The 127,887-nt window shown below is 41.2% G+C and overlaps 3 protein-coding genes across 5 annotated transcripts; 2 read left to right on the top strand and 1 right to left on the bottom strand.

Moving 5' to 3' along the window:
* Positions 1–13,834: 13,834 nt before the first annotated feature.
* Positions 13,835–64,170, top strand: arid2 (AT rich interactive domain 2 (ARID, RFX-like)). Of its 2 annotated transcripts, none has more exons than XM_035957499.2 (21): positions 13,835–14,462; positions 14,586–14,679; positions 15,593–15,690; positions 27,730–27,818; positions 37,277–37,495; positions 38,139–38,206; positions 39,042–39,111; positions 39,488–39,738; positions 43,613–43,709; positions 43,882–44,091; positions 44,398–44,562; positions 47,969–48,047; positions 48,192–48,326; positions 49,606–49,814; positions 51,172–53,624; positions 57,714–57,868; positions 57,978–58,116; positions 58,254–58,339; positions 59,457–59,580; positions 61,553–61,644; positions 62,522–64,170. In XM_035957499.2, exons 1-21 carry the CDS (start codon positions 14,371–14,373, stop codon positions 62,631–62,633), a joined length of 5,037 nt encoding a protein of 1,678 aa, XP_035813392.1. In that variant the 5' UTR covers positions 13,835–14,370; the 3' UTR covers positions 62,634–64,170. The 2 variants fall into 2 exon arrangements, with proteins under 2 accessions (XP_035813392.1, XP_023146190.1); XM_023290422.3 differs by having other exon boundaries at positions 13,837–14,462; positions 27,730–27,863.
* Positions 64,171–68,069: 3,899 nt separating this feature from the next.
* scaf11 (SR-related CTD-associated factor 11) lies at positions 68,070–84,923 on the top strand. 2 transcript variants are annotated; one of them, XM_023290441.3, is made up of 15 exons: positions 68,070–68,254; positions 71,789–71,835; positions 71,961–72,106; positions 72,436–72,519; positions 73,011–73,090; positions 73,226–73,305; positions 73,406–73,443; positions 73,523–73,593; positions 75,139–75,264; positions 76,716–76,813; positions 77,993–80,239; positions 81,162–81,493; positions 81,668–81,841; positions 82,574–82,693; positions 84,125–84,923. In XM_023290441.3, the coding sequence occupies exons 2-15, from the start codon at positions 71,817–71,819 to the stop codon at positions 84,218–84,220; spliced, it is 3,711 nt and encodes a 1,236-aa protein (XP_023146209.2). In that variant the 5' UTR covers positions 68,070–68,254; positions 71,789–71,816; the 3' UTR covers positions 84,221–84,923. The 2 variants fall into 2 exon arrangements, with proteins under 2 accessions (XP_023146209.2, XP_023146218.2); XM_023290450.3 differs by having other exon boundaries at positions 72,442–72,519.
* A 2,171-nt stretch (positions 84,924–87,094) lies between these two features.
* On the bottom strand, positions 87,095–98,419 carry slc38a2 (solute carrier family 38 member 2). Its single transcript, XM_023290411.3, has 16 exons — positions 98,096–98,419; positions 96,750–96,882; positions 96,566–96,647; positions 96,355–96,470; positions 94,367–94,440; positions 94,172–94,264; positions 93,740–93,815; positions 91,915–91,997; positions 91,675–91,733; positions 91,153–91,296; positions 90,974–91,053; positions 90,777–90,877; positions 89,736–89,860; positions 89,500–89,644; positions 89,305–89,402; positions 87,095–89,030 (listed from the first exon to the last, which is right to left on the bottom strand). Exons 2-16 carry the CDS (start codon positions 96,872–96,874, stop codon positions 88,914–88,916), a joined length of 1,518 nt encoding a protein of 505 aa, XP_023146179.2. The 5' UTR covers positions 96,875–96,882; positions 98,096–98,419; the 3' UTR covers positions 87,095–88,913.
* Positions 98,420–127,887: the final 29,468 nt, after the last annotated feature.

The raw sequence follows: 127,887 nt of genomic DNA on the forward strand, positions 1-127,887 counted from the left end.
GAAACCACTACTAAGGAAAAGCAACAAGCAGAAGAGATTAGTTTGGGCCAAGAAACACAAGGAATGGACATTAGAGCAGTGGAAATGTGTTTATTACATAATTCCATGTGTGTTCATTCATAGTTTTGATGTCTTCAGTAAAAATCTACAATGTAAATAATCATGAAAATAATGAAAAACCATTAAATGAGAAGATGTGTCCAAATTTTTGACTGGTAGCCTATGTAATTTTCATACACAGAGACGAGTCTTTTGGGGTTATATGTTGATTGGAGAGAGACTTTCAGTCTAAGCAATAGCAATATCCCACTGTAAAACACAGTCCATTATAGGGAAAAGTCTTGCAATGAAAATGCTGTTTAAGTAGAAACATGTAAATGTCAATATCAACATGTACGTAAATGATCAAAAATAAGAAACTCAGCGTCTTTGAGTTTTTGGAAAAGCGCTTTATAAAAAAAAATATTATTATTATTATTATTATTATTATTATTATTATTATTATTATTATTATTATTATTATTATTATTATTATTATTATTATTATTATTATTAAGAGTACTTAATGTAAACTAAAGCCCCTGAGACTGTGACACTACTGTAATATTGCATGCAGAAGTAGGATTTTAGGTAGAGCAAATTTTAACAATTTCCTGTTCTGTAGCTTAATTAATTTTGGGGGGCATCTTGAAATGTGCAATAATTCTCTAAAGAATGTGTTAAAGTAGAAGTATGAAGTGATTTTGAATAGAGACACATTTCATATTCTTTCAGGGTTTTTGGGGAGCTCAGACTCTTTAACAGCTTAATAAACATTAGCTTGAATCTTCATAGCTTTTTTTTATTAGAATTTACATGAAACCTGATTGTGATCTAATGACATGACTTAGAAGATCACCATAGAAAATGACACAGTACCTCAGTTTGAGGTTTCAGAGACCAAAGCTGGTTGAATACAAATGATTTTTATGTGTTCAGTATACTGTCCGCTCTAACAGGCAGTTTGATCGACCACAAATGTACACTAGCATTCAAAAGTTTGGGGTCTCTCAGACAATTTCATGTTCACTGTAAGTAATTAAAAACAATAATTTTAGAAAATGAGGTCAATTGCATTTTATTGTGGAAAATTTGTTGTGTTTTTTGGGAAGGCAATATGTGGAAGATACTATGACAATAATTTATTTGAAGCAGACAAAAAGGCCCCTTGTTGCTTTGGAGAGTCCCTGAAAACAGAATGACACCAAAGTCTTTCTAAGTAGAGCATCTCCGGTGACCTACCTGTCTGATAAAACAAATAATCACTATGTGGACGGCACGTGATGTTTTCTGTGGGAAACAGATAGACAAACACATGTTGGCCTACTTAATAGTGAACAATGAGAAGGATGAGTCCCTTTACATCAAACTATCTCTTCATGGCCTATTCAGGGCTGCTTGGTCTCGTGAGGGGGAAGGACGGCAGGATTGTGTTGAGTTTCAGCCGCACCCCTGCCATTGTGGAATGAAACCATGCAACCTTTACTACGGCCTTTTTTGTTATAAATACTTCAGGAAACAGCCAGCTGCAGAGCCTGTCTCCCCAGAAACCCAGATGACCCTGTTAAGCTCCCTGAAACTGGATATTGTTCTGCTGTTGACTGAAAACACGCACAACTACTTTACAAAGGGTCCTGGTGCTGCACAAATGGATGAATTGAAGACACGAGTGTGTGCCGACAACTCTACAATCACACAATCACCCTTTATAGCTTTAAAGAGCAGAAAAAAATGTGTTAACTCTTGTGTGGTCCTAACATCCTGTACATTCTCCTTGTGCTAAGAGTCAACAATTAACCACCGAGCCTCTAAAACAAAGCAGCTTAATTGAATTTTCAACCCAGAATCTATTTTACATGAAGAAACAACCTGTCATGCATCACACTTTGGGAATGTTTGGATTTTTCCTTCTTCACAGGGCAGAAAGACTGTATTTAATCAGTGAACACCACTTGTTTTTATCACTGTTTTCTTTACTAAAGTAGAGGTTTTATATCACTATTATTGTAGCTAAATCTGATGCAAAGCTGTAAACATTATTTTTTTAGTAAGACATAGTCCTGGTATATCCTAAGAAAGTACCAGAAATGTGCACAAAGTAGCTTTAAATGCATTTTTTGAAGGGAAACACCAACAGTGTTCTGTATACTATACAATGGAATTAAACTACAAAAACTCAACTACAAAACACTAGTCTTCTCACATCTTTTGAACCATTGCTCCCATGACAATAATTAGAATAAAATACAATAGATTCAAAACAGAAATATAAAGAACATATTAAACTCAAATGAGCTTGTTTAGGGCAGTTTGCAAGTGTGTGTGTATGGATTTTACAAATGTATTTGTCACATGTGCAGCACACAGTATTTGTTTTACAGTTTTACCTCCTGGATGTCTGAAAAAATCTGATTTATGACCTACTGGTCGCTGAAAACTAAAAACTGCACTTATGGGTTCAGTAGACAATGTTTTACTTTTCCAATGGTAATGTCACTTTAGGAAAAGACATCGAATTTCAATTTGAAAAAAGGTCATTTAAGGGATTTTCTCTGCTATTAAACATAGTGGCTGGGTCATTTTTGACCCTAACACAAGGGTTAATTAGCAACAGCATGCCATATAAACTACATTTTTAGCCATACTTGATCACTGGTTTGTTAATGCCAGCAATTTCTTGTTGGTTCAACCCTTTGGTCCAGTCATTGTAATGAATTATTTTACAATCCTAGCTGATCAATGTTGACATATCCACGAGAAATATCTATATCTAGTCTATAACAGACTTGAAAAGGGTTAGGGTTAAGGATGGGATCTACCTTGGTGGTCGTCTCACTTTGCTTCTAGCACCACCATGAGGTCACTGTTGTGATTCTGTCTTAAAGTGAACAAACTGATGAGGAAAGATGGCTTTGTGCTGCAGATCACTGCTGGTTGTGGAGAGACGGATGCTAATAGAGCTGCTCAACATAATGGACAATACTACACATCTCCTACACAGCCTAAAGGTCAGACAACAGACTATGTTCAGCTCTGCTGCTGTAAGGACCACGACAGAAGGTCATTCCTGCCCACTGCAACGTCCACTTACAATGACTCCTTTCTGTGCGGGGAGAGGACGATACCGCTTAGTCGCATTCAGTTTTGCACATTAATAACACATGCCTTAGAGTTAACAAGTCAATTTTTGTTCTTATGTAAATTACAAAGGTTGTCAGTTAAGTGAATTGCTGCCTCAACATTATAATATCCCCTTTAGGATCAATAAAGTACTATAGATTGACAGCTGATCTAAAAAGCTATTGTTTGGTTGAATTTTGGTACAGATATAAATTATTTTTTGCAATCCTGACTGACTGACTGTTTTATCTATCTCTATTATTCAGTCCAAAATCTTTGTTCATCTTTATTTGTGCACAAAAAAACCTGCAAATCTAAAGACCTTTCCATCAACCCTGAGCTGTAAGCAACTATGAGGTTACTGTTAATTAGAAACTGTTGGCATGCAAACACACTAAGTAAACATGGTGACCAGGGTAAACAGTACATCTGCAAAGCATCGGCATGTTAGCTTGGTGCTTCAGGTTCTGTCTTTCCTAACAACAGGCTCACAGATCTGTCGACATTGCCATAGATGGCTGTTAACCCTCCTGTTGTCCTCATTTACAGGCACCAAAAAATATTGTTTCCTTGGCTGAAAAAAATCCAAAAAATCAGCAAAAAAAATCCCCAAATTTCTGAAAGTTTGCAAAACCTTCAGGAAGAAAATTCCAATAATTGCTTAAAAGTGTCCCTTAAAAGTTTTATTTTTTTTAAAAAAATCCCCCAAATTTGGCAAGAAAATTCCTGTAAATATTTTCAAAAAAAGAGTAAAAATTTTCCCCAAAAATCCTAAAAATATCTAAAGTGATTACATATATATCAGTAAAACTTCTAATATTTTCTTTAGGAACATTCACAAAAAAATGTGAATGTTCTATACATATATATATATATATATATATATATATATATATATATATGTATATGTATATGTATATGTATATGTATATATATATATATATATACAAAAAAAATAACAGTGAAAACATCTGTCTTTGATTGTTAATACTTCCTGAGATATTGTTGTCCAAACTCAGCCTCAAATTTAAATGTGCAAAAAAAAATCTGTAAGTGGGTCAATAGGAAATTAAAAAAAATAATTTAAGTATTTGATATATCGAGTTTCACAGATACCATCTTAAATATCAATAGTTTATGATAAAACAGCTTCAAGCAGACCAGAGATGGTGAAGCTGAAGGCCCCTGATGATATGAGATAGAGTGACTCTATAATGTTGGACAGTTTCATTTAACATGGCTATATTTATTAATATATTTTTGGGAGTAAAACCTGTGACACTCTGCATACAGTCCTCTGATCATTCCCACCAACATGCCCATCACCACAACATTAGTTACAATCATCTGTCACTGCACCCTGGACTTCCTAACCAGCCACCTCCAGACTGTCAGGTTAGTAAAGCACACATCCTCCACCCTCAGCCTGAACACTAGTGTTCCTCAGGGGTGTGTGCTGACCCTCTCTTCAGGCAACCTGACAGCCTGGTGTTCAGTTAGCAATCTCATTTTCAACAACAAGAAAACAAAGGATTGTAATGGAACTCAGGAGGGCGAGGTGAACAAACCTTGGCGTATTCCTCGTTGATGGTGAGGCTATGGAGAGAGTCTCCAGTTTTAGAATTCAGGTGACACACATCACTGAAGAAGTGTCTTGGTCCATACAAACCTCCACAACTATTGGGAAGGTTCAGCAGTGCCTCTTTGTCCTGAGAAAGCTCAGGAGAGTCAGTCTGCCACAGAGTCCTCTGGTCTACTTCTGCAGGTGGACAATGGAGAGCATCCTACCATGCTGCATTATGGTTTTCCAGCTCCACCAAGAAGGACCAAAAGGCTCTGCAATGGTTCAATAAAAGAGCCCACATCATTACTGGGACTCTGCTGCCATCTACTGGGGACATGGAAAGTACTGAATAGAGTGATAAATAGAATTAGAACTGAAAGCTACCCACAATATTTTGTGACAAATAATAGAAACAGAAACAATAGTAATTAAGTTGTACATTAATTTTAAACATTCTTTGTAAGCGTTAGACCAAAACTAGCAAATGAAATTAAAGGTTCAAGGGCTACAATGGCTTAAATAAATGACAAAAGAAAAAAATAGAGAAAAAGCAAGTTTGAGTAAAAAAAAAAGAATAGTTTTCAGAGGAGATTTAAATGAGGATCTCTAGAAACAGTCAGACTTGTAATGAATTAGTAGATCAAAGATGTAGGCAGGAAGGTTCGGGGTGAAGTGGTCAAATGTGGCACATTCTCATCTTATCAGTCTGAACATGTGTGATCACAGGCTAAAGTTGAAGTAAAATTAGTTTTAATGTTCCATTTTAATTCAGTCGCACAACTACTTAATGAAAAAAAAAACCACAAAAAACTGTTGCATCCATGACAAAATAAAACCGAATCCATTAGTTTGGTGCAGCTAATATATAAAGTAGCAGCTCATTTAAGGCTCAGATATTAGCTCATAGGCAACTTTTACCAACATAACAGGAAGTTACACACAATATAGAAGACTATGACAAATACTCCAGTGTACAGAACATGTATGTGTTGTATTTTTCTCAAATCAGAGCAGTCTGTTAGACAGCTAACACCATTAGCACGAGTGAACGTGGATTAGACGTTCGGCTAACGCTGTTAGCTCGCTAATGTATTTAGCACAAGTCAAGCTAGCTGCCTCATGCTAGGAGTTAACTCACCCGCGCAAAGTATCACGGATTAGCGGAGAAAACAGCGGCAGGTCTGTCTAGACTCAAATGGAAAACAACAGGTGGGACACTTATTGGTTATATTGAAGTAAAACCACATTAATTATTATTTTATTATTATTATTTTACCTCCTGTCTGCTGGAGACCAGAGGAAGTGCAGTTTGAGTGTGAAGCCGTTTGGACGTGAGTATCATATCTTGGTTAAAACATTTTTGGAATTTGGCAGCTTGTGGATGGAGCATGCGACAGTTTGCTGTTAAAGGAATGATCTCTGTGAATGTGAGGTTATCACCATGATGATGATGCAGTTGCCAGTCTCGAGAAAAGCATATAAATAGGAGAAACCTTAGACAGCAAGGGAGACTTTGAAAGAAAAACAATGGGCTGCAAACACAAGTTCAACAACTGAGAAAAAACAAGACCCACACCACAACTTTTAAATTGCTGCAATGAAAATAATTATTAAAGTCAATATCTAATCTTTTTCAGTGTATATAATCAACAAATAAATGATGATATTATAATATGGATAAAGAGAAAGCTTTATTGAGTCCTGAAGGGAAATTATCAAGCTGAGCAGTAGATAGACTATATAAACTGAATGAATTAGCTTTAAAGTGATGTACAGATTAACGCAAAACAGTTATAGTACAATAATATAGCCTCATTATTCATGAAGCTACATTATGCATATTGAGTACTTTTACATTTGGTACTTGAAGTATATAAATATACTTATAGCGGTACATAAATATACGTCAAGTACCAAATGTAAAAGTATTTTAAGCATATTTTGATCCAATTTTGTATTTTTAAAAGTATTTTTACAAGTATAAAATTAAATACATTACATGTACTTAAAATAGAATATTTCTACACTGTAGTATCTAAATACTTCCTCCACCACTACAAAATGGAGATCTTTATGTTCTCTCTCTTTGTAATTGTCCCAGCCTTCATGTAAGCTATTTATCACGTCCTACAGGACAAAAACCTTAGATATGTTCATTTGCATACTAGCTACAGTAAAAGTATATGACTGTCTATACCAGTGAATGAATGGACCACTAATTTGGGTAAAGGGCCTGCTGGAGGTGTAGCAACTTCACTGCTTTGGTTAGTTTTCAGAGCAGATGCTTGTGATAGTAGGAAAAGCCCAGCAGTTACTAATACCACTATTAATTCACGTGTCACTATACAACATCGTCACAGCACTGTGATTATAATTTAAATATAGAAGAGGAAGGAATGGCCAAAGTTTCCTAATCTGGAATAGAAAGATACAGAAATAAATAAAAAGTAAGAAAATTAAAAACGAATATATTCAACATGTTGATTACAAATATTTTAAGAACTGGGTATATCCCCTCAATGCAACTGAACTCTAAACTACAAACCATGAGACAAAGGTGCCACCTAGTGATGACAACAGACAATTGCCTGTATGTAAACAGTGATGGAAAGCAACTAAGTACTCTTACTCAAGGACTGTACTTAAGTACAGCCTTGAGGTACTTTGCTTGAATATTTCCATTTTATGCTACTTTATACTTCCACTTCACTACATTTCAGAGAGAAACATTGTACTTTCTGCTCCACTATATTCATAATTTAATGATGTCTTATATGATCATTTATCAGGCAGATGGACTAAACCAGCAGTTCTACTTAATACTTTAACTATATTTTGCTACTAATAGTTGTGCACTTTGACTTAAGTAGTGTTTTTTCATTGAATTTCACTTGTAATTTTAGTATTTTTAATGTTTGAGTAGATTGTCATCCAAGTTCAGAGTATCTCTGAAGGTGATCAGAACATTGGCAGTGGATCCTCTGGGTCTTGTGGGTGTGGAGTGGGCCCTCAGAGGATCGGTTTGCTCCAGATTATCCCGTGGATGATTGATAGGATTGTGATCTGGGGAGTTTGGAGACCCAGTCAGCAGCTCGGTCTTTTGTGAACAACAGTGATTGTGTGTAATCCTGGTGTCTGACACCTGTCTTTTCTACAGGGGCAGGAAAATGATGGTGCAGTAATTACTCCGCCAAGGAATGTGGCAGAGTTATGTAACAATCAGCGTTGGTTTGTCTGTCTGTCTGTTAGCAACATTACTCAAAAACGGACTAAGAAATTTGGATGAAATTTTCAGGGAAGGTCAGAAATGACACAAGGACCAAGTGATTCGATTTTGGCAGTGATGCAGCTTATAGTCTGGATCCATGGATTTGTTAAAGATTTCTGTATCATTGCGAGATAGCAGCACGGCGTCACTGTAACTATGACACCAAGTGATCACTACATCAGCTGCCTGCTGACGATCACATGATTGCAATCCTGTGACAAATCAACCGCTGCCGATCAAGAATTTTTTAAAGATTTCATCCGTCGGAAATCATACGACGACTGAGTAGCCTTGGCGGAGTACTGCTCTCTCTGAGTGCTTTTCTTGTTTTGTCTTGGCTTTAATTCCTTCAGTAAATAAAATCTCAAATTTTACATTTTTCACGTGTCAATATGTGCCAGTTAGTCATTTATTTTGACAGAGATGCATGCCTAAAATATGAGCCTGCTATTAAAGTGTAGGTAAAGATTCATTTTTTAAAATGTACATATAGTGTTTTGAACAACCACCTATCCCATATGGTGATATGACCTTTCAAAGTTTACCCCAAATGTGCTTTTTAAAGTTATTCCCATTCAATTATGACAAAAGCCATGTGAATTTTGACCCACCCGTGTACTTCAAGGGTCTGTAACTTTTAAAAAGATATTCACTTTATCAAGACAATTTTTTCAATACTTGATTAAATATGCTAAAGTTATTGGAAATAAAAACAACAGCTGATTTAAAGAGGGTCTGGTGGGAACTATTGAAGTATTTGGTTTATTTTAAATGGAAAAACTTTCACTCCACTTGCCAGTGGTTTTAATGTTGAGACTGACTGCTCTATGTGTCACAGATTTTTTTTGTAAATTAACTAGAAGAAGCAACCAGTATTGAAGTGTTTGGGAATTTAGAGTCACTATTTGATATTTTATTTGTTTCTGGCTGAAATATATTTTGATTATTTAGCTACTGGTGTGACGTTTATAAAGACGTAACAAAAACATTTCTCTTTACTATTCTGATACAAATTTTAAAACATCTGATCAGACATGGATCAATTATATTGTATAATAATTGTAACAAGAAAAGCACTCAGAACACACAATACTCCACCAAGGCTGCTCAGTCGTTGTATCATTTCCAACGGATAAGTCCAGATAAGTCTGCAGCGGTGGATTTGTAGTAGGATCACAATCATGTGATCATCAGCAGACATAGTGTTAACCTGTTTGTCATAGTTACAGTGACGCCGTGCTGCTATCTCGTAATGATACAGAAATCTTTAACAAATCCATTGATCCAGACTATAAGCCACATCACTGCCAAAATTTAATCAGGTGGTCCTTGTATCATTTCTGACCTGCCCTGAAAATTTCATCAAAATCCATTAGTCCGTTTTTGAGTAATGTTGCGAACAGACAAACAGACAAACGTACGCCAATCATCACATAACTCCGCCACATTCCTTGGCAGAGTAATTAATGGTCATTTGACTGTTTCAATGTGTTCTATGCAGTTTCTTATGTATTTTCTCAACAGGTATCTAAAGACAAGTTTTGCAAACTGGTGGCAATGGGACTGATCTGCTGTTTATACCTCTTGTAAGATTATTGTATCATTATTACATTTATTATGCAGCAAAATAAATCTCTTTTGCTGTATTCACAATTAGTCAACCACAATCTTATGCAAAAGTAACACTAAACTAACTTTAAAATACTAAAAAAGATCCAATAGAGAAAAATTTTTTGAATGGCAATATCAAGTGTACTGCTCTAACTTCCATCTGGATCAGTCACCACCGCTCCCTCCCCTCGTCTCCCAGCATGCAACTCACTCCAACTGTGACTGTAACCTGTTTAAAATCTCTCAACTGATCCCTCCAAGTACAATGTGTATCTGAGGCAATGAGGTGAATCCATACCATCATTTAGATGTAATGCCTGACTGCCAGAAGATGGAGCCCTTTTCCACCAAATAACTCAACACCCCCCTGGTAGTCCAGAGCTGTAGACCTCAGGGGTGGAGGCCGCAGGGAGCAGGGAGGTGTAAGGACGTTGGATGCAGTTAGCGCCCCACTGGGATCCTTTGTGTGGGTGCTTGGAGGCAGCTTGGGCTTACTGCCCCCATTTGCACCATATGCCATGAGAGGCCTCTCTGTCACATCAGTTGAGGTGCGCTGTAGTGATGGCATAACTGTCTGCAGAGCTTTCAAGTGCACATTCACAGTCGCTGCACACCATTCATCACTTCTTAAATGCAGTATGACTGGATGAAGGGCAGGACTTTTAAGTTCAGTTTGCTTTTGTGGACAGTTTTGGACCATAGATTCCCCTAAATGTGCACCATTATGGCATTAATTCACAATATGAAAAAATAAATGTCAAGTTAATTTAATATGCATGATACTTTATTGATGGATGCCTCTGAAGATGTGTTTGATGCTTATGTGGTGACTTTGGTGTTCATAATGACAATCTGCTGGAGGGTAGTTGATGAACCTTTTCATTTTTAATTCCATCTGCACTAAAATTATTGATTTTAGGGGCTTCTTTTGAACTATTTAAGCATTTTCAAGCTATTTGTGGATGACCTGACAGCTGCAAAGCTTGGCTTCAATCAAAAAACTTGAAATCTCTTGTGGGGATGTAAAAAATAAAAACAAAATCCTTGGACCATGGGATGTTTTTAAAGAAGGTGTTGTGCTGCTTGGAAAGGTTCGCACCACAGACATTCCACAAAGGACACAGAGATAATCCTTAGAATACATCAGTTTAAATGTATCCATGAAAACAAAAACACTTTGTTTCATTGTGTAGCTGAGGCATCAAATGCCCAAAGGTAAATGTAACTCATCTGCAAAGTGTTTCACTAATTCATTTGGAGAATTGTTACGCATTTAACTACATTAAATAGTTCTGATAAAATGAAATCTTTCTCCCCAACACACTCGCTGTTACATTTTATGCAAAATAGAATAGCAGCATTGATTTATTTGGAAATAATTAATCCAGAGAAGCACTTCACTATATGCTTATCCATATGCATCAGGATAAATAGGCCATTTTCTGGAGGATCATTCATGACATCAGCTATTATCTAAACTGAATTCCAATAACTAATTTCATTTTATAACTTAAAACGCAGCTGAAGCCCCACTTACAATCATTTTGAGGTATGAATAGCAATCTGGTTGTAGTGGATTGGCTACGATGGAGAGTTCAATTGAATATCTGGTTGTCTTTCACTAAACGAAAACGAATCTTTCACGATTTCACTGTTTGACCGCCCACTGTTATCGTTTTGATGAACATTTCACCCCTAAACGGTGAACTCCATGCTCTACAAACACAAAGGTGGATTTCACTGATAGCGCATCTTTATCTAGCCTGCACATGTACTGTACAGACAGTAGCTGCACCGACAACGCCAGCTAGGACAGGTAGCATAAAGACCAACAACATATCCATTTAGTCGTTTTACTATTTAATAACACGTAGCATAATAATAACATTAATAATAATACGGATCGCAGAAGTAGCAACATTAGCTACAAATGCGTGAAAGTGAACGCACGCATACACGACGGCTAGCTTGTTAGCTACAATGTCAGCGTGCCTTAAACAGGTAAAAGAGTTTAGTAGTTAAAAGTGTTTAGCCCTTAATGTGACTCACAGCTGAAAGGCTACAGCTACAACGTTGTACTTTCTTCAGTGAGCCGCTCGCACACGAAGGTAACCTTGTTAGCAATGTTAGCAGTGATAATAAGCGATTGTAACCTAACACGCTAAAGTAGGACGCCGTCGCCCTGTTAAGCTAGCGTCCAAACGGCTCACTTAGAACGAAGACTTCCAGAAAAAAATCGTTGATATTAACTCGCAATGATGCGAAACAGTAAATATAGTCGCACTCATCGTGATACGTAAGAGAGTAAGTGGATTAAGTCAAAGTGCTCGGAGCAGCGTCGTGTTAATATTGCTACGGCTTGCTAAGCTAACGGGCTAGCGCACGACCGACTCGTTAGCACAGAATTCGGTTGACGGGTGGGGAGTCCAAACAGGCGTGAGGTGAACTCCGGCGTGCCGCAGTTTGTTTGCAAAAAAGAGCACTGGTTTGAAAACCACACGCAAGGACACGCATTTTTCCGCTGTCTACTGTCAATTCCTCAAAATGGGGTCTGCTAACGTACGTCTCCGCCATTTTGTGACAGGTTTTTCATTGAGCAAAGGGGTACGTGTAATGGTTGAATGTAACCCCATCAAGAAGATATCCGCTTGGCAGTTGCAGGGAAAAGGGATCAGGAGTAATTTTCAACCATCCCGTGAGATAAAGTCGTTTTGAAGTGGTCAGCAAGGGATAGCAGCAGCTTACTGCAACGTTTACAAGCCTCCAGCAACAGATTGTACCAAGGGGGGAAAAAAACAGGCACTGGAGTGACCATATGTGGACGAACAAAAACTTAGTCAACACTGTAGGCTTTAAAACATATTAATCACACATTATAATCACATTATGCCTGTTGAACTGACATCATAATATGTTTATTACGCCCATTTACTGTTGAAAATGACCTCAGAACTAAAAAGTTATGTCATATTATGCCAAATCAAGCTTCATTTATAATTCAGAACCTATATTCAATTTAGTAGCATTAACAACAATTTGATAAATTAGCTTACAGGCAGTAATAATGAAAAAGCACATATAAAACAATACATAATAACACTGCATATTACATACTATATAACCTGAAGTTCTTGTTTTTTATATAGATGTTAGAATAAATTATATCTGTGGGAGAGAAATGGTGCTGCAAGACCTGATTTTATTTATACAAACAAGTATAATTTAAAATAAATCAAGTTGATACACTAGAAAGTTTAATGCGCTGATATTTTAAATACTACTGTGGGGAATATCAGGTAATTATATATCAAATATATATTTGTTCCTCTGGAGATACTCTGCTGCTAGATACTTATTTTGAAGCCAGTTGTAAAATATACTGTAGCTTCACTGTCTAAAATTCCTTCAAAATGAAAAAAAATTAAACATAAGAGATCTTACATGTTGATATATTATGCAAATCAAGCTTAATTTAGAATTACTTAGAATACCTGTATGTGTCATGTTTTTAATTAAGATTTGTTCATGGTTTATTTGGTTTCATGACATGAAACCAAATAAATAAAATAAATTTAAAAACGTGAGTAATATCTATCTGAATTAATCGAAACGTATGCAAAAATATATTTTTCAAAAATACTTTATGCATTAATATCAAGTTACATTCAGTTCAGTAGTACTTACAGCAGCTTGGCAAATTAGCCTGCAAGCAATAATCATTAAAAAGCACTTTGAAAACAATACACCATATGATTGCAAATATGTTAACAGACGCACTGATTTTATTAATTGTTGGAAAAAATATTATTTTTGTAGGAGATGAATGGCTTTACTTTACATCTGTAGAATAGTAGACATTTTTAAATTAAAAATTAATGTTCACACAGTATATGATTTTCTACACTGTTACTTCTAAGTGGCTACGTGATACTTAAAAAGGTTGCTGTGGTAAATATTAAATATTGATACATCAAATTTAGTTAAGAGTTTTCTGTGAAACTGTCCGACTGCTGTTTGACAAACATCAGTGATGTTTGATACTTAGTTTGGAGCTGAAGTTGTAGTAAACCTACTACGGCTTCCTATGAGTGTGAAATAAGTATTTTAACATTAAAATGTAGGGTTGCCTTCCATTACACGCCTGGTCGGGATAATAAGGGAGCTATGTTAATTAGTGTTATCCCCTCCCCCCACGGGACATTTCCAAGTACCTCCTGACCCGTTTTCCAAACACTGAGACGAGTTGTCAGACGGTCCCTAAAAAAGAAAACAGTCTCTATTGTTTGAGCAGCCGCTCTGCTCTGGACGGTGCAGTGTCGCCTGCGGCCGCAGAGGGCGCTGCACGCATGGCAGGCCGGGCTCCGCGGCCTTCACATCTTTTTGTCTGAGAACTGGATCCCTCTGCCGCTCTACAGTGTGTGCGATAGCCTCGGAGCTGCGTCCGTAACACACTGTCAAACCACTCCAAACGAATACAGCCGCGACCAAAAGCATTAATTCAACACCTTCTGCCATGGCGTTTCTAATCTGCCGGTAAATCGGTCGTATTTGTGACTGTTCGTTGGAACTTAGTCCGGGCTTGAATCGGGCTTGCTTTCTGTGTGCATCAGTCTTTATTAGCGAGCTGCCGCTCTTCTTGCTATCAGCTATTTCTTTAACTTTTTAAACACTCAGCTTGGCGAATGACTGAGCGCCGGCGGAGTATGGGATCCTTGGTGTCTTAAGAAGCGACTGAAGTGGGGTTTTACCGTTTTTGCATGCAAAAACAATGGCAAATTCGACGGGGAAAAATCTACTAGATCAGCGAAGGAAAGGACAGGCTTTCCTGGACGAGCTGCGGCAATTTCACCAAAGCAGAGGGTGAGATTGGGGCGTCTTTATTCCCAAGAAATATAACTTTAAATCTGCATTGCATGTGACTGAGAGTTAGCCGAAAGTGTTATTTAAACATATGTGCATTTATTTCTTGTGTTATCCCAACAGATCGCCGTTCAAGAAGATTCCTATCGTGGGTGGCAAAGAGCTGGATCTGAATGCTCTCTATATCAGAGTCGTCTCTTTAGGTGGATTTGCTAAGGTGAGTGGGAACTAAAAGTGTTTTTTCTCCACACTCTGCTGTGTGTGGACTCCTCGGTGGACCACTCCACAACTCCGTGTGGGCAACACGGGACAAGTGTAACCCTCCAGAAAAGCGTTAGTGGGTCGGTGTTGGCCTTGTGCTAGTTTGCCATGTATCTCTATGCAATGTGGTGGCTTGTGTTGTTGTGTGGTTTGAATTGAGAGTCCAACCGCTCGGAGTCAGAGTGCAGTTGGAGCGACTCAAAATTAGCGGGCACGTTTAACATCGATTATCGGCACGGAGCCCGGCCTCGGAAAACACCGCTTAGGACATAGCGTTTCGCCCGGGCTTTTACCGGTAGTTTTCGCCCAGGGGGAAGCTTGCATTTTCTTTCTCGCCATAGCCATCTTTCTTTGGCTTCATGGCTGATCACAAAATGTAGGCCTCACAGGCCCATGTAGTGAATACAGTAGCTCCCGAAACCTGCTCCAAAACCAAACGGTTCGCCGCAAGCTAAAGCATTTGTTTATTGATGGAGACAGTTTACTGGAGTTTGGCCTCGCTCGATTTTAACGCCGAAATGGGAAAAGTCAAGTTAGCTTGTTAGCTGTGGAGCTAACTAGCCTCAACAGTAACGATAATGTCCTAAAGGGACTCAGACAGTTGTACTTACTGATGTGTCAAATGTAAATATGTCCCGTTAACAAATACACTACTGCCTCATTAAACTCTACTGACCGTCCCCCCCACATTTATCTCGTTGAGTATTTCCACACATTTTCAGCACTTTTCGGAAAGTTATTGATTAGTGATTGCCTCATTGGGGGGGACCTGTAGCAGAGCAGATGGCTGCAGTGTAACCGCTCTTTTTTTTTTTTTTTTGCTTTTGCCGGTGTTTTCTCTGCCTAACCAGCTCTTCTCCCTCCTTCAGGTCTCTGACAAAAACCAATGGATTGAACTTGGAGAAGAGTTTAACTTTCCAAGGAGTTGTTCCAACGCTGCATTTGCTTTAAAACAGTACTACCTTCGGTGAGTAGCATGGCCATGCAGCTCTGTGCCTCTCAGGTAGCATGTGGGAAGTGTTTACAAATGTTCAGATGCAGTCAGCAGGATCTAGGCTCTCCGCTCTCCTCTGCTAGGAAGCTGCACTGGTACAATATTGCGAAGGCAAGCCAAGCTCTACATTGTGTACATTTGGCACAGCAGGTTAGATAGGAACTCACTCATTTCTTCCACATAAAAAAAGAACACTCTGATCTGTCTTTCATAAAATGTAATGTGTGTCCAAAAGTCTGGAACATAGTTTTTTAGAGAAGACATTTAAGGATGATTGTGTCTGTAATGACCTTAAACCAACGCTTACGCCTTTCTGGAAATGGTGTAGCCAGAAGACATTTGGTTTTGATGCTCCACTGAGCAGATCTGGGTGCTCTGATGTGTATTTCATGCAGGCTCCCAAGTCTGAACACAGTCAGCTGCCAGTGATGGGAGTCTACTCTCCCCAACAGCTGGCATTTGTGGTTTTGGTGTCGCTGCTTTCTCTGTACTCCCCCTCCAACCCATGCAACGATTGTTCCCATCACTAGCACCTGCCTACAAGGGATTGCACCTGTATAGCAGAGAAATACATCCACTCAAAGGATATTTTGCAAGGTGACATCAGGAGTTTGTATTTGTGCATTGTGAAAAGTTGGCTTTTGATGCGAGCTGCTGCAAGTGGCTAATTGGATTGCTAACTGTACAGCTGATGAGACTTATAGCTCCTCAGATGTTTGCAGATGACCATCAGTGTTGGCTGCAGGGGAGGAACACCTTAGGCACTTGTAGGTTTGCAGCTCTATTGAAGTCAACTGGGGGTTTTCTGATCACTACTATGACCACAAACTACTATTAAACTGCTTCATGTTTAGTGTGAATGGTGGAATACTTTATAAAGCACTTTTTCTGAAACACTGAGTATATAATTTGATGTGATGATGTGCTTGGAAGCTCGGACGGCAAGACAGACAAGACAGCAGTTTCGGTGTGTGCCTCCAGTGGAAGTAGCTGTAGTGAGAAGGTGTTGGGTTTCTGTGATGTGATTTGTGTGGGCACTTACCCTCACAGACTCAGTAAAATACTAACAATAAGAAATCTGTTTCTGTCTTTGTCTAACAGGCTTAGTTTTCAGTGTGCCTGAAAAGCTTGTCACAAAAAGATCTGTTTTTTCTTTCTGAGCTTCTGAAAATTGTTTTAGGAGAGTAATTAAGACAACAATGTATCTATTGTCTTGTGTCAAGAACAGGTTTATAAATACCAGATGCTTATCACAAAATTACATGGAGCCATTAAACATTATGGCTGTTTGAGAGTATTCAGATACTCCCCTCTAGTTTTTCATGTGTAATACTCAGCTAAGTAACTGAAATTATTAACTCCTAAATGATTTTTGGTTTAATTTGAGATATAGAGCAAACGAGACCTAACAGCTGAGCTCACCAACAAGCTGAATATCCTTCTTGTGTGACGCCAGCCTTTAGAGCTGCTTTGTAAAGTTTATCTAAGGCAGCTTGGTGTAGTGGATGTCGGAGGTAGCAGGCTGCTAGACTTGTCTTGCTTCAACTGACACTGATAATAGAGAGACTACCCTCATCTCCCTCGCTGCTCTTTCTGCTGACAGAGTATGGGAGAGAAATTAGTTTTTTCTCTCTCCTCTAGTTTTGCTCAGAAAAAGTGGGTGAATATTCTAATCACTGCAGAGGCAATGTTCCTTTTGCTTTCACCTGCTGAGGTCAGAGGTCATAGCAGGTACACAGTGGATATGTACCTACTGGAGTTGCTTCAGATTCTCTGTCTCACTCAAGGACACCCGAGCTGGGTGGATGTTTGCTAATACGAGGTGTTAACCTTCATTATCCAGTTGAATGACCACTGGCTGCCTGGGAGTTTTTAAGCTGTGTTTGCACCTTTAAGGCTTCTTTGTGAGCATACTGGCAACTCAGATACTTCATACATGTGTGTTTTGTAGGTGATGTTAAACACATTGTTGAGTAATATGTAATATCACTGTTATTTGGCTCAGTTTTTAGTATCTGTGGCCTTACAGGTCCAACTTCAGGTTGTTGATTCATTCTGCCTTCTTCACTCCAGACGAGTTAGCAGGTAGCAGTAAATGACATACCAACTTTTCTCTGTCTGTTGACCAAGTTTATGATCATAATGTATCTCTCCCTGGTCAGCACTTCCCACTCAGAGCAGAGTATTAAGCAGCACTGAAGTTCAGTGCCAGCTGCCGCTGCCGTCTATTTGATATTTGAATGTCACTCCATAATAAGTGAGCGATGCTTGCCAGAAACATTTTTCCAGCTCGTTTTCAACTTGTTGAAGCGCTGCTTTGACATCAATCCGACCAATGGCGCTGATTTCAACTTCGGGGGGGATGAAGGATTCACACTCCGGATCAAAGCACTAGCATCAAATCACACTGACACACTGAGGGCACAGTGGAAATGCAGCTCTGTTTTTGGAACGCTCCATTACCAATATTCAAGCAAAAGAGAGAAATTGAAATGAGAGGTGTTCAGGTGTGAGATTTAGAACATTATTCATCAGTCTGTCAGACACACAAAGTCTGGATTTTTGACAGTTTTGGAAAATTATTTATCAGTTAGATTGGCCTTTGTACTGTATAGTTTGCAAATTCTTCAGTGCCAGTATACCTCCAGTGTCTTCCAAGATCTCTTCCTGTGAGTCTGCTGCCTTTTACACAGACATAAATTGACATATTTATGTTCTACATCTGTGTACTCTGCACTCACGTTCAGTGGATTTGGTTAAAGTTACTGAGGCTGCATCCAGGTTTCCTCTGGCCATGCTGATTTGGAAGATTCCAAGTCAATGCAATTTCACATCTCCTCGATTTTCCCTTCCATTAATAGTTTCTTCTGATTTGTACTAAACTCTCAACCCTCGTGGGCCAAAGGAGGCCTGATTTTTCAATAAGACACCATCCAGTACATCCAGGCCCACTCTGTAATTTGAGAGTGAGTGAATGAAAGCTGTTTTGAAATAAGGCCTCTGGTGTTGCTTTAGTCTTTGACTTCTTTTGCAAACTGCAGCTTATTGTACCCACAAGCCAAGCCAAGTCAGGTGACAGATACTCTGGTTCAACCTTTGTTTGCTCTCGCTGCTGCATCCCCACTGGGAGGAAATCAGGCCCAGGAGTCAGTGACATCTAGGAACGCTCACTTAAGCTTCTGCGTCAGCTTAAATGTTCAGCTCATTGGCTGTTTTGTATCTTGATGAGGTTTGTACACATGGTTGGAAATGTGTAAAAGAAGACCTCTCATTATTCTGCCTTTAAAAAAAAAGAAGTTCTAACCATTTAAATGGGAAGCTTGCAGACACCCTGTTCTGTCAAAAGGTATTTGCTGTGAGAAATACAATTAAGGTGGTGTTTATAACAGAAACTTGATTTGATGAGCACGTGTGGCAGCGATCTACTGAAAGTATTCATTCACTAGTGTTCAGTTGTAACAATAAAGTACTGATGGATTTCACCTTTTGACCCATGCTTTATTATGAACAAATCAGCCTTTTAAGTCTGAGTCCACGCACAGTGATTATACAAAAAGAAGCAAGCCTTTTACTATACCTCTTCCTGATGTGTCAACCACAACCAAGTAATGTACCCGTAGTGTTTAGCAAGCTGCTTTTTGTACAGGAAAATGATTATACCACTCTTTGAACCTGAACTGTTTGTGGCACAGAGAAGCAGGTGCAATCGGATTGAAAGGTTCTCTCATTCCAGCTGATGTTTGGATGTTTCCCATTGTAATATAAATCCTCTCCTAACTCCAGACTAGTTGGCCATGTGTTTCTCAACAGTTTCAGGCTTGTGGCCCCACTTTTAGGGCCCAAAATTCTCATGACCCCAGTAATTAGCCAGTGATGCAGTCATGTGAGCATGACATCATTTTGCCTCTATTTTCAAGCCTTGAAAGGAATTGGAGTGGATTATAATAATTGCCATTTTATACCTACTGAATGCGTTTTCTTTGGAGAAAATTTCAGATGAATATAATTATATCAGCCTTGGGGATCTTGTGCCTTGTTTTTTTTTTGTTTTTTTTTTTTTTTACTAAACACTGAGAATCTTGAGACCTACAGGGAACCCACTGAATCTGTTCATGTATCTACTCATCTATGGATGTGTTTATGTAGTTCTTGAAGTTAATAGTGCTAAACTGTGTGGTTAATGCTGACTGCAATGTCAGGTCTTGATTTCCACTTGTGATATCACTGTTTCTAGTGGGAAAAGAAACACAGACAACACAACATTGAGCTGCTGCCCAGCCTTGCACCACAGACACATTTCACTAGCTTTCTCCTCTTGGTGGGTGCTAATTTTCACACCTATTTATGAGATTATTTCATGTGCCACCATGGCTATTGGTCCTGCTCTGCTTCCTGTGTATGCCAATAGATTCTCCTGCTCATCTGAAACATCTGGATGAAGTGGCCTTTGATCTGGCTTGCATTAGGCCTGTTTTTATTCCCCTGCCTCATCCGAGCTCCTGCTCAGACTTCAGAGATGCCCAGATGACAACCAGTTATGGAGAAAGACGTGAACGAGTGCCTGCCTTCTTACTCAGAATAATGCAAGACTTTTTTACAAAATAAGAGTAGTAGAGCACAGTTGCTAATGCAGATAACATCTTAAAGCTCTCGAGACTTTGTGTTTTTGGTCTGTCTGTAATTTGACCTGCCCTCTAGCAGTGTTGGCCACCACTGATAGCCTAATCTCTTTCTCTCAGTTTCTTTGCTAACAGGCAGATGGGCAGATCTGCCTTTTACTTGACAGTGAGGATGGAATCTGGCTTCAGCACTTTATGAAATGCATGATATAGTTAAAATGTTTGCTCTGGGTGTTTATGTAAGCTGCAGCTCTAAAGGAGAAGTAGAACCGCCTCACTTTAGAAGTGCATTTTACACATAACTGGAGTTTGTTCTCTGTCTTTAGCTCATCCCAAGTAATAGGAACCAGTGTCTCAGTCAGAAGCAGTCCAAGAGTAAACTCTGTGAAAAGTATGCCTGTAACATTTTGGTGTGGAAGAAACCCATGAAGATATTGTACACACCGGATGGAGAAAATTATAGCGAGCACATTAACAAACAGTTTACAAGCCTGCACAAATGTGATTTTCTTCACACTGTCCCTAATGTAATTTAACAATATGTTGAACTCACTGCAAGGCAGCGGGAGATCTAATCAAATCTTTTTTACAACTTGGGTGTGATTGCAATTTTTCTTTTCGCAAGTGCATGATAAAAACATGTTTTTCAGACTATAAAAGCTAAAAGACCTGCACCATATATTTAAAAAATACAAATTATGACACAGTATGAATCGTCAGAACCCTGTTTAATGATTAGTGTGAGGGAACGTGTCAGAGGACTATGTTCATAAAATTTTAGTTGATCAGTCATCACACATACAATTTTAATTAAACATTCAGTTGTATTTTTCAGTTAATCTAAAGCCTCAATGTTAGATTTGCGGTTCGTGTTAGAGTCTCTGATATTCAACTTTTAGCTGCACCTGCAAGGAGGTTCCTCCTCCAGGTTATCAGGCTCTCGTTTTCATGTCCGCACCATCTGTGTAGAGTAAAGGCGGCACGTCTGTGTTAAATGATTTGACAGAAACCGTTGCATTTTCTTGTTAATTCTGACCATTTGAAAAACAAAAATGTCTATTTTGTTTAAGTAACTGAACCCCCAGTTGACAAAACTTGTTAAAATATTGAATAGTTATACATACTCTCAATGCGTATCATTTTGACTGCTGATTGTCTTTTTGTGCTGGCTGAAACTTCTCAGGGGGCCATGCCTAAAATTCCTCTAAGCATGATGTTGATGTCAATAGATGCTCATTGAAATGCAGTCAGTTGAATATTAGAAGTTAAACACCTCGAGATAAACAGCTGGTCCCACTAAACCATAGTACAAAAATGTGTGCAAATGTTGAAAATGTGGAAATGGTGACTAAAAAATGACATTTCTATTAGTTTCATCCAGCTGTTTTTATACAGGTGAATAGAAACGATTCTAACAATTATGCAGAATATTATTCAGCTAAAAGAATTACAATCAGGTGGTTATGTAATAACTGTGACAGATTTTAGCAAGTTAAATGACAGAATTTGAAAACTGTCCTGTTGACTTCATTAGTTCGATCTGTTATTTTAAAAAAAGATACCTGTCGACACAGATCAGTCTTTCTCAATGTCCTCCTCTCAGCTCACTGCACCACCTAGAGATGAGCAACATTCTGAAAGTACCTGGTAGGTAATACTGTCACGTCAATTTTACACGCCGTACAGAGACAAAACGTCATCGTAATCAAATTAACCAGAACTGTCTCATCATTGACAAACATGTTAGAATGACAAAGTAAAGACAAAGCTTAAAATCTACAAAACAAGTAGCAGCAGCTGTTGGGATGGATTATCTTTTAATGTCTTCTGCTGTTGCAACAATGGGGACTCGCAACCAAAAAAAGTCCAGCATTTTACAGAACTGCAAAAATTCTGATTTGAAATCATAATTTATGAGTGGTCACCAGATGCATTTCCAAGGAGGTGATGTTCTGCACCTTGAAAACCACTCATTTAAAGTCCAGCTTAGTCATAGCGTCCTTTTCAGAAAAAGCCTGTCGACAACTCTTGCCATTATGTCCAGAAAGATGTACATGCTGTGTAAAAGCAAGCTTTTTTCCTTGACCAACACCACCTGAGTTGGCGGTGTCCTGGAGGAACTTGCAGCATTGTGAGAATTCTTCCACTGCAGTTTGAACCCAGGAAATGCTAACCACTGAGCTGCCGTGCCATTGTGATTGACCTGACTGATAGCTGAAATGGAAATAACGGTACCCATAAAAGCTTTGACGTGTATTGCTTGATTTTCAGTTTTCAGCCTTGCTTAAAAATGTCTTATCTACTCTGTAGAAGCGAAGGAATATCATCAGAGCATGTTGCCAGTTTGGTTCATGTTTCCTTTATTTCAGGTCACATGGCATCATGAATTTTAAATGTGTATTCTGTCAACATATTGTTGCGTTTACTGTGCTCTGTAGGGATTTTAAGTTGAACAAATGGTCTGTGCTGTCAGCCATCCAACTCGTACAGTATTTTCTCAGTTGGCTCGGTGGCATCAATAAGCGGTCCTGTGATTATTGACAAAGTAAACCACCCTCAGCCTGTGTTGGACAGCCGGCTCCATTAAATCCCAGCAAACATTTCTCTGCTGAAATTGGCAGTGGGTGTGTTTGCATGTCTGCTTCCACGTCCAGCAGGGGGCAATCGACTCCCACACACCAACACACTGAGGGCATTTGGGCAGCTGAGAGTAATTGAAGCCAACAGTATCTGCTCTAGTGTGGTCCAGATGACTGTAAGTAACGCATTTCTAATCATAGTGGCTGTTTGCACCAGCGTGTCTACTCATCACTTCTCACGCCTTGTCGGTTTCCCACGCTTTGCACTTGCTCTATTATTTTGGAGGGAAACACACTCCATGTTGGCAGCACACACTTCCCTAAACGGTTGTAGTAGAATGAATGCAAGCTCCGGTGGTTTCTGCTGGTTGGTAGTCGCACGCTACTCGAGCACGAGGCGAATGATGTTCCTCTCATCATGCATGTACAAAAAAAAAAGGAAGCGCAGGCACAAGCAGCTGCAGTCGACCTCCCCCTTTTCCTCATCTCGTGCCCCCACCAGTCTTTGCCTTTTTCTTGCTTGTGCCCAGACAGCGGTTGATGATGCTGCAGTCGGGACCGGGGCCTATCTCTCCTGCTCTCCCTCCCTCTCTCCCCTCGCTCTCTACAAATGAAGGCTGAGTGTATTTATAGTCCAGCGTGTCACCCGGCAGCCAGCGAACGGGGGATTACCTCGGCCACGATGAACAAGCAGGGCCTAATTCAGAAACAGGCACTCGCTCGGTGACTCACGGCCACACAGGCCGGGTTCACCACTCTGCCGCTGCTGAGGTATTTTGCTACGCGTCTGTGGAAGTGTGTGTTTGTGTTTGTCTGGCAGATTTCTCCACATTATAATCGAAACCAAGAAAGCCTGAATCTGTGGCTGCATACTCGCGGAGAATGTTTTTTCTCAGGTTCAGTATGAACTTCTAAAGAATGTGAGGAGGAGTACAGCTAAAGATGAATTTGTGTGCTTGATGTTGGCTCACAGTTGCTCGTATTCACATGTTTCAACTTTAGATTTTCAGCTGGTAAAAGTGTGGAAAACTGTAGAATTTTAAACTGCACTTTTTGGAATTTTTTTCCCCCTCCATTATACACTATCTTTCAAAAGTTTGGGGTCATTTAGAATGTCCTTATTTTGAAAGCAAAGCTTTTTTTTTTTTCAATGAACATAACACTAAGTTAATTATAAATCCAGTCTCGACATTGTTAATGTGGTAAGTGACTATTCTATCTGGAAACAGCTGATTTTTAATGGAATATTTACATAGGGGTACAGAGGAACATTTCCAGAACCAATCACTCCTGTGTACCAATTAGGGGTGTGAATCGATAGGCACTTCACAATTCGATAATGATTACGATTCGATTATAAATCGTTTATTGATGCATCTTTAATTTATGTATGTTGTAGTGTCGGGATGGCCGTGTCGGTGAAATAGCGTCGGGCTGGGATGGTGTATCCGGGCTCCAATGTATGCAGCAGTGCATAGATTACATATAATGGCTGTTGTCCAGTTCGCTTCCGTCGTCGTCATTGTAGAAGCCAAAGTGTTTCCACACGTCTGCTGTTAAATTAGAAGGAGCTGTTCGGCTCTCATGGCGAGGTGGGTGGCAGTCAGCCATGTTTGTTTTCTTCTGTCTGCATGTCGGCACATCCACTCCAAGTGCGCATCCCAAAGTGTCCCGGAAATGACGCGTACCGCACTTCTTAGTTCTGCATTATTTAGAACCTTCTGTATTACTTTCATTAACAGATTTAAACAATCGAAATTTGGATGTTTGTGAATCGATTCAGATTCGTCCACATCCGAATCGCGATGCATCGAAGAATCGGAAATTTCCCCCACCCCTAGATCTAATGCTGCATTGTGTTCGCTAATGGTGTTGAAAGGCTAATTGATGATTAGAAAACCCTTGTGCAGTTATGTTAGCACCTGAATGAAAGTGTGAGTTTTCATGGAGAACATGAAATTGCCTGGGTGACCCCAAACTTTTGAACGGTTGTGTATATATTCTGACTTTAAACACCTCACAGAGTTCCATTAATGACTGATGTTGCTCTATGATGCACTGACAGCCATCAGCCTTCTGTCATACAAAGGCATGCTTACTGCATATTCATTTTTAGCCTTAGTTCCTAAATAGATCATACTTTACTTGCCACTTCAGAACCTGTGAAAGCGTCATAGCCTTGGTAAAAGTGGCTGTCACTGACTGTGTTAAGCCAGAAAACTCACGCTGTTAGCTGTCACATCTCATTTTAGAATAACAGTTTTCAACTGTAATTTACACTAAACATGCAGTGTAATAAAAGGATGACATCATCATTGAGTTTTCTCTTTGTGCACACTGAATTACTAAGTAGATGCCATTGTTATTTTGAGTTAAAGCTGTGTTGTGTGGGATAATGTTTTGATTTCATTTAGAGTTTATTTTCTCTGTGCTTGTTTCTGTGCTTCTTAAGCCGGTCAGTCAGGCAGTACTGAAGATACTTTTCCCTCCAATTCTCTGTTGCTGATTTTTGGGTGTTGTAAGTGATGCCCTTGCTTGCTCAGCCACAGTCACTGCACATGCAGCGTAACCGCTGCATGCGGTTTCTACCTTGGCTGCCTTTCTAAATGCCATTCTTTTAGCTGATGAGCCCATTTGCAGACATGGTGGCCTGTTGTGCTTGAAGTGAATCATAAGTGCTGAGGTCATGTTGAGGGAGAGTCACATTCAGTGTCCTGGTACAGTTTACTGCACTATAAAATCATAGGAATTACTTTCCACTGTCTTGTTTGCAGTGTTGCTGTATTCATCTGATCAATAAAGCTGCAACTGTTAAGCGATTTGATGTCAACTGGTGGATTAAACATCAGCTATTTTGATCACCAATTAATCAATATGAGGAATTTATTTTTTTAATCTGAAGTTTGATTCAAATTTACTACATTTCTGTTGTCTTCCTGCTAGATGATAGTAAGGTGAATATTTTGGGGCTATGGTCAAAACAATTTGAGGACGTCTTCTTAGGCTTTGGGAAACACTGATTTCATCATTTACAGAGATTTTATAGACCAAACAATTCACCGGTTAAGCACGAACACAATCACAAGATTAATTGACTGTCAGAATTATTATTAGTTGCACCCCTGTTGAGCAAATGGTTTCTGGCAGAGTGTACAGCTGTGGATCTTTTTGTACAAATCAGTCATCAACATTAGGTTGTTCATCGTCCAACTCTGGTTGGAAAGATGTAATCATATCATATCATAATTCAAGTGATCTGAGTCTAAGCTAGACTTCTGCGCCTCCTCCTGGCTCTGTTATCAGACTTCAGAAAGTTGAGCACATGACTGGAGACTCTGGCCAATCACAAGTCTTCACACAGAGCAGGTGGAGTATAAAGAGCAGCAAAGTCAGAGGTGGGATTAGTATGGGGTGACATACTGGGTTAACTGGAGGTCTTTCACTTAGGAGATTAGGGTTTGAATCCTTTGTGAAGCCAGAAGTAAATGTTGACTTTTAGCTTGACTATTTTGTGTGTTTAAAATATGTACATGTGGCTGTGCTCATGTAACGGAACGGTTGTGGAGAGAGAGGTGAGTGATGCAGGAGGAGGGCTGTATTTTTACATTTTGGCATCGTTTTTGCCTTTTAATAATTTCTTTCGTGTTGCAGGTTGAAGTTGATTAAATTTGTTATTAAAACCCAGTGTGCATTCGTTGTAAAATGGCATGCATGTGCATGCAGGAGGTTTAGCAGTGGAAGCAGGTTGTGCTCAGCTGGCTTCACCAAAGCTTGTCTGTTATCCTAAAAGTTGAACTATTTTCCTACTGTGCTCTTTTGGCCTTAAACATTAAAGCTGCTCTTTTGTACCCTGATTTATTCTTGACATCTCAGATAAGGGCATATTGATGCTGGATTTTCAAGATGGAATTACAACTCCTATAATTGTGCCATTTTTTTCCTGTAAAGCCAGAACGCAAGTCAAGATTCACATATGTATTATACTGAATTTGTGGAATTTTTAGGGATTATTTGATGATTAGCCTGGCCAATTATAATGATGGAATAAATTAATTTAAAAATGCACTACTTTGTCTCTGCAGCTGCCTCTTTTGAATTTAGTCCACGGCATTTCCACAAAAATTTGTGTTGGGGTTTGTGTCATTCTATATTTTGATACAAGAATTTCTATTTTTGACTGCAAATGTGTATCGGTTTCAAATGTCTGTTACTGGTATCCTTGATTACTAATCTGTGTCTGGCTTAAAGAAACTAATCGGTCAACCCATATAATGTTTCTATAGTATATAATATTATGCTAGAAAACTTGACAGTAGTTGCCTGACTTGGAACTCAGGTGATAGAAAGCAAAACAACAAATGAAAAATCTCAAACCTCCTTATTGTCTGCTTTAGATTTATCAATGTCTTTTTTTTCTTCTTCTTTTTTGTTTTGTTTTTTGCATTTTCTTAAATGTGACCAACCAGCAGTACTAGCTGCTAAAGTAGAGAGAGAGAGGCAGTGGAGTCGATCACAGAGTAAAGTGCATCCCTCTAATGGAATACGTTGTTAGTCCTGATTCTTTTTGGTTGATAAAAGCTGTTCCCACTTACACTTTATAATATACTGAGGTTGTCAGTGGCAAGTTAAGAGTTTGTATTGAGCATTGCAGCAAAGAACACCGCATCAGCTTTGACACTTCTGTGCTCATAGGAAAATAGGCCTGCTGCATTAAAAAAAAAAAAACACATCTCAAGTCTTGAAAAGAAACTAGAGCAATAAGTCACAGCAGAATATACACTAAGCTCACGGTCTGCTCTTTTCCCTCCACACAGATACTTGGAGAAGTATGAGAAAGTCCACCACTTCGGCGAAGATGATGAAGAAGCGCAGCCGGGGAATCCCAAAGCCTCTCTTCCAATCGGTGCAATTCCCAACTCTTATAACTACCAGCAACACATTGTATCAGGTAGGCAGAGGCTTAGTATGCTTAGAATTCAGAAGCTGTCAGTGTTCACCAGTCCACTCTTTGTTTCTGCCTCATCACATCTGCATCAGGTACATGGATTCAGTTTCTATTTGCATACTTTGTTCTTTCCTGTCGCAGTCAGTTTCTCATTTTCTCTCTGAAGTTTGTCTTGTCTGCCCCTCGGCCAACTCGAACACGTAATCCTCACGCAGATGCGATTACAGCGACGCGTCACTTCATCAGAGCTGGCTGTGTGGTGCATGGGAAACTGGTCAGCTCACTGGTCAAGCGTATGCATAGAAATGTAACTCAGTGGCTGTTTGTTTCGAGGATTTTCCAGTTGGTGGAATTAATTTTGATGAAGGTTCAGAGAGCTTTGTGGTTATAATAGCGTTAGTGGGTCTGACACAGTGGTTGGAAATCCACTGTGTGCCATGTACACTACCATTTAAATTTTATTTTTTGAAAGAACAACATTTTTTTCAATGAAGGTAAAATTAAATGAATCAGAAATACAGTCTAGACCAGGAATGTCAAACTCATCGTAGTCCAGGGGCCACATTCAGCCCAATTTGATCTCAAGTGGACCGGACCAGTAAAATCAGATCATAATCACTTATAAATAACCACAACTCCAAATATTTCCTTTGTTTAGTGCAAGTACATTTTGAAAATGTTCACATTTAAAGAATTATCTTTTTACAAAACATCATGAACAACCTGAAATTTCTAAAGACAAATAAATTCAATTTCGACAACACTCAGCCTCAGTTTATCATTTACACGTTACAACTTCCAGATCACAGAGTGTTTACAAGGAACAAAACATTTAGTCACAGGAATCTGGAACTCAACAATATAGTATTTTACTTTATGACCAAAGCAACAACAAAAAAAGATTAAAAAAACAACAAAAACAAGACAAAATATTACAAAAATGAGACACAAAACGACAAAGACAAGAAACAAAATGACAGAAAATGAGACAAACGACATGAAATAAAACGAGACAAAAAATTTTTATCAAAAAATTCCGAAACAACAAAAAATGGACAAAAACGAGATAAAAAATGACACAAAAAGAAACAAAATGGCAAAAAAATAGACAACACAAGCAAGACAAAAAAAACCACAAAATGATAAAAGCAACACACAAAACAACGAATAAAGCAAAATACAAAATGACAAAAGTCAAACAAAAAAGACAAAAAAATACTTGACACTTCTGGTCTAGACATTGTTAATGTGGTAAATGAATATTCTAGCTGGAAATGGCTGATTTTTAATGGAATATCTCCATAGAGGTACAGAGGAACATTTCCAGCAACCATCACTCCTGTGTTCTAATGCTACATTGTGTTAGCTAATGGTGTGTAAAGGCTAATAGATGATTAGAAACCCTTGTACAGTTATGTTAGCACATGAATAAAAGTGTGAGTTTTCATGGAAAACACGAAATTGTCTGGGTGACCCCAAACTTTTGAATGGTAGTGTAAACACATATGAGGGCTTCAGGTTCTGTCATCAAGAAGGCTGCCTTTCTGCTGTGAGCTGGTACCGGAGTTGATGTGTGAAAAAGCAAAAGGAGCAGTTGGAATCTATGTTATTCACTCTCTAAATCCGTGTTGCCTTAGAAAATGTGTCCATCCTAGACGGTCCATCACAGAGCTGACACAGACAGACAGACAGACAGACAACCAGACACCTTCAGCCAATTTAGAACCACCAATAAACCTACCATCCATGTCTTTGGAAGTCAAAGCACCACACCACAGGGGGGCACATAAAAACTCCACACAGAAAGACCTCAGCCAGTCAGCAGGTTTAAACCCAGAACCATCTTGCTGTGAGGCAACAGTTCCACTAAGATACCAACTTCATTTCTGTGTGTTCGATATGATCCATCAGTCTGTTAGCTCAGCATAAAGACTGGAAACAGAGGGAAAAGAGCAACAGTTTCTTGGTTGAGTACAGTGGAAATAGTCCAGCCTCAGGTGAAGGTGTAATAGGTAGTAGATTTATGGAGCATTACATGAGATACCATACAAGCCTGACCACAAGAAGGAACCGTTTAAACACTAGGTCAGAGATGGTGCATCACATACAGCCTAGTGTGCAGCTTTTACGATTTCTAATTGCATTGTTTCAAATGTGTATTAATTCTTCATCCCAAGTGTCCATATAGCATTTTCTCCATTAAGAAAGCACTGGCAGTTTCTATGACAACAGTATCTTGGCAAAAAATCACCCCTATAATTTCAGTTTTATGACAGATTAGCATCACTGCTCGTTGTGATAATTTGTTTGATATCGTGCAGCTCAGTATAGACAGATGTGACCACAACAAGCTCTTCCATTTTCTTGCTCATTAAAGTGATAGTCCATGTGATTGCTTGTCTGAAAAGGAACGATGGTGGTATCACCAGCGCTTTGTGAGAAGTTCAAAGATTTTCAACAAGAAGCGCTGGGATGGCTATACAAAGATGTACAACGTTAAAAAAAAAATACACTGGGGACATTGCTTTTTCTGTAGGCGGCTGCATAGGCTCTCTGCTCATTGAGAACAATTCAAAAATGATGTTGGTCTAATAATCTCATAAAAAACTCACTGTATGGACACTGAGTGTTTAAGATACAGAGGACTTTCTCCTCCAACTCTCAGCAAGGAAGCAGACATATACACCGATCAGCCACAACATTATGACACTGACAGGTGAAGTGAATAACACTGAATATTTGGATCACAACATAAATATTCGGATACCACCGTCATGACCGAATATTCGGATATTCGGGTTCAGCCCTAGTAAATGGCAATCCGAAATGTCACTAGCCTACCCCCGCAGGAAAATGCACCCCACCACATAGCAGAAACATCTTGAGGAACATGACAGTCATCCGAGATGTTGATTTGACCTCCAAACTTCCTAGACCCCATTCTGATCAGCAGGATGCAGTGGAACAAGTTTGATTCCCAGAGGCCCCACTGCACATCTCAGAGTACCCAAAGGATCCACTGCCAACGTCCTGGTCCAGACCCCCTAGGACACTGTGAAAGGTCCTCAGGTCCAGACCCAATGGTTCAGAGCATTTTTGACCACATAAGGGGGGCCAACACAATATTAGGCAGGTGGTCATGATGTTATGCCTGATCAGTGTATATCAGCCAAAATGCCAGGTTATATTTTTACCCAGCCAAAGCTACGCTACCTTCAGGTCATCCCTATTCACATATGTTAAACTAGTACAAGCACTTAGAACGTCACAAGTACATTATCTTTTGTTAAGTAAGGTTTTTTTTTTTTATGTTGGTACGGTTCGTTTAGCTCGCCGTTTTGGTTGGATTATTCATTTCGACCAACTTCAAGTTACATGTCCTTGGCTGTTCGTTTCACCTGGTGTTTTTTGGCACATTGTCTCCATGGTTACTCATAATCTGATGACGCAGATGCTGTGACCTGTGACACAGACCACTGAACAGCCCTAGCTACCCAGGCTGGTTGTTTTTATTTAATCCACCTCAATAAGACTTGCCTCTAACTTGAACAAAGCATTTTTTGAAGGTTTAGATGATGATTCAAAAAGAGATGATGGAACTCATTCTGTTACACAATAATAGAAAGAATTTCTTATTTATGGAACACCTATGGGAAGTGTAAGCTAACCAGCTCAGGCAGTTGGTATGTAATTCTTACACATGAAGGTATGATGTGGAGTGAAATCTTAAAATACAGCTTGTATTTGTTAAATGTCTTTTATGGTCCTCAATACTGAAAGTAAATCTTTGCTATGTTCTCCTTAACGTTTTGCAGATATGAGTAACCTGAGGCCACTCTGTCATTGTGTCACGTAAACTGTGGAAGTGTTAGCATAGCTGAGCTTTTGGCTGTTTGTCCAGTTCATCAGCCTCCTTATTGTACCTCACATTTATCACCTTTATCACTCACTGACTCATTTTATTCCATTTTCACCTCGCTAAGCACTCCTGTGTTTGAACCAAGGCTATGAAGCATGCAGTAATTGTCTGTGCTTTTTTTTCTGCTTGGAAGTTGCCTACACACACCTTGGAGTCGGCTCATAATTTTCTAAAGCTAAGCATGCAGCTGCTTTCATGATGAAAAGCAGGCTCTGAGTAACCACATCATATTTCAGGCTAAATGTTTTTGTGCAAGTGGCCAAGGCCAGCCCCTTGTCTGTATTGTCAGACCCTGCTCACACACACACACACACACACACACACACACACACACACACACACACACACACACACACACACACACACACAGAGTGAATGCAAGCTGTCCATTAGCCTCACAGTGTTGTAGTGTTGACCGCTGGGCTGCTCTCGGAGGTAATTGACTGTCCTGACAGCAGTTATTGATGAGGGGAAGAAGGAGGCACTTGTTGGTTTTCCCTCCACCTCAGTTTAGATTAGAGTCTGTTGCCTTTTACTTGCCAGCTCTGTCCTCTAACAGTCAGCCCTCTGCCCGCTGAGCTAATTGACTCCAAAACATGACCGTGGTGAGAAAAGACGCATGACAAACAGGGTGGGACTTTATCTGAAGCTTGTAAGTTATTTGGAGGAGTGTGACTTTAAAGAACAGTGATTTACCACCAACATTTGTGACCGTGCTCTCTTTGAACCTTTCTGATGGTGGGTTTTAGGTTGTCTTGAGTAATGTAGCACTGGAATGGCAGATGTATTCAGAGGGCTGAAATCATTTATTTTAAAGCCGCCATCAGTATTTTTAGATTTAAACTTGTGCACATCTTGTATGTAAAAGAGGTTGTTCATGATCAAAGTGGTTGCAGCTTTTTGGTAGCTCATTGTGTTGGTGTAAAATATCACAACTTTACGGTTTTGTCTCGGTTTGGCTCTTACAGCTCTCATCGCTGCCTGTATTTCATTTACACAGCACCTAACAGCAGACAAAGTTGGCAACGAGCTGATGAATGTGGAGTTTAAGCTACAACTAAAAATTAATTTCCTTATCACTTAATCTGCTGATTATATTCTCCATTGTTTTGTTAAACTATCAGAAACTAATTAGTAACTCCTCGTTATAGTGCCTAAAATAGTGTTATTTGATTAACTGCCTGAACTCTGCAGTAGTTTCTCGGTGTGTTTTACTCCTGCCCCTTTTATTATTCACTCTGAGCTTATTTTTTATTTTACATAGGGCACAACCATGGCTTGAAATAGAGAAAACTCAAAAATGTCTCGTGCAATATAACAAAGCTATAATGCTACTTCTACAAAGTTAAATGATTCTCCACACTTGTCTTCTGTCTGCTCTGTGTAAACACTGCCTACAGTTTGACAGAAAAGTGCCTGAATTTTCATTACATGACTGTTGTTTGCAGCTGAGTTACTAATGTTTTCTCGGTTGCATCACGGTGTAAAAAGTTTTGGATTTTTTAAAGATCACAATTTTAGGCTTAGGTTTGGTTAATTTTCCCAGTGGAACTGTATTTAAAACATAATTAGTTTACAGATTTGTGGAAAGTTGAGAATCTGACTATTCCTTTTGTTTCTACAGTTTCTGGCTCTGACAGCATGCCATTCAATCCTGCAAAGTGCCAAGTTTTAAGGTTCTAAGAGTGAACAGTCTGAAAACCAAAATGGACTCAGTTTACTCTGTATTAAAAACAGAATAACATCAGTACTTTTGAGAATCTGGAATTGTCTTGATTAAATAATTGTCGTAACAATAATACATTAAACCATGGTTGAATTAGTTGCTCTACTAATCATTTAACCCTCCTATTCAAATTTGCTAACATCTTTTATGCTTGGGCTCAATTTGACTCCAGCAATTTAAACCTCCAGAAAATTATCATAATTAAAATTGTTCTCCAAGTTTATGTGTCAGGTGCTGTATGTCTGTTGGTTGACTACCTAAGTAGCTCTTTCAATAAAACAACCCCCACTCACTCCCCTCGTACATCCAAGATTCCTGGTACATGACGATGGAGACATTTCCAGATCACAATGACATCGCACTGACTGACCTAAAAATGGAAAGAGATCTCTTTTTGGTGTTTTAATGGCTTTATATTATTTCAAAGTACATTTTTGTTCTCTATATCATTTGGAATGAAAAACTATTTCTGTTAACAACAATAGTACCATGTATTATGTTTGAGGTCAATTTGACCCCAGGAAAAATGAACACAATTTCAAAAAGTTCAGGCCCTAAAGCTTTGCAAAGCTTGCATGTTATGGTGACCTCGGTATCATCCAAAACAACCAAAACTAAATAGTGTAAACTGTTGATATTTCTTATGTTTTATAGCTAAAAGCTGGCGGTCAAATTGACCTCAAAGAACACTGATGTGTACAACATGTGTACAGGACATTGAAAACATATCATCACATTAATTTTATGTTTACACAGTTGTCCCCATTAAATAATGAAAAGTCATTAAGTATGAAGCAAAAAAAAAAATGATGTCAATCATTTAGAGATATTAAACATTGAATGGAGTCAAATTGACCCCAAAGATAATAGGAGGGTTAAGTGGCTGGTTAGCGCTTTAATGGCAACATTTAGTAGCTCAAAAGTGAGATATTTCCATCAAGAGATTGTGCAAACTAAAAACAGAGCTAAAAGTAATTGATTTACTGGCATCATCATTAGGTGGACAGATATAACCTCAAAAGAATACTGGAAATAGACAAGTGTTGAATAACACGTTTGGCCTATCAACTGAAAAGTATATCAATGCTCTGGTCATAGCTTGTTTTTATTGCCCCCAAGTGGACAAAAAGTTATTGCTGGTTTAAATTGAAATGGTCATATTTGCTTTATTTAATCAGAATGGCTTCAAGTATTTTTGTTTTATTTTATTGTACTTTATAATCATCTGACTGAAAGGTGTTGCATTCCTGCACTACACCCCAAACATTGAAATCTGGATTTGTTTAACCCTTTGATGCACAACATGGGTCAAAAGTGACCCATGTTCAATGGAAAATTGGTATCTCTTGACCCATGTTGTGCATCAAAAGGCTAATGTCGATTCTTGAACGTTACGATGATGACACATTAGCAGATTTATTTATTTATTTTTTTTTTCACTTATAACATGACAAACAATCTTGATGCAGAACCCTTAGATTTTAGATGGGCAAAATATGCAATGGTGACAGTGTTGGTGAATAATCTTGAATTGGACGACACATATGATATGTCTGCACTGAGCTCACCAATCCTGCTGGTCATGTCTGTAGACCTTTCAGAAATTACCTCCGTCTTGCCTCTGGGCTCTGAATTCACATGTAGCAGTAATGTAGTGGGACAGTGAGGTTGAAAGTGTGCAATAATTGCTTGGCAGGCTCAGTCATGGTTAATTATTTGACAGTTGCTCTGGAAATCTCTCACCGAGCCCTGCTTTGCCCCGTTGTCTCTGAGGCCTGCGACAACAGTTAATTCATTCTGCTCATAAAGCCATGTCTGTCAGACGGGATGTTGTACATCAGTCCTCTGCACCTCTGCACGGTGCTGCCTCACTGCAGGTGCTGGAGGACAAGCACAGACAGGCAGCTTTTGAATGGAGCTGTTGCTGCTATAATAGCAGCTCAGCTGAATTACATTTGCCTGCACAAACCTTTTCAGCATGGAAATCAAATTCACTCAGCAGGACTCCTCTCTCTGGTATGATTGGTTTCTAGAGGCAGCAGTCTACAAAGATCCTGCACCAAATTGAAATATCCACTGTATGGAGAAATGACTCCAGTGCACACAAAATGATTGATAGCAGAAAATCAAGCAATAGAGCGGGGAGGAATCTCAAGTCTTTGTTGACGAAATGATTGCACTTTCTCATACTGGATCATCCGTCACTGAGAACTTCTCACTAATAACATTCCAGACACGACTCTTTCCCACACAGCTAGAATTTCGGATTAGAAGTATTTTAATTATAAAAAGCTCATCATGGAGGTTGACTGAGTTAAACACAAACACAATTAAAAGTTAGAGAACATTCATGTTCCTCAGTCAGACAAGACACGGCTCATCAAACTAATTTGCACTAAAGACAGCTTTCAGTGAACGGCTTAATGCCCCATTTGGTTTGCTTAAAACTGAGTTAAAGGAAAAATAAATCTGAGCTAAACTGGCTGAAGGTGTGCAGAGGCAGCAGTCAAGGAGCAGCTCAAGAGTTCTCTCAGCTAGTATTTACATGATGATTTAGAAAACCTCCAGTACAATGTCTCAGTCTTTGTCTTGTCCTTCATTTTTCTCTGTATCTCCTCCAGGCGGTTGTAAGGTCAAATGTCATGACAGCGGAATAGATTTCATATCAACATTATATGAAGCTGTATTAAAGCTATTTGTGTTTTCTTATGCTTTGGAAGCCACTGTAATGGTTCTTTTGTTGGCTTTAAATTCAAATGTACTTTTCCAAAGTTTGAGACATGTATGAGCTCCATGTTGTTGTTACAATAAGTGAGAAAGCTATTCAGAATCTTTTTGGCATGGATGTATCGGAGTGCTACTTCTCTGGAACTTGCCCAGAAGACAAGCAGGTGTATGTATTCAGTTTTCACACTTAAGATGTTTCTCATCTTCAGTTCTTAAGATGTTTACACATATATGAACACAAACTTTAGAACAAGAAAAGCACTGAGAGAGAGCAGTATTCTGCCGAGGCTGCTCAGTCATTCAGTGTTCACTTGTTGTCATAGTTACAGTGACGCTGTCTCACAGTGATACAGAAATTTTTAACAAATCTGTGGATCCAGACTATAAGCCACATCACTGCCAAAAACTAATCACTTGGCCCTTGTATCATTTCTCACCTTCGCTGAAAACTTCATCCAAATCTGTTAGTCCGTTTTTGAGTAATGCTGCTAACAGACAGACAAACAGACGCACAAATGTACACCAATCGTCGCATAACTCCGTCATTCCTTGGCGAAGTAAAAAGACAAAGAGAAACAACAAAACAGAAATGGATGATGAGATTTAGGAATCAGGCTGGACAAACAGCAACTTATTTTTATTTATTTTCCATAGAATACAATAATGGGGAAAGTAATTGGCTCATTTAACCCTTAAAAAAACTAAAATAACTGTGTTCAGCGGGCCGAACATCTTGTATGCATTTATTTGACTGACATCAGTTTTTAAACATTACAGAAAAAGTCAGTTCCACATACACCGACACATAGATACCCTTCATAATTTCAGTCAAGTCTTATAGTGTATGTAGGCGGTCCTGTTATTGTTTTCGTACTACAGCCAAGATTATCTGAAACAAGTGCTGTACTAAGGTCATATCTGCAGGTCTAGATATAATACATCAAACCTGAATGCTATTTTATTTCAAGTACATTCCCTGATCTGCTGCATGTCCTGCCTCACTGGTTTAAATGACTGATTTTAAGTGTTTTTTATCCTCCTCAGACTATCTCCGCCAAAGCTATGGACTGTCTACGGATTTCGTTCCACCGTGCGACTACAACAAACTGGTGCTGTCTCTCCTTTCGGGCCTACCCAACGAAGTGGACTTCGCTGTTAACGTTTGCACTCTGCTTTCCAACGAGAGCAAGCATGCCATGCAGCTGGACAAGGACCCTAAACTGGTCACGTTGCTACTGGCACACGCCGGCGTCTTTGACGACTGTACGTTCAACACCTCACTCACATTGAGCTCTTTCATTCACATTCATTCACAGCAGGATAGAAAAATAAGAATGTTGATTATTCACTCTAGTTAGAACTTCATTTAGCAAGTCTGATAACACATGCAATTTAACATTTGACGATTTTTCGGTTATTTAACAGTATGTTTCTGTCAAGTAGCATTCATTTATGCCTAAGGCTGCTGGAAGACATTTTTACTCTGTTGCAAGCTGAACAATTAACACACAAGGACATTTAAATCTCTGCCTTTCTTCAAGTAGAGTAACTGCAAAATACATTTTTCTGTCATTTAAAATGTTCACATAAGATTCCTAAAGTGAAATGAGTAAAAACTGAACAAACTAATGTATTTTCCACACTCCAGCTTTATTAGCCTCATTTGAATTTTAATTGTACAACACTACAGAAGACCAGCTATTCTGAGGCAACAATTCTGCAAATATTTTCACAATTTGCTGCCTTCTTTTTTTGTATCTCTTTGTTCTAGGATCAAAGATTCTGTCTCCTTAGCTCCTCCTAAATATAATTTATCAAAGAGGAATTGAAGAACAAGGGAAAGCAGACAACTAATACCAAGCTAAACTCTAGTGCTCCCTCTAACCCTCCCTTTGTATCTTTGCAGCGCTTGGCAGCTTCTCCGGGGTATTTGGGATGGACTGGAAGGAGAAAACCTCCCGGGATTTTGTCAGGGTATGTTTTTACTTATTTACTTATTTTTAGATCTTAAGTTCAGGTGACCTGCTATGACTTCTCTGTGAAATGACTTTTCATTAGGCCATTATACATAGCTATTAAACAGTGTGTTTACTACAAAGCCACAAGGCTTCTCTTTACAGTGTGAAGATAGGCAGAAATATGGCGGTTAATCCTGACAGAAGAACTTCAGAGAGCAGTTTTCCCTGAGGCTTCTTTAATACGGAATTGAGGTCAAATCACATCAGTTGATAGTAGATGCACTTCTATTGCATAAAAGCCCATTGTTACTCAAAAATAGCGCAATGTAGTATGTAATTTATCCTCAGTCTTGAAGACATTATTGTGGCAACTAGTCAAGTGGTCACAGTCGCCCAATAAGAATTAAGTGTCTTGCTCTAAAAGACTTTAAATAGTCCAGAATTGCTTATTGTGTAACAATGCTGGTGCCAGATTTCAATTCTATATATAAAGATATGACAGGTCTTTGTATTTTTACAGTTTCCTGCTCGTAAATGGTGGGATTGTAACACTTTTTTTTCAAACAAGTCCGCAAGTTCTGAGGCCCAGAGGATTAATGTTTATATTTTCTAAGTGTTTTCATGACAGTGAGTAGGATTGACTTATTCACAACCTAACCTCACTGTAACCTCAGTTTATGACCTTTGTTTATAGTCATGCTGTGGTAACTGGAGATTAATCAGAGCTGTTGTCTGCTGCCTGATAGATTATTGACATGACTGTCCCAATAAACATTACTGCAGAAACTGGCTACACCTGAGTGATTAGTATTCATTCAAATGCCCTGCTAACAGCTTTTATTCTTTTACAGTTCTGGAAAGAGGTTGTGGAGGACACTGAAGTCAGGGAGTTGATCTGGGACAAAAGCAGCCCAGCACAAGGTAAACACATTTCCCTTAACAGTCACAGAAAGCAATGAAAAGGTACACACTGGTATGCTCCCACATTGCATTTATTGACGCCTAAAATGCTGCGACATGCTGAAGTGTGCACACTGTGTTTACTGTTGCTTCCTTTTTCAGTTTTTCTTGTGTAATAACTGAGTGAATGAGAAGCAGGATGTGTTTTGTCCTGTTTTAACTTCTCTGAAAGTGTCAACCTTGGATACATCATTATTTCACATTCCCTTTACAAAAGTGAAAATGAAGTGTTTTCTCATAGCAACGATCCTGAACTTGAATGCTGTTTGAGCGATATGTGCTCACACCCTCTTCTGGCGTGGAGCTCTAAAGCGTTCCTCCTCTCTTCTGTCTGCAGATGGTACGTCGTGTGAGGAGCGCTGGCAGAGCCTCTTCCATCCACCGCGGAACCTGGGTATCAGTGACATGGAGGCCCAGCGGGTGCTGCAGATTGCCGTTATCCTGCGAAACCTCTCCTTCGAGGAGGCCAACGTCAAGCTGCTGGCGGCAAACCGAACGTGCCTGCGCTTCCTTTTGCTCTGTGCCCACTGTAACCTCATCTCACTCCGACAGCTCGGACTCGACACGTTGGGCAACGTGGCTGCTGAGGTATGTCTGGTTTGGGGTTACACTTTTGGGGATTTGTTTGGATTTTTGTCAAAACTGCAGTCATTCAGTGGCAGTACAATAACTCTAGACATCCATCCATCCATGATCTATACAGTGTTTAATCGTCATTAGTGTCGTGGGGGTCTGGAAATTTAGAATCACCAATTAACTTCAGCATGTTTTTGGACTGTGGGAGGAAGCTGGAGTATGTGGAGAAAACCCACACATGTACAAGTAGAACATGCAAACTCCATGTAGAAGATCCCAGGCCGGGATGCAAACCCGCTGATCTTCTAGCTGAAAGGCTACAGTAGTATCCACCTCACCACTATACAGCCCAAAATCCAGACAACATATGCTATATTGGCTATATTTGAAGTATTTTCAATAAACAAGTGTTATAGATTTGGCTTAGTTCAGTGAAATGGTTAAAGTGAACAATCTAAGGAAAACTTGCTCGCAAATGTAGGTTACTGTGGCGGTAAACTGTCATTTCTAACCCAAAACTGTCTGAAATGGAGCTTGAGAAGAGTTGGTTTTGTTAATATTAATGTGATATCGTTTTGGAGGGAAAAAACTACTTTGCATTATTCATTGCGGTCTGACAGTTAGCTAAACCCTTCCCCTCTACAGCAGTTGGCCAATCACAGCAGCAGCATCTGATTTCACAGCAGGTCTGTCAGGCTTTGGGTTTGTCCACATTGCAGCAGCATGCATTACACTGGAGTAAAAGCAATGCTCGGTATTTGAAGAGTGAGTGGGTGGTGTGTGTTTTAGTCTTTCCAAAACCAACAACACATGAGCAAAAGTATAAGGAATCCATGCTGCAATCCTTAGCATGTCCAGCCAAGTAGCTCACTACCTGTGAAAGTAACTGAGTGTCATTTCCAAAGCCGAGGAGCATATTATTTACTGTACAATAGTTTAAAAAGAAAATCTCCATTTTGGACTTGCACATCCACTGTCACACATAGTTAATATAAGCTAATGTTCATTTAAATAATGAGTCATTTCAACTAGTAATTGTTGGATAGAAAAGAAAAATCTGCTTTTGTTTCCATCATTATGAAATGAAGGACACATAGTCAGAAAATATGAAGGTTAAATCTGCCTCTGTTATTATTGCAAATTGCCAATCTGGCATGGAAGAATGGACTGCTTGTTAGGTGTCAAGGCTTCAGACTTTACATTGTTTGTACTGATGTGCCTAAACTTTTCAGACAGGTGCACCAGCACATCATTTAGGTGCAAACCAAATTATTCACTCTGCATTTAGGTGCTGTAATAGTTGTTGTTGTGAACAGGATGCTGATACACACCTGATCTTTTAGAGATGATCTCCATTTATTCTGACAATAACAAATGATGAAGGAAAACCACCATGTAATAATCTGCCTGCCACAGGAGGTTAGTGGAAAACTGCTGAGAATGTATGTATACAGTAGGTGTGGAGATGGCAGCGGGAGTAGTGGTGGGTTTATTACCAGCTGGTCAATGGAGTAGAAAGAGGGTTCGCTGTGCATCTTGTAGCAAAATGTAGCTGATACAGGTTTTTCAACTTGAAGACAGCAAATTCCCAGAGTACGAAATCAGGGCTGGAGAACACTGTTTAACCCTCGTGTTGTCCTGCGGGTCAAATCGACCCGTTTTAAAGTTTGAAAATGTGGAGAAAAAAAAACAGCTTTCACAGTGAAACTTCAGATGTCCACATTTTCAACATTTTTGGGAATTTTAAGAACATTTTTTGGTGGGGAAAAAAAAAAGTTTCTTTAAGAACATTCACAAAAAAATCAACCAAAATCCAGCGAATTTCACTGGATTTTGGTTGATTTTTTTTGTGAATGTTATTAAAGAAAATATTAGAAGTTTTACTGATGTATATGTAATCACTTTAGATATTTTTTTGGAAGACTTTCACTTGTTTTTTGAAAATATTTACAAGAATTTTCTTGCCAAATTTTAGGGATTTTTTTAAACTAAAATTTTTCAGGGAAACTTTTAAGGAATTATTGGATTTTTTTTTCCTGAAGGTTTTAGAAATTTTCAGAAATTTGAGCAATTTTTTGGCAGAAGTTTTTTTTTTCAGACAAGGAAACTATATTTTTTGAGGCAAACTGATGTATTCAACCTAACACAGGTGTACAACTGTCATTGGGTACTGAGTGGAACAGGGATTTCAAATCTGTTGAATAATGGAACCAGGTGTGGTAGTTGCCAAAGTCAGTGTTGAAGTGAAACAAAAAAAACACAGACACGTTTTTTTAAGTTATTTTTTGGGCATTTAGTTGGCTGTATTAGACAGGTCTGTAGAGAGGCAAGCAGGAAAGTAGGGAGAAGAATATGGGGAAGACCTCCAGCAAAGGGCCGTGAGCTGCATCAGGAACTATACCCCTGTTTATGGGTCCCCTGCTCAACCAGTTGAGCTGTCTGGGTGGCCGACACACAGACCCCTCTGAAGTTAACATGCATTAATTATTAACATTAAGATGCAGGTGCAAAAAAATTGCAGAACAAATGTCCACAAAAGGTTAGAAACCAAAGAAAACAAGACAGATCAAATCAGAGGATATCAGAGGAGGTGTGATAATACTGTGTGACAGCGGGAAGCAGCCAGAGCACTGAAGCTCCCAAATAAGAGTAAACACCATTAGCAGACTTTGATAACACCAATAAAATGCATGAACAAATGGCACTAATATATGCAGTACTCAGCTTCATGAAGCTAGAGTGCAACCCTGAAGAGCAGTGACTCAAACTTACAGTTTAGCTCCAAACTGCAGAAGCACCTGTGAGTCAAAGCGCAGTAGAGATGAGCAGAGGAATCAGCTGCAGCAACAGCAACAGAACACAGAATGGATTGGAAATAAAATAGCGCTACAGAGAGACAGAGAGAGCTGCTGAATGTCAAGCACACTGGTACAACCATTGAAAATGTTAAGCTGCACTCTGGTGCTCTGATGGGTCTTACTGAGAGGAGGCAGGGTTGTTGTGCTGTTAACTAGCTGACCAGCCAGCAGAATATTTAAACAAATACAAGAAAATGTACATACTGGCCGCTGCCAACTCCAAGCTTTTCCAAATGATGAGGGCTGACAGCAATAGTGTGGTGATGTGCTTAATGGTTAGCTTCCTGACATGTTTACGTTCTTAAATTCAGATGGATTCATGACTAAATAATGTATTTTTCTGCTAAAAACATGTCGACATGTCTGCTAGGTTCATTTGTGACGGATCAGTGTTATGTTTAGATACAGTCAGCTGTAGCTGTAGGTACGGCTCCTTAAGAAATGAGGACAGATGGTGTGATGTGTCACTTCCAAGCAGTCTGCTTTTCAGAATAACATTTACATATTTATTTGACTGTGGGGAATAATCATAAATATGAGCAGTTATAGACATGCACTGAATTCCAACTTGAGTTCAACATAAAAAAGACTCCATTCAGAAAGGAGCCCATATTGTTTTGTAAACTGTGTTCCTGATGCAGTCAGTGGAGCCTTGGATTCATTAATTGAATGGTTGGGTTCAGATAAGATGCAGCACTGACTTGTTTAATCTGTTCATGTAAATATTATGAACACATGAGCATGTTTTGGTTTCTTAGATGTTGCAACCAAGAACATAAATCCTTCATGTCATGACATTACTGTGTTCTACTCTGCGTTTAAATATAGTAAGCAGTCGTGCTTTTGTTTGGTTCAGTGTATTTATTATTGAATTGTACCGTAGCTTCGTGCCTCACTGTCATGTGTTTGTGTCTGAGCCTGGCTGTAATCTCAGTACTCAGGAGGCCTCTGTAAAATGATTTTAATGAATGTTGCAGGTCTTGCCAGATGGCGGGATCACTGTACTTATCTTGTGTGACTTCTTGTAGCTCCAGCTGGACCCCGTTGACTTTCGGACGACGCATCTGATCTTTCACACCATCACCAAATGCTTGATGTCCAGGGACCGGTTCCTCAAAATGAGAGGTGAGTTTACTGGCTCGGGCTTTTCTAAGAAATCATGGTGACTTTAATCGCTGTAATTAGTGAGAGTGATTTGCATTCTTAAAGTATTTGTCAGGTTATAGTGCATAAAATGTGTACAGAATGCTGTGTGAGGCTTCTTCAGTTTAATGAGCCGGTGTATTTGTGCGTTTAGCCATGGAGATCCTGGGTAACCTCAGCAAAGCAGAGGACAACGGCGTGCTAATCTGTGAGTATGTGGACCAGGACTCCTACAGGGAGGTAATGATGCTCCTCACCCTGCCTGACCTCATGCTCCTAATGGCCTCCTTGGAGGTGCTGTACCTGCTGGCCCAGCTCGGAGAAGTTCCCTGCAGCAAGATTGCTTCTGTTGACCACAGCATAGGTATGAATCCACTGTTTTGTTTTCTTATGTTTATTTAGAGAAAACCATGAAGGATTGCTGAGCTTCACTTTTTTTTTGGGAGCTTCATGATATCGGATCAGCAGTTTGCTATATTAGTTGCTTTTTAATCAAATATTTCTCTCAAATGCCTCTTAGTCTTTGCTTCTACCATTCAAATCTTTCAGTGTCTAGTTTAGATTCTTACTGGAGGAATGAGACATTGGCTGAAATTAGATTGTGTTTTTCAACATTGCTCCTCCTCGCTGACCTTTTTGTATGTCTGTGTTGTTCCTTCTCCCTGACCAGACCTGTTAGTACGGTTAGTATCTGTTGACCTCCATACGTTTGGACCCGATGCCCTGACAGCGGTGCGGTTGATTGAGCATCAGGCTAACGCTGACCAGGCAGCCGAGGTTCGACCACAGCTGGTAGAGCAGGTACCTGCAGCTGTGCAGGGAGCACCAGCATCGGGTGAGTGTCTTTACGTCACCTCAGCCTATTGGAGCACAAGTTCTGACACAGCTCAAAGGCTTATACATTGTGCCCACTGCTGCACAACCAGAAAAATGACATGGAGATTAATGTGTTGTGATTTATGGAGTGTGGAATGCTCTGACAAAGAGTGACGCTGGATGATCTGATACCACATTTCCACACTCTGGGTGCCAGTTCTGGACTGGTGGTTGTGCAGGTTTAAAGGTGGTTTAACTTTTAAATCTTTTAAGGACTGGTTTGCTTTTCTACTGGCTAGTGAGCCGCCACAGAGCCACGTCTTTACATCACTGTATACAATGAACACCAGCTTCAGTATTGAAGCTCACTCTAGTTTAACATGAACTACTGTCCAGGACCACAATGCAACGGAATAGATGAGCCCTTTTCAGACGTGGGATGTGTAACATGGCTGCCTCACCAGTCTGTTAAAAGGACCACATTCTGTCATTCAGACAGCCGTCACTTCTGTTCCTCAGGATTTCCTTCAGATATACCAATCACAGTGATGGAGACTTGTAATTGGACAATAAATCGTGATGAATTATGCGTAATAATGCACTGATAAACAAGACTGTATCTGAATCTGATGTGAAAGAAATGATATAAACCGTGACCTTGTGTGATAGCTCACCTGTCTGAGGTAAACAAAAGTGCACAGTGTGACTTACTGTTAGATCCGAATCAATCCTGTCTACAGGGGGGTTCTCGACGTACGTCGGAGTTCCGTTCCTCCAGCCCGACGTAAATCTATTTTCACCCTAACTCAGAACTCCATCAAAAGAGTCTGGCCCTCATTATGCCATAATGAAGGGCAAAAAGCTAGCGAATGTGGCACACTCCAAAGTGGCGTACAACCGCCGAATGTAAACAAAGCCGCCTTATAGCGCCGCGTGATGACGTATTCGTCCGCTCGCCAACTAATTCCACGTAACCAGTTCTGACGTAATGACGAAACACCGTAGGTCAAGGAGGTTGTAAACCAAAGAGCCGCTGTATGTTTATGATCGTAAGTCATAATTAAGCTTCAGCACCTGTAAACATTTCATCTAAACCTGGGTTACATTTACGCGTTTCTGTCGTCACTGTATGTAAGTTTTTATGGGCATTTCAGTTCAGAATAGATGTGAAATTGTAAGTGAAAGTCAATGAGCAAGCAGCTTTGTGATTTTGGCAGCAAAACTCTCTTTTGTGCTATATATGATGTTATTGGATCGTTCCTGATGCTGAAATGTGGAAAAGGTTTTCCCCAAATTGCTTAACACAACTCCAGGTACGTTGCTTGTATGTTGCTATCTGGGAATACAACAGCATTCAGGTCACACTTGTGTCAGACTTGTCCTGGTTCGACATAGTAAGATTGCTGTTGTACCTTCACAGATAAGTGAGCATGGTATTCTTTCACACATGAAGCCGATATATTCAGATGGCGCCAGATTAACAGAAAGGAGTGTGTGTCTGAATGGGGCCTTTGTCGCTTCTGCACACCGCTACTGGAAAGCACATGAGATCATTAATCATGTCGTTTTTCCGGCCGTGTAAGGTTTTATTATCCCCACATAGTAAACGTCAGTTGCTGTCACTCTGTTGCAACTGTGTTAAAATACACCAACTAGCATTTGTAATAAAGGCAAAATGAGACTAATACTGACCTGATCAGATTTCCACACATTTCTGCTTTGGTCACATACTGAAGCTCTGGTTTGTCATCTTCCCCTTTATGACAGTATTTTTTTTATTTATTTTTTTTTGAGCGAGGCTGTCTAATCCTAAATTTCAGTTGGTTGTGATAATCCTGCCCCCAGGTCATGACGTAAGCTGTCTCTGGTTGTAGACCACCAATGTGCTCATGCCACTCTGAAACCAGTTTTCTTTGCTGGTAGCTGGTTCTTTGGCCGTCAAAACTCAAAGAACTGGTTTGAGATTATATATGTCGTCCCTGAACCAGCCTTTGAAATATTTTGGTAGGAAAGGGAGTTTGAAACCCTTCAGATCCACAGGAAATCTTTAACATGCTGATTCTTTGCCAAAAAAATTCACTGAACTAAATATATTCTGAAACTGTGAAACATGACAGTCTAGAATTTAATTTAGTTTTAGTCTGTATTTAAAAGTAACTTGTGAAACAAATGTCTTTTTCTGACTTTGCTCACCTGAAAAGAAAGGAGTTTTTATGCAAATAAGATAACAACAGAGGCCATGTAGCTAATGCAAATGAAGGCACCACTTGGTAAATCCACAAAACATTATGATGTCAGTTTGTGAGTCATGGTGTACAGAGTGAAAGTAACTGAGGAATCCTCCCAACTATCTTGTGTACGTGTGAGCCAGATGAGCTCTTAACAACCTGAACTAAAAATACCACAGTGCAGCTTCACCACGATTAACCCCACAGGAAACCAAACACAAGTTTGTTTGTGCTCGAATCTGGCACTTGGTCAGTCAATTCAAATCAATTCAACAAATAACACAATGAATAGTCAAACAAGGTCTGCATTTCATTCCGTATGTGTGTGTGTCTGGCAGAGAAACACAAAGCTGTTTAACATTGCACGTCTGCTCAGAGCTCCAGCTTCAACAGTTTATGAAAGTGTAGACAACAAATACAGTGTTGCTGCCAGTTCATCAGTGAATCACTGATGAACTCACCTGTTGCTGAGCCACATAATATCCACTATTAGAGCCCAGCGCTGTGTCCTTGACTGATCTGAATGAAATGCCTGCTGAATATTTACAACATGAGGAGCCCACATAGAAACCTTCAATCAAAACAGTTTGTCCTGCGCCAGTTAAACATTATACAGAGGCTTTTGATCTGTAACTTACTAATTATTGATCAGGCAACTGCACATCAAAGAGGATAGCCGTGATCAGGAGTATTCCATGGTGGAATTCTTTTTTCTGTCTGTGATGAAATGATTTGCAACCATCCAAAATTCAAATGTTATGAAACAGAAAATTTAGATAAGGTTTAAGGAACACGTACATCTGAGCTAAGAGAAATCACTCATTTCTGGTTACAAATAGTTGAGTTTTGTGCACCTTTTGAAATTCTCCTTAACCACCTGCTTTTGTCTGTCAGAAAAAAAGCACAAGTAATTGAAGCCATACCCGAGTGTGTGAATTAGTAGTTGGATTTTCATTGGAATAAAACCCTCCTCACCTTGGGGGTGTCATTCCTTTTGCTGTCGGTGTGCTCCACTATAATGCAAAGTTTTTATTTGTGTGCTGACATCTAGTGGACAGTCTGGGTAACACTACAAACCTGAAGATAGTGGAAACGGTTGACAATGCTTTTCTTTTGCTTTGCAGTGCAGCTTTTAGCGTTAAATCGATTCTACAGATTCCTTGTATAACATCAGTGTTCTTCGTTGTGTCTCCTCAGTAACAAGGGTCCCAGTTCAGTCCGCTCAACCACCACCTGGTATTGTTGAGCTAGATGGGGAGAAATTCACACTGCAGTGGTAAGAATATTTCACCTGTAGACATGAATAGAAGAAAAAGGACAGCTGGATTTTCCTTGTTATTCTTCTTGCTCATATTTTTAGTTCCTGTTGTCTTCTTGCATTGTAACTTACCTGTCCACGGTTTCTGTTTTTTCCCAACAGGCTAAACGCACACTTTGAGACAAACACTGAGGGCTCCGTGTCCCGGTCAGATATGTACTCTGAGTACCTGGCAACGTGTAGTAAAATGGGGCGAAGCAACATCCTGAACTCCACAGGCTTCCTCAAATGTCTGCGGTCAGTCCTGATTCCTCTGCTGTCTTATTCTTTCATGTTCCTCCACAACAGAGCACTGATTATTATCTGTGCCCTGACCAGAGATAATATATATTTATGAACAAAAACAAGTTGTTTCACAGTTTTCTGCAGCAGTTAGTGCTCTTTGTTTTTGTAGAGCAGCTTAACAAAGCATGGCTGTTTTGAGTGTATTAATGGCAATGACCCTCCAGCAAGATACTAGCAAATGTAGAGCGAGCAGATATTTATACTTGCTGGATTGCACGTGATAATGGTAGAACACTAAATGCGAAAGACGCGAACTTCACATAGAAAGGCTGCATTGCTTTAAAATGAGCACTAAAATGTTGATTTAGATCCAGGGATGGAGCTCAACTCTCAAGGAGCCCTCCTGAGAGGGCCTTTGTAAAATCAGCAGTGGAAAAAGTATATACAGATCTTTATCTGAGTAAAAGTACTAAAATACCACTAATAAAATACCTAATTACAGTCTGCAATAAAAGTGACACATTTAGTATCTGTAATTTATTTTCATTTGTTTCCTATCTGCTTTGAGTAAACACACAGTAGCAGTTTGGCTGAATATTTTCAATTTTTTATAGAGTCTGTTTAATGCAAACACTTTATTTTAGGCATATTTTTCAGTGAGACATTGAGAATAATGTTTGTTTTTTTTTTATTTAAAAAATTAAGTTGGATTTAGGTAATTTTCCTGACAACACTGCATGCAAATATTAAGGATTTTCACAAAGTTATGAATCTAGTGACTCGTTCTGTTTTTACAGGTTCTGGCTCTGATAAATTGTGTCATTCTGACAATTTTTATTTTAAAAAGATAACTGTTGATAAATGTTGCTGGGTTTTGGGGTTCAGAGGGATAAAGTGCTAAAAGTACTAACTTTGTGTCTTATACTATAATATAACATTATAGTATTTTTATTTGTGTATTAAAATAAAAGCAGCATTTTACTCTTGTAATTGATGGAGCTGAAGCCTGACTGTTATCTATCAGGCAGCAACTAGTCATTACCTTCATTATGGATCAGTCTGCTGATTATTATCTAGATTAGAAGGCCCAGACTGTAACGTCATCATTCAGTCACTCAGTTAGTTCAAGGCCAGTAACAGGCATCTGCTGTAGCATCCAGCCAAACTGCAGCACAGCAGAGGGCATCGTCTGCCCCAGCAGTCACTCTGCTTATGTTTTGATCAGTAAATGCACAAATCACTTACAGCACCTTGACAGTTATCATTTGATCTCTGGGTTTTGCCACCACAGGACTGTTTTCCCCAACCACACGATGCGGCGGCAAGAGGAGCCCAAAGCCAGCACCCAGGTTCAGATCCTCCTGGTGGGGCTAAGGCGGAGGTCAATCCCTCTCCCCATCCAGTTGTACTACCAGCAGCAACAGCAGAGTCCGGCAGCAGCTCCTCCACCGCCAGCAGCTCGACATGAAGCACCTGGAGACCCTCAGGCTCCACCTCCAGGTAGAACTACAGAAATAACCCTTTTCTTTTCTTCTCTTAATTTTGACTATTGAAAGGTTTGCAGCATTACTGGCTAGGTGGTATACAAATAACTATACATAATGTCAGTGTGCTTGGCCACTAAAGATGCTGACCCTAGTGCATGTTCCCCTCTGGGTCAGTTTCAGTGTGCTTGAGAGAAGAGGCATTTGCTTCACAAGACAGACATGCATTAAATGTCAGATGCTACAGAGCTGTGAAGGAGAAGAAAAGACACACCAGAATCATGAGGCTGTGGAGAAAGATACTGGCAGTGTTGCAGAGAGAGCAGAGCTGGTACTGCTGGGACCAAGATGGCTGAACTAATTACAAAGGCAAACATATTGAGGAAATGATCAAAGGAAGCGAAGTTCGTTGGAGGAGCTTAGTAGCAAGATTAAAGGGACGGCAGCTAAACTGTATCACATGTCATGAAACTGAACACAGAAGACATTTTGGCAACAGTGTGTTGTTTCTGTTGATACAACAGAATGGAATTGGAGACAGATGATCTTTTCTCACTTTTGGCATCATAAATATATTAAGAACCAGCCTGTCCTGCTACTATGTGTTTAACATTTTAGAGAAATCTTAATTGTGCATTGTAGGTGAAATACACAGCACTGAGAATCATGTGAACATCATGGTGATTATAGCTTGTACCAAATGGGGCAACAAAGTCAACCTAGCTCATAAAATATGACCCACTTAGGCTTGATTAAGGGGATGATTGAACAGAAATGGCTGCCTTGCAATTAATTAGAAGTCAGTGGTGCTGTAGTAAATCCACTGAGTGTACGTATCTTGCAAAATGCGTTCCTTTGGGTCAACCTGGTTACTGGGTTATGCTTTATTGTGATAAATGCTGTACATGGTTGTTGTTCACACAAACACCTCAAATGATAATTTAACACATGTGATCATACAGCCATCAACAGGGTTGCTCAAGTCTGCTGTTGGAAATGGAGCTGCAACTAACAATTATTTCATTGTCGATTAGGTAGTCAGCTGTTGATTAATTGATTATTTGTTTAGTCTGTAATATGTCAGAAAATGATGAAAAATGTTGGTCGGTTTTTCCTAAAGCCCAAGAGCATAGTTCCTCAAATGCCTGAAGATATTTAGTTTACTGTCGTAGAGGAGGAAAGCAACCAGAAAATATTGACAGTACAGATGCTGAAGTCAGAAAATGTAGACCTTTTTTTCTTGAAAAATTAAAACTGAAATCTAAAAAAAACTGTTGAAAAATAGATGACAACTCCAAAGCTTTCAGTAAGTAGAAGTTAAGCATCTTGTCCTAAACTGTTATGTGTTTGTTTGTTTGTGACTGTGTTACCAGGCTTACCTCCCGGGCATCCGGGTCTTGGACCTCTGTTTGTCCGGGCACCGGGCCCTAGCCTCAGCACCGGTGTTGCCGCCCCTTCCATGGCCTTGACCGCACAGGAACCTCCCCATGCAAGCCACCCGACTGTTTCTCGTCACCCGGTGCCCCCACAGGTGCCTCCACAGTTACCACCAAATCCTCTGGCAGTAGTGCAGCAGCAGCAGGTCCGACCTGGCCCGGTGGTCCAGATTCCATCGTCGACACTGGCCACCCAGAACCACAGCCCTCAGAATCCTACTAATCCACCTGCGGCCCAGCAGCAGCAGCAGCAACACTCCCCCATGCTCCCTACGGGGACTCCTGTCACGCTATTTCAGCAGGTACCACAAGGCCACATCCTCACCGCCAGGGTACAAGGTGTGTGCCCTCCAATCACCCAGCACCCACCCCTGCCTCAAACCCCGCCTCTGTCTGGGCCTCAGGGTGGAGCTCCCCAGGCAGAGTGTGTTGCTGTGGCATCTGCTCCCTCCTCTTCCATGCAGATGGGGGGTAGTCAGGCACTGAGTATTGCAGGTGTGCCCAATTCCCAGGGGTCACGTGTCACATTTCAGAATATCGCCCCCAAACCAGCGCCAAACCAGTCAGGTGGACCAGCAGCTACACCCAACCAGCAGCCTCAGCCTCAGCAGCAGGCACAGAGCGTAGTAATAGTCAGCCCCAACCCCCAGCAGAGCCCGGCCTACACCCCTGCCATACACCAGATCGTTCTTGCCAACCCCTCTGCCATTCCCGGTGCCCAGACTATCCAGATAGCAGGGCAGCCTGGAGCTGCTTCCAGTCCCTGTCCACCTCCTGCCTCTCACTCCAGTACCCAGGTCCAGCCCAATCAAACTGTCAGCCATGCACTGTCCATGAAACGACATCAACAGCAGCAGCAGCATCAACAACAGCCACCTCTCCAACTTATTTCCCAACCTCCTCCCTCTCAGCCTACCTCCACTGAGTCCAGCTTGATCAAACAGCTACTGCTTCCAAAGCGAGGGCCTTCTACGCCGGGAGGAAAGCTAATCCTACCCGCTCCACAGGTGCCCCCTCCCAACAATACAATAGCTACTAGTCCACAGGTCATCTATCAGGCAGGCTACAGCACCCAGAATCCTTCTTCTCAGCCTCAGCAGCTCAATGTCCAGCTGGTTCCCGGCCAACTTCCTGCTGCAGGAGCTCCAGCCCTCCAGACAGTTCAGCTCTTGCCAGGCCAGCTCATTTCCACAAGTAGTGCAGGGGGAGCTACCATCATTCAGGGTCCCACGGCAGCTGGACAAGTCACATTCACCGTCGTCCCCAACCCTGGCTTCACCCCCTCTACTGCTGCTGTTGCTGCCGTCAGCCAGGGGACTGTGGCTCCAGGTGTTCCCGCTCCTTCATTGTCTACTGGAACAGCACCCCATCACACCCCAGCAGCTCCCCCTCCTCCACCGCCACCACCACCACCACTGCCAGCTCCCCTCAGAGGAGACAAAATAATTTGTCAAAAGGAGGAGGAGGCTAAGGACGCCACAGGGCTGCATATCCATGAGAGGAAAATAGAGGTGATGGAGAACTCCTCCTTGGCAGAAGGAGACTCCTCCAATGGCAAAACCAGTAATGGGGACGTTGCGGCAGGTACCAAGCTACTAAATGGTCGGAAGTGCATGGAGTCTAATCTACCTCCATACCACTCAGGGAACAGCCAGGGAGCACTCAATGGCCCGGCTATGGAGAGCCACCCTGCTAATGGGAAGCAGGCCCTCTCCCCAGGCCTGAACACTCCTCTAGAGAACAACCCTGACCCCAAAAAGACTCTAGTCAATGGGGTGTGTGACTTTGATAGGAGTGACAGTGGTGGCAACTTTAACAAAAACATTCCAAATCACATTGCTTCCAAACAGTACTTGGGGAATGGGGAGGTGGGCCCCTCTGAGAAGAGTCACGGCTCAGATCCCCCTCTCCCTAGTCCTCCTCCACCCCAGCAGGACACTGCCAAAGCCCAGCAGGCTGAGCGCCTGGCCAACGGACCCCAGGCAGTCGGCAACAAGCCTCCCTCGGAATTAACCAATGGACCTTTGGGGCCGGGCCACTCTGCACCTGTGCTAAGACAGCAACTGCTCCCCAACTCCTCCCTCCCCTCCACTGTTACTGTTACCTCCCAGAGTCTTGCTGCCTCTCCTGCAAACGGAGTGGCCACTGAGGCTCGTGGCCTCAAGAGGCCAGCCGAGAACGAGGACCGCAGTGCAGCGGCAGCATCCTCGGGGATCCCCAATAAAGTGGGAGTGCGGATCATCACCATCAGTGACCCCAACAACGCCGGCAGCAGTGCCACTATGGTGGCGGTGCCAGCAGGAACAGACCCAAGCACAGTAGCCAAAGTAGCAATAGAGAACGCCACTCAGCAGAGGAACTGCTCGCCCACACAGGCAGCTGGCACAACGGTGAGTCACTGTAGGCTTAGTCTCGCTGTAAACCACATTTATTCACACTGTTTTCTTGTAGCGTGATTTGGTGTCAGGTCTGCCACAAAATGTGCCCTGATTGTCTGTCACAGACACACTTGGTAAATACTAGAGTATTTGCATCACCAAGTCATGTGACAACTACGTTTGTCTAATTTACCACCTACTTATTAAGTTAAACCCTGTAGCATCTTCATTGTTAAAAAAAATAAATAAATCATTTACATGTGCTGGCAGTCATTCATCAGAGCATTCAATTTTTCCTTCATGCTTTATCAGCAGTGTTTCCCAAAGTCTGATGAAGTCCTGCCAGAATTTCCCAGTGAACCAAAATTCAGAAATGTACCTCCACATGAATGTTACTCTTTTCTAATAACTCAAAGTTCTCATAAACTACAGACTTTGGGTAATTTATTAGAAATGATAAACTTGACAAATGATATTGCATTGTTTTCCAGCAGTACTTTGCTTTAGCTGTTAATACAATGTCTGGCAGTTTGAGCAGCTGTGCAGTCCTGTGATGGACAGGCAGATCTTAGCATAAAACCGGAGCAACATTTGCATAACTATTATATGGAAATTTGGGCATATCATCACACTTGATGGCTGATTACAATAAGTTGATCATTTCCATTGCCATGAACTTCATAGTGGCTGTGGCTACTTGCTGGTAAAGTTACTGTCACGCAGTTGCAACAATGAGAGTCGCTCTCCTCCCACAACAAAGGCCCACGTTACATCAAGTTTACCCACAAAGCAGCCTGTCTAAATTCTAGTTATTTGTTACAGAGTACATAAAGCAAATCCAGTATTCACATTGCAGCACCATGTATACAGTGATTTTTCTGTATTTATTTAAGAAAACATGGGTAAAACGCCTCCAAGATGCACATTCACACCACAGTCAGCTACCACCACAAATGGAATCTAACTTTGCGGAAACACTGCTGTCAGGCACTTGTGGGATATTTTTTACTCAAAAACATTGACTAAGAGTTTTAAAAAAATTCCAAACACTGCAAAATGCCACAACAGGACCTTCTTCTTTTTAGAATGTTTAATTCGCTGTTTCAACATTGTGAATTGTTTACTATCTTTTCTTACATAAAGATCTTGTCATCTCTTTTTTTTTTTTTTTTTTTTAACAATGGCAATCTTTTCTTATGCCAAATGCACCATGATTACTGACAGTCCCATAAACAAGCATACGCACCTGTAACCTCAACACATTGCCTTTTTCAAAGCAACTCATGTAGACCACTACTCTATTCTGTTCTATTTTATGCAAAACAAAAACATGCATTAACTAGATACATTGATGTTGAAGCTTTGTGATCTCAGTCTGTGGTTGAAATCCAGCCATTATTTGAGTACAAATACAACATACTATGAGTTCAGATTTGTTCAGCAAGAACAAGCAGAAACAGTCCTTTGCTGTGTCCATTCAGTGCTTCCTGCTGTCCTCATCAGCCATCTGGGTTGTTCATGTCTTCAACAGTTGAACAGAATGAGCCTGAAACAGAGCAGCTAGTACATACAGCAGTTAATGCCAAGAAGGACCGTCAGCTGTCCGCTGCTGTTTCAGCACTGAGCAAAAGTTGTATGAAGACGTTGATTTTTGTCAATGTTTGAAATGCCGTAAGATGCTACAATGAGCATTGGGGAAAGAGTGTTACACAAAAAGGGCTTTTGTCCTATGTTGCATCCATGTTTGTGTCAGCATGCCTCATGTATCTGCTAGAACTCCATCAAAACTGCTGGGGGTCAGCACCATTTTTTTTCTTTTTGCTTGGCTCCAGTGTTTTACTGTAATTATGTAACTGGATTGAAGAGGCACATTTTAATGTCAGGCCGCAGACTAATGTCTGACAGTAATTTGGAATTACAAATGCTGTGCAGTTAGGTAAAGGTCTTGTTCTTCAAATTGCTGTGTGTGCAGGAGATGGAAGGAAAATGATTGCCATCGTGAGACTGAACACAAACGTGCAGAATAACATTTGCCATTACAGTGTTTTGCCATGGCTTCAATGGCATTTCAACTGTTGTGTGAGATGAAGTGATTATAAGTTATTCGTAATTGACACAAGCTGCAGAACTCATCAAACTGATGACCTGTGTCTCAGACTGCAGGAGACATTATTATACATCTGGTTGCAAAGCTGCATTCCACAGAGTTCTGCATTCAATACATCTGTTACTGGGAATGACTTGGAGCTAAATAGAAAGCTTCTCATCTCCTTGTGTTCTTTATGTTTGTACCAGAAATATTTTTAATTCAATCCTATACATTAACAAAAAAATGAGCAAAAGTATTCGAGTGAAACCAGTTTTCCAAAATGAGTGTTTGGAGGTTAAGAAGGTGAGACCAGTTAAGACCATGTGGTTCTCACTGATACCCACCTCCTAGAGCAAAGTAGCTGAGAGAGCAACTTCTGCCAATAGACAGGCCTGGGTTACATCTCAGCCAACAAATCCATTCTAAAGATGATTTCATACCATCTTATCATGAAAATGAGGTGCTATCTGGGATCATTCTTCCACAGTAGGTCCTCAGTTTACGACGTCTCGTGGTTGCTTCGCCATCTCCCATAAATTTATTAAGAAAGTCTTGTTTCATCATTCCAATGTATGGCGTTTGCGACATTAAAACAAATTTCGTGCGGGAACTAGCTGGCGAGCTGAGCAGACAAATACAGCGTTACGCGGCGCGAGGATTATACCACTGTGATAGATAGATAGATACTTTATTAATCCTAAGGAAAATTCAAGCGTTATTTCAAGTGCACAAGTGTTAAATTCAGCTGTTGGCGTAGGTGAGTGACATAGGTACTTATATCCATATGTGAGTTCCGACTTAAGGTGAAAATTGCATTATCTGGAGCCGTAGGAACGAAATTCCGAGACCCTCCTGTAATGGAGTATTCCTAAATGAGACATGGACTATATGGAATGAGGGTCATCACTTGGTGTCTCCATTTTTAAAGTTAAGGGATTTTTTTCAGATTTTAAAAAACAAATAGTTCACTTGGAAGTCAGACTTTGGTGATCAAAAGTTGACAAAATGATGAGCTGACCCCTCAGTACTTTGCATCAGTAATGGTAGTTGATGCCATTCAACTTTTCTTTTTTTATGTCTCTAAATGCACAACGCTAGTCAACTGTTGCTAAAGACAGACTGCATCTCTCTTCCTACACTAATGCTCAGATGTTGTTGAGCAGCAAAGATGGAAGGTGGGACATGTTGTAATACCAGTGCAGTTTGTTAGATGTTTTATCTACAAAATGAAACTGAGATGCAGGCTGTCAGAATAAACTGGCATGTAACTACCCAACTGGAGCAATGTGCAACCACATTGAGCACAGACATGTGGATGTGTGGGTTTTTTGTGGGTTGTTGCCATGTTATGGAGGACAATGTGCACTATGTTCATCACCATCACACCATGCAAAGGGCCACACGTCAGCAGGATTTAAAATATGATTTGGTTATTGAAGAATGTGAAACTGCATTGAAACTGTGCTGATTGTATAAATCCTCTCTGCTGTGGTGTTAAATGTGTATGATGCAGCCACGCTGTCGAATTTGTAGCTTTTTTGCATTAACATCCACATTTTTTTAAAGTTATTTTAGGCTTTATTAGACAGGTTAATAGGGAGGCAGACAGGAAAGTAAGGAGAAGAATAGGGGAAGACCTGCAGTAAAGGGCCTGAGCTGGAATCAAACCCAGGCCACTGCATCGGGGTCTGTAGCCCCTGTTCATGGGTCGCCCACTCAACCAGTTGAGCTCCCTGGGTGCCCCAATGTCCACATATGAAGCATCGTCTACAGTCGGGGCTACAACTTCTTATTCTGTCACTGTTTTTTGATCAGACTTGTGAACATACACAAAGATTTTGACTCTGAATTTACACATGTTAAGGTTGTTACTGCTACTACTATGACTCTGGACAGACGTGGATGTAAACTGCAACTTGTCTGATTGGCAGAGGCATACTTCAAACTGCACAGTGGTAATTGCAGTGTTCGTTTTAATTCAGAAATTTACTAACAGCATGTCTCTTCCGCAGCCTACTGTTACCCCGTCCCCGCCCCCTGTGTCCCAGCCTGCACCAGCGGGTAACCACAGCCCTCACCTCCCAGCACAGCAAACCTCCGCAGCACCGCCAGAGCAAACCAGGAAAGCAGGGCAGAACTTCAAGTGTCTGTGGCAGTCCTGTAAACGGTATGAACCTTTACTCCTCAGATGAGCAGTGAATCTGACTGCCTCTCTTTCTGTGTTCCACTCATAATGAACTTTAGCTTGCTAACACTCTCCTTTTCCCTTCCACTAGGTGGTTTGAAACACCATCTCAGGTGTTTTACCACGCTGCAACGCAACACGGTGGGAAAGATGTGTATGGAGGTCAGTGTCAGTGGGAAGGCTGTGAACCTTTTCCCCGGCAGAGACTGTCCTTCATAACGCATCTACAGGTAAAACTCCAACCTTTCCATCTGTGAACCACACTGCAAGATCTCTTTATGCTCAGTGTTTTTGTGTATCAACATCAGATTAGAACAGCAATAAACCGTGTAAGATTAGTCTAAAGTGTTTCCGCTCTGTGTTCCAGGATAAGCACTGTTCTCGAGAGGCTTTGCTGGCTGGACTCAAACTAGAAGAGCAGCAGGCACAAAGTCCCAATCAGACTTCTTCCCAGTACGTACACCTTTCTCTGTTCATCTTGATGTAATAGATGTCTAAAAGAGAATACTATTGAAAACAAGAAAAGCACTCACAGAGCGTAGTACTCCGCCAAGCCTGCTCAGTCGTATCATTTCTGGCGGATGAAATCTTTAATAAAAATTGACTTTGCGCTGAGCACAGGCGTGTGCTATGCATGTGTACGGTATGTACAGATACTGAATCACGTGACCTAAGTATGTAACGGGCAGCAGGAATTGATGGGACTCAGAAACACCCCTAGAATTTAATCAATTGTTCCTTGTATCATTTACAACGGATAAGTCCACAGCGGTGGATTTGTAGTAGGATCGCAGTCATTTGATCATCAACAGGCAGCTGATGTAGTGTTCACTTGTTGTCATAGTTACAGTGACGCCGTGCTGCTATCTCGCAATGATACAGAAATTTTTAACAAATCTATGAATCCAGACTATAAGCTGCATCACTGCCAAAATCCAATCACTTAGTGCCTAGTAAATATCAGATACTAAGAAGAAATTATTCAGTACTAAGGAATTTGGAGGCCATCTAACTTCCTGCACTGCACTCGGACTCATTGTCTTTAACCTTGACTGGTTGATTTCATCCATCCATCATCTATGCATTGCTAAATCCTTGTTGGAGTCATGGGGGGCTGGAGTCTATCCCAGCTGACTTAGGGTGAAGGCAGGAGACACCCTGGACAGGTCATAAAGTCTGTCACAGGACTACATATAGAGACAAACAATCACACTCCCATTCACACCCGTGGACAGTTTAGAATCACCAGTTAACCTCAGCATGTTTTTGGACTGTGGGAGAAAGCTGGAGAACCTGGAGAGAACCCACACGTGTACAGGGAGAACATGGAAACTCCATGCAGAAAGATCCCAGGAAGGCCGGGATGCGAACTATGGGTTTTCTAGCTGCAAGATGAAAGTGCTAACCACCAAGCCACTGTGCAGCCCTGATTGATTTCATTTTGATCAAAATTTCCTCAACAGCAGATTAAAAGGGAGTTTACCTCTAGTACTTGTGGTGCAGATTGCTTGTGAAAACCCTCAGAAAGTGATATTAAATGCATGATGTGTTTGCTTAATGTGCTGTCCAGAACTCCGCCAGCGGCAGGCAGCACTCCGGCACCGCGAGCACCGAAAGCAATCGTCAATCATCCGAGCGCAGCTCTCATGGCCCTACGCAGAGGCTCTCGAAACCTGGTCTTCAGGGACTTCACTGTGAGTAAAACAAAGCTAACTATTGCCACCATTTCTACCTGAATTTCCATCATGCTCACACTTTTGTGTGACTTCTTAAGCTCTTGGTGGGCTGAAGTGGACATAAGCTGCTCTAAAGCTTTTAAATCCCACTGTTTCCTCGTGGTTCACACACAGGTCAGGACAGACTGGAAATGCTGGGGGAAAGGAATGTGGTCATTTCCAGGTCTATGTTGGGTTGGAAAACATTAAAAATCCTTGTTTTTTTGGTCATTAGTAGGACTGCAGTCAACAAAAGATCATCTTGATAGACTGAAATCCAACCTACTCATCAACGAAGTGATAGGCCGCAGGGAAAATCAATCACCATGTTATCTCTAGAATAACTAAATAGGCCACAGTGTGCTGAGGTCACTCCACCTGCTAACCTTATTAGCCCAAATGAAATAAAGATGAACAAAAAAAGTAGTATTTGCACCATATTAAGCCAAATGAACCTGGCTATTTGATGCTTAAATTATGAGCAGACCAGTGTGCACCTGCCCACATCGATATGGTTTCTGAAAGTAGAGCAGTATCAGCTGGTGTTTCCAGCATGAAAATGATGAAAGAATCGTCCTGGATTTAGATGATTTTTGCCTGTTTGCAAAGTGGACATTTTTGGCCATCTATTTCAAAGTCCCTCTGCAGCCATCCATTATCTATACACCGCTTAATCCTCTGTAGGCCCGCAGGGGCACTAGAAGAGGGACACCCTGAACAGGTCACCAGTCTATCACAGGACTACATGTAGAGACAAACAATCACACTCACATTCATACCTACAGACACTTTAGAATCACCAATTAACCTCAGCATGTTTTTGGACTGTGGGAGGAAGCTGGAGAAAACCCACACATGTACAGGGACAACATGCAAACTCCATGCAGAAAGATCCCAGGTCTAGGATGGGACATGAACCAGGCATCTTCTAGCTGCACAGTGCTAACCACCAAGCCACTGTGCAGCCCTAGTCCCTCTGCAGTCATTCAATAATCCCTAAAAACTGATCTCAGTGTATCAAGAATTCATTGTTTAGAATATTTTTCCATTAAATAATTTTTTTTTGCCCTAAAATAGCTTAGATGGAACTCTTCACCATTGGTTCCTCCAGAATGTGAAGCTCTAAGTGCCAGTTCAAGCTCTCGACATCCATGTTCACAGACTAGTGTGGACTTTGGAGGCAGACACGGTTCTGTTCATCCTACAATGAGTCCACACCAGTCCATGCATCCGGTTGCATCGCCCCTCATTTGAACAACAAAATAACCCAAGGGGCAATTTTTACAAGATATTGCAGCTACTTCTAGATTAGACTGTGGTATTGTATCAGTGATTATTTATGAATGGACCTGCACAGGTTTGTGGAAAAAATCAGAGCTTCCCACTGTGTTTGGGCTCCTTCAATACAAAACATGTATGAATCCGGCAGCAACTGCTTTAATTACAACTCTTTCATGATGCGTCTTCCAACCTTAAAACATCATATGGACAAGTCAGTAAGACAATAAACTTGATTTTCAACAGAGGTAGTCTTAGCAGAATGCAGCCACACCAACTACTAGTCCGACATTGGTTTGGAGCCCACTCCAAGTAAACGTTTAGTAAATCGTTCAGTAAACTATAACTAAGTCAGACATAGCGGTAGCAGCAGTCCAGTAGGTAGGGCCAGTTCACAGGTAGTCTGTCTATGACTTTCTCATAGACAGCTAATAATGTCGCCATTTTGCTTTAATGAAAGTAACACCAGCAAATGAGAATTGATAACTAATGAATATTTGGTCACTTGAAAGCCTATTGAGCCACCAGTCCATCAGACCTGGATATACAGGACTAGGCTGTACAGAGCATTTGTGATTTTGCATAATATGGTATTTGTTACTCTACAGTTTTTCTCCCCAGCTACAACACCCACTGAACTATCTCTAAATCCATGACTATATGTTTCTTCTAGGATGAGAAAGAGGGACCAGTGACCAAACACATACGACTAACTGCTGCCTTAACGTTAAAGAACATCGCCAAGCACTCGGATTGTGGTCGCATGTAAGTATCCTGCTGGGATGAAGGCATTTTGAGTGCAGTCTTCTATTCAGTTTTGGATAAGGATGAACAGAATATACAACAAGAAAAGCACTCAGAGAGCGCAGTACTCCGCCAAGGCTGCTCAGTCATTGTGTCATTTCCAACGGCTGAAATCTTGACAAGATTTGTGGCAGAAATCACAGCACCATAGAATGTGTCCATTTAATATAGATGTACCAACAAACAAAATGACCTTGCCCTGAGGGCAGGTGGGTGTTATGCATGTGTACGTTATGTACGGATACCGAATCACATGACCTAAACATGTAGCGGGCTGCGGGAAATGATGGGACTCGGAAACATCCCCACAATTTAATCAATTGTTCCTTGTATCATTTCTGATGGATAAATCCCAATAAGTCCACAGTGGTGGATTTGTAGTAGGATCACAATCATGTGATCGTCAGCAGGCAGCTGACGTAGTGTTCACTTGTTGTCATAGTTAGTGATGCTGTGTCACTATCTTGCAGTGATCCAGAAATCTTTAACAAATCCGTGGATCCAGACTATAAACCACATCACTGCCAAAATCTAATCACTTGGTCCTCGTGTCATTTCTGACCTTCCCTGAAAATTTCATCCAAATCCATTGGTCCATTTTTGAGTAATGTTGCTAAAAGACAGACAGACAGACAAATGTATGCAGATCGTCGCATAACTCTGTCGGTCCTTGGCGGAGTAAAAAACACTCTGTGAGGAATTGTGCCCTTTAACGTTACAGAAATTCACCGCCAAAAGTTCTGTTGTCCTGTGTGTTGGTGCTGCACTTGTTCTGATCGCTGCTGGGTGTTTGGGTCGAGTTTTAATTGTTGGATTTTTTTCTCCTCTTGTTTCTCAGGTTGGTAAAGAGGCATGAGACGCACCTCTCTGTGCTTGCGCTAAGTAACATGGAGGTTTCCACCACGCTCGCCAAATGCCTTTACGAACTGACGCGCTCGCTCCAGGCTTAACGCCAAAAGGAAAACCTCTACAACCCCCCCACCGCCACCCCAGGCCCTCTCCGGAGACGAGAGGAGCAAGCCACCGGTGAGCCGTAGCGGGTCCGCAGGGGGAGCAGAGAGCGGGACCGAAGACCCTCCTCCTGCCACGCCTGCCCCCCTCAAACCCCACTCTCATCCCTCACCTACTTCCTCGCCAACCTGTGTTCAACCCCCCGCCCTCCTCCATCCACACACACATACAGAGGGGGAAAAAAAAACTGCCATGGGGTCTTCCACCAGCTGCCCACCAGGGGGAGCTCTTTATGACTGCTTCCCCGAGGGACTCCACCGACGAAACCCCAAACACGAGCACATTTTATTTGTTATTTGTTATTTTTTTCTCTTCGTCCCGTGAACTGATGTGTGCGTTGGTGCGAGCGGCAGTCGACTGAAGAGTATGGGTGGGCGGGGAGGCAGACAAGGGGCGGGGCTACTGAAGGTGTCCCGTAGGGTTGGGTGGAGGAGGACTCAGCTGGCAACTGGCGCAGAGAAAATGTTTTTTTTTTTTCATTAGAAACTTGGTAGCTTGGTTTTCTTACTTGAGTCAATATATTTTCACTTATTTATTATTGAAATGAATACCATTACAATTAATGAAAAAGAATCTTGTAAATATGTTGTGAATATATATAAAGAAGATCCTCTTTCATGCAGATGCAGCCACTGGAGAACTTGCTCTGTGGAGTAATAGAAGCATTACTTTGGCAGGATTGAATAAAGTAGTATGTTTGTTTTGTTTTTGTTTTGTTTTTTTTGCTTTTTTATGATCCCTGGTCACTTGTATCTAATGTGATTCTATACTCAGCAGTGGATGAATGTACTTAAAAACCTGTAAATAATTCTGCAAAGGTACTGATGCTGTAAAGCTTAGGGAGGGGGAAAAGCAGTTTTTTGTGGAACTGTGACATTTTTTGTATTATAATACCTTGTAGAACTCATTTTGCTGGCTGAAAGAGTATGGAATAATATATCTCATGTCATTTTGTAGAAGAAAAAAATATTGAAGGTATTCTCTTCCCTTCCTCTTCCCTCGCACACCCTCCCCTCAACACGCACACACACAAGTAACATATATCCACTGTAAGCGTTTTGTCATTGTACGGGCACAGTGTGCGTACCAAAATTTTTTTGTATTTGTAAATTGGTTTAAATACATGGAGTTTTTATACAGGTTTTCTCCTGTGTTCTTTGCTTTACGTGCAGGTATGATATTTTCTTCACTACTTTTTTCTATCTTAATATAGTGTGGAGTTTTATTGTACTATTTTTTCATTCTTAATACCATGCCACATTCCGGCTCACGTCCTCAGACTGTCCTCTCTACCGTGTGTTGTGTAACATTTGACTGCCTGTCGTATTAGCATCTGACCGGGGCAACCCAACCATCCTCATTTCTGCGGTGTCAGTAGGATGTGTGACTATACATAGACTTAACAGTCTGTTAGAGATTGGCTTTATTTACTTTGGTGACTGTTTATAGTTTTTAAATAAAACACTGAACATTTTGCTTTGGGTTTATGCTTGTTTCTTGCTTTTCCCCACCTGTGGTAGCCATGCTGGTTCAGTATGTCTTCAGTTTTGAATAACTCCCCAACAGCATCACCAGCAAAGCCCCCCCACACCATCACACCTCTTCCTCCATGCTTCACGGTGGGAACCATGCATGTAGAGACCATCCGTTGACTGAAACCAAAGATCTGAAATTTGGACTCATCAGACCAAAGCATAGATTTCCACTGGTCTAATGTCTATTCCTTGTGTTTCTTGGTCCAAACAAATCTCTTCTGCTTGTTGCTTTTCCTTAGTAGTGGTTTCTTAGCAGCTATTTGACCATAAAGGCCTGATTGGTTCAGTCTCCTCTGAACAGTGGATGTAGAGATGTGTCTGCTACTAGAACTCTGTGTGGCATTTATCTGGGCTCTAATCTGAGTCTACCCATCCAGCTGAGGGCAGCACAGGGCCTGGAAACTTCTAAAGCAGGACTGAAAACCTACCTGTCTAAAAAGGCTTTTAACTACTGAAATTGTATCTTTGATTAGCTAATTGTTTTTAAGCTCTTAATTTGCCAGTCCATCTACGTTGCAATCCTCACTGAAATGAGCTTCCTCTGTAGGATGTCTGGGCTCAGCCTTAGAGATATGGTGAGGCTTGGACATCCAGACGGAGCTCGGAGTAGAACCGCTGCTCCTTCACGTCGAAAGGAGCCAGTTCAGGTGGTTTGGATGTCTGATTCAGATGCGTCTGAGGAGACTTCCTTTAGAGGTTTTCCGACCACGTCTGCCTGCAAGGGGGTAGACCCAGAACTTGCTGGAGGGATTATTTATCTCGTCTGGCCTGGGAACACCTCGGGATCCCCCAGGAAGATCTGGAAAGCGTTTCCAGGGGGAAGGGATGTCTGGAATGACCTGCTTCATCTGCTGCCTCCATGACCCGGCCCCGGACAAGTGGAAGAAAATGGATGGATGGAGGGATGGATGTTTTTAAGCCTAATTTAAATTGTCTTTGTTTTAGTTTGTAGCACTTTGAGACTCAGACAAGAGAAAAGTGTGTTACAAATAAAATGTATTATTATTAAATAGTTGAAATCATTCGTTTAAACCCATGTATAAACAGGTTTTAAAGACAATAAAATGCTCCAAAGATTCGTCTTTAATTATTTTTTTGTTTAGCACTGTCTTTAGCTTAGAGCAATTTTAAGTGCTTCACAGGTGACTGACAAGCCAGTACGACAATAAATATAAGCAATAACTAAAATTTAAGACAAGACGCAAAATGGTGAAAAGGTTCAACCAGTAAATGATTTAAAAAGTAATATGTAAAATAGCTAAAAGACAATGACATAGTCAATGAGAAAGAACAGAATTTAAAACAGAAAAAATGAAATCCTGCACCTGTCACTACCAAAAAATATGCAAACTTGTCCAAACTGACCTGTGCTCTGAATCAATATCCACTTTTATAAATAACGATCTGTTCCAGTGTCCGTGTTCTGAACATGTGGCGAGGCTTAAATTCACCCATCAGCTGTGGGGAAACTGATGAAGAGTGTTGATGTGGAGCCAGGATGAGCGTTTTCCTCATCACAGCTCCCTCCGTTGTGTGCTAATAAGAGTCGTCTGAACAGACGCCAGTGTTTTTAATATTCAGCACTCACTTTTCATGGTTGCTGGTTGGGACTTCAAACGGGCCTCTTGTCTGATATAACCTAACAAGCTCCATTTGCTGGCAAGCTCATCCTTTTGTTCTGTTTAACCACTGGACACTTTCCTTTGGCTCGTTCCTTTCAACATAATTGAATTGTTAATGACTTTGCTGAGCGCTCCACTTCCCACAGCTCCTAAAGCATCTTTTTGTGCATAATCTTACACTACAAACAACTTCCTGTATTCATCAAAAGACAACTCAGTGTTGCACTGTGCCGGTGCTTAAAGCAGTAATCTGAGAATATTGTTGGTTTTCCTGTCTGTGTGTTGGTGCTCACTGCTGTGATGTTTCTGTCATGTGTATTTGTTGATGAGGTTTAGGTTCAGTAATTAGCTTGGCTTTACCAGCAGGGTTTCTATCACTGCTTAGTTTAACAGCCACAACTAGGACACACGGTTTGTGCCTGATTAAAATCTCCTGCTTTTAATAATAACATTAAATAATTGATTGCATTCTGATTTGCAGAAACAGCACAGGTGTTATTAAAAATGAATCAGGCACATAAATTTCCACCGTCCATCCATTCATCCATCCATTATCTATACACAGGTCTCCATTCTATCACAGGGTGACTCACATTGACACCTACGGCCAGTTTAGAATTAACAATTAACCTCTGCATATTTTTGGAAGGCTGCACAGTGGCTTGGAGGTTAGCTCTTTCGCCTTGCAGCTAGAAGATCCCCAGTTCGCATCCTTGTCTTCCTGGGACTTGACTGATGATTGCTTTCAGTGCTGGAGTGCTGCCTGCTGCTGGTGGAGTTCTGTACAGCACATCATGCGTTTAATATTTTTTGAAGGTTTTCACAAGCAATCTACACCACAGGTACTAGAGGTAAATTCCCTTTTAATCTGCTGTTGAGAAAATTTTGATCAAAGTGAAATCAACCAGGGCTGCACAGTGGCTTGGTGGTTAGCTCTTTCATCTTGCAGCTAGAAGATCTTGCATCCCCGCCTTCCTAGGATCTTTCTGCATGGAGTTTCCATGATCTCCCTGCGCATGTGTGGATTTTCTCCAGGTCCTCTGGCTTCCTCCCACAGTCCAAAAACATGCTGAGGTTAATTGGTAACTCTAAATCGTCCGTAGGTGTGAATGTGAATGTGATTGTTTGTCTCTATGTGTAGCCCTGTGATAGAATGGTGACCTGTCCAGGTGTACCCTGCCTTCACATTAAGTCAGCTGGGATAGACTCCAGCCCCCCCATGACCCTAATGAGGATTAAGCGGTGTATAGACAATGGATGGATATGTTTGGACTGTGGGAGGAACTCGGAGTACCTGGAGAAAACCCACACATGCACAGGAAGAACATGCAAACTCCATGCAGAAAGATCCCAGGAAGGCCGGGATGCAAGATCTTCTAGCTGCAAGATGAAAGTATATATATATATATATATATATATATATATATATATATATATATATATATATATATATATATATATATATATATATATATATATATATATATATAAAATAAAACTATAATATACAAGAAATACAAACAGGTAAAATGGACATATTTATGGTATGTACACAGTGCAAACAGAGAACGTGCAGTCTGTGTGATGTGCATGTGCAATGTTGCAATATTTACAATTACCAGTGTTCAGTGCTCTGTTTGCGTCAAATCTGATTTGTTTGTGTCATTTGTGGCATGTTGGTTTGTATCAGGAAAGTATAAAGACATTATTTCATCTGTTGTAATATTTCTAATATTCTAATATTTCTAGAGCTTGATTTTATACATCCAGTTTGCTTTTTTATTTGGCAAATAAATCAGCAACTTTAGAGGACCACAAATACACCATGTCAGTGACATCCATCTAAAGCAAATAAAGTAATAAAGTGTCATTTTTAGTTGTGGGATTTTGTACCACCTGTTGCTGTGTTTCTGGGAGACAAATGAATTGATTGATTAATAAACACTGCCATAAAATAAATGAATGTGGCTTTGAAATTAATACATTAATCAGGCAATAAATAAGTGAAACAATTAATCAAAAAAGTTTTTAGAAAACGTTTTCAAACGACTACCTGTATTGATTTCAGGGGACTTTTATTTGATATTTATATATTTGTGTATTTCATAGGAGTGTTTATGCATGCATGTATGAATTTACTCCGCTGTTCTGTCTTTGTTATGTAAATGCACCAGATAGATAAATCCCTGTGTTCTGTAACGCTCGGCGGCTCCGATAGGGGGCGCCAACGGCACAAACTCGCGGCCAGACTGCGAGACATGTGGCTGAGACTTTCTGAAAGCTACGCTCCGTTTTTAGCCCAAAACAGTTCCCAGGTAGTGCTATTTGTCAGCATTTCATAGCGGGAGTTTGGACGCTGCAAACGGTTTAGTAGGTGCAAACGAGTCGCGGCCGCACTCAGAGGTGAGTACCGACACTTAGCTCAGTGGAGCTAGCTGCTAGCAGGCTAAAAGCGACGTAAGCAGGTGCTGTTGTTCAAAGCCGCTAGTTAGCTCTCGGCTAAACTCGCTTGCTGCCACCTAGCTAGCTGGCTAACTTATGACCTTCAGTGCAATCTTCGCGGCTATTAATAAACTGTATTTAGCCGTGTTTGCTGCCGTGCTAACAACAGCGGGCTAGCCCTTAGGTAGCCGTGTTTTTAGCTAGCAGTAGCAGTCCGGCTAACCAATAACAACCATGTTGTCACCGTCGTGTTGGCACTGCTTGAACAACTTGGTGCTAATTTTGTGCCTCCAGCAGCCAGGCCGTGCTGGCAAAAACAACAGCAGGCGTTCACAAGTGTCTGCTTGCCAGCTTAACCGTGATTTCACTACACCAATCACTATATTTACTATGTATTAACACATAGGCTAAATTGACGGTTTGATCGGAGCTCCCAGGCTTATCAGTTAGCCGGTAGTGTTAGATGGTAAAATACAGCGAATAACAGAGTTATAATGACAGTTGGAGTACAGGGCTAATGACAGATGGTCTGTGTTGATTGTGTTGCTTTAAGTGGTTAGAAAACGATGCTCTGGTGTCAGTGTTTGGCACAGGTTTCACTTAGGTAAATTTTAAAATCTTTGACAGGGAAAGTGGTGGCATCCAGGCTGGTTCTGGATCAGATATCAGAGGCTCAGGTTTTGTGCCCGCTGTCAGCCAGCTAGAGCAGTGTGATGGCCTGGTGGAGTTGTTCAACACTACTCAGACTGTAAATAACTCAAGTCTGGATTGTGGACCTAAAAGCCTGTTAAATAGTTTTGAATTTGATACTCCACAGAGGCCAAAGACCAATACAGAAAGCCGTGGTGAAGGTCTAAGGTGGAGTTACTGCTTAAATAACCAAGAGGTGCGCTTGTGTTAAGCGACGCGTACACACGGTCAGCAAACACACCTGTAACTCCATCTCAATAAATAGTAAGACACTTCACCTGGTCATGCAACCAGGGACTACAGCAAATCTATAGTACACACTCTAACATGTATGTCTCATCTTCTGCCTTTTTGGTTAATATATTTTTAAACCATTAAATTAGTAATGTAAATAAACTGATGAACCATTGCTCATTAACATCCTTGATGCCTTATACGTTCTGTTTTGGTTTAGAAATACTGTTACTATTATATAATTTGGCTGCTAACAAGTTTTTAGGAAATCATATCAAAAATGTTTAATTTATGTTGATGTGATGTTACCGTCTTTGTAAATCTTAAGCATCATTTTTTGTTGTTTTATATATATATATATATATATATATATATATATATATATATATATATATATATATATATATATATATATGTAAGTATGTATGTATATATATACTACTATATACTACTATATATATATGTATGTATGTATGTATGTATGTATGTATGTATATATATATATATTTTTTTTTTTCCTCTTCATGCAGTAATGTGAACCCAGTGTACGTGGCACGTAGTCAGGTTGAAGCATGTCATCAGGGTTCATCTTTAGCATCTCCCTCTGCTATTACAGATCTTCATATATTTCAGAAATATTGTGCTTAAACTACCAAAACGGGAATAACTTTGTAATTCGTTGGTTTGATGATTCACCGTGGGTAGACTTGTACACTGAGCTGATGCTGGCTTCTCAGTTTGTACAACAACGCAAGTTTTGGTGTTCTGTGAATGGATAAAGGCTGTTCTATCCTGACAGGGATAAAGCTCTGCTGTAAAAGGTGTGTGTCATATTGGCACACATTAAAGTTCAGAATATTTTTGTCTCAAGTATTGGCTGTTGGCAAAAGCAATCCATCAATATCTAATCATGCTAAAACATGAGTGTGTCGCTCACAGTAGTTGTACAGCAGCAGCCAGACGAGCTGCCTACAGCTCTGTGGTTGCTTCATCTTCCGTGTTCAGTACTTTCCTTGTAAATACTGAGCTTGTCTGGCGTGAGTTATTTCTGCTTTGGTGAAAACTGACATTACATCTAGATTCTGTGAAAGGGAGAGCTGGAGACAATTCATCGATACCATGTAGCCACACATTTTCTGTTATTTGTCTGGGTTTTGGTGGCAGTGGGAGCAGGTTAACGTCTTCACATCCTCCAGCTCTGATTCTGGTCTTAAATACTCTGTTTTTATGAGAGTCATTGGTTTCCTTGCCTTGTACTTACATGAAACTCATCTCTGAACTGTTCTGTCAGAATAAAGCCTCATGTGTACGTAGCTAGAGATTGTCTTTCTCCAAATAATCTGTTGTGTATTTGCTGTTTGAAAGCACCAACAGTTATGCTGGCACAGTGGTTTGATGTGGATCCTTCAGTCGGGTTCTGGTTTTAAAATACTGTAGTATTTCATGATATCATGTAGTATTTCAGAGCAACCATTCAACCCCAGTAGAGACAGACCTTGATTTTATATTGATCATATTCAGACAAGACCATTTGTCTGCATTTGATTTGTTTCTTTTGCTGTGTTTTTCCTTAGTTGTGGAAGAGTATAAAGTGGGATGGAAGATTTTATCATTTATTTAAATATTATGTAGGAGCTACTAGTAGGTAGGGACCAACCAATATGAGCAGAGGAAGAGATAAATATGCAAACAAGAAAAGCACTCAGAGAGTGTTTTACTCTGCCAAGGCTGCTTAGTCGTACCATTTCCAACAGCGGAAAGCTTGACAAAATTCGTGGCAGAAATCACGGCAACATAGAATGTATCCATTTAATATAGATGTACCCACAAACAAAATGATCTTACGCTCAGCACAGGTGTGTTACGCATGTTTATGTTATGTATGGATACAGAATTGCTTGACCTAAATATAAGCCACATCACTGCCAAAATCTAAACATTTGGTCCTTGTGTAATTTCTGACCTTCCTCCATTAGTCCGTTTTTGAGTAATGTTGCTAACAGACAGACAGACAGATGGACAAATGTACGCCGATCATCACATAACTCCGCAGAGGCTCCGCCTCCTTGGCAGAGTAATAACTAACACCTCACACTGAACCTATAACACCATCTGATCTAAAATCTCTGAATCTCAGTAGTAGAACTGTAGTGGTGAGTCTGCTTTCAACTTTCAAATTTTCCATCAATTTTGTTAATTAATAGATTTGAGTATTTTTCCAAGAAAAAAGTCTAAATTCTTTATTTTAGCTTCCTAAATGTGGTTGTTTTCTGGTTTGTTTCTCCTGTACTACAGTAAACTGAATATCTTTGAATATCATTAAGAATATTTGAATTAGGAAAATAACCAACCCATTAATGACAATGAAAATAACTGTTAGATGCAGCTGTACTCTGTAGTAGGCAGTGAGAAGTTTTAAATATCACCTACCACCACAACACAACACGGCGAGCTAAGTGTAGTGCTCTTTTTTTATGTGACTTAAGGTAACTTTATTGAAAGGGTTTCCTGCAGTAATTCCACTGGTGTACGTTATCAGCTGCACTCATTTTTGTCCTCTCTGTGTTGTAGTGGGGATCAGGACAGCCTGGGGCCAGACATGACTGGAGCTGGAAGTGGTGAGATTTTTACAAGCCAACATACCCGCTGATGACATTTAAAATCTTTAGTGTGTCTTTGGTTGACATAAATTGGAAACTAGATAGTGCTCTAAAAGCATGCGTGTCCTCTCCTGTGTGTTTAGGCGGCCAGGGCCCGCCTGACGGGACAGACGCTGAGGAGGCGGAGAGATGTCCGATCTGCCTGGGCGTCCTGTCTGGAGGCGAGCTCGCCATGCCTGACAGCTGCTGCCATGTCTTCTGCCTCAGATGCCTCCTCACTTGGGCGGAGGTGACAGAGCCACTATGCTATCAGATAATATTATCAGTTTAGAAATTGTCGTGCTGGTGGCTTATAAAAAGATTAATTTTTCCACAGATTTATTTTTAAAAATGAACTTTTATTGTAAATTGTTGTTCCATATGAGGATTTGAAAAATGTAGTGGACTTTTTAAGGCCATTACTAATATTGGCCTTCTGCCAACGAACATGCCAAAAATAGCATTTACGGATTTCCCCCCAATGTGATTCATCTCAGTGTAGGAAAGCCTGTAGGTCATTAGGATGTTTATTTCATTCATGTTTATTATTAACACTGTTTTATTTGCTTGACGTTGAAGTTGCAGATGGCTCCCTCCTGCCCTGTGGATAGAAGACCTTTCAGCAATGTTTACAGATGGGACGGGAATCTGAGCTGTGTGCAGGTCAGTCTGGTTTCTGCAAGTGTTTTCTTTGTCAAAGATGAGGCCGTTTGCTGCTGGTATTTTCAAGGTGACCTGACATGACCTGCTCTGTAAAGTACATGCCTCCTGTGTTCTGTTGAAATGAAGTCTCTCCTTCCTGTGCATGTCGCTGTCTGCATTCTGTTTGTCATCTGTCTTTGTTGATAGAACTTCTCTGCGTGAAGCCAGTCAAAACATTTCAGTAGAAATAATATTTGCTAGTTGACTAGTTCAAAACATGCCCAGAAATTTCAGTTGAGGTGTTTAAGTGATGCGGTTTCGAAGTAGTTCATGACAGCCTGGCCTTGATTGGAAAGCAACAGCTGCCAGTCAGAATTTGTTTACAGTGTTGATGTCCCAGCCAAACGTGCTGCAGGTCACCTGTTAGACAAACACACAGCCTCAGCTGACCTTCATGTCATGCTAAATGATTGCTCTGAAACTGAATGTGCTTCCATCCTCCTTGTTTTAAGGTTCCTGTGAGGAAGCACCCAACTCCAGCTGAAGCTGAGAGCTGCTGCTGTAGAAACCCTGAACAAAAAGTCTGTCTCAAGTGAGCGTCAGTTTCTTTTTTCTTTTTTGTCACAGAAACTCTACTGAAAAAAAGTGATATTGTAATATATAACTTAGTTTTTCAAAAGTTTGACTATGAAATCAGCTTTAAACAATGTTGGTTGTTGTTTTTCAGAAGCAAAACCGCAAGAAGACCGAGGCGGCAAAAGGTGGAGAGGACGGCGGACGCCAAAACGAAAGGACTTGTGAGGAAATGTATGTTAAAAACCCTCCAGTAATTCCAGTAACTTCCTCCCGATATCTGTCTGACCTGCTCACATTGTGCCAGCTGACAGTCTGTTGATGGTTTTTGCAGGTAACGACGAGGACCCGTCTTCACTGAGCAGAAAAAAGGTGCCTCTTCTTCTGGTCGTTTTTCACTGTCCCACATGTCGTAGTTAAATCTCATTGGTGTTTGACGTATTTTATTCAGGTGAGAGGAACAGAATGCTGCACTTGGTCTCCGCCTCCATGTGTGTCAGTAACGACATCCACACCGGACATGTAAGTCATGATGCCAGTCAGTTGTAATTGATTACAATCAACTTTGACAAATCTGCTAATGCTCTGTTAGTGCTTTCTGTTGTTTACACTGCAGCGTAGTGTAGGGGTGGTGCATGTGAAGAGTTTAAAGGGTCTACATAATTACAGAGCACATGTTCAGTGCCTGGGTTTCACTTGAGAGGAGATACCAAACACATCTACAGGACGATTTACACTCCCCTCCAAAAGTATTGGAACAGTGAGGCCGCTTCCTTTATTTTTGCTGCAGACTGAAAACATTTGGGTTTGATATTAAAAGATGAATATGAGACAAGAGATCAACATTTCCGCTTTTATTTCCAGGTATTTACATCGTCCTGCATCGTTTGACGTCAAACCCAAATGTTTTCAGTCTACAGCAAAAATAAAGGAACTGGCCTCACTGTTCTAGTACTTTTGGAGTGTAGATATGTTAGCTATGTTAGCTTCCCTTTTCATAAATGTCTACTGTTACCTATATGCTTGTGGTTTGTCTGCAGTTTTGTTGCTGGGTTAAAAAATCAGTTTCTGCCAAAACCTGAGAACTTTGGATAACATTTCTTTTGTATGTTACATTCTTAGTGATGGTAGTTAATAGTGTGTGCAAGCAGTGAAATATCTACATCTGCTTCTGAACAAGAGATATATTGAGTGGTGGAGGAAATTTTTTGCTACTCAGGAGCTGCACTGTTCCAAAAAGGCTGTAATACACTATATAAGGCTTTATTGTACAGTTTTAATTGTCTGGCACAACAAACATTTTAACATTTTTTGCCACAGATCTTGTTTTGAAATATTAGTGTGTGTGTGTGTTTTCTTTTAGGTTCATTCTTACTGTGACAAAAAATGTAATTAACAAATGTTTTTGTCATTAATTGTTGGTGCGGCCACAATACCTTTGTGTTTTTCAGTGCTGTGTGAGCAGGTGTGCGTTGGCATGTGCCACAGTTCGGGTTGTTTGTTTTGAATTTTGCCTCTCAGATGCCTCAGAATGGGACAGTGAAATTCTGCACTGACAGATGCTGGGGGATGAATTCACAGTGCACTGCCTTGTGAATGCTAAACAAAACGAGAGGCATGCTGTTAGTCACACTGCTGACCCGACGCACCATCTTCAGTCTCACTCTTAGGCTGAAGACTGCTTTTTGCTCTCTGGGTGGCAGCTGTAAACCCAACTCTCATCCCCAGGGATGATCCTTGACATGAAGGAGGAGTCAGTGTAGCACAGAAATGGATGTTTGCTCTCTGTGATAGTTTGAGATCCATGGTGAAATTGCAAATGTGGTCAGAACAGAACAAGAGGACAACTTCAAAGGGGATTGAGGTCAAAATTACACATAGAAGGGTTCTTGTTTTTTATAGTCGCGGTCTCAGAATTTCTTGATCACACTTGATTTGAAAAAAAGAGTAAATCTGCGCTAGAGTAATGTTACGGAGAGATATCATCTGTGTAGACTAAGTTTACAGCTAAGTGTCAGTGTTTTAACTTTTTAGAAAGATCTTCATCTTGTTTTCATCATCCTGCAGTTCAGATCCTGCTTGGTTGGCAGAGGACATACCATATGACACTGGATTCAAGCAGTGCAAATCCCAGGCACAACATTGTCCTTGGCTCTCTCCTGCTGCTCCCATCCCTGCTAACGGCACCTCAAGGTAACGAGAGTCCTACCCACCACTGCTGTGACTTTGTTGGCACATCTTTATAGCCTCTTTCACTAGATGCTCTCAGACTCCACATCCTTAGTTTGACACTCAGACTTTCTACTGAAAGTGTGGAGGCTGGAGGCTTATTGGGAAAACTCAGATGACAATATCAGGTTCATCAGTCAGGAAGACTGGACTGATTATCACCCTGTGTTTCATGTGTTGGAATGAAATGGCAGAGCAGCGCACACAAGTTAAAACTAGTGGTGGGACGCGATGAAAAAAAATCTAATTAGAGGCTTTGAAATTAATTAATCGATCCAGTGTAGACATTGTTAATGTGGTAAATGACTATTCTAGCTGGAAACAGCTGATTTTTAATGGAATATCTCCATAGGGGTACAGAGGAACATTTCCAGCAACCATCACTCCTGTGTTCTAATGCTACATTGTGTTAGCTAATGGTGTTGAAAGGCTCATTGATGATTAGAAAACCCTTGTGCAGTTATGTTAGCACATGGATAAAAGTGTGAGTTTTCATGGAAAATATGAAATTGTCTGGGTGACCCCAAACTTTTAAACAGTAGTGTATATGTGAACTTAAACAACAAAAATATTTGTTTAATTTCTATTTATCTGCATTTTTCATCTACTACATTCACGGATTACTGCAAACTTAAAGTCCAATTATAGCGATTATATTCAACATTTTAAGACTTTTTGTAAACTAAAGTACTTTTAATGTCTTCTAAAGTGGTCTGTTATGGGATGGCTACACTGTTTGCCTGTACGAGGACTGTCGTAGCTAACGTTAGCTCTGATGCTAACAGCAACATGTTTTACATTGAGTTGATACCATTGGCTTGAAGTGCTGCAGTGATCACAAAACTCTTTGCTGCACAATTTGCACACAACCACGCCTTTATCCAAGCTGCCATTAGGAAGATTGTTAAAAGAAAACTTTCCACAAAACAAGCTCAATGTGGTCTCGTCTTCCTTTAGAGTTCACCAAACTTTCTTGTGCTGACGTCACTCAGTGCGTCCTGGGGATCTACTTCATAACTGGCAAACAGGTTTTAGGTTCATTACTGTCACCTACTGGGCTGGAGTGTTACCGGTGTGCCAAAAATTAGAGAACTGAGAAAGGTGCGATCAAGTGCGTTAATTTTTTTTTAAACACATTATTTTTTTCTGCAATTAATTAAGCGAAATTAACACGTTCAAGTCCCAGCTCTAGTTAAAACACATCAGCTGTAGTGTTTTGGTTTGGTTGTAGTCGCGTCCCTTTTTCAGGGACAATAACTGAAATGTTCTTTGCATTCAGTTTAGCACTTGACGTCTCAGTGATCAGCATCCATGCAAACAGGACTTTGGATTCACAGTTTGTGGTGAGACTGATCCAATCACTGAAATCAAACCTGACAGTTCCTTTGCTTTTTTGTTGTGTTGTACATTTACAGGCAGAGTTTCCATCCAACTAGTTGGAACCACAGCCCATTTGGACTCATTTCATCTCCCTTCACCTCCAGCTCACAGTTGTTTGGCCCGAGCCATTTTGGTGAGTCACAACAGACACAGTTGACTTTATTTACAATGATAATGGCAAACAGGTTTGTACAATACCATGTAATTCAGTGTGTTCCTGAAAAATGTCACTTCCTTATGTGAATTTGTCATTTGAAAGTTTTGGTACTTAATTCAATTTAATATTTGATTCTAATATATAGTTATGTTATAATACAACTAACTCTGATGCTAGATGATTAATATTTAATTATTAAAATAATATTTTTTTCTTTAATTGACCAGTCCAGATCACAGTTCTTTGTTTCTAGGAATGAGTATTCTATCAATACAGAGTCATTTTGACATAGCAGCAGAAGATTATATAACAAGTGTGACCGGTTAAGTCTGCACTTTTTGATTTTTCTGAGTCCAGATACCAAAGTTCCTGGATCAAAACTATGAAGCTGGTTGTCTTGTATCATTGATACCATATTAGTGAACGTGAACTGATGGGGAACAATGAGCTATAGAAGACACTTTGAGGTTGAGCTGCCTTACGTGATAGAAATTTTATGCGTTTTCCATTATTTTCTGACAAGTTGATAAACAAATTGTATTCCTAGTTCTTATTGTTGCGCTGGTCACTTTCATTTAGAGCTGGTTATGTTGACATAAGCAAAAAGTCCACACTATGGATGTCACGATATCAGAAATCTGATAGTTGATACTAATGCTGTTGATGCTCAATATCAAATTAAACAAGAGAGAATCTATTGGAATACGTGATTAGAGCACTTACCTTATGGGACAAAATTCCCCCAGCAGCAGAGTCTCTGTCTTCGCATTTCCTTTTTATCTACTGTACAAAGTTAAATAAATCCAAAAATGGTCAAAATTAACATTTAACAAAACAGACATCAGTGTTTCACTTCATAAATGATGACATTGTAGAAAAAAAAATCCAAGGCTGAATAACAAAAAAAGAATCTCAACAGTTGTATTGTGGTCGATACGATCCTTTAACTGATGCCCACATCAACCCTGATACCTGTCAGTAGGATTGACTGAGAACATCCTTATTGTAACCACCAAAAAGTTCATTTTCTGGCTTGGCAGTGGCCTTGTTGCATTCAGTGTCACACTTACACATTGTGTGAGAAAGCCCTGCTGTATGTGCTGAAATTCTCAAGAACTCACTGGTTCTATTCACAACCATTTGTGTCTCCTGCAGTGTTTCAGGGTGTTGTCTGCGCCATCACGTGTCCCAAAGGAGGAGAGAAGAGAGGCGGCCGAGCTTCAGCCTCCAAAGCTCCCTCCAAAGAGGCAGAGTCTCTGCCAGCCAGACGCTCTGGACGCAACAGTAAAACCCAGGAAGAGACTCCTGCAGCTGAACCACCATCACCACCACAGTCCAGTGTGTCAGACTCTGACTCGTCTGCCAGCCAATCCAACAAGCCGGTCAAGACTTCTCAGGTGCCAGCCAAGAGGAAGGGTAAACGGGTAACAAACCGGAAAGCCAGTGGGAAGCGGAAAGCCCCAGCAAGGAAAAAACGCTCTCCTGAAGTCATTAACAGCCCAGCAGCAAGTGAGGAAGAGGGTGAAGGAAGTGGCAACAAGGAGAAGGAGGAAGAGGAGGAGGAAGATAAAACTGAACAGGAGCAGGACGTGAACAACTCGGAACAGCTGCCGTCTGATGCTGAAGGCGGCCTCGAGGAAGAGCTGGATGGTGTTGACTCTGCTGATGATCAAGGAACTGCAGGATCTTTGAAGAACTTGGAGCAGGACAGTGATGAGACTCAGGAACAATCTAATGAACACAAACAAGAAGAGAAAGCTGACGAAGGAGACAATGATGTCTCTTGTCCCTCAGACTCAGCTCCTAACAGCCCTGCTTCATGCTCTGAGGATGTCCAGAGCAAAAGAGAGGAGGAGGACGACGCAGCCAGCCCAGTGTCCTGTGGAGAAAAAGATTCAGAGAAAAGGCAGTCACCATCCCCCTCTGACTCTCCCAACACTCCGCTGGAAGACCTGATGTCTCCACAGTGTGAAGAACAGGCCGAGCAGCATGACAACATGGAGATTTGTGCAGAGTCAGAAGAAACCAACCATGAAGACTCTCCAAAAGAGCAAAAGGCTGAATCATGTGAGAACTTGGGACAGTCTGGCTCCCCCTCTGCTGAAGAGTCAGAAGAAAATGTAGCTGACATGGAAGCAAAAGTTTCAGAGGAGCATTCGAAAATGCTCAACTCGGAAGAGCGTTCAGAGGTTGACAGCTGTGGGGACGAAGCCAAGGATGACGGCGCATCCAAAGATGACACAAACGTCATCCCCATGGACTGCAGTTCACCCATGAGTGAGCATGGGAACGATCCCATTTTGGAACTTCCGAGTGAGAGTGCTTCCCCAGCTGCTGCAGAACCTCTGACTACTGCTTCTGAAAGTCAAGTCACCAAGGACGAGGACAGCAAGGACCAGCAGGAGAGAGAAAGGAGCCAAGAGAGGAAGAACGGCAAGCAGAGGCGCTCTCGCTTCCACTCCCCAACCTCTACCTGGTCACCAAAAAGGGACTCTAAACGGGAATCATCCCGGCACTCACGTTCACGGTCTAGAGACCGTGACGGCAGCCCACCCTCGAGTCGTTCTTCACGAGCTCGCAGCAGAGAAAGAGACAGGGAGCGAGATGGAGAGAGAGACTACTCTAGGAGGGACCGTAGTCGAGAGAGGAGGCGGCGGCGATCAAGGAGTAGATCTAGGTCCAGATCCCGGTCTCGATCCAGATCCCGATCCAGAACTAGATCCTACAGACCCGAACGACCTGCGTCCAGAGAGGACTCTCCCCAGAGAAAAGAGCGCAGGGGTGGCTGGAGGTCTGGGCCTAGCGGTGGTTCTGGTGGTGATGGACGGCGATACCACGGAAGCGCTGGCCGCTTTGAAAATGGCGTGCCTCCAGAAGGGTCTCCTGAGCGCAAGGGCTGGTCAGATAATCCTGACTGGGTTACAGACAAGAGTCGGGGTGAAGCTGACGGCAGGAACCGCGACTTTAGCTTCGGTGGTGGCTCACGATGGGAAGACAACCGCAACAGTGGGGGGAACAGAGGAGAAGCACGGGGCAGGGGGGGCCGTGGAGGGTTTGAACGTGGCCGGGGAGCAGGCAGAGGCGGCGGCAACCGCAGCTTCTACAATCAACAGGAAGAATCTGCCGAGAACCGCTGGCAGCCCAGAAACAACTTCTCAGGTACAGGCAACAATTCAGGGAACGACGCGTACAGCCGCTTCAATGAAAACCGCGGTGGGGGTCGGAGGAAAGAGCCCGAGCCAGGAGACTCTATGCTCGACCGCTCAGGCTGGTCCTCAGCGTCCAGCTGGGCTGTCAGGAGGACGCTACCTGCCGATGTCCAGGACTACTACTCAAAGAGGGAGAGAGGAGGACCAGGCAACTGGAACCGACAAGAGGAGGAGCAGCAGCCAGTAGCAGCAGGTCAGTCCTCTTCAGTTTTCCTGTATAACAGAGTAAACCAGACCCCTCTGGACAGTTATCACTTCTGGAGCTGCTGGATTAAGTGGAGGAAGAAAAGCCTGCCATGGATTAGCCAAATTTCCCTATAAATACAGCAGCTGTCATGGTGTTTGGTATCACTGCTCTCTTTCAGGCCCGGAGAGGAAGATAATTGTAGTTGCAGTGTGAAAAGAAAACAAATCAGAAATTAGCCCGAGGCACCTACGATTTATTAGACTGAGAGGAAAAAGTGATTCCTTTGAAGTGAATATTTTTCTGTGAAAGTCTCACAGTTGTTTCATTCCACCAGCATCTATTTTTGGTGTAAGTCTACTGGGTTGATTCTACTGTTTATTGTGTGCTGTTAACACCTCCTCTTCAGTATCTTCTGCACATTTTCATTGTTTCCGTTTATTTAACATTAATGTACTGTATAAATATGCAGCATGTTAAATCTAGCGCTGGAACCGAATATCTGAATATTCGGTTGACGATGGTATCCGAATATTTATTTTGAGATCCAAATATTTGGATTGCGTCTTGTCAGTTAGCCCGACGTGTCCCCCCCATCAGACGTTACATTATGAACTGATCCTAATATTCGCGGCGTCCCCTCCTCCAGACGTTACGAACCGAGCCGAAAACGTGGCTCCTTCCACCGTTTGCCCACCGCGTCGGACGTTATGGACCGAACTGAATATTTGGCTCGTTTGTCCATCCGTCCGTCCGCACAAACCCCCCCCCCCCACACCCTTTGAATATTTGTCATTAATCGGGGCCAAATATCCGGAGCCCAAAAACTGCTATTCAGGCCAGCCCTAGTTTTAAATCGACTACAGAATATGTTTTGGCTTTAACAGAATGACAAAACTTTCTTTGACAGCTTCTTAACTTTGTTCCACAGATCCCCCTAAAAGCGACCCTCCTCCCCCAGCAGTCCCGGGTAACGCTCCGGTGCCCGTGATGAACATGATTCCTCCTCATCCTCCGCAGATGAATGTTCTTCACCATCACTACCCCATGCAGGGCCCAAGAGGAGCCCTGCCCGTCAGCTTGCAGCCCGCAGCGCCCTACGCCATGCCTCCTCAGGTCCCCATGCACCTTCACCCTGCCGTGCCACTGCTTCAGGTGCCCGCTGTTGGGGCTCAGGGCCTCCCTCCCCCTCCTCCACCACCTCCACCCATGCAGCAAGGCAGCCAGACAGCTGCCGCTCAGCCTGATGGCCACACATCACAGGTAGGGTACACTCAGGCGTAGATGGGCGTACTCCATGAGTGCGATTGAATGAAGTTCCAGATGCTGTATGTGCATTAAAATCAAAATTAGCTGAAGTGAAAAACTCAGATACACGAATGCTGTCCTTAAGCAGGTCACTCCCACAAGCTTTATTGTCAATTTGCTTCGCACCAGATGGCAAGTACTATGGTGGGTTATGGGAAACCTGCCCTGCTTCCCACGCCAACCAAAGCAGGTGTTGCAGCAGTGACCCAGGGCCAGCCAGCACCCAGCCAGGTGCTGCCATCCTCTACAACTCAGCCAGGCCAGTATAACAAGGCTCAGGCTGACAGCTCCAAAAAAGAAAAGGTAAAATGCTACCACCCGTCTGAACTTTGTCTGTCCATTTCTGTCTTTCTTAAAGGAAGATGGTTTTTCAATTTTCAGTTCTGCAATTTTGTAATGAGACTCTAGAGTAGCTTTGTATGAACAGTTTAAAATTATCCCATTAGTTTCATCATAGTTCTTCATTCATCCTTTTAGTTTGTCTGAAACTGGCCATTATTGCTCCTGAAGGCCTGCCTTCTTTCTTCAGATTGGAAGGCTGCTGAGAAGCTGCACCAAATACTTGTCCGCTATACTGCTTGTACTTCATAATGTACTGTTCCTGGAGGTGAATTTTCACTTTGCAGAGTGGTAAAGGCACAACTCACTCTACTCTGTCTCTGATTGGCTGACACTGACACGCTTGCCTGAACCTTTCTCGGTCCTCACATCCTCATTCCCTGGTCAGTCAGGCAGCACTTTCCTCATGAATGTCCATTAATTTTCCTCAACCACCCTGCAAAATGAAAATCCACTATTTGTTGGAGGCAGATGTCCATAAATCCACAGTGAGCTGATGCCAGCTAGTCATTAGAGTAGAAGAAAACAATCAGTATTCAGAGCCATCTGAAGCCCATCCTCAGTGGGATTATTTTTACATACGCTTACCTCATTATTTGTAACTTTGACCACGACACTGTAGCATTATACATGGAACAGTAAGGAAAAGCATAATAGGTTCCCTTTAATCAGTCTGATTTCCTGTTTGTGCTCCAGAAACAACAGATCCAAGAGAAAGCTATAAATGAAGTGAAGACAGCCATCAAACCATTTTACCAAAAGAAGGAAATCACAAAGGAGGAGTACAAAGAGATTGTCCGCAAGGCGGTAGAAAAGGTAAACACTCACTTTGACAACTGACTGTTTGCTAAACAACACTCACCCCTTCAGTTAGGACTGCTACACCTGCCAAGCTTTGTTTTCACACAACGTAGTTTACGTTTGTTCTAGATTTAACATTGAGAAGGACACAGGAAAAACAGACGTAATTGTGTGATAGCTGCTGTGGTTGAAAGTAGTATTTTTGTAAACAAATTTTTTGTCACATGGCCATCTGAGTTTCTGTGCCACAATATGTGAATGAAGACTAGAGGTTTCTGTGCACAGTGCTGAAGCCGACTGGCAAGCTTTTACCATAGCGTCTGTAGGAATGAGACAATTAGCAAACGTCCGTAAACTGTTCAGATGTTTAGAGAGTGAGTAGTTTAGCCTGCCTCCAGTTCACAGGAAGTGATATCAGACAGCTTTCAACATGTAGTGGTTTTGTGACCAGTCTTTTCCTTAGACTGCAGATATCAAGTTATGAGTCAGTCAACCTTTAAATCAGTTTGAAATTTATGTGAAGACGACGCTTCTTTAGCGAGCAAAGTTAATTAATACCATGTTGTAACCATACAGTGGGATGGGTGGTTGATACCAAGTCATATCTTAATGCGCCCATCTAATTAAGGTTGGTAGCACCAGAACTGCCAGTGGGAAACTTTTTATGAAGCCCTGATTTAGCCTGTTTCTAATAACTGTATTCTAGTAATTGCAGCTAACATAGGAAGCAGATAGCCACTGTTTAATTTAGTGTTTAGACCAAGAGTGTCAAACTCATTTTAGTTCAGGGGTCACATTCAGCCCAATTTGATCTGAAGTGGACCAGGCCAGTAAAATTACAGCATCAAACCTATAAATAACCACAACTCCAGATGTTCCCTTTGTTCTATTGCAAATAAGTACGTTCTGAAAATGTTCACATTTAAGGAATTATCTTTCTGCAAAACGTTATGAACAACCTGAAATTTCTTAAGAAAAATAAATTCAATTTCAACAACATTAAGCCTCAGTTTATCATTTACACGTTACAACTAACATTTGGAACTGAATGATATAGTATTTTACTTTATGATCAAAACAACAAAAAAAGACACAACAACAAAAACAAGACAAAATATTACAAAAATGAGACACAAAAGAACAATTAGCAATCTAGTATTTTACTTTATGATCAAACATCTTGTCATGGTCTACAAATTATTTTAAATTTATAGTTTTACAAATTTACAATCTGCAGTTAATATCTTCTCTGTAATTTTTACACTTTACTAAGTCAATCCACGGCCCTAATTGGACCCTCTGGAGGGCCGGTTTAGGCCTGCGGGCCGCATGTTTGACACCCCTGGTCTAGACTGATGCTATTCTGTTTTTGTTTGGATTTTGTAGTTGGCGTATTTTCCTAGCAGGCGGCTAATATTGATTCTCTGTTTGGCCTTTCTCCTTCAGGTGTGTCACAGCAAGAGTGGTGAGGTGAACTCCAGTAAGGTGGCCAACCTGGTGAAGGCCTACGTGGACAAATACAAACACGCCCGCAAGAAATGAACTGCCGCCCTGCTGCTGGGCTGGCCACGCCCTCACAGACCCATTCAGCTGCTCAAGTGCAATTTCTTCTAGCTGGAATTCGGCCTCCGAGCTGAAAGACGATGGAGAGCCAGCGTTTTCTTTTTTGATATCGCTACCTTTTATTGAATGATGAAGATTTTTTTCTATAGATTTTCATATTTTGTTAGAAAACAATGACCCAATCAGAAATTGTAATGCAAGAGCCCTTTATTTTGCATAGATCATGTGACTTGGGAACTACTGTAAAGAGCGCAGGGTAGCGTAGGGGGGTGGGACGGCTGATGCAACGCTCAGTGAACCACACCAGCTCATGTAGTGGAGAGCCTCTCCCAGGGGTGCCGGCTGGTACACTGAATTTCACTTGTATGGCATTCTGATCGGCTAGCTTATTAATTGAATAATGTCAATGTTCTTTTCAAATATTCTATAATATTTCAGATGAAAGCCTAGTTTAAAAACACAGTGCATTGCCTTTATTAAGCTCTGTGGCCCAGTGACAGCCTGGCATCTGGTGAGTCATCCCCCAATCAGCAGTGAGTGTATAATGTAAAGCGAGGGTCCTGGGGGGTGGTTCAGGTGAAATTGACCCCGCCCCCTACCTGAATGTGTAATAAATGTCAATGCGTGAACATGAACTGTGCAAAGTATCCAGAGAGTAGTGAAATAAATTAGCTGCTTCCTACTGTGCTGTGTGTTTGTCAGAGGACTTCCTCTCAGGTGCACCTTTTGTCTCCATATCAACCAACACATAAGAGCCCATATTACACACATTTACAGAGTTACAATATTATTTTTGGGTCTACAAGAATGTTTACATGTTCATAAGGCATGTTAGTCTCATAATGTCACCCTGTGTCTGAAATGCTTTGCTTTAGTTCAGCCTCATTAAGGCCCTCCTCCCTACATCCCCCATCTACTCTGATTGGTCAGCAGATGAAAGCAAGATAACATCAGTTATATGCGGTAACCTTGAATCTCTGAGTAGAACGGCAGAGATGCAGCTCTAGTGAGGTTTGCAAGGAAGCTGTGCCTTCTCTGTTTGAGTGTGTGCTAAGCTAGCTGCCAGCAGGTGTTATGCTGATTTCTTACATGCTGATGCAGATCAGGAATGAAAGAAAAGTGGACTTCAAATGAGGTGTTTGAGGCATGTAGGGAGCAGTGATTTCTAAGGAAGAGAATAACTCCCTTGGGTGTGGACTTTGTACGTTTGCAGAATTTTTAGATGCACTAAGAAGCTGGAGGACACTTAACTCGAAGCATAGTATGTGGTCTGTAAGGGCTTGTTAGGCTGCATGTACAGCTCTGAGCCACAAGGTGGCAGCTGTTTCTTCAGCTGCATGTAAATCCATCCATCTAGTATCTATGCACTACTTAATCTTCATTAGGGTCATGGGGGGCTGGAGTCTGTCCCAGCTGACTGAGGGTGAAGGCATGAGACACCTGGACAGGTCACCAGTCTATCACAGGACTACACATAGAGACAAACAATCACACTCACATTCACACCTACAGACAATTTAGAATCACCAATTAACCTCAGCATGTTTTTGGACTGTGGGAGGAAGCTGGAGAACCTGGAGAAAACCCACACATGCACAGGGAGAACATGGAAACTCTATGTAGAAAGATCCCAGGAAGACCGGGGTGAGAACCAGGGATCTTCTAGGTGCAAAGCCAAAGTGCTAACACCAAGCCACATGTAAATACAGCACTTTGCATTTTCTTTTGCTGATATTGTTGAAAGTTGGATATTGTGTGCATTCCATTTAGATGGACACCTAGTTGTTGGCAGTGATGATTAAAGGCCCTGTCCACCCACACAGCTGTTTCCAATCAGGTTCTTGTGTTGATGGTGGATGCAGCTCCATCATCTAATGTAGTTGGGTCTTTTTCACTGAGAACATGTTGACACGTTGCAGTAGATTAAGCGCAGCTTAACACATTAAACCACCTGATGAGACTAACGTGTTCTGATGAAAGCTCCATAAACTAAACAAGCTTTGTGAATGTAAGGAGCAGGAGTGTGAAGTGGTCTGATAGCTAACTGGAATCTTTTATCACTCACTGATGGTTCTGGCAGTCGGAGTTACTTCTAAAGCTAATCTTTGTGACATGAAGTTTAAAATTTCCAGCTGTGGAGCTTCCTCTCATGACCACTGGGGGGCAGCGTTGTCAAAAGAAAAGATATTTCACCATGCTTCGTGATCGTAATATTCTCTTGGGTAAATCTGGCCCATAGTTATGTGCTCTTTATTTGTGAAAGTCAGAGTAATTCAGCATCACATAGGATAGGATTTTTTTTTTGAAATCAAAAATATATATCAGTTTTAGCTTTGTGTTCTCATCAACCACAGTCACAAACGCTTTCAAGACTAAACAAGCTGACACACTTGAGAAAACACCACAGTTATACTTACAGCGTAACTATGATTTTAACTGGTAATCACAGGGTGCTGGTCCAGGTCTAAAGCAGTATGGTCAGAGTTTGACTTGAAAATCTTCATAAATCTGCACATTCTTACAGAAGCAATAGTGTAGTTACATCTAAGTCATTTTAAAGCACAGGGCAATTATTTTCAGTTAAATTATCCCCTACGGTGTAATTTTGATTGATATTTTGATGGTTCTGACATTTTCTTTTGAAAATTCTTTTATTCAAAATCAAGTTACAGCTGTTTTTGTAATATTGGTCGCCCCCTAGTGGCTTCTATTGCCTAGCATGCTTAAAACCATTTGATCAGATGTTCAGAAGTCCTTCAACATCATGAACAAGGACCAAGATCAGTTGGTCCTCATGAACCACATTTCAAAGACAAAAAGAAACAGGACACAAAGAGCACCAACATTCCAAGCTGTATGTTATCTTTGATTTTAATTGGACATTAATTACAGGATATACATAGTGTTTCATTGAAACAAGAGTGTAACACTGACGGGCAAAGCCCTCTTTGCTCCTGAGGTCAAGAGATGGTTGACATACTCTCCAACCGAGATGTGCGGAAAGAACCTTACGCTGATCCGAGTTTGTGTTCAGGGGGCAAAATGGAAAAAAAAACAAAAACAAAACAAGCCTCCTGCTCCTGCTGCTGTATCAGTGGCTTCCACGCTGAACACAGTTTTCTACAGAGAATCAGCACAGCAGGACAGTTCAGTCAGTTTTAGCGAAGATGAACCGCTGAAGCTCCAGCGTATCGGAGCTAGTTTAGTATCACAAATTCACCACTTTGGGTATTTTTTTTTGTTTTACAGCTCCAATGCATTATTGTAAAAAAAAAAAAAAAAAAAATTCAAACAAAACAAAGCATATATACAGTTGAACTCAATAGATATATATATACACATATATATACATACAATATTATATAAATATAGTAAAATAGATTAAATTACATTGATTTCACGGTCTTCCATAAATAGATGTTGGACAATAACAGTTTGGTGATGCGTTAGTGTTGGAAGCACAGTGCACCGTCTGATGACAGGCTCATCTCGGCAGGAAACAAGTCCGCACAGAGCTCTTGTGTTCTTCATTGTGAAACATTCTGAAAGCACTAACCTGCGCAACCATATGTAAAAACACTCAAAGTACTGTAACACCCTCAGCTTTCTGTGCCGTCGTTTGGTTGTCGGCATTTAAGAGCACACTTGACCTCTTCTAGCTTTTTTTTTTTCTTTTTTGCAAGTTTAACAGGTATATTACAACCACAGCACGTGGTCAAATTCAAAGTATTCTCCCATAAAGAAAAAATGTTATGTTTCCCCCACCCCCTGAGGGGAGGCAGAACCGGGAGGCTCGTCAGCCTTCTCCAAGCAGTAGTGTCGTCGCTGCGCACGCTGTTCCAACAAGATCTTCAGCAGGTTATAAAGAGTCCATACAGTTTTGACAAAAGTCCCGGTGTGAGATTCCGTGCACCCCAGTGTCGAGTTGGAAAAGGCAGGTTCTGTAGACTGATGCATGGTTTTACAAGGAAAGCTGACACTATAAGCGAGGTCACAGAGCCTTGGTACGAATACTGAATAGGCGGTGTTGTAGGCCTCGCCTGTGAAACTGACAAGTGTGCTAACTGTAAGTGCTTTTCAATGTACAAAGATGCTTTACAAATACATTTTTGGCAAAGTAAAAAAAAGGAAAAATATTAACAATAAAACAAAACTGTTGGAAGGAACTTAACCGTCATTGAGGATTGAGGAGGATAAACTTTCAAGTCTGTTGCCTCTTGTCAGTCTCCAGGAGATCTGCTGTTGCCGAGCTCGGAGGTCACAGCCACACTCAAACTCACACAACACTGTACCTGAGCGTAAGCTGCATTTTGGACTCTGTATCATCTCTGGTATGAGGCATGTTCAAATATTTGTTTTCAGCTGTACCGTAACTACAAAATAATAACATTAAGAGTAAAAACGAGCAAAAACGACAATGAAAAAAGTTACAATTAAAAAAGAGAAAAAACAAATCACCATCTCTGTGGTCTATAACAGCATACTGTACAAAGTTCGGATACATTCTCTTGGAATGGCATGGTCTGCTGCTCGGGAAGTCAAAGCCGAGCATCAAGTGAGTTCTTGTGTTTTTCTTTGTTACAATGCGTTTCGATCTTGGTTGCGCGTTCGTAGCAGCCCGGCGCTGAGAGCTTCCTCTCCTCCGGCAGGACGCAGCAGGAGACCTGGAGCTTTAGTGTCCGTCGGCCTTCGTGACCGGGCTGGGTAAGGCGTTGTGGATCCAGTCCATGATGATCAGGGTCATGCTGCCAATCATGACGATGAAGCCGCATATCAGGAAGGCTGTAGCCTGGAGAAGGAAACCATTTCACAGTTACTGAATATGCTCAACCACTTTAACGGAAAGTTCGACAATCTGTGACAAATTTACTTTTGTTTCCACAGTTACATGACAAGATCGATCCCACGGTAAAGGCTGTCTGTTCAGTATAAACCTGGAGCCAGCAGCTAATTAGCATAGCATGAGAAATGACTTGTGGCTAATGACCACAGTTACATGTTTACCACACAGACATTGAAGTGGTATCTGATTCTGAAGTTAAAGCTCCAAAACTACGTCTTACCCCAATCTTTTGCATAGACTTCATGGACTCCTTCTTGACCAGTTTGATGTAGAAAGCTGAGGGCAGGATGAAGATAAGCATGGCAGCAGCAGAGGCACCTGATGGAGAGAAGAAATGTGGCATTTTAGTCCCAACAATGTCTTTCAGTCAGTCTCTGGATGACGTTGCCACACATTACCACTCATAGATGCTCACCGATGAAGCCGAAGATGTCCCTGATGGTGGGGACCAGGATGACCAGGGCGTTGGTGCCAGCCAGCAGGACCACGGTGATGACGGTGTGACGGACCCAGCTGAAGTCCTTAGTGGGGCACAGGAGGTGGTTGACAGAGGTACGAATCTGTTGAGAGAGAGACAGAGATTAGCCTATGTAAACTACTAATATTTGTACTGAGCAGTACTCTGAGAGACTTTTCTTGTTGGACACTTACAGGGAAGAGCACCACGGGGACGGTGAGGGTGACGGCGGTCAGCACAGCCAGACGGACGATCAGCAGGAGCACATCAAACTTGTAGTACCTAGAGTAGGTGTGCAGCAGCTCAGGGCCCACGTTTGCTAAAGAGAAAGAGAGCAGATCCACTTGAGTCACGTGTGACATATTTATACATAAAAACTTCAAGGTCAAGCACAGTTTACTTAAAACAGTCTTTGTATCAGTAGCTCTCATGAAAAGGAAGAAATGTGAGGCCTAGCATCTAAGTTTTTTCTTTGCCTCAGCTCTACTTTGTGTTTGGACAGAGCAAACAGAAAGCTAAGCTAACTGCTGAGTCCTGTTTTTTTTATACTAAGCTAATGGAAATACTCAATGTTTTAAATGCAAAGCTTTAATAAAAATAAAGCAACATGTAGGCCTTTACCTGTACTTTGTGTTTAGTGCTAATTATCGAATGCTAACATGATTAGCCTTACATGGCAACCATCTTAAACATTACACCTGCTAAACATCAGCCTGCTAGCATTGTCATTGTGAGCATGTTAGTGTGGTGAATTTAAGCTTCACTGTCCTGATGAGCCGGAACTTTCTGAGCACTTAAAGTGGAAAAGTAGGTGAGATTTCACAATGATGGATTCCCACATCTCATACAGAACACAACACTGAGGCAGGTTTCAGGAAGTTTGTGCTCACTATCATACTCTTGTGCAACTGGAATGACGTTCCAGGAACATTTCTGTCCTGTTTCTCACATGTTCCAGTCATGATAACGACAAATTCTGGTCAGCTGCATCAGGTGTGTGTTTTTTCACAGCGTTGCATAACAGGCTTCAACATTCATTATTTATTTAGGCCTGGAAGCGTCTTTGTTTAACCTTGAATGATCGATCGTCTGTTCTATTTAACATTCAGGCAATGACTAATTGTAACCCACACCGTTAGACATTTGTAGACATTACTACAAACACGATTAAAATTGAAATAATTCCGGCAACTCTACATTATTCAGTGCATGGCTTGTCGTGGTCAAATACTTACAGTTAAAGGTCAGGTATCCAAAGAGGGCAGCCAGCAGGTACATGATGAACATGGCCAGGAAGGACACGTTGGCAACACCCTGCATCTTTCTGCGGGAACGACTGTTCAGGACAGAGGGAAGGGGATGCTTCATTTAGACACCAAGCCAAAATAAAAAAAAAGGACTGAAGAGTAAAAGTAAAGCAGCAGGTACTGACTCTTTGAGCTCCTCATACATGGGCAGGATGGCGGGGTGGCACACGAAGGCGAAGGTCAGGATAGGAACAGCATAGACAGTCTGGAAAAAACAGAACAGTGCATTCAGAATTTACACCCAAAGATTACAAATGCTTTCACTGGCTTTACTCCAGTTCTCCAGCTGTTTTGTGGGTTTTACCTGTGAGTTAAAGACAAAGTATTTGGGCCTGCATGCGTCATCGCTGTAGCCCACGGCAGATGAGTTGGGATCAGGTAAGCTGCTGTTTATAGAATCCAAGGCAGCAGGCAGAGGGCACGGGATCTGGAACTTCTTGATGATCACCTGGAAGATCGGAGGGCAAGATTTAGGTTTACAGTTTGATTTAAAAAGAAAACCATTTAATGCAGGATCTCTGAGGGTTTGTGCTGACATGTTAAGTTAAATAATCTGGTGCTTCTGGGCTGAAATCCAGTAGGTGTTTCTGTTGCTGTGATAATGTTGTGACTACATCATCTTAGACACAGAAATTCCAAGGAAGCCCCACTATTTAGCTGTGTTTTTTTGCATTTCCCAATAAAAGATTCCTGCTGTTTTTAGTGGGAGGGAGAGGATTTCATGGGAAACTACATCATGTTCTGACAAAGACCCACGTGGAACAGCACGCTCATTAATGTGCCAAATAAAACAAGTCGTGGAATGAGGAAGATGGGTCACACTTACCACAATAAGAAAGAACACCATGCAGAGGAGGGACAGACCACTAGTGTAACCAAGGTAACCTGTGGGGGGAAGCAAAACACAAACATGAGTGTGAGCTATTTCTGGTTTAAAGCTGTGGAATGCTCCTTTTTCCACTTTTATCACTTCACTCTAAGCTGTGAACATCTTACGGACTTCTGAAGACTGTCTTCTAACCTGAACTCTATTTCGAAATGCATCTGATGTTAGCACACTTCTTACCCAAGTTCCTGAGAAGTGAGAGGGGCAGGATAATGACAACCGTCACCAGCAGCACCAGGTAGTCTCCGTTGTTGTACCATTCTCTGAAACACAGGACAGAACATGTCAGCGTGTCACCAACACAATGAGATTTTTCTTTCTGTTCTAGCACATGAACAGTTAACTCACTGCAGAGAAATATTCAGTCTTTTTGAAGAACCTACATGTGTTTTTTAGGTTTATCAACTATTTGGAATTGCACTACTAAATCAGAGTTATTATTTATTTATGAATTATACAGTTGCATCATTAGATAACCTTAATTTATGCACTTTTTGTGCTTAGTATATCATTTTTATGCCGTGTTCTATATGAAATGTACCATGTTCTGTCATATTTTCCCTTTCATCTTCATGTAATTTGAAGTATAAAACAACTTCAAAGCTTCAAAATGTACAAACACATTATAAATTACATTATATAATGCATGATTTTTAATGTTAGTAGTGTCGGCTGTTGACAAGTTAACATTTGTTTTTTATTTTTTTGTCAGTTTACTTCAGACTTGCGATTGCTTTGATCACATACTCAGTCATCTTCCTCCAAACACAGACTGATTAATCAGCAGCACTGTGAACTAATTAGCTCGAAAACTGAACGCTCAGTGCTGAAAACATCACATTAAATCCACTTCTCTGTCAGGACCCTCCTTTCCTCCCTCCTCAGCTTCATTCTTGATCAAACATCTCAGCCGCTGCGTTGACACATCTCATCAAGCCGAAGCTTCACCAGCATCTGGGTGTCAGCTGACACGCTCCGGCCTGCAGGATGACTGCATCGGCCACAGAAATAGACGTAACAAAGCAGCACTGAGGAGCCCAGCCACATTAATTTTTTAAACTTGAAGCGGGGTCGCAGTGAGCTCATCCCGCGCTCTGTCTCGATGCGGCACCGGCTGCGTCGTCTAAAAGGGCTCTTTGAAGGACGGCACACAGAGACCGAGGACTGTCCGTCCCTTTAAAACGTCCAGACACCCTCCTACACGCACTGCCTCCATCCTGCTCTACTCAAGCAGCAGCACAAAGACGCTGCTTCACCTTCTTTCACACGCAGCACTTGAAAAACAACCGACAGCCATTTTGCTGATGTGCTACTTCACCTCGAGTGCTGCTGCCAGGCATTTCTCCTGTTTCACACCTCAGTTAAACACCAAAACCTCACATTATTTAGAGCCCCAGCTCACACTGCAAACACTCATTCTGGGATGTAAACTCGTCCCTAATGGCATTTTGTTCATAGCTGTGGCTGCCTGATAAATAGTCTAATGCTGATCTATCCTCTGACTTTTCATAAAACATCAGTGTTCAGCTGTATGTGAAAAATCTGCTACCAATATTATTAGTTATATAAAATTATTTATGAACTCTTATTTCAGTCAAGGAAAATCAAGACTTTTCAAATAGATTTTTGATTGATTTTCATGTTAATATGTTTATTTTTTAATTCTGCAATTTTGAATAAATCCCCTGAAATGTGTAAATCAAACAAACGACTCGTACTGATACTGTGAAGCCCTAAATGATTCATCCTGTTGCTGAAAGTTAAAGCTACCCTCTTACATTTTGACCACTAGGGGGTGCTATTGAGCAGCGTTTTTATGAGCGGGCTACCATTTTGTAAACATGGCTTTTGTTTGTTTACAAGAGAACTCCACATGACGGCTTTAAAGACAGTCAAATCAGTCATTTTCACTTGAAACTGCTACAGCTGTTGGAAGTGTGTACAGAAACACATCTGTTTCCAACCTGCAGGTGTTTGAGAGCTACTGAAGGATTTAGTAACTCACCCGTTGTTGGTTCCCGTAAAAGCTTGAATGACGAGGGGCAGCTCGTATTTGACGATGTAGAGGTAGCTGGACATGGCTGTTAGGGCAAAAACAACCCCGGTTAGGACACTTCATTGTAAAATAAGCCAAGTCATGTTCATATAGGAGACTCCACTACAGAAATAGTGCTGGCTAATATTTGAACAGGGGCTGAGAGTTTCACACATGCTTGTGGAATGACTCAAGTTTTTACTGGAAGCTACTCTGTGTTCCACAAACAGAGGCTGGTTTCCATCAGCCAGGATTGTTTTTTTCCCCCTCATGCTCTCAGTTTAGACACAGAGGAGCAGTGTTTAGCTCGTCGGATAAGCACATGGTGGATAAATACAGAAGAGTGGCTCAATTATAGCTGCATAAGCCGTATAAAAAAATGAGAATGCAACAGTTTCTCACCTCCGATGTTCTGCATGGTGATGGAGCAGGAAGCTGCCAGTTTCCCAGGTATCCCAAAGGCTTTGTAACCCAGCTGCTCGTAAATCAGAGCACCTTTAGAGAGAAAAATACCCAGAGAATTGCAGATTTAGAATTTGAAAACGACATCAGGAAACATTTGGAAAGTTTGGATGCACATAACTCTGACAGACTCACCTCCTTCATTGGCCGTCTTCAGCAGCAAGTGGACAGAATACAATGAGAAGATGGCGACAGCCACGAGGAGAATCCTGCAAACACACCACAGCGATCTTTAACTGTGTGTCGACTCCAGATGCAATTACAAGGAAAAAAACAACCAAATCAATGATGAACCTGCTGAACATGGGACTTTAAAGGCCAACCGAATGATAAATGTATCTTCCTAATGGAGGTAAACAAACACATCGACAGCTGGCTAACGTGAAGGTCAGATACTCTTGTGCTGCTGCTGCTGAAGATGCCGTTCATCCATTCAGTCATGAAATGTCTCCAACTGTTTATCTTCAGGAGGAAAGGACCTGTCGGATGAGGTGCTTTCACCAGATTTCCGCTTTTGTCATGAAACTGTTCCTCATATCTAAGAGTCAGCAGTTTGTAGCGTTGCCTTTGATACTCAGGAGTCTGCAGATTTTCAGAGGAAAATCATCTAGCATCGCAAAAACCTGCATTTTCTCCCATTTTGTGGGCCTGATCAGCAAAGACCTTGAAAGCAGCATCAGTCTGCAGGTTCTTTGAGTCTGAGCAGCATCAGCAAAGGACGAAAGGTTTCCCTGTACAGGATGCTTTTAACGCCTCTGCGTTCAGGGTATTAATAGTGCAGGTGAAAACGAATCTCCTGACCATTAGAGACTCGTCCTGCAAAGACGTTTCCTCTCAGCATGGGACCGTCCAGCTGCTTGAGTGGCCACTTGCCTGCCTATGACATAATTTGTCTTTTTATCTTATCGCTTTACACGCTGCAGCTCAGCAAATATATAGTATAGTATGACCTTTCAGTCAGTTTGTTCTGCATTAGGCTGGTTAGCTCTCAGCAAATGTAGTAACACTAGACTAGACAATGTTTCAAAATGCAAACAGACATGTAAAATCCTAGCTATCACGTATTAGTCAGTGATAGAGCAACTAGAAACACTCCCATCTACGTCAGCTGTTAAACTGTTGTAATCTCCGTCTTCCTGCAGATGCAGAGCTCAGATAGTTCAGTCGCTGGCTGAGAGAGAACCACGCTCTGCTCCATTCATGATCTCATGTGAGCGTACATTATCTCTCCGTTTGCATAACTCTGGCCTTAATGCAGCAGGATTAGCTTGTCTAAGCTGCTTCTCCTGCCACTCCCTGTAACTGTGAAGCACAACTGCCATTTGGTGGCACCCATGTTTTACTGAGGCATACGTTCATATTCTACCATGTTCACATAATTACTATTTCCCAATTATTCCATTAGCACCAGTGTTTTTCCACTGGCTTCTGCCTCCTGACAGCTTCAGGTTGGATCTTGGAGATGATAAGCTGCTTGGGGATCAGTCCTACCAGATGCTGCCTGAGTGGTAGTAAAACCTTCGACCTCTTAAGACACCGTGTCTCGTATGAGTAAGGCAAAACTGAGTTAGAGGAGGAAAACTGAAGAAATCCATCAGCCACATCATGTAAAATGGCTTAAGTTGTTCACATAAGCTGCAAAATTAGCAGCTAATTTAATGCACTGAATAACCAGCAGGGGGCGCTCTATAGAAACTTCCAGTTTGCCCTGAGAAGAGCTATTTGTTTAATTCTTCCCGCTATAAAAGAACTTTCTCTCCACGCGTTTATCTACAGCAAACATGATAGAGAGTACTTCAGCTGTCCTGGGGCAAACTTTTGACCCCGGTGTAATCTGCCTCCCTCAGGGTCGACCTGCTGCTGAATCAACACAGTTCCACACAGCCATGGTACATCATGATCTGTGACCTTGGTGCAACAGACACAACCACACCTGCCTCAGCTTGATTTGGACGAAGAAACAAAAGCCACCCTCACTGACTTCTGTCTTCTCGGTCCACTCTGCACCCCGCCCTGATTATTGACTGTATTGTTGCCTTCCTTTGATGCCCTCCTTTGAATGAACACATCTTAAAAATGAAGAATTAATATTTCATGTCCTGCATGATAGAGCGGATACTCACACAAAGAGGGCGATGCCAGTGTTGGCCATGGCGTAGGACAGACCCAGGATGCCACTGCCCATGATGGCGTTGCCCAGATTGAAGACAGACATGCCAAAGGAGGCATTGCCCTGATGCTGAGCATGGAAGGAAACACTCACAGTTAGGAGATGAGGGGAAATCACACATCACATAGCTGATAAAAGTGCTGGGAGGTGAGAAAAGCTCTTACATATTCAGTTTCATACTTCTTCTTGCCCAGGTTGTGTTCAGGGAGGAAGTTCTGACTCTCTGCGTCCAGGTCAGGGTATTGGCTTCAGAAGGGAAGAAAAAAAGAAGAAGTGAGGCGGATTCGTGTGAAGTGCACAGGTTGATTTTTTTCCTCATGTTTTGACATATCAGTAAATGAGCCGTACCCGTCCAGTGGGACCTTCTTCACATAAGGGTATTCATTGCTGTTGGAGCTGCTGCTGTCGTCTTCGTGCGCAGCGTTTAAACATTTCATCTCAGTTCTGGCAGTGGGCTGCTTCTCACTGGGCATGTTTAAAACTGGGGGAGGAAAAAAAAGAAGAGCAAATGTATTTATTTTTTCTACTGTGTTTGTGTATTTCTGCCTCCTGCGTCATCTCCATCTCGCCCCACGTTCACGCGCCCCCCTAGAATAATCAATATTATAGTGAGCGGGCGCGCGCCGCAGCCCTCCGCTTCGGTCCGCGGTCATGTGACTTCTCTTCAGCGAGGGGAGGGGGTGAAGGAGGAAGAGGAGCGGAGAGAGGGGAGGAGGGAGGGGGGTGACGCACCGGCAGTGGAAAAATACCAGACCGGCATCACCTCAGCTCCACTCTGGATGCTGAATGACAAAAAAAAAAAAAAAAAAAAGCCGCAGTACGCGCCGCTGACTTTGCGCACATTTCCCTCCGAAATCATTTGAAAAGTGGAATGAAATCAGGGTGTGTCCGCGTCTTTTTCTGGACACGTCACATTCTTTAAACTTCGATCAGAAATGAGGCGACAATAAAGCTTCATGCTTTCAGCTTTTCTGAATTTGGCATCCTTAAATATTCACACATTTCTTCTTGGATGAATATGACGCACACGGGGAGCCACACAGAGCCCAAAAGGCGCACAGCCAGATCCATTTAATGACATTATTTCCATGGCCGGCTCCAGTGGAAACAATGGCACGTGTTGTCCCTTTATGGGCATGGCTCTCCATTTTGCGCAGAGGATTGCGCTCTCATTCAAACCCGGCTGATGTTTAGGGGATTTTTAAAATTTTTTTTTTTAAATTTAGGACACATAGAGACACTGTGACACGTTTTCCCTTTCAACCAGAATGTGTTTGTTGGTGTGTGTGGCAGTGACACCGTTTTTCCACCTCCAGACACGAGTCCAGCACTGCAGCATCACTGTCACACCGCTTCATTATTTATTCATTGGACCAGGCTTTCTGACCTGCTAAGAAAGGACGCCTCCAGGTTTTCAGTAAATAAATTTTTAGCTCATTAGAATAAGATCTATACGTGGTGATAGAGCAATTTTTTCTAGATGATTAGCTCATCAGAGGCGGTAACATGTATGTTGGATTAAATGTGACTCAAAATCGAACATAAAGACAGAAAATGATGTGGTGATTGTATAAATAGAAAACCAAAAAGCGTTAAATCGTGATATCTAGAGATCTAGTTCAAAGACTGAGTCGATCACACCCGGTAATTTTCCTGACAGCCATCAGCACATGAGAAGATGCCGGCATTCTTACCTTGTAAAGATGTGGCAGGACGCCTGTAAAATCCCTTCAGTGACCAAAGAAACTGCAACTGTCCGGACGACTTCTTCACAAAAATCAGCTGATCCTTGAGATTATTTGGGTTATTTGTAAGATGAATAGAAGATGAATTGATAGGCTTATTAGAAGGCAGGATCTGATTTAAAACAGACACTGAAGCGGTTCAAGTAGCCAAAAAAACAGACTCTTAGAATAAACCGAGAGACGCGTAAAAGCTAAAAGAATCTGGATTTATTGACTAATAAAAACCAAAATCCCAGAGATGCGGCGCGCTCGGAGAGAAGACCCTGTTCTGCTGGAGGAGGGGTGGAGACTCACTCTTTATAAAGATGAGCATTGCATCAGCCCAAAGGAGACAGGAGGGGGAGGAATGGGGGAGAGAGGAGGAGTCAGCAGGAGGAGACTCTATGCACAGCAGTGACGTGGTTTTGTATACAAACACACTCTCTGACCCAGAGACTCTCCCTCTGGAAAAGCAGCCACGGAACACTTAACAATAGGTGCTATTACGAGAAACCACGATAATACTATGTGGCACTGAGGCAGACAAATGTTCTCAACCTATCTGACAACTGAATCTGTATGGAGATGTTAGAAGACAGGCTGCTAGAAGGTCACAACATGAGACATACTCTCATTTTTATGCCTTCTGCCTTTCTGTACTTCCAATACAAGAAGTTGTAATGTTTCATTCTAATGGCTGTAACATGAACATTTGCCCTCTAGGGCAGAATATCCAACCATTTTACTTACACTACCATTCAAAAGTTTGGGGTCACTTAGAAATGTCCTTATTTTTGAAAGAAAAGCATTTTCTTCAGTGACGATAACATTAAATGAATGATGAATCCAGTGTAGACATTGTTAATGTGGTAAAAGACTATTCTAGCTGGAAACAGCTGATTTTTAATGGAATATCTCCATAGAGGTACAGAGGAACATTTCCAGCAACCATCACTCCTGTGTTCTAATGCTACATTGTATTAGCTAATGGTGTTGAAAGGCTTGATGATTAGAAAACCCTTGTGCAGTTATGTTAGCACATGAATAAAAGTATGAGTTTTCATGGAAAACATGAAATTGTCTGGGTGACCCCAAACTTTTGAATGGTGGTGTAGGTGAACCCCAACAGGCCTGAATGACCTCAAGTAGAAGCTGCAAGTTTCAACCGTGTATCTGTTACTTGGAGAAAGTAGCATCAACCATATATCTGTCTTTTCAACCACGTATCCATTACTTTTAGCAAGGTAACCTATTTTAACAGTCGATTTTATACTTTTAGAAGCATTTCTAACATCTCATTTCAGCAGTTTAGCGTCGAGACTCACCATTTAGAGTTCTGTATAGAAGTCTATGGAACAATTCTGTAACTTCAAAGTAAATTTTTCCTCTCAAAAAACCAGTGGTAACAGTTGAATGTTGGGGTTCTACTTTACACATCTACAATTACATGACATAAATTTCGTCATTCCCTCAAGCTTGTTGTGATGAAACTGTGCACATGCGTAGTGTCACAGTGGGGAAAAATGTTTTTAAAAGTCTATTTTAGAGCAAAGTCACAACTTTTCCGCAGTTTTTATCAGATGTGACTGTCGATTCTACACATACAGTTTTTAATGTCCCAGTGACCACTGACATTAAAGTTCTCTCCCCATTCATTTGGATAGTAGCCTGTTAGCATGAATTACCTGACAGGGAGACTCACCTATAAGGAGTTTACTTGTTAACCTGCCAACCATTCATCATGTATTTTTTTTTTAGCTATTTCAACCATTACTCCAAGTTATTCATTTCAGCAAACTGTCTGTTACTTATTTATCTGTGAAACTGTAAGCTAGTGTTTTATTTTATTCCAACATTTTATGTAGCTATTGCAGTTGCTTTTTCCTATCTATTCCATCTGTTTAGTCATTAGCCTACTTTTATCCATTTCATCATGTAGTTCATGTTCCTATTTATCACCTCCAGCAGTCTATTCTAATCATTTAGCATCATTTATTAGTTTTAGCTCACTATTTGCAATTTGTAAGGCTACTTCTTCCCTAACCATTTAACCCACGTTCATTACTCTTGGCTGTTTAGATCTCTTTGCCAGCTAGCTGACTACATCACACAGCACCATTTGTGATTTGTGACTCATCAGGTTCAGCTGTCACATCCTAAGAACTGCAGCACTGCTCTGGGAATCACTGCTGCATTGATTAACATTTTAGTGTGATGAATATTTGTTCATTTACCAGCAGACTGCTCTATTTCTGCAGCAGGATAGTGTCACCACCTCCACAGACACACCGCAGAGCCACGGGAGAGTATTTCGAGGTGAAGTGGACTCGGAGTGTCCTGGATGGGTGTCAGTCCAGATCAGCCAGTGAGGGGAGCTTCAAAGCAGACCTCCATGTCTGAGGGAGATTACGCACAAACGCCGTCATGTGACCATCCTGATCCTCGTTCACGCTGCTGGCTTTTCTTGCTGGGTCAGGTGCAGGTGTGTGTATGTGTGAGTGTGAAACTTTCCACGGCTCCGGTTTCCTGTTTAATATTAATGCTGGTCGGACTGAGAGCAGAACAGTCTGTTCGCGGGCAGATGGATGGCCTTTGTCTCCAACCACGTGACCCATGAAACCTTCCGTCTGTTCCAACCACTCTGAACTTTAGCTGATTACAACTTTTTTATGGCTGCTATATAAACACTTCCAGTAAGGAATACTGCAGCTCTCCTCACGTTTTCCACTACAACCACTCTTACTACTATTACTTAATTTTAGAACTGTCACAGCTGCTACCATAACAGTACTACTACTGATAATCCCCATAGTTACGCCTTTTATCTACTACCTACATTCCTGCTACTACTACTTGTTCTTGTAATACTTTGACTACTGCTGTGCTACTACTACTACAGAACCACTACTACTACTTTAAAAAAATAACTAATTGTACCACTTTCCTACTAGCACTAGTTGCACTGAAGGTAGGAGTAGTACAAATAGTTTTACTAGAGTAGCATAGCACTTGCATTACTACCACATGGTAGAGTACGTTTACTACTACTGTAACTTTTTACACTTTACTCACTAGTACTACTACCATCTGGTAGACTATGTTTACTGCTATGACTACCACAGGTTGTACTATACTTCTTACTATTATTACTACCATTTCTACTGCTGAAACTGTTCCTGAAACTACTGTTATTGAGATTAATACTACTACTGCTAATAGTACAACTAGTATCGGTCCAGGAAGTAGTTCTACAACTACTACAAATTGTACAGCTTGTATCACTGCTACCACAATGAGTAACTGTCATTGGTATTGGTGTCTTGATTAATGATGACAGTGGACTGACTCTTGCAGGGAGTTCTTGTCCTCCTTCGCGTAAGAATCAGAGATCGGAAGTCAGTGACGGTGTTTCAGCTCGTTGCTCATGGGCTCTTCAGCAGGATGCATGATCAGACTCACTCACTCGACGCAATTCAAACTGCTCATTTCATCAAAAGATAACAGAAAATTGCACACAAGTGCAGTGTGAGGTCAGTGTTATGAATCTGCCTCAGTTGGAGGTGAAATGTCAGCAGCTGCAAAGAAAGAGATCTTTCTTCTTGGACACATTATGCAACGTCATTATGTCTTTACACCCTGAACTGCTGTACAAAATGTTCATTGCCTCATATCCATTTTGGCTTTGTGATCTTGTGACACCAGCTCAACTTACACTTGTTCCACTGCTGAGAGCGAACCGGTTTCTGTCAAGATAAAGGAGATTTTTATGTATCACAAAGTTGTCTCCTCACAGAAGATAAATTTTTAGAGTAAATCAAAGAAGACACAAAACAGGAACAATCAGAAAAGTACTCAGAGCGCAGCACTCCGCCAAGGCTGCTCAGTCGCATTGTTTCCGATGAATGAAATCTTGAAAAAATTTGTGGCAGAAATCACGGCACCAGAAAATGTGGTCATTTAATATAGATGTACCTACAAACAAAATGACCTTGCATTGATCACAGGCGTGTGCTATGCATGTGGACGTTATGTACGGATACCGAATCATATCATCTAAATGCACTTCAGTCAAAAGTTTGGACACACCTTCTCATTTGATGCTTTTCATTTATTTGTGTTATTTTCTGCATTTTCTGAAAATTTACATTTTTTTTCCCAACATAATTCCATAGGTAGTATTTTGTAGTTTTGATGTCCTCTGTATTGATCTACATTGAATAAAATAATTAAATAAAAAACATTGAATGAGAAGGTGTGTCCAAACTTTTCACTGGTAGTGTATGTAGCGGGTGGTGGAATTGACTGGACTCAGAAACACCCCCACAGTTTAATCAGTTGTTCCTTGTATATTTTCCGACAGATAAGTCCTGACAAGTCTGCAGTGGTGGATTTGTAGTAGGATCACAATCATGTGATCATCAGCAAGCAGCTGACGTAGTGTTCACTTGTTGTCATGGTTACAGTGACGCTGCGCCGCTTTCTAGCAATGATACAGAAATCTATAACAAATCAGTCTATAAGCTGCATCACTGCCAAAATCTAATCACTTGGTCCTTGTGTCATTTCTGACCTTCCCTGAAAATTTCATCCAAATCTGTTTGCCTGCTTTTGAGTAATGTTGTTAACAAACAGACAAACGTACGCCGATCGTCACGTAACTCCACCGTTCCTTGGTGGAGTAATAAATGAGTTTCATCCAAAACAAACAGTAGAACACACAGAGTTCTTTTTCCATGGCATGTGTCCTTCAGGTGTGATGCAGAAGACACTTTATTTTATATACAAACATGTATATTTAGTCTGTCAACAGAGGAAGGCAGGTTTACTGATTTAAGAGATGACTTCCGTTCCCTCAGTACTCATATGACATGTAACCTAGCAGAGGAGGAAGAGAGAGTGAACTAATGTCCACACTCTGGATGTCGAAGTGACACATGCAAGTGAAAGGCCGTTTGTGTTGATGCTCTCGCCAGCAGTTCTTCACAATCTCCCCGTTTCTCTCTCACACACACATTTGCATTCTTGTGCCTTCAGTCACACATGAGTAGGTTTGTGTGTGGCTCTCTGTGTGTGAGCCTTTGTTTGGGGCTTTAGCTCGACCCAGCACATCTAAGACGGATCAGGAAACTGGAGCGGGGGCAAGGGTGGCAGCGGGAGGGTGTCGGGGTCTGGACACCGGTTCCCCCGTTAGCCACATCCACATGCATGGAAAATAATGACAGAAATAATGCATAATTTAACATATACAGAGAAGATTTGCACGGGGCATGTTCTGGCTCTGAGTTTTGGCAGCCAGACAGGTGAGAGAGGATGAGGTCAGAATGATAATCAAGGGCAGGTCTACAGGTTAAAAAAGGTGAAAGTTCTCAATTCTCATTTCACTAAACACTCATTACACTTCCTCCTAACTATAATTATAGCCTGTTTCTGGCGACACAACAGTTTCTATCAGAAACTCCAACTGCTGCAGCTGCCTCTAATAACGTTGACTTTGTCATGCGGCGGCTGACTAGTACATTGAGAGCCAGTTCTGAGAAGTTTAAGAAACAAGGCTTTCACTGTAACACTGCCTGGATCTGAACGACTGCACTGAGACTCCGTACTGTAGCATAAATGAGCTGCCTCTGTCTGTAAAGCCTGCAACAATGCCGCTCAGCTCTCTTTCATGGGTGTATGCGCTCAAAACAAATCCTACTGGAATTTGCCTGCACACACCTTTGCAGAAAATGACATGAAACGTAGACGTCTGGTCTGTCGGTAGATGATAGGTGATGTTGCCATAAGTACGGAAAAACGCAGCAAAAATCAGACTTCCTGACAGAGTGTCACAAACGGAAACCACAGCGATTTCATGAGAAACAGAAAGATTAGAAACTGTCACGGAAATTGAAAGAGAAGGCTACATCCTTTGCTTTAAGATATGACACAACTGACCTGCTGACCCTGACCAAGTTTCATTAAAAGTTTGAGGAGGATTATTTAAAATATGGAACTCTGACTGTTCAGTGCCGTTTTAATTTGTGCTCAAATTTAAATGTCTTCTTAAATAAAGTGTGCCGTCCTTTCAGATGAAGTGAAAAGTTCATTTCAACCCGCTCAAGGAAAAGCAGCACAACAACCCGACCACAATGAAGAGACAGACGAGACATCAGTTCCTTGTGCTAGAGAGAGGAATGTTAAAGGAAACAATGTTCATACGACATTTGTGATGAATTTGTGGCTGATTTGAAGAAAAAGCATTACTTAGCAAAAAATGTTGTCACAAGTTTGCCAGTGTTGACTTCTAGTAGCCAATGCTCAAGAATAATCTGGGAATAATGAGAAGTTCGGCTCCACTGAGAAACGTTCACTAGGGGTTCAACCACAGCTTACCAGTAGCGCTAAACTTCTAGTAATCCTCTGCTAACAACTCTATATTTCACATATTTTATGTAGCTTTATATAGTATCGTAGGAGTAGCGTTACAGTGCTTCACTGTCCAAACAGACACATGGTAGATTCATTGGTGATTCTAAATTGGTCATGGGTGTAAATGTGTTCTCTCTGTGATGGAACGGCTAATCTAATAACAGACTCCACCCTCCAACATGACTGAAGGATAAAGTGAGAATAGCTAACCAATGAAGTTTGCCACAAAGTTAGCCAGAAGTCTACTGCAAGTTTACCACAAATCTAATTTGCATATGAAAATCTGAGCCCACTGCAAATTTGCAGCAGCATCACCAATGATTTAAAACAAATGTTTGCATGACTAGTAGTATCAATATTCTGAATTAACTGTGATCCTAAAAAGTAAACACATTTCCCTTATATTTATGGAACAATTACTTTCAGTTTTCAAATAGTCCATCCCTTTACTGTTAATGCTTGCATGAATGCGGATGTAACATTCAAGGTTAATGTAGATCATGTCTGTTGCTGCCTGAACAGGATCTACAACATTAACGCAACCAGCAGCTAGTTGAACTGGTTTGAGCTGTATGCTGCACGCCCACATGCCGGTGCACATTTCATCCTCATAGTATAGTTATTGCACATTGCCCAGTTGTTCCTTCAGCAGCTGTCCTCAAAATGGGTGATGCATTATGGTTGCATGGTGTATGTTAGTGGCATGTATTAGTTAAGGCCTGAGATTTCTGACATCTGATGGGCTCAGTTCAGCTAGACATATTTACTTCCCCTAAAGAACGCGGCGGAGTTATTTGACGATCGCTGTGCGTTTGTCTGTCTTTCTGTTAGCAATACTACACAAAAACGGACTAACAGATTTGCATGGAATTTTTAGGGAAGGTCAGAAATGACACAAGGACCAAGTGATTAGATTTAGGTCATGTGATTTGGTATCCGTACATAACGTACACATGCATGACATACCTGCAGTCAGCACAAGGTCATTTTTCATTAAAGATTTCATTCATCGGAAATGATACAACGACTGAGCATCCTTGGCGGAGTACTGCCGTTCAGCCCTGTGTCACTTTTCTTTGATGCGCATTTCACAGTATGGCTACAGAAAAAGTTTGCATTGAAAACTTTTGGACTTTTTTGAAAACAGTTAGCCGCACATAAATAACTGTTTTGTTTTGTTTTTTTTTGCAGCGATGTGTAATGTTGCCTATACTGCCACCGTCTGATGATACTATGCAGCAGAGTTGATTCACTCCAAAGCAGTTAATGGAAACTAGACTAATTCGCATTTTCCTTTTTTGTGTGTGCATTTTTTGTGGTATTTTTAAAGTTTGCTTCGAATTAGCTTGACCATTAAGGAAAGTCACCCTATGCGACCCTCCCATACAGTCCCTGTACCCGATCACCCCACAGCTAATCACCTCCCTGGCAGCCATCCATTTCCTTATGCAAGTCCATTGCCCACTCACCAACTGAATCGCTCTCAGTACATCACATCTAACCTGGCCAATCTCCCACCAAGCCCCCCTCCTGCGTCCAGGCCGGATCACTAACACCATCCCTCCCCGCCTGATCACCCCCCCGCCCTCTCTCCCACCTCACCCCCATCCCCGAGACTGTGCTTATTAACTTTTCATTTTCCCTCACTTTATATCTGGGATTTTCTTGCTCTTCAACCCTACTCACCCCGTACCCACTGTGAGCATTCTTGGAACAGTTAACCTCTAAGGAGGATCTTTATTACAATATAGACGGACAACTTTTTTCCGTTTCCAAGGAGGAGATCTCATGATCGCCCATACTTTATTAAGAAAATAAAGGTCACCGGGTTTCTTCCATGGACTCTTGGTGTTAACAAAACCTTAAGGTAGAGATCTGCCGGCATCAAACGCATGAGGGGCAACCAAGTTATTTCCACTAACAGAGTACACGATAAGCCGAGATGGAGACACTGCAGGAGTCCACCTGGAAAGAAATTATGTGCATTTGTTCCTGTGGAGCCCAAACAATTTAGGGCATTTTGGTCCTTTTCAATAGGAATTTTGCTAAAACAAACAGCTCCTTTCATCCTACATTCTTTGCTTTGTAAGTGCTTTTGCACATGTCTAAATGTGTGTGTCTGTGTGTGTGTGTGTGTGTTTCCATTTTAGATGGGCATCGAGTGCGTGAATACAACTGCCATTTGACGCTGGCGACACAAAGGAGGCTGCTGGCCATCAGACTGAAAAGCAAACAAGTCGCCGAAGAGGAAGTGAGTTATCTTTTGGAAACGTTGTCATGTCGCGCACACACACACACACACACACCCACACACACACACACACACACACACACAGAGGCATAGTTGATCCTGATCGGACGTGAGGCCTGCGACAGGATCAGGGTCACTACGCAAACACTCCTTAGCTAAACACGACCTCCTAACTCAGTGGGAAAACCCACAGAGTCCAGCATCCACCGCTGGAGTCGCTTCACAGCTTGAACTGAGCTCCAGTTAATTTGCTTTAAATGTCACAGTTTCATTTCCCCGACAGGTTCCCATGCCAGTCCTGTTCCCTCTCAATGTTAATTCAAATATTCATGCACATAAAGGAAATTAGGATCAAAGAACTCACATTATGCAGTATGATTTGGTCCTGCAAACACCAACCTGACAGTTTCAGGGTTGTTGGAAAGCAATGCCTCTGGTGAGAATTAGAACTAGGCTTTTACAAAACTCGGAGTATTTTGGATGGATTTCAAAACTGGAAGGGTGAATATTGTTGAATGAAAAATATATATCCTTATGTCTCACCTTTCTCAGACGATTAAATAGCTCCTTATCTTCTAATCTTTTAATAAAGTATTCATTATGTAGTGTGACTCACCAGGTTTCAGGTAAAAACCTGTTATTTCCACCACACATTTCTCCTCCCTTTCCACGGTCTGTGTGTTATTGTTTTCAAAATCCCCTTCACTACAGGAACAGTAACTCTGAGGAGCCAAGTTTTGCCAAGGATCTGGATTGCAAAATAATTCAGGCCTGTTTAGTTCCTTGAATAAGCCAACATCCTTGTTGCTACTTTGCAGACCACCATTGCTGCATCCGGGGCTTACCACCACCCTCAACTATTGTGATTGGTTCAGCAAAATGCAAAAATACCAGATCATTTCCCCCTATAGCAGAGTGATCATGACATGCAGCCAGACCAGATAGATCCAACAAGTGACAAGAGAAATAAAATGTTGACAGATGCTCAAATTTGAATAAATAACCCCCCCGTGACAGCATCCCAATGAATACAGTTGGAGGTTACTATGAGTGGCAAGCCAATAAGAAATCATGCCCTCATTGCTGCCAGCTGGTGGGGAGGATGGGATCTTTGTATTTTAGATGTTCACAGGTGGCCTCTTGCGTATCATGACTGTCTACAGCCTTTCCAGGGCAACAGTCGGTGTAGCGGTGACAAGAACCACAATCGTACCACATGCGTTGATAACAGAAAACAAATTTCGAGGCTCGAATCGGAACAAATTTTAGGTGCAATGTTTCTCTTCCCTCCCTGCCTAGATACCCAGCTAGCATCCAAACTAAATGTCCAGGTCAGGCGCTAGTTTGATCCACAGGGAAAAAACTCAATCCATCTTTCTACATGAGTTATTAAATTCAGCTTTCCAATGTCTAGATGTGCTGGAGCATCTCTTGATTCGGGAGCATTACCTTAGTAATCCTCTTAGTGGTGGGAAAGTGGTTTAGTGGGTGCATTCTTTATGACGGGAGCACAAATGGGGGGATCACATTAGCCTTAGGGGCCCCCGGAGGGGAGGGGAGGCCGCTCATCTCACTCTCCAAAAACTTTCCACCCAGGCTGGACCTGGGTGGGTTCACAGTCGGCCCTGTGAACCCACTGACTCCCTGCATGCCTCCACTGGACTGCTATGGGATGTGTGGTTTTATTTTTCAATGGCAGGCAGCGAATAGATGGAAGAGAAATGTGTCAGAGGTCACGTCAGTCAGATCCAAACCATTAAAGCTACTTCTTTACCCACCAGTTGCACGCAATTCAGAGAATTTCCACAACATAAATCATTAGTAGTTAATGTTAATATTTTCTTGCAAAGCCACAAAACAGTGACTACATTTCTAAGGATTTTAAAGATTGCTAATTGCTGTTGGGTTTCAGTTTCATTCCAGTAGAAGAAGATGATTCTGGTGATGTGTTAGAGTTCTTTAAAAAAAAAAAAAAAAAAACTTCTATTTTATTTGTTAGGTCTAATAAAGGAATATGAATATTCATAATGGTGAATGCATTCCAATTAGCCTCAGCAACAACTGCAATTAAATGTTTGTTACAGTCTTTTACGTCACCATGGAGGAATTTTAGCCCACTGTGCTCTGCAGTGGTTTGTGCCTTGCAGCTCTAACATGGATCCATTTTCTCCCAGAGTCTTCCTTATAATGGAATCATGTAGGCGGATCTTAACTGAGGCCAGTGAGGTCTGCAGATCTTTTGATGTCTGTCTGGGTTCTTTTGTGACCTCATGGATTAAATGTTGACACGCATCTCAGATCTCAGAGAAGACTGAAAACTTGTGGCCAGCTACCCATCTTTTACATTACATTCACATACTTTGATTTTCTTATTTGTTCTTCTTTAATGCAGTTACAGAAGTGTGCTAACCTTCAATCAGAACATGTTACATTTTAAAAGTAAGAAAACACAACACACTTATAACTGGACCCTGTTTATTCTCTGCAGCATGGACTATGGACTTGACAAGAGGTAAAATTGTGAGTCTACTTATCTCAATTTCACTTCTCACACAGATCCAGCTGTTCGCCTTTGTGGGGTAGTACACGTGTGTTTGTGTATTTGTCCATGATAGTGTAGCTCTTAAAACATGAATCGAGTCTCAGTGTCTCACACTACCAGCGGGGAGAAAAAACAAAAGAAAAATGGGTATATGGAGGTAATTCAGTTCACAGAGCAGGGTAAAGTCAGGGCACTGCTGTGGTACAGGAATTAGTGAGGCTGCAATGACTGGGATTAGGTGGATATAACACACACACACACAACACACAGTATACAACGTCTCTCCAGTGTGAGAGTCAATACTGAAAAGCCACTTTTTTGCCTGTTAAATTTCAGCAGCAGCAGCATCACACACTCACTGTCACTGTAATGACAGATGGACTGTCATTAACCGTCATTTAGCCTGCTCATATCTGATGGTTTATCTGCCCACTCATATTTATGCTTCAATGCAACCCACATCTCTGCCTGTAGTGTTTAATGGATACTCTTGCAGAGTAACAATTACACAAGTCACAGTATGTAAGTCCAAATTTTTCGCATTCCTTGACGGAGTAATTATCCTGCTGAAAGAGGCCATTGCTATCATGGAATACCACTACCATGAAGGTGTGTATGAAGTCTGCAACATTGTTTAGGACCAGGACCCAAGGTTGGAAGAACATTGCTCAGAGGAACACACTGCTTCCACTCCTTCTTCCCATTATGAAGGTATTCAGCAATTTGAGCTACAGTAGCTCTTCTGTGGATTTGAACCACCAGCCAGCCTTTGCTCCACGTGAGCATCAAGTGGTTTTCCATGGCCTGGTTGTCCTTACTTGGACTACTTTTGGAAGGTACTAACCCCTGAATACTGACAACCCACAGAGATGTTCTGGCCCAGTTTTCCAGCCATCACATTGTGGCTCTTGTCAAGGTTGCTTGCATCCTTAGAATGCTCATTTCCAACACATTCTGATTCTGATTCATGACTTCAAGAACCGATTGTTCACTTGCTGCCTAATATATCTAACCCATTGATAGGTGCCACTGTAAGGAGATAATCTATGACATTCCCTTCACCTATGAGTGGTTTTAAAACTGTGGCTGTGGGTGTATAAACACAAGGGAAAGTACTCAAAACCGCCTTTGTTGTAGTTTCCACAACAGTAATACGTGTCTCCAGAACCCCTTTTTGCTATGATGACACGCAGACAGGATCACAAGGTAAAAACAATGCCAGTTTCTCTATCACACCGGATAAACAAAGCTTGGTTGGTACGTGATAACCTCTGATTTCCTATGTGGTCTGTGTTTCTCTGTTTGTCTCAATATGGTCATGTCACTTCAACACAGGAAGCACAGTGAAATGCCTTCACCATGACAGTTTCCTCTCTGCAGCTGGCGGTTAAGAGGACACAATCACCGTCCTGATGCCGGGAAGAGGCGTTCCTGTTGTCCTATAATTTAGCAAGAGGAGGATTTAAAGTCAAAAAGCCAAACGCAATCTCCTCTAACTTTTGCAGGGCCACATCTTGTCCTATGTGTTAAGATGTTATTTATTTTTCTTTTTTAAGGGGAATGGAATGCATTAGCAACCTGTTTCCGACACAATGTAGGAACAGGAAGACATTTCAAAAGAGGTTCTCAGCAAATTACTATTAACAGGATTTAACATCAAGTCTTACTCCCTTAACAGCTCATTCTTAATTTTAGAATGAATACATCCTTACTAAGAAAAATTGCTGTTTAATGATGATGTTGTGACGAAGATGAGGAGGTGTGGTGATGTCTGGGTGAAAGAGCAAGTACTGGGTGAAGAAATCAACACAGTCAAGTGCCTGAGTCAGAGATGAAAAGTTTCCTGACTGTGATAACCACCACGTTTCCATGTAATTGTTGAGCGAATTAAAAGCTTTTGAAATAAAAACAAAAAAAGAAAAGCCAATGAGGGTTATTTAAACTAATTATTTGACTGTGTAGTGTTGACAGAAGATAGTGGTATAGGCTGTGTTACACATGGCCTGAAGCAAAACCAGGGGTTAGCCAACTACTAAAACTCCTGAAAGAAAGGAAGAAACAATCACAACTTTGTCCATTTACAAGACAAAAATGAAGACAAATCTTTCGGATTTTTTTCAGCCACAAAACTTGGAATTCCTCTGTACCCCTATGTAGATATTCCATTAAAAATCAGCCGTTTCCAGCTAGAATAGTCATTCACCACATTAACAATGTCTAGACTGGATTTCTGATTCATCTAATGTTATCTTCATTGAAAAAAACTGCTTTTCTTTCAAAAATAATGATATTTGTAACCCCAAACTTTTGAACAGTAGTGTATGTACCAGAAACCAGTGTTTGCAGAAATGCTGCATATAGCAAACAACAAACTGGTGTGTTTGCCACGAATGAAAAACAAAGAACTGGCAAACTGTGGTGGAAAACTGCTGGTGTACATATTTATCAGTGGTGATAAACCTCTCATGATTCCAGTATCTTGCTTTAAGTTTGTCACTAGTGACCAATAGTGGGAGACGTGTTGCAACATTCTCTGGAAAACTCATATCTTTGCCTTGATTTTGTAAAACCCAGATGACTGAATAGCTGTTATTTTAGTGCATCAGAGCTATTCTTGGAAATGACTTTCTAACTGTGGAGAATCCACACAGTCTGTTGTGAATGTGTGTCACTATGAGTGCAGGTATTTGGCAGAGCAGTGCGATGCAGTAGGCCGGACTGATTTCTAGTGTGTATGCATAGTGCACTCTTTCATCTCCAGGCCTGTTTTGTTGACTGACTAGAGACACACTAGCTTAGCTGGACACTGATCTTGTGTTATGTAATGTTTTCCCATGTAAATATAAAAATGGATCAGAGTCTGACATCCCAAAATGAGCACAGTCACACACAAGAAACAGCTAAGTTAGCATGAGCATGACGGATACGATGGCTAAACAACAAGGGGAAAGAAGGACGAGGATATCAAAAATGATCAGAGACCCCTTTAAGTCAGAGCAGTGCAAAAACTCAGATGTGCAAATACACTTCCACAAAAATTCCTCCATCATTTCTCATCTGGTCTGAGCTGATTTCAGTCAGGTGTGAATACACTGAGAGGACACATTCCGAACCACTGACCCTCTGAGCCAGGTTGACATCCATCAACCTCCTTAAACTGACCTGAGACTCCGTCACTAATGAGGCCACACACGCGCACACGCACACGCGCACACGCACACGCACACGCGCACGCGCGCGCGCGCACGCGCACGCGCACACGCACACACGCACACACGCACACATATGTATTTTTGTACACAACAAGGTATTACATAAAGATGCCTGCTGTTTTGAAATCAGTTGTTACGATATTGTTGACTTTGGCTGAATTGATTTGATGACTTTTAGATTATTTAAACCCTAAAATCAGTTTTAAAAAAATCTGCAGAAATTTAAATTCTGAAGCTGTTCAGATACACATTTCTATTCCTGTGTCTTTGTCTTAATGTAGATCACATGATGACAGTCTGACCAATGACAAAGTTCATTAGGACCAAAAATGTGTACTGGGCATGGCATCCTGTTTAGTGGATCACAGGAGATGTCAACTGATGGCACATCTTGGATGTCCCATGATGTCCAGACATTAAGTGGGCCGTGTCCATTTTTGCCTTGTATGACAACTAAAACAGTGTATTCCATGGTGTTGACCAAAAGGAGCACACACCATTCTGCTGCTGACAACACATCCATCCATTATCTACACACCGCTTAATCCTAATTTAGGCCGTGGGGGGCTGCAGTCTGTACAAGCTGACAAAAGCTTGTTTTATTTTTGCCACGTCTGCGAGGTTCATGTGGCTCTGTGCGGACGAATTACGTCATTTTAGCAGCCACGCCCCCTCACATGGCCCTTCTCAAGTGAAAAATTTCTGCGTCACACACCTCCAAATTTTTCTAACTATGCAGATGGAGACATGTGGAAAGCTGGCGGAAGAACAGGAGGTCCTAGCAGCAGAAGTTCAGAAATACAGGCATTTATATGATTGATCACACAGAGATCACCGTGACAACCAGGATATGAACAATTGATGGTGTGAAATTAAAACTAAGTGCTGAAATGCAACTATTCGGTAAAATGCTATGTTGTAAGTGGTGTAAACAATGGCAAACTTCTTCTACTCTAATTTAGTACTAGAGTAGACCAGGTAGACGTGTGTTTGCGATACACTGCCCCCTACAGTTTGGGAGCAGACGCCGCATGGAGTATAAAGTCGCATACGTTCTCTTGAGTGGATTTCCATGGATCTCATCTCCATGCGGCTCGTTTGTACAGAAAGCATAACCCAATCTTTAGGGTGAAGGCAGGGGACACCCTGGACAGGTCACCAGTCTAAAACAGGGCTACATATACAGACAAACAATCACACCTACGGACAATTTAGAGTTACCAATAAACCTCAGCATGTTTTTGGACTGTGGAAGGAAACCAGAGTACCTGTAGAAAACCCACACATGCACAGGGAGAACATGGAAAGTCCATGCAGTAAGATTCCACGGAAGGCTGGGACACAAACTAGGGATCTTCCAGCTGCTCACAACACAGCAAAGTGAAATACAGGCAAGCCAGCATGATACACACTGCGTCAGATGCCATTCTTTGTTTACACACTTGTTTCTGGAAGTTGGTTCTTGACACCTGTTGGCACCATACAGGTAATAAAAAATGGCATCTAGATTGGACGGACATCAACGTGTAAGGAAGTCCCAGCAAGAATAGTAACTAACTGGAAACAGAAAAAGAAAAAACTTTAATACAAAAACAAAAAAGAATGAGGAGGTGTTTAATCTTGGTTTGGAGCTTTACCTGTGTTGCCGTGGTTACCATCCCATTTTACTCAATCAAGTCTGTCTGAAGAAACAATAGAAATTCTATCAGTGCTGTTTCCATGTGACAGCAGTTGCATCACGTATCAAACCACTGCCAAATGTTGGATCATGTTCTGTTCTGTCTAACCGTGAGCTGGAGGTACAGCATGTTCGCCCTTCACTGATGTGGTGGAAAAACCAGAAGAAGCAAAAACAAAAACTTCACCAGCACCTGCTGCAGGTCTCACAGGACGCTGCATGCTGGTTTAACCAGCATTATCAAAACATCACAGATATTCATCTTTGCTTCCCTGTTGTAGAAAACCATACACAGACCTGTTCTAGACTTCCTTATTACAGCTTGCTGTTCCTGTAACTGTGTAATTTGACTTTTTGGAGGTTTAAAAGTGGGACAAAGTGTTGATTTGAGTCTCTGGGGGAGTGAGAAAGTACAGCTGGAAGTCCAGGTGCAGAGGAGATGGCTGTCTTTTAGCATACTTATGTAATAAACACTACAGGAGGACCAGCAGATCAGCATCTGAACTACCTGTAACACACATGAACCTTTAGCTGGTTTATATTCACTTAATGATTAATTTAATACAACTGAAGTTACTAACTCAGTTTGAATCAGTTTTTAGACTAAATATTCTTTTTTTGGCATTAAAAGTTAAGGACTGTTTACATTGTGGTTAGTGAATTTGACAGTCTGCTACATGCAAATGTTCATTAAATGATATAAACTTAATGTTAAAGATCTGAAAGAATTTGTGAGCACACAAGCTCAACTAGAAGAAATGATTTTAACACCTGATTGCATGTTAATACATGTCTGTGGAAGTAAAATGTGGTGATCTGCAACATAGTCAACATATCATTAATATTTTTACTGAATGGGGGGATTTCATGGCATGTTAAATGTCAAGTTTTCTTTATGCTTATACTTTTGAACTATACTGAATATCCCGTTTAACAGTGTTTCTTTTTGGCCGTTTCTTTATTTTCCTTCACGGCTTTTCAATGCAATCAGGGCATTGAGTTGCACATGATGACAGCGATCAGTGAATTCAGCTGTCTAAGAGAGAAGATCAAGTCATATATTCTACAATTGTTGTCATTTTAAAGGGCTCAGACCCTGGTGAGGGGCTGGAATAAATGGATCTTTCAAATAGCACCATTCTCCAGCTTGAAAACTGCATTTGTGTAGCTTCTTGTCAGTGTGCAGTGTAAGATCTAAAAGCAGGAGCAGTCACATGGCTGCAGCAGTAAATCAGTCTGCTTCACGTATTTTTATGTAATCCTCAGTCAAACATTGTGGTGGAATATGAGACAAGTTTGTCCCTCGTTGACCGACACCGCTCCTTCTCATAAGGATTATTTATTGACATCAGAAGGTGTGATCAAATGCCAAACATGTCACCGTTATCTTCGTCAGTGTCACTGTTTAACTCTGAGGTTGTTACGTAAAAGACTGGCCCTGCAGAAAATAAAAACGCAACCGAAAGATGCACTGAACAGTGTGAGGTGTTTGGAATAAAACACTTTCAGTGGATTTAGACTGCAGGTAAAATGGCAGCATTTTTGCAAAACCATTTGTTTTTTAATGTAATGTAATAAAGCAAGGGGCTGCACAGTAGCTCAGTGGTTTGCACTATTGCCTTGCAGCTAGAAGATCTCTGGTTTGCATCCCCACCTTCCTGGGATCTTTCTGCATGGAGTTTGCATGTTCTCCCTGTACATGTGTGGGTTTTCTCCAGCTTCTCCAGCTTCCTCCCACAGTCCAAAAACATGCTGAGGTTAACTGGTGATTCTAAATTGTCTGTAGGTGTGAATGTGAGTGTGATTGTTTGTCTCTATGTGTAGCCCTGTGATAGACTGTTACCTGTCCAGGTGTCAGCTGGGATAGACTCCAGCCCCCACAACCCAAAAGAGGATTAAACAGTGTATAGATGATGGATGTTAATAAACCAAGGGATGGTTCTCTGTCATGTCTGCACATTTTAGCTTGATGTTTATCATTTTATCGCTTTATCATCATATTTTATGAGAATACTAACTCTTTGTGCATTGACCAAAGTGTGTGAGCCACTGTGCTGTTTGCACCCAGACAGGCCTCTAGGGAAAAACTCTGCAAATACTCAGTGGCTCATGGGTTTAAGCATTCCTCTGCATACATAACCGCATTTACAGAATAAGTCCGATTCAATAGGGTGGTATTTTAATGAAAGATTAACTTTTGGCCACGCATTTAAACCCTTCGGACCACGGGACGTCATTTTTAAAATGTGTACTTACGACTATTAGTAAATGCTTGTGCATTAAAGAGGGCTTCCCATAATATTAACAAACTGATTCAAAAGTCACCATTTCCAAAACTGAAGGAAGGACCTTTCTATTTTTATCACCACCATCACACCATGAGCTGATCACAAACCTACTCGAGGAAACACAAGACAAATGCACGAAAACCTTCTGATAAGATTCTGAAGTGAATAGTTGACGTACAGCTGCACCCAAAAAGGCGGAGTCAACAAATACCACTTAGGCATCTGAGTTTATCACAGTAAACAATCGAGTCGAGTGAGTCTTTTTCTGCCACATTACAATCTGTCCAACTGTTTTATTTCATCTAAATACTAAATACTACATCAACATTATTTTCCTCTATAACAGTTTTGTCCTCTGTGGGCCAGATACTATAAAACATTAAAGGCTTCATAAAGTAAGCCATTAAAGCCAGATATTTCCTCAGTAAGTCAGGCTTATTTTCAGGATATTGGATTTCATAAATGTCTAAATAAGTCTTAGGTACTTGCTAAATACCTCCAGTATCTCAGAAAAATGTTGTCTACATTGTACTAAATCTTATATCCCTGGTGTTGACAGCCATTATTGCTACCTGGATTATATTCAGAGTCAATACACTTTGGAAGGAATGAGTCACTTTGTACCTCACCAAAGCAGTAGGGAGGTGGTTGGGGTGGATGGTGGGTGTATGAAGCTGACACCAGAGACTGGAGGGTTGTACTTGGTTTGAGCTGACTGACATCACTGTGTCTCAAGTCAACACCTCTCAGAAAGTTGAACTCAAGCAACTATCAAAACTAGCAGTAAGTACCAGAGATAAACGGGGACATGTTTTGTGACACTTTAGATCTCAATAGTGAACCGAACCTAAATCACATATAATGTACAACTAGCAAATAGAAGATCGAGTTTAAGCTAAATACATCTAACACAGTGGTTCTCAATTTTTTTTCTGGCAGGCCCCCCTTCAGAGGACAAAATACTTCTGCACAGTTAATATATATGTATTCACAGATTTTTTTTTATTTTACAACGTGAATATGCAGGGCTGTGTTATTTTATCTGTTTCCATTTTGTTGCTTTTCACAGTCGAGATCAGGGATGTCAAACTCATTCTAGTCCACATTCAGCCCAATTTGATCTCCAGTGGGCCCCACCTGTAAAATCACAGCATAATAACCTATAAGAAAGTCACAACTCCAACTTTTTCCCTTTGTTTTAATTTAAAAAATGACATTCTGAAAATGTTCATATTTAATGCCTGCTCTCTGGCTACCTTCTCACACAATCAAACAAACAGTGAGCAGTTTCCCTACAGTCCGTCATCATTTCCTTGCAAGAACCTCATTTGTTTGGGCTGTATTTCTCTGCCTGGGCTTTTAATGATGGGGCCCTTAAATAGACACAAGCTAAAAAGGAACATTTCAGAGTGTTAGTGCTGCAGCAACGTGCAGTAAAAAACTAGTGTGTTTTTAAAAACATTAAAGCATGTAAACACCCTCAAAAATAATTTATGAACCTGAAAATGTGCATAATAGCAGTACTTTAAAATAAAAACAGGTCAGGAGCCCACTTTGGAATTGATTTTTCCTTTATTCATATCATTCAGTAGTTTACTCAGTGGCCTGTTAAGAGTTAAACATTAACCTGTGACAGAAATGAAAGAGATCAAGTGTTGTCGTGTCCTTACAAGTTGACCAGGGTCACCTGAATGACTTTTCTAGTTAGGACCTGATCCTAACAATGAGTCAAAAACTCTAAAATACAATCTTAGAAGCAGATTGATTTATAAATGCTTTCCTTAATGCATTGTTGCTGCACTATGAGAACAAGTTGAATATGTTTAAAACAAATAGGAGGAATAAACTCAGCAACTGCTGGCAGTAGTTTCAGAAAAACACTACATGCAAGCAGCTCATGGTCGTGGATACATGCATGCATCACTATTACACACTAATGTTTGCAGTGTTGTAGGTGATGAGTCATGGTGATGTGGCAAAACTGCACTCTAGAATAAAAATGCAAATTTAAAAGAAAAGGCCTTTTTCTGTTCTTTGTCGTCTCATCTTTTACCAGGTCCATGTAAAGTTTGTCTGTTTGGTGGCATTTTGTGCAGAGTCAGATTGAGGAAGTAACACGCATCATGTTTCATACTCCTCATGTTTCATACGTTGGAACAGACAGAGGAATGGTTGCCAACATAGATGAATAAAGAAGGAGTTCTTGAAACAGACAAAAAGCTGCCATAGTCACCTGGCAAGTGTGACAGTGTTTAAAATCCTGCAGCAAAGTGCACTTGGGTGCAAACAAAACACTTTTATTCCTTTCACTTTTAACCATTAAAACATGAACACAGTATTCTCCATTGTTTTCCCAGCTCCACCCTAATTAGTTATCTTTTTTCTCAAACATTCAAATTCTGTTGAGTCACGCAGGTTATGAAATGCCCTAGAGGTAAAAGCACCTGAACAGGAACATCCAAAAAGTGAGAGGGGCAGCCCCACCTGAACAAACACAACCTCAGAACACCCTAGTACTGAGTCTACAGTCATTCAGAGTTAAGCTGTATGTTATGGTAGTGCCAGAGCTTCTTCTTTTTCTTCTTTTTTTAAAATAAAGAACCATCAAAGGGTTCATCGCTGTGTGGATTTACATTATGAATTCCATACTGACCCCGTCTGAGTCTCTTGAACCCGCCTGTACAATAATGTACAATAATTTCCTTCTGGCTGTAACTGTCTCCTTCATGAAAATAACATGACTAAGCCCTTTAAAATGACAACTTCAGAAATATTGTTTTTGCATCAGAAGGGTTTAGTATTGTCTCTGTTCTCTTGCCGTCACACATTTTTACATTATCCACCAGTGTCTGCAGGAGCTTCATGTAATTCCTGAGGATGCTGCACATGCAGCTTCATGGGGATGTTTTTGATGCGTCGCTTTAACATACGGTGTAGCACACTGAGCTTTCAGCTTTGCACTGGGAGACTGTCTTTGGTTCATACATCTACTCAGTATTTAGGACTGCTTGTGTCAGCCGAACTGACAGAAGAAACACTTGGTGTAACTCAACATCCGATCAAACAAAATAAACCTAAAACTTAAAAAATCTGCTCCAATGTCTACAATTTTATTTAGCAGATGCTTTTATCCAAAGCGGCGTAAACCTGAGAGTAAACTACCATTCAAAAGTTTGGGGTCATCCAGCCAATTTCATGTTTTCCATGAAAACTCCCACTTTTATTCATGTGCTAACATAACTGCACAAGGGTTTTCTAATCATCAATGAGCCTTTCAACACCATTAGCTAACACAATGTAGCATTAGAACACAGGAGTGATGGTTGCTGGAAATGTTCCTCTGTACCTCTATGGAGATATTCCATTAAAAATCAGCTGTTTCCAGCTAGAATAGTCATTTACCACATTAACAATGTCTAGACTGGATTTATCATTCATTTAATGTTATCTTCATTGAAAAAGAGACTGCTTCCCTTCAAAAACCAGGACATTTCTAAGTGACCTCATGTAGTATTTTTAATGCCAGAGCCTTACATTATAACAGTAAACTTAACAGTTTCAGTGTTGTAGAATTCATTCTGTGTTCATTATGCATCACTTTGTATGTACCATTTATCATTATTTATTCTCTCATACCATACATGTATGCCAATGTGTGTTATGTGTTTCCTTGTCCTCCTCCCCCTCTACCTCTTCTGTCCCTCTCAACCCGCCAACCAGCAGCAGATGGGTCCCTCCATATAAAGAGCCAGGTTCTGCTCAAGGTTTCTTCCTGTTAAAAGGAAGTTTTCTCCTTGTCACTGTCACCTTAGGGCTGCTCTGGGGGTTCAGGCATATCGGTTCTGTAACTTGTCTTGAGACAATCTGAATTGTAATTGGCGCTATATAAATAAAATTGAATTGAACTGATTTGACGCAGGCCAGTAAAAAAGAAGAGGCAAACAAAACAGAAAAATATAGAAAGATGGCAATTTGACACACTTTATAAAACTAAAACATTTAGTGCAGTTGACCAGTGCAGCTTTTAACGCATTTTGGTGTGAGAATATTGGACCAAGAGAAAAAAAACCTCAATGCCAGAAATGACCTTTGAACTAAAAGTATCCATATCGAAACCTAGGAAGATCTCCTGTCAGTGTTTTATATAAATATCCAAATTATTATCACTGATGCAATTATACGCAAGTGGCTCTTTACTATTGGAGTTGGCTAATCTTGACCATTTTACACACTATAAACTTTGCAAAATGTGGTAAACCTTACAGGCACATTTCCTGTCAGTCTCCACCCTCTGTATCAAAAAAAGTCATTAAATACTTGTAGTACTCAAAAAGTGCCCTATTTTTCTTTGAAATGCTGCAGAAGTGGGTGTTTAGTAACACGACGTTTCTCTGAAGTGAATAGGAAGTGCACTAAAAACAGACACGTAGTCAGAGAGACACTGATCCTGGTTCAGATACTGTTTCCTCTTGTGAGCACTTGTTGTAACGTTGCCCAGACTAGAAGTCTTCGCTTTGTGCATCAAGAAAAAAAAACAGACTTTGGTTTAAAATGGGTTGAAAACGTACCTGAGACACTGTGAACCAGCCTGATGTGCCAAACTGTGTCCATTTACACATTACCACATTACCACAGTGTGTTGTTTTAATCTCCCGTTTCACATTTTCTGTACATTCTTAAGAGAACATGTTCAGTCGAAAACACACCAACAAACTGTTGTTGCCAAATCAAAGATTAAATAAATAGAACATAGTACCGTAGCCTTATAGGTTCAGTAAATGATCTTAGGAATTTTTCCACTTTACTTCTGGGAATCATGCTATTTCCTAATATTGTTTGGAGCTGAACAAATGCAAGAATTCTCCCATATGGACCTTTCACCTGAACATTGTGTTCGGACAAGGATCATTTCCAAAACAACATGCTGGATCATTGTTGGTCTGTCAGTGTGGAATGTTAAAATTTTCTGTCAAACACAGTGAGTCACACATCTTTTGACACTCTATTGTATCCACAGGAAGTAATGACAGGGCTGATATCACTAACAGTTAACATTCAGATAAGAGTTCTGTAAAAGTTTTTCGACAGCCATTAGAATAAACCTCTGAGATAAAACAGTTAAAGGTGGCTGTTGTGGCGCTTCAGCCTTCAGTGTTTCACAGATTGAATGTTGGTGTTAGTGGTAGAAACAATATTAAAACCAACTATTAAAATCACACAGTAAGCATAATGCCAAAGGTGGAGCTTTAAATTCCAATATAATGCTGGGCAGTTCAATGAAACACACTGTATCGTGTTTTATTTTGTGAATAAAAGCTGTCACTCTGTACACAGTATTCTGATAATCCCATCAACACAACCTTAGTCTTGATTAATTGATTTCTTTATTATCGTGCCCAACCCTCATGGTTTTACAAGACACTAATATATGAGCAAGCAACCAACAAGCAGGTGCATCGACTAATCAACAATTAACATTTGTAATGAAAGCCTTCTGTGTTTATATTAACCAAACTACTGGTATAAATAGCTGTGAAACACCACGTCTACTTAATACTGAATATGTAGGAGGAAGTATGCTAAAGAAAAGAGATCCAGTGTTGAACCTTGAGGTACACCATGAGAAAGTAATGTTCACAGAGAGCTGCTAGTCAGAAATCAAGAATCTGACTGATGAAAAACTATGATTTAAAATGATTTTTATTGGAAGAAGAACACTTGAAGTGTTTTCCAACTTACTGCCACTGATGTTCAAGACAGAGTACACCGAGTGCTCAGGTTCAGATAGTTCCAGCATGCAGTATATCAGCTGTTTCACAGGAACATATGAACCTGTGGAGATGGAGCTCTGTGTTTACACACACAGCAAAATGTTCTTCATTTGAAAACTTTAGCAGTGAGGTGAGAGGGAAGTGTATAAGTGAAGTTACAGAAAGTTCAGTCCTAGCTTTGCCTACCACAGGTTTATTTTCTCCAAACAGTCCTCACTGCTCATAAAATAGATTTGCTTTCCAACACAGTAGGAGAAGAACCCAGAGCTGCTGAGATGCAGGAGTGAAGGGGGTTGGATTTGTTCCCAGGAGGTCTGCTGGACAGTTTCTGCCCTGTAGTCCAGTGGTCCCTCGTCTATCAGGGGGTTTAGCTCCAGAACCCCCTGATAAGTGAAAATCCACAAAGTAGTGACCTTATATTTATTTTATTATGGATATATATTTTAAAGCTTTATAAATCCTCCCTACACTCTTACAAACACTTCCTATGCTCTTAAACACTTTCTGCACTCTTAAACCTACATAATTTTCTGCGATGGTAAGCATCTTCCTCTGGCACTTGGGTTTGGTCCCAGAAACCTTAGAAGGCGCAGAACAATTGATCAACATCGTAGGGCTTGAAATAAATTCCATTTTTAGGGAAAGTTTCACAAAAACACAACGCTGCAGAGCAGAACTATGTGCAGCGATCAGACATCTATGTGAAATAGAGAAGGCCAGATGCTGAATGCTGCTACACAGGGGAGACGGAGGAGACTGATGCTACCATCGCTGAGCCAATCAGAACCCAGCACTGTACGCTACACATTTTATTTCCATTTGATATTCTTTTAATATGTTGTAATTTTTTTTATATCATTTGCATTTTTTTAAGGCTAGAACACACTTATTTTACCTCAAAAATAATTAAAATAATAAATATATCAATATATCTTTATATATACTGTATATATTAAAATACTGACTTTTCATTGTGTGATTTCCATAAAGTGTGCTTTTAAACAATGATGACATTTTCTTGTCCTTCCATGATTAAAGGACTTTGTGTTTCTGCTCAGACACAAACGTTACTGTGATGCTGCTTTAACACGCCTACCATCTGAGAGGTCAGAATCAAGACCAGCCTCTTTGTGTGCGCTCTGAGCTGCATGTCCTCACCTACAGATGTTGCCGTCTCACACCTGAATGTGGTTTCTATCACTGTGTCGCCATCTTTGCCACTGTGGGTGTGTCAGGCAGCATCTTCCACCGAATCAAACAGGCAGCTCTGATCTCTGACACTCAGAGTCTGAGGAGGTGACTCCACCCCAACAATACTCAATATACCGTCAATGTACGTTTAACTACGGAAAATCTGGTACAGACTTACACATGTACACTTTAGATACCTTTTAAACAGCAAAGTAGACAATGCACTGTAAAAAAAAGCAAATATTTTTGTACTGCTGTATCTATTATTATTATGGTTCATTTAATGTTATCATCATTGGAAAAAACTGCTTCCAAAAATAAGGACATTTCTAAGTGACTCCAAACTTTTGAATGGTAGCGTAGGTACTTGTTTTGTCTAGCAATTTGTCATCAGAAGAAATAAAATCACCTTAGAAATACTAATTTATTTATAAATTTATATGATCAAGTAAAACCCATATTTTACAAAATGATGCAAAAAGGGTTAAGACATCATAAACAACTGGAACAAAGTTATGTAATCAATGACATAAATAAATTGATACAAGGACTCGAGACTGTACAAAATCCTGCATAAATTACCACAATGATACAAGAAATGTACGATAGAAATGTATCTTCAAAATAACAGTGAATAATGTCAAATATGACTGACTCAGATGTGAAAAGAGTCCGTGTCAAGCATACAGGATATATATGACAAAGCTGAGGGACTTCATCAGCCCACTGTCCTTCATGAAACTGGGGTTTTAAAAAATCTACAGCAACTGATGTTTGCTGTCACCTTGAAAGACTTTGTTACTGCCGTTATTTACAGTTTGCCTCCTGTGTGGATAAAGAGGGTTGCTGTGTGACATCAGGATGAGGTGTGTGTGCTGAGAGCTGATAGGATCCTCTAAGTCACATGATGACAACACGACACACACCCTGCTATTGGAACATGGAAACCTCTGATTACCACAGTAGTGTATGTTTTCCATGTCTGTGTTAACTGGCTGTGTGTTTGTGTGTGTGGTTACATCTGGGCGTGCCTCAGTGTGTGTGTCATGTCTGCCAGTGTGACCCTTTTATTGCGGTGATGGATGCAGGATTCTGCTCTCAGAGGAGCCCTCAGCATCCAGCCAGCAGCCTGAGCTTATGTAATGTCGAAGCAGTCACAACAGCAGCACACATGCTCACACTCACCAAATGATTTGCTGTAAATTGTAAATCTAATCCACCCCATGTTATTGAATAAAGTCATTCAGTGGTGGTGACATTTATTGGCATTTAGCAGATGAGAGTGCAGGGCTGTTCTTATGGAGATTGAATCTATATTACATAAGAGTCTGTTAACCACACCTACACACATTCACAGGGGATGCTGGCACCAGCCAAGGACATCCTTTGTCACCTGTATGTACTGTCAGTGTCATCATAAATAAATTTAGACATTGCACGTCTGTCGTTATCACAGTTTGGAATGCAGCTATTGCATCTTTAAATACCTCACATGTTCAGACAGTAAGATCAGTGAATAATTACTAGGAGGACATGATTTGTTGCTATTTGATAGAGCAAATAGTTCAGTATTTTGGGAAATATATTTGTTGGCGCCCTGTGATAGACTGGTGACCTGTCCAGGATGTCCCCTGTCTTCACCCTAAGTCAGCTGGGATAGATTCCAGCCCCGACCCTCATGAGGATTAAGCAGTGTATCGATAATGGGTGGATGGATATTTGTTGGCTGTCTTGGCTTCAACAAGCTTCAACCAATGGCTGCTTAGCTTAGTTTAGCTTAGCACAGAGACTGTAGAATTGACTGGACCTTCCAGATACACTTATAGAGAAATTAAAAAGCAAAAAGTGGTAGTGGTCTATTTCTTGGCTGAGCATAGATATTTCCTGGAGTCTCTTCTGCTTGCAACCTCAAAGAGACACTAAGACTCCAGAATGTTGGTAGGTAGCTGTGAACACTAATTTATGTACAATAACGAGTCATTTATAGCGATGGAAATTTATGCTAAGTTGACAATCTGTTGGATATAACTTCTGGCTGTAAATGACCTTCTCATGTAACTCTGGTAATACGGCAAATATGAATTTGCCAAATATAAAACATGGACAACATGCCACACACACACACACACACACACACACACACACACACACACACAAGCCTTTTCCAGAACAAACACCCCTGCTGATGCAATCTCCGTCTCCTGCTACATCAGTAGCATCATTGCTGGTTATGTCCAAAAGGATCCCATTGCAGATTCAAATGGCTAAAATTAGTTCCTGGTCTCACCCAGAAAGACGTGTTTGGAAGCTCAGATAACTGGAAGCGGCTCAACGGAAAAGGATCGGAATGTTTTCCAGATGCTTGTGCTTGTGGAGATATTTCTGGTGCATCCAACTTTGGGAAGGGCGTATGAGGGTAGACCCAGAGTGTACTGTATCAGCCAGCTGGCCTCGGATCCCCCAGGAGAGTCTGAAAGATGCGGCTCGACAGAAAACTACTGTGAAAACCCTGCTGCCACATGACCCAGATTTGCAGCAGCACCATGATCTGATCAATGATGGATGGCAGCCTGACTAACCATCAGACTGGGGCTGCAAAAATCTATATTTTTATACTAACAATGGATCAAATTACTGTGTGTTTGTAAATGATGTTGCACATAGTGACAAACCTACAGAGAGTTATTTGACCCAGCAGCTGGCCTTTGCATTTTAGCATCTTTTCTCTGCCAAGGTTTTAATATTCTGTCAACATTGTGATGGGTGTCGTTTTGGGTTCCAGCAGGCAGATGTTAGTGTGATTTTATGCTACCTACTTAGCATAAAATAACTGAATTAAAAACATATTTATCCTGCTAGATAATATAAAATCATACAGCATTACATAAATCATGCTGTGGCCTTTCCTTTATTAGGTGCATGTCAACAGGAAAAGCACTCAGAGAGCGTAGTACTCTGCCAAGGCTGCTCAGTCGTTGTATCATTTTGGACAAAATCTCGAAAAAGTCTGTTGCAGAAATCACGGCACCATTTAATATAGATATACCCACAAACAAAATTACATTACGCTGAATACAGGTGTGTGTTACGCATTTGTATGTTGTGTACGGATGCTCAATCACCTAAATGACCTAAATATGTAGTGAGTGGCGGGAATTGATGGGACTCAGAAACACCCCCACAATTTAATCAACTGTTCCTTAAGGATAAGTCCTGATAAGTCCACAACGGTGGAGTTGTAGCAGGATCACAATCATGTGATCATCAGTAGGCAGCTGACGTAGTGTTCACTTGTTGTCATAGTTACAGTGACTCCGTGTCACTATTTTACAATGATACAGAAATCTTTAACAAATCTGTGGATCCAGACTATAAGCTGCATCACTGCCAAAATCTAATCACTTGGTCTTTGTGTCATTTCTGACCTTCCCTGAAAATTTCATCCAATTCTGTTCGTTCGTTTTTGAGTAATGTTGCTAACAGACAGACAAACAGATGGACAAACGTACGCCAATTGTCACATAACTCAGCCATTCCTTGGCAGAGTAATAAAATAATTCTTCATAGGATCATAGAGAGGACCTTTGATCGTAAGCAGGTGTGTTCTCTTTTTTACCCTCCTCTGGCTAATGGGACTTCAGTTCTCAGCAGATTGGAGCTCCTGGAGCTTTTTCCCACACAGATAGTAGGTTATTAACGGTGACCGTATTCCAGGAATTTAGCCCACTGTAAAGAATGGTACAGTTAATCCTCCTAAAAAGAAGATAGAATGGAGGGAAAATGCAGGGGTAGAGGGAGACTGGATGAAGGGGAGATGAGGATATTGGATTTAGCTGTAAAGGTGAAGAGGGAAGAAACAGGGAAATGGAGTAAAGGCGGATCAGACTTCAACAAAAGTGACATTTTCCAAATAATAAGCAGCTCAGTTTTGGTGATTGACTCAGAAAAGAGACAAGCATCTGAACTGACTCGTGGCTTTATTACATACATTTACTGTTTGATGAAGTCAAACTGCAGGAAACCGCATTATTATTCTTCAACTGCTGCACTCACAATGGATTTAGGTGTGTGTGGTTTGTGTGCAATGAGTCACACTTGCTGCATCCTGGTATGGTTTGCTCCAGTCAAACAATGTGGCTGACGACTGTAGATTTCAATTCATCAGTCATGCATCAGAAGCTCCCCTCAGCCTCTGCAGCACACTGAGCTCCTGGGAGAAGACAGACAGCTCAGTCATCATGTATGAACACGGCGATGCCACCAAACAGAGAGCTGCAGGTAGCGAGGAAGAGGAGCTACGGCGGAGTGTCGACCGGAGGGTGAAGCTCTCAGGTGTTGTGTAACCACATTTACATCAACACCGTGTGGAGGAATGTTACCTGCATTCTGATGTGGTGGGACTGTGTGCACAAACCTGCAGC

Source organism: Amphiprion ocellaris, chromosome 21 (genome assembly GCF_022539595.1).
Source record: "Amphiprion ocellaris isolate individual 3 ecotype Okinawa chromosome 21, ASM2253959v1, whole genome shotgun sequence".
NCBI lineage: Eukaryota > Metazoa > Chordata > Actinopteri > Pomacentridae > Amphiprion > Amphiprion ocellaris.

What these genes read in the sequence shown, in the direction of transcription:
- arid2 (XM_023290422.3), top strand. Translation starts at nt 14,371, where the DNA reads ATGGCAAATTCGACGGGGAAAAATCTACTAGATCAGCGAAGGAAAGGA. An exon ending in TTAAAACAGTACTACCTTCG is followed by an intron (nt 15,691 to 27,729) that starts GTGAGTAGCATG and finishes CCCTCCACACAG; the next exon opens with ATACTTGGAGAAGTATGAGA. An exon ending in TGGTCTTCAGGGACTTCACT is followed by an intron (nt 59,581 to 61,552) that starts GTGAGTAAAACA and finishes TGTTTCTTCTAG; the next exon opens with GATGAGAAAGAGGGACCAGT.
- scaf11 (XM_023290441.3), top strand. An exon ending in ACGACATCCACACCGGACAT is followed by an intron (nt 73,594 to 75,138) that starts GTAAGTCATGAT and finishes ATCATCCTGCAG; the next exon opens with TTCAGATCCTGCTTGGTTGG. An exon ending in CTGATGGCCACACATCACAG is followed by an intron (nt 81,494 to 81,667) that starts GTAGGGTACACT and finishes GCTTCGCACCAG; the next exon opens with ATGGCAAGTACTATGGTGGG.
- slc38a2 (XM_023290411.3), bottom strand. Translation starts at nt 96,874, where the DNA reads ATGCCCAGTGAGAAGCAGCCCACTGCCAGAACTGAGATGAAATGTTTA. An exon ending in ACTGGCATCGCCCTCTTTGT is followed by an intron (nt 94,441 to 96,354) that starts GTGAGTATCCGC and finishes GTGTGTTTGCAG; the next exon opens with GATTCTCCTCGTGGCTGTCG. An exon ending in ACTTTGTCTTTAACTCACAG is followed by an intron (nt 91,054 to 91,152) that starts GTAAAACCCACA and finishes TGTTTTTTCCAG; the next exon opens with ACTGTCTATGCTGTTCCTAT.